Here is a 134,716-nt window from a genome sequence, read left to right as displayed (position 1 = left end):
AGAGGAGTGGCGAGCACAGCTCCAGGAGAGACACCTGCAAACAGGCAAAGGTAGGAAACAGCCAAGGGAACTAGCAAAGGTCATAAGAAACAGACCCTAGCTGCTTATCACCCAGAGGAGAGGGTGGGCCTGGGTTCCCTTGCAACCCCCCTACAGGAGAGGCAGTGTAAGCCTCAAGAGGAAAGGAGCAAGGACTACTGAGCCTACACTGGGGCCGAAGACCTGGTTCAGGGTCACTAAGGCTTTAGGTTTTTGTTTATACTTCTTGTTTCCCTAGGAGGGGTGAGGCTCTCAGCTCTCAGCTCTCTGGATGAGTCATAAGAAGGACCAGACCACAGAGGGCATATCTACACAAACCAGATACCTGCGGCTGGCCTGTGCCAGCTGACTTGGGCTTGTGGGCCTCAGGCGGAGGGGTGGCTTGGTAGAGATCTGAGGCTGTTTCACTGCTGTGTCTGGCTGGAGCCCAGGCTCTAGCACCCTGTGAGGTGGGAGGGTCCCAGAGCTCAAGCTCTAGTCTGAACCCAGAAGCCTACACATCAGTGAAACAGCCCCACAGCCTGAGCCCAAGTCAGCTGGCATGGGCCAGCTGTGGGTTTTTCTTTGCTGTGTAGGCATACACAGAATGGCCCAAGTAGCTGCAGGAAGGGAGTGACACAGATGGATGGGCTCCAACATCAGCCAGGGACTGAACCTTCAACACTGTTCTACTCACAATGCAGGTCATATTTAAACCATGAAACACAAGCAACACTGAGTGGTGGTTTGGTAGAGACCTGTGGACAGGTTCCAATTAAAAAAAATGTACCTTAACCAGAAGCTGAACACTTTTCATCTTTTGTTGCTGCTTCATCTCCTGTTCTTCAATAGGACCATATGTAGATGGTCCAGAACAGTGGTTCTCAAATTAGGGCCGCTGCTTGTTCAGCGGTTCGCCGCTCCAGGCCAATGGGGGCTGCGGGAAGCGGCACGGGCCGAGGGATGTGCTGGTCACCGCTTCCCGCCGCCCCCATTGGCTTGGAGCGACGAACCACAGACAGTGGAAGCCGCAATTGGCCGAATCTGCGGACGCGGCAGGTAAACAAACTGGCCCGGCCCACCAGGGGCTTTCCCTGAACAAGCGTCGACCCAAGTTTGAGAACCACTGGTCCAGAATATCTTGACCATACTGTTCTGACCCAGTTAAATCCAAGATGTGCTGGAAACCTCGCCAACGCAGACTGATCTTGCAAGCTTTCGAGCCTGATGTCTAGACCAAAGAGGTTCAGAGAAGCTTAGGAAACAATGGTCCTATACTGAACTGATGAACTATTTGAAGTTCAGACATGACAGTAGGTTTTTAGACCTTTCCATGGGTATTCCATATTCTAGTTAGTATTATGGCTGTATGGAAGTGCTGGGCTATACCTAAGAATAACAGAATAAATAAATAGCAGAAATAGTACTTAGGAGATAAATAATACTCCAAACTATTCTGGTTAATAACTTTAGGACTCATGGGGATTATACCTTCAGATCTATCAGTCTGCATCTTGAAGACCTATAAATGAACTTACTGATCTATGCAGTCAATATCTATGGATGCCTTCATTCTCTCTGCCAAAGTCTCAGTGAACAGATGTATTATTTTAATTTAGTTTAAAGTCTTTTCAGAGTGTGTGATTTTTTTTTTTTTAAATTATGTCTTCTGGTAAGTAAAGCAAAAGACTGTCCATTGAGGTGTCTAACCTAAGTGAGTTCTCCAGTTCTAACTCCTAATGTCAATGAATTTTTTAAATATACATACAGCTGTTGGCTGTTAAAATCATTAATGTAAATAATTATGAAAATCCTCTTTTTCTTGCAAAGCAAATCATAGGAATTTGAACTATATATTTGAAGGCTGAATCATGAGTTACTCTTTAATGAAAACTTACTGAGCATAATACAACAGATATTTGAGGGTCAATGACAAGACAGACTGCAAGAGCTGTCAGATGTCCTGTCATTTGAACATGAGGAATTTTAATTGCAGTTCAAAGTTAACTTTCATAGCAGCAGCAACAGCATCCACTACTTGTGCTAGAAGGGTCTGTCAGAGTTTCTTTTAAAACCCCTATTCTTCAGGATTTCAGACTCAGCCATAAACATCTGATCTAGGCTGCAACTGTGTGTGTAGTTATAAAAGGCAAATTGGGAGGGATTTGTTTTCTGTTTGGCTATTTTAAAGTATGTGTCTGGGAAAACCGCATTGAGGGGTTTTGTGATTATTGGCTTTTAGTTCGAAAGGTTATTCTAGCTGCCCAGCCTGCCAAATCAGCCTGGGATCTGAGAATGAATCTGGATGCAGTCCTCTTCTATTTTTGCCAGTAACTGAGATTCTGCAGGCAAAAGTATAGACCCCCACTAGTGATACCTGTGGAATCCCACTGCAGCAAGACTATGCCTTCAGTGACACCAGCTTCATTCATCCACTCTACTAATGTGTAAGGGGGTCTGGTGTAAGTCACCTACTGAGGAGCTAGAAGGATGGAGACTCCTTTAACTTGCACCTTCTTCTGACTCCTCAACATGTAAGTTACACTAACATAGACTTCCTTCCACATTTGGTAGAGTAGATATAATAGGGGGGTCTAATTGATCTTATCCTACGTGCATTCAAAATCGTAAAAAATATACTTTTCCAATTATTCGGGCTGACTACATAGGGTGACCAGATGAGAGGAAGAAAATATTGGGACACATGGGGTGGGGAGTCGCCGGAGGAGAAAAAAAAAAGCGGAGTACTGCGAAATATCGGGATGCGGGACAAACACCTAAATATTGGGACAGTCCCGATTTTATCGGGACGTCTGGTCACCCTATGTCTACATCACCGGTGATCAAACCCTGACACTGCTTACAATGGCTCCCTTTACACCTGTGCCCCTTGTCCACTTAAGACTGACACTTATCACACAGTTTTAGACAGGCATTCGACTTGTTTTTTCGATGCACAGTTGACGTGTCTGTCTAAACACTTTTTGGAGCGACAATACAGTCTACAGCTAGGACACCTCAGCTGCACGCCCACACTGTCTGAGCACGTCGCGCTCAAGCAGAGGCAGCAACGATACCTGCAAGAGGGGTCGTGACTGTACACTGTGTGGCAAAACTCACAATAATTTTTCACACCAAGCAACTTTTTCACATGCAGAATCCCATAATAATGCTCATTGTGCAACAGGATGAAAAAAGTCTTGTGGTACCATGGGCCTCCCGTTTTAAAAAAACCCTACTCACCTTTCGCCACATAAAGCACCACCTGTATGTTGACTCCTAAATACTGTTCAAACGCTACTACTTCACTGAGCAGAATCTTTTTTTTTATCTGACCACCCCAGTTTCTCATGCAACTTTCTTGCCCCGTCTAACAGTTCCGCATCTGTGGGTTTACAGTCGGACATGACGGCCAAGAATCCGCCCGCAAAACACAGATTGGTATCGATGTATGTCAGGTCTACTAAACACTGTCTCTTTTTATGGATGATTTGACTACTGAGGATAGAATTTAAAACTCTATGGCCACCCCCGCCTGTGTTTTTTACAACTGTCACAATGAGGCACAACGTCCCATCGACATGCATTTCTCTACTACTCTATTACAGCTTTGAGGTCTGATTTAAGAAGTCTTCAGCAGACAGCTCATCCCTAGTTCTTCTTACCGAAAATAAAGGGTTGGTTAAATTACGACTCTCTAAACGTAACTGAATGTAATCGTCAGGGGCTACCCTACTGTTAACGTCATTGAGAACGAACTGTATCCCCCTGTGTATGCCTTCAATGACCTGCTGAGCTGAATTTATTAGTTCAAGACTGACAAAACAAAATTCCTCACAATACACCAAACCCCCAAATCTAGGTAATTCCTTTTGCCAACTTCTCACTCACTCCATATACACGTCTGTTTGGGGGTCTGCATCTGCATTTTCAGGGTTACTTGGGGGTTCCTCTATGGGACCATCAGCTGCGTCTTCTATGTCAGACTCTATTTGAGAGTCAGACTCCAAGGGGCCACCAGGAGGATCATCAGGAGTAGACAGGGACCTGTCTAGAGATCCTTCTGGGGAATTTTCTAAATCAGACTCTGTGTGAGAGTCACCACCACCTCACAGGTCAGATTCCACCCCCCACCCTCCCATTCTCAGACACATCAGTCTAAGAGCCTCCAATAGGGGGCATCTCTTTTTGGGTTTTTTTCTCCTCATCACCTCTTTAGCCTTTTAAAAAAAATTTACAGCAACCCTGGCCCATAACTTTTGGGCAGCCATCCGTTTATCCCCCAAATGCTGTCCCCCCTTCTGTTTATGCCTGAGCTGATGTGTACCCTTGAGGAGGCCCCTTTTACCCCTTTCCACGACTAGTCACGCCTGTTCAGAGCCACCCTCTGGACAAACTGAAGTATTTTTCAAAAAGTCACCCCCAAGAGCTTTTGGATTTTTGATGTAGTTTCCAGTCCTCCTTTCTTTCCCTGAAGATACAGCGTTCATCAGCTTTCTGAACGAAGCGTCACATTTTTCCCAAATCTTTTTAGAATACCAAAGAGCTGTACCGAGCTTATTGTGTTGGGAGAATGGTTTGTAATAATTTTCAGATACCCCAGCATTGCAGGAGCTTTCAGTCCTTGGTTTTTTATTCACAACCCCTAAAGTGCACGCTCCGGGTTTGTGAATGTGTTTTCACTCACCGTATTCTCAGGGTTTGGTGTGGTGTTGACCGCTGAGGAACTGGAGCTGTGGTTGCGCGGTTGATTTTTACCAGAGTCTTTTGTTTTGTCCTTGGGTTTGACGTATACAAGCTTTGGACTGTCCTGATGCTTCGTCTGCGGTCTTGTGCTGTTTTGCATTGGCGTTGTTGTTCTTGCTGTTGTTAAAGGTCTCAGAGCAGATTCCTGGTTCTTTGGCAGTTCTGGTGGAGGTGTCCCTGTACTCTGACTATAACATTATCAGGAGAGCTGCCCATGCCTGATTAAGAAAAACAGATGTTCCGATTTAGCATCAAATAAACATTTTACAAAACTTAACTTTACCATCTTTCTCACCCACACCTATGTATTTGCTTAAAATACAAAACCTCATAAAATAACCAAACCAATGAGCAAAATATATCTACTGGGCTTCATCCATCCATCAGCCGTTGATGCTGGTGAATTTTCCTTTCCAGCTGTCTCTTTCCTTTTTCTTTTGAGGTTGTTTACCCTCTGGTCTAAAGATCTCTCATGTTTTGAATGTACTGTGGAGCAGACAACATTATTATTATAAAACACATGAAACTGTCTTGTAAACTTAAAAAATAAAATACTCCATTTGGGTGTTTTTCTATTTAAAAAGTCAGAGCTTTAAAACAAAAAAATCCATTTCAGGCTGTACAACAAACACAGGTTTTGGTTTATTTCTTCCACTAGTGTTTCTCTAAAACCTAGGCATTTTTTAATACAAGCACGTGTTTCCACCATGCACCCAAAAACAAAGTGTGCAATAAAATACTTTTAAAATCCCGCATCATAACTATGTCTTGCATAGGCCCCCTAAAGCACCAACAACAATTTAAACACTAACTAATTTTAAAACAACCCATTTTAAAAACACATCACATTTTGCAGAATAAAAATCAAACTGTTCTGAAACAAAATACTGTAAAACCCCACAGTTATCTCTAGCATAGGCCCCCTGAATCGCCAACAATTTAAACACTAATTTTAAAACAACCCATTTTAAAAAACAGATCACATTTTGCAGAGTAAAAAACCCTGTTAGTTTGAAACACACCAAACCAACAGTTTTCAACCATATACTTTAAGAAACTCCACACCTATGTCTTGCACAGACCCCTAACTCACAATTTAAACATTAAAACTTATTAAAAAACATTTAAAAACATACACACACTTTTAAAAGCCAATTGCAGAAATTTACCTTCCACCACAGGGTAAAAGGATACTGGCACATGGTTATTCTGTTTTTCCCCCATGCGTACTTGGGCCTTTGGATTAAAGAACAAGCAAAATTTTTAGTTAGTATTATTCCCCAATTGCATCAAATCCCTATGCAATCTGTGTTATACCTGGTGTTTTTTAATTTAACCGTGTTAAGCACAACTATAGTTAAAAATGGGGTTTTGCCTGGCCCTGGTGAAAAGCAGCTTGAAGTTGCTATTCCCGTGCTAAACAGATCACACTGCAATAAAGATCGGTACCATTATTTAGTAAGCACAGCATGGACAAAGCACTGCAGTAAAGAATAAGTGCTGTAATAAATTTTCTAATGGGACATTAATAGTTTCCCAACATAGTGCTTGTTACATTTTTTGGAGAGTGGGAGGGGGAAGACACTCAAACCCGTTTTTAGAGCCAATCCCCACCTGTCTCAAAGAGCAATTGTTTTACTGCACAGTTTATTAGATGTCCATTCTCCTCACCTTGTCTCCTCTGAAGTGAGACTGATTAAAAAATAAGATCATTCCTGCAGTTACCCTACAAATAAATCTGAGGTGTAACCAGGAAGAGGAAGTGAATTGCATGGATGAATCTCTGGAAAATGTCTGACAGTCCCTTGAGAAATATTTTATATAACTGGTTAATTTTACAAGGTAACTAAACCGGAGCTCTGAGCTACCTTTCAGAGACTCTTGCAGGAATTCCTTACTTTTCAGATTAGCTGTTAGTTGTTGTTGTTTTTTTAACCCTTCATGTTATTTTGTTAAATGTAATAAATATGAAAAGAGAGTGTGTAACTTAACTAACTATAAATCATACAATGCATGTGTTCCACCTCTAGTCATTGTAGGTTAAATGATTTTACAAGACAAGGACTTTCTTTTTAGGATTTTCATTCCTTCCAGTTGTAAAGGATTTTATCTTTCAAAAGTTGCATAAGCTTCCTTGTATGTATCTAGAAGGTAATCAGATTTAAAATTCTGGATGTTTCGTGGTGAAAAAGGGCAAAAGAAAATGTGTAATGATTTGCTTAGAACAATAATCTGCTAATGTCTTAAAAGTTTCAGATAAGATTTTTAAAAGCTGCATAGGGGATTTGGAGGCTAACACCCATTAACTTTAGAGAGAATTTGTTTAGGCAGCTTTGCAAATCTCAGCCTTCACGCTTTCATAGCATTTCACTCACTTGAAATCCCTGCTCCATTGAAGTCAATGGGAGTTTTGCCATTGACTTCAGTGTAGCCAGGATTTCCCTGATTCTCTGACATACCAAAGCAAAATGAAATACCACCCAATGATGATTTCCACCAAGGAAACCTCTTCGCTGTTTCCATTCCATTTACTCTTTTGATAGACTCTATTAAATCTGTGTTATAAATTGTCATAGTTGTTTTATGTTGCTCTTTTACAGTGTTGCGCAGTGACTTTCATTTATTCTACTCGGCAAAGTCTTTGTTCAGCCACAAGGTGGTACTGTCACTTCTCAACAGCAGGAATATCCTTTAGAAACCAAAGAACCCTTAATGCATTCACTCTAGTTCTGGGTCAACCAATAACACAGATGGTAAACAATTTCCCATTGGCTTGGAGTTAATTTTTAACCTCCTTCTGTGTCATAACCTCATGCAACCATGGCTCTATCCCTTTGATGGTATTCTTATTATTTTCACAGATCGGGGCACAGTTATCAGGGTCACAGGTGTGACCCTTCATTTGAGACACATATCCTCTGTCCTCTTGTATCTTGTATCTTGACATTTTAATTAACCACACTGCTGAAATTAACGATGTAGCCCACCATGGTCTGCTTTCCAGCTGTTATGTTCATGGCACACACACACAGAAGTTAGAGAAAAATATAAATACTCTTGCTGGAACGTAACTCCACTTTCTTTCTTAGAATTCAGCATGATAACATACAAGAACCCCCAAACAGGCTCCTCCTGGCTGCATCAGGGCCTAACAGCAGTCAGTCTGCACACGTCCCTACAGAGCCCTCTAGCCCACAGAATCCCCTAGCCTGCAAGCAGGACCAGAAAAATATCCTGAAATTTAAAGTGACAGCCTACAATTTTAACACAGTTTTTAATACAACACACCGGCCAATCCACAATTTGTTTAGATTCTAAAAATTAAATCTGGAATAACTTGACAACCAAACAAAAATCCTTCTGGTTTTATCTGAGATGATTTGGGAGCAAGGATGTGCATGACTCTGATGTAAATAATCCATGGACTGTGTTCCCAGGAATGATATTTTCATATGCTCCTGTAAAGTGCCTACATCACTTCTGAAAACTGTCAATCAATCAATAATAGAGACAATTACTATGCATAATCAAACATGCTCCTGGTCCTCCATCTCCAAAAATGGGGGGGAGGGATAGCTCAGTGGTTTGAGCATTGGCCTGCTAAACCCAGGGTTGTGAGTTCAATCCTTGAGGGGGCCACTTAGGGATCTGGGGCAAAATCAGTACTTGGTCCTGCAAGTGAAGGCAGGGGGCTGGACTCGATGATCTTTCAAGGTCCCTTCCAGTTCTAGGAGATGGGATATCTCCATTCATTTATTATTATTAAAAATACAGGTATCTATCACTTGGGCTAGAAGAATGTTCCCTCAGGTTGTAGCTGTAGCAGGTCGGAGATCCTCTCTGTGGGCCCAGCCACTAAAAGGCAGAATCACACACAGACAGCCTGTACATTACATTGTCCACATAGGAACAAGTGCTATTCTGGCAGGCAGGACCACATCCAGCTGCACAGAGAGACAGAGATCGGCTCTGGAAAGATTCCGCCTTATGGGTTTGCCCCAACACTCTGGTGTCCACTCCCTGTAAGAGATACAAACCCAAAGGTTTTATGATATTTGCCCCCTCCTTCAATGTAGAGGGAGATATGCACAACTTCTTGCCCCCACCCCCAGTTAGAAATTACATAAACTGGGTTTGGGATGCCACTGAGTGAGCCTATTCTGCCAGCCTGGGTGTGGCCCTGCCTGTGTGCTTGGCTGGAAGAGGCTTGTGAGCCTAACCCAGCAAGGCCAGGTAAAGGGGACTCAGGCTGCCAAAATAGGCTGACTCAGTGCTCAGTGGCATCCCAGCACATCAGGTGACACCTCAAGGGGCTCAACCCATCACATGGGGGATCTTGACTCCCTGTGTGCTGTCTGCATGGCCTTCCTGTGTCCTAGCTCACAGCAAAAAATTGGGGGAAGGGAAAGAGTGGGCAGGGGAGGTGGAGGTGTAACTATAGCAATCCATGGGGATGCAGTAGAAGTGGAGGCTACTGCAGCTCTGAAGCATTAGTGGCCACCACAGAATGGTTCCATGGCCTGGAGGGGATTCCTTGCTGGTTACTTGAGCTGTGATCTGGGATAGTGATAAGGATCTAGCCCCGGGTGAATAAATGAGGTGGTGAGGTCTGGGAGAAATAGTGTCTCACCCAATGGCATTTCTTTGAAGATCTTTGGAAAGAGAAGAAAACAGAGAATTGGTTATCAACCTGGTCAAGAAAACTGATCTGTTAAGTCCCATATCCTGCCTACAGCTGTGTCTACTTCCTGATGCTTAAGGAAGTCTGGCAACAGCTCAGATGAGAAGCTGGTGAGAAGGTGTATTAATATCAGAGCTTTCCATAATGTGGTTTTGGGCACCAGGATTCACACACATTTGCTTTTTCATTTGTTTCATTTCACTGGGCTTCATTCTCTCTGACTTTGAGCTTTGGGTTCAAACCAACTCCAGAAAAACTCCAAGCTAATCTCACCTGAAACCAGCACATCTCCCTTTTGGGGGATATTTTTGGAAAATCATAAATCAATCCAGGTTGTTCAATCTGAGCCCAGGTTTGTGCTGTCTTCCATTTAACTAAGAGCTGCTTAAATCAAAAGATTGATTTGATACTGAGGTACATGCTCCTCCTCCTTGACCTGTCAGCTGCTTCTGGCACAATCTACCGTGCTCCTCTTCTTGAAATCTTGTCCTCCCTTGACTTCCGTGACCGTGTCCTCTCCTGGTTCTCCCCCTACCTCTCTAGTTGTTCCTTCACCATGTCCTTCAGAGAATCCTCCTCCAGCTCTCTGTCCTTTTTTTCTCACTCTACACCTTATCTCTGGGTAATCTCATCTGCAAACCATTTAACTACCATTCCTAGGCTGATGATTTACAGATCTACCTCGCTATTCCAGACCTGCCCAAACTAAAATCTCAGCCTGTCTCTTTGCCATCATCTCGTGGATGTCCACCCATCAGCTGAAGCTAAACATGGCTATAACAAAGCTCCTAAACTTCTTCTCCCCCAGACAAGCCCTCCCTGCTACCTCCTTTTCCAATAACTGTGGATAACACTATCATCCTGCTTGTCATGCAGCCTGGATGTGAGGACCTAGAAAGGTCTGAGTTGAAGATTATATCCAGTTTACAGGCCTACATTTGACTCTCGCCAATTTTTTGTGCATCACATCTCTAAGTAGATATGGCCTTTCTGATCCATCCATGCAGCTATAACTCTCGTCTCATCATATCACATCTGGATTATTGCAACATCCTTCTGTCTGGCCTTCACAGATGCAATGTTGCCAAACTCATAACCATTCAGAATGCTATTGCAAAGATCATTTCCCTATCCATCAATTTGACCATGTCACTCCTCTCTTTTGCATCCCTTTGCTGGCTCCCCCTTCTTTATCACGTCAAACATATTGTGCTTGTATTCACAGTCAATCCCCCGCTCTATCAATCTAGCATTTCTCACTCACGATCTAGCTGGACATGCTCGCCACTGATTGGCCCATGATATCAGCCTCCATCATTCACTTGTTAAACTTTCAAACAAACACCTTCATGCTTTCTGCCATGCTGCCCCACACACCCAAAAGAAGTTCTGGATAAACATCTATAAAGCTACCTCATTATCCACTTTCAAATCTCTTTCCTAAAAACTCTCTCTTTTTGCATTGATTCCTATAAAAAATTGTCAGTGTTTAGGCTGCTGATGTGCTGAGTCCAATGCCTATCATGTTAACCATATTCGTTTAATTGTTTCCTTGTACTTTCCTATGTGTCTGTATCCATCTGTTGTCTCCTCGTCTTACAATTTGAAGTGTAAGCTCCTTGGGGCAGGGACTGTCTCGTTCTGTGTTTGTACAGCACCTAGTACGATGGGCTTCTGATCCACGACTAGGCTCCTAGATGTTATTTGCATGAATGTAAATAATTAATAATGATTTATGCAGCATCTATAAGCTTCAATAATCATATCTACACTATATTGGCATCCCTCTAATGCAATCTAAATTCTTGGATCCTATCCCAGAATTCCCAGAATTCACAACCCCCCCTGGCCAGGAGGGGATTATTTTAGTTGTTCCAAACTCTCACCACCTGGCTTCTCCTCCTTTTGGCTCTCACTGTAAATTACAACCCTACGTTTATGACTTTACAGCCTGTTATCACGGGAAGGATTGAGATGTCACAATTTCAGGTCTAGGATTTCATTGCAGTGTCAAGTAGGGGCAAAGCAATGGGCTGTGAGAGATGCAACTTCTGTTTTAAATTAGAGCTGGACTCACATCCCAGTATTCAGATCTGAACAAGGTTAGAGCATATTTGAGACCAGAGTTTTGCGTCAATCCTTATAAAGATGGGTGCCATATTAAAAATCTCAACTAGGGCCTATAAAATGACTCACTTGGTATCTAGAGATGTGCCAGCACTTATAATCTACCCTCCTTGCCCCTAGCAAAATCCAGGGATTCAGATATTTGGAACTCCAATCCAAATAATCTCTGATTTGGCTTTTGCAAAACAAAATATACCTGATAAGGTTTTGCAAAACCCAAATTAATCCCATTGAGTTTGTTCCTCTCTACTGATAATTGGGGATCAAGAGAACTGAGTTCAAAACCATGTCCCATGTAAACGGATCTTAAACTCAGATGTATTGGAGAGGTCTCTCTTGGGTGAAAGTCCTGCCTTAACGGTAGCTTTAAAGTGTGCCAGATGAAGCAAAGGAAAAAGATGAGCCCCCTCAGAGTCCAAGTGCTCTTCTTGTTTCCTTTCCAGAGAAAACGCACTGTGACACTTAACTACAAGTCAGATTTTTTGTTTGGACAGTTCAAGGGCCTTATCCAGCAAGGTACTGAATGTCCTCAGTGGTTTCAGTGGGAGGTGAGGGTTCTCTGCACCATTGAGCAGGTGCTCAGCACCTGACAGGATTGAGCTGCAAGACCTCACAATACAGTAAGTGTAATACTTACCATTTGACATTCAAGGATCCCAGTGCACTTTGCTACCATTAATCAACTGAGCCTCAGAATAGTCCTATGAGAGGTGGTATTATCCTTATTTTATAGATAACCTCTCTGAGCCTCAAGTTCCTTAAGGGCCTGATCCTGCACTATTGAAGTTAATGGCAAAACTTTCCTTGACTTCAGTAGAGCAGGATTGGCCCTTATGCAACTTGTCCCGCCATGATCACAAAGTGAATGTGTCAGAGCTGGGAATGGAACACAAATCTCCTGATGCTGCGCTCTAAGCCCAGCACCACACTGCTTCCCAAAATGCCATTTCCTCATCACTTTGCACTGCACCTTATATTGAATAACTCTGTCTCCACAGATTACGCTTGCATCTTTCCGGTCTTGGTCTCTTCTTTTGTATAAGGGAATTCTAGGGAAAAGATATGTGGCTCATTAAATACGGTCACACATAGGAATGCAGGAGGTAATCTTCATTCTCTGACTTTGCCCTATGCTGGCAGCTGCTCTCAGCTTGTCCCTGAATCCTCCAGAGTGTCAGCAATAGGCATGCAGCTCCGAGCCCACCATAGCAGGCAATTAGAAAGGATTAGATAAAGACTAGTCTAGGAGCTTCAGTTCAGGCCGCATATAATCTCCTTTAGTGGATTATTTCCTGGCCGTGTAGCCAACCTCATGGACTCAGTGGCTGTCCTCACTCTTGTGGGTGGATTCCTCACATTTAATGAAAACTATGAAAAAGTCCTTCTCTTGACTTTACTGCTGCTCTATAAATATCTAGGGCAATATCCTCCCTGCTGCTTCTGCATGTGACCAGATGGGAGACCACTGACTTTGCACCATGCTCTCCCCAAGGAACCCAGAGAACTTCCTCCACTAAAGCTCTGCAGGGTTATTCCTCTACAGGAACTGGAGAGCAGGGCAGGAGCCGTGGAATCAAGGAGCAATCATGCTCCATACCCTGTTCCCCTCAAGACCCCATAGATTTCCCATTGAAAATGTGACCCTGTGTTAATGCTGCTTAAAGCAGGGTTAATACCCTGCTGATTCCCCTCCATGGCTAAGTGGAACTCTCAAAGCTAAGTCTGTGCTACTTATTTACCATTCTTCAGCTCTCCCTTGTACATCTGTTTTTTTTAATTTTTATCCCCATTGTTTTCCTGTGTAGCAAGAGGAGGGAGTTGTATGGGTGAGCTGGGCCAGCACAGGGAGCTCCTGATAGTTTCTTTTCTTAAGAACATAAGAACGGCCGTACCGGGTCAGACCAAAGGTCCATCTAGCCCAGTATCCTGTCTACCGACAGTGGCCAATGCCAGGTGCCCCAGAGGGAGTGGACCTAACAGGCAATGATCAAGTGATCTCTCTCCTGCCATCCATCTCCATCCTCTGACAAACAGAGGCTAGGGACACCATTCCTTACCCATCCTGGCTAATAGCCATTAATGGACTTAACCACCATGAATTTATCCAGTTCTCTTTTAAACGCTGTTATAGTCCTAGCCTTTACAACCTCCTCAGGTAAGGAGTTCCACAAGTTGACTGTGCGCTGCATGAAGAAGAACTTCCTTGTATTTGTTTTAAACCTGCTGCCTATTAATTTCATTTGGTGACCCCTAACACTTGACAAGCAGAGTGTTTAAAGCACTCAGGTACTGCAGCCTGCTTATAGGGTATATTCAATATCATTCTTTATTCAGAACACTGGAGTACCTAGAGCATGATGATGTCTCAGGACACCAGGTTCCAAGAGCCTGGGCCCCACCACTTCTGCAATTTTATAGCCTTGCAAGCCTGAGCCCCACAAGCCGGGCCAGCCGCGGGTGGCTTATTGCAGTGTAGCTATACCCTTACTGTCCACTCTAGGCTGGTTTATTCGGAGTTTGGACAGAGCTCACTACCATGGCATGCAAAGGGTAGAGAACCCCCTGCACTGCTGCTTTACCTATCTCATTACACCTTCACAGGGCTCTGTGGCACAGAGATCCTTTATCCAGGCTCCCCACAAAGGCGTGACTTTTATTCTAGAGGCATGTCAGCAACACAGCACTCTGTGGGCCAGGTGGATCTGCACTGTAAATACAGGAATGAATTTGGCTCAGTTTTGTAGAGTGGATGGATATACACACATAACAAGGTAAATTCTCCTCTCAGTTACCAAACCTTTGGGACATATTCCTCCCTGGTGCAACTTGACATGGCTGAAATTACAGCAGGGGTTAACTTGTTTCAGGCATGCTTTGCACATTGCACTTTGAATGAACACTACACATGTTCTCTTCCTTCAGATCTCTCCTCAAGAAACCCCCCACCCCCTTTGGCTGTGATACCTGCACCAAATTGGCCAGCTAATGGTGGCTCTTTTCTTTTCAATATGGCAGTTAAGCTTGGTCTATGCACAGTTTTGTTTCAGAATAACGATGTCCGTTTGGAGTGTGACTTTTTTTTATTTTTGTTTTTACCAAAATAGCAGTATAACTATGTCCTCGTATGGGCACAGTTGTACTGGGATAGAGGCAGTGCTTAATTTGTAAGGAAAGAGGTGCCTGGGCTTGAGCAAGTTTTTTACTTTCATAACTGATGTGGCAAGCCCAATGGTTCTGGGGCTCAGCCCTGCCAAGCCTCGGCACAAATTCAGCACCTTTATCTGCCCTTCTACTGGCATTGCTGATTCAGTGCTGCCAACTCCCCCAATTAGCTCAGGAGTCACCGCCCTTTGGCAGAGCAGAACTAGTCTGGCAAAGAAATGACTCAGAACTAGTCACCTCAGAATTTCAGCTCGGGGAGTGGGAGAGTGGCCCCTCCTCTGATTAGCTGCTTTTCCAGTTCTGCCTCCTGGGGGAAAGCAGCCAATCAGAGCTGCTGCCGGAAGTGGGCACAGCTCTCTCCCCCTATTCTCAGGAGCAGACCCCTTTCTCACAGAAGGGGAGGGGGGAGCAGGGACTAGGAGCAGAAAGTGCCCAGGTGCTCAGGGCAGCTGTATAATACTGGGAAGGGGCAGAGACGGGGGTGAAGAACCCCTGGAGTTGCCCCTCCCCCCAGCCTGGAAGAGGGAGAAAAGAACCCTGTTGCATCCTCACACAACTCTGGTCTGGGACAAGGGGTGAAGGTCCAGGAGCTGCAGGAGGAACAGGGGTGAGGCTAGGGGGGCAGAATTGATTGGGGGCTGTGGGGTAGAACTGATTGCTTGGCAGGGGGTTGGGCAGATGTGGGGGTAAAAGCTCCTGCATTGGGAGTGTTGGCAATCTAATTGTCTCTCTCACACACACACACAGACTAGGGGTTGACGGGGGGGAGTACAGAAATCAAAAGACAGGCCAAAAATACAGTATAATCTTAAAGAAACAAAACCCAAACCACCATGATTTGGGGCCAATCCCATGATTGCTGGAGGTCTGATTGATGGTTTTTTAACCTTCGGAGTTGATAATACTGCTTATTCCCCATTCCACGTGAGAAGAAGCTATACATGTATACTGATATAACTGTGCTCAAGGGGATTGTACTGCTTTAACAATATTGGTATAGTGAAAGTGGCACAACTTTTGTGTGTGACAATTCCTAACAGAGGGCTTGAACACAGATAACAAATAATTAGTTAAATTAAAACCAGTTCCATGACAATACTGAAACAATTAGCCATATTTGTAAAAAATAACTATGAAAATTAATGGAAATAGAGCAAATATTACAGTTAATATTATTTTGTGTATGTGAATAATGTAAATATTATATTAGGAATAGAGATGTGTGTGATCAGTATCTCTTAGGCTCAAACTCTAATGCCCCAATCCAGCAAACATGTAGGCACCATGAGTGGTAAAGCTTTTCAGGATCCAAGCCTAAACTAGTATAACTAATTACTGGAATTTTCCTTTAATATTGCATAACTGAGCTATAATCCATGAAAACAGAAAAAACGAGTAAATCCAAACAGCAACTGAAACGCCCTCATAAATCCACAATCATCCTCTAGATCTGAAATGTTGGTTCTCTCACTCTGTAACAATTGGATAGAAAATATGTTTTTTGGAACCTGCTTCTGAAACTGTAGACGGCAGGGAGGAAATTAAGGGAATTATCAGTGATATTTAAATAATTCTTCCATTTGGAGTTAACAGAGGCCAGGCAATTCAGTTGATTTGGATTGTTCTTTACTTTTCTTTTCCAGAAATGCATTAAGTATGTCTGTATTACAAAACATTAATGTAAGCAAATGGATGGGCAGGCTTTAAAGAACTAGGTTTTTATTAGTATATGTTGGATAATGTTGATTTCACAGTGCTACACAACTGATGAAAAAATACTTATATTGATGATAAACATTTACAGATAGCCAAACAAAGAAAAATGTGGTTTGAAAACTTACCAGTTTGACTGAAGGATATTGTATATTTGTATTGTAACTTTGTATATTTTTACCTTTGATGTTGACAATTTATGTTGAAATGGTTATAAAACTTTAATTTTTGAATCTCAGCACATACTGTCATTAAATGACGATTGTCTGGCGTCCTTCTTGGCTGAGCCCGCCTCCCCCAATTTCTCACAACTCTGAACATTTAAATTGATAAAAATAGAAAATGCTTAAGAATAAACAGTGATGTTAACCATTGAACTTACGAAAAAATAAAAAGTGAATTCTGCTAAGCCGACGAACAGGTTACAAAACTATACCCACTTGGAGAGGTGTGTGTGTGTGTGTGTGTGGTTCGAAGGTTTGTGCGTGCAGTGTATCGGGGGGAAGTATGGGATTTGTGTGCCGGGTGTGTGAAGAGTATATTGAGTGTGCCTGTCAGCAGTTTGTGTGGAGTCTGGGAGCGGGTATATCTGTGTGTGTGTGTGTGGGGGGGTGTTTATGTGTGTCTATTGGCGCGATGTCTGCGGCATGTGTGTGTTTGACTTGAGAGAGGAATCCCCAGCGGGCAGTTAAGTGTTAAGGATCCCTGCGTGCTCACTGGACAGGCTGGGCGGAGATTTCCTATTCGCACCCTCCTGCGGGAAGAAAGTGGCTGAACCTTGGAGCACGGGGGGACGGAGGGAGGGAGACGGACCCAGGGGGAGGGGACAGACAGAGGGAGCGGGGCAGACCCGGGGAGGGAGGGGACAGCGGGAGCCAGGCCCAGGGAGGGAGGGGACAGAGCGAGTGGGGCAGACCCAGCGAGGGAGAAATGAAGGGATTAATCCGAGGCTTGGGAAACTTGGCTGCGACCAGGGAGGTCCCGCCACGCACTCTCTGAGCCCGTGGCGCTGCACTCCAGGCCGGTGCCCCGCTGCTGATGGCAGGGGAGGGGATCCCCTGAGGCGCGGCAGGGCTCGCTGCATGGTCCCCCGGGGCGCGGGGCATGCTCTGCGCCCGGCCCGCCTCGCGCCGGCCGCTGTGACCTGTTCGCCGGGGCAGTAATGCGCGCCCGGCAGCCCGGGCTCGCTGCCTCCCGCCGGCCAGGCAGCTGCGGCCGCTGCTAGCTCGGCGGGCTCCTCTGCCGCCCCCAGCTGTAGCACAACTCCACCTCCAGCTGCAGGCACTATGCCCCGGAGACGGGGGCTCTCTTCCCCCAGCGCCGCCTGCCTCTTCATCCTCTCCTCCCTGCTCCACCACCTCAGGGGTAAGCTGGCTTTTCAAGTCTCACCCGAACTGGCGGGAGTTGGGCGGTTGTTTTGAGTAGAGATCGCGAAGATTGCGTTGCAGGAATAATAAAACCAGCAGTCAGCTCTGTGGTTGCTTTCTGGGGCTGGACGGGGAAGGGGGGGAAGTGACTAGCCGGGGTCGGTTTCTTCCTGGTAAGCATCCCCTTGCCAAGTGCTTAAGGAGGGCGGTCTTCCCCTGAAACGGCTAAAGACAGATGAAGTGCCCCATTGATGTTCCAAATTCTGGGGGCAAACTAGGGTCTGGATTTCTTCCCTCCCCCCTCCCTACCCTCTTAGAGGGGCAGGTGATCTCTCCCCATCCTGCCCCCCCAGCACAAAGACTCCTTGAAACGCTTTCTGGTTTCAAGGTTATAAATAACCTGTTTTTTTAATTTTATTTTATTCCATAACCTTGATCCTGTAGGTTTCCTACAGGGCCTTTGGACTCAAAGCTCTGTACAGGCACTATATATCACAGAGCTCACTTTGCCCACCACTGAGGCGCAGCCACCAATGATTGGGGTTGTTTATCCGGAAGCACAAAAGAGGTCTCTGTGGTAGGGTCCCCCATCTGAACCAAGGAAAAATGTGCATGTTGTGAGGAGGTGTTTTTAATGCTGGGTTTGGCCAGGTTATAAGGGCCTCTTTATAAAGGAGTTGAATTAGTTTCAAGGCGGAATGTAGTGCAGTAGCTGGTATATGGTTCATGATACTGCCTGAAATGACTCTGACGCACCTACAGAAGTGAGATATCCGTATCAGGAAAGGAGTAGACCTCACAAAGTCCACGCACATGCATCATATTACAGTCCTTGGTTCTCCTCATTTTAGGCCAAACAATGAAAGCGCCAGTTCATTCTACATGTGCTTCAGACAACAACAAACTCCATCATATTTGGGGACAGGCTGTTAAATTTTATTTTTGTAAGTGGTGTCAGGGTGCTCAAGAGCTTTTGGACAGGTATCCCTTTTTACTAGCAATCCAAATAATTTTTTCCCCCCAGAGACTACATATCATTATTACAATTGAAAATTAAAAATGCAGAGCATGAAAATCAACAGCTAGTCCCAATTAAATAGAGCAGTTAATCAGCCCAAAGGTTCTCTTGATTTTTCTTCCTGTGTTTTGATTGTGTTTTATATTCCAAAATGTTTGCCAAATATCACAGTGGTAAATAACAGCCACATTTACCTTGGTACTCAAAACATCTGTATTTTTAAGAAGTCACACTTGAGTTAGTTGTCTTCAGCTAAGCCTGGAATTGCATGTGCCCAGGTTTCCATATATACTATTGCTTTTTGCTGTTTCTCAAAAGTACCAGATCTCTGTGTCCAGGCACAGCAAAAATTGTAATGATAGTACAAGAAGTAGTTGTTATCTGAACAGGCCTGATTATCTTTCTCTAAGTGCCCTGAGAGGCTAGTAGAGAGCTAGCCAGCCAGCAGTCATATTGACTTGAACCATTTGTACGAAGGGCTCAGCTTTGATTTCCACTGGTTTCTGAACAATTTTGGATTTCGCTCCTTAGCACAAAGAACAGGCACGTTTTTGCTCATAGATATTCTCCAAGGTCCCCACTTCAAAGTTTTTCTTTTTAATGCGATGCCTTACGTTCAGAGTTGGTAGAGACTTGCTATTGAATGTGGCCTAGACCACATCCCTGGATGTGAACTGACAAACTTTGTGGGTCTGGATTTTACAACTCAAGCCATTCTCTACTTGGCATGAAAAGGGAATAAAGTTTGATTATAATCAACTTCAACTGAAGAAATATTCCTCCCTGGAATATTGGTTAGACTCCCTGAGTGTTTGGGTTACAGGTCTTCAGTGATCTAGATGGAGAGTGGCAGCATTAATAATCATAAAGTCTAAAACATTCATTTTATTATTTGTTGATATCTAGGCCTCCTTTCCTTGTATTGCTCCTGGCTCAGGTTCAGCCCTAATGTGAAGGATGTACTTAATCCAGAGAGCTGTCATTGTTCTCCTCAGCAGGGATGCTTTTATGGCTCCTGGACACCTATTAAAACAGCAGCAATTTATGATTGTGCTCTGATAATACTGGAAATGGCCACTCTCTTTATTAGTGTAGTGCTGGTCTCTTATAAAGGGAGACCAATAAACTGCTTTGAGTCCACTATTCACTTATTTATCCTTTGTGTTTACATTATTAACTAGCTACATTTACAAGCTCTTCATCCTGTGGAGAGTGCTATGGCATGGGGCCGTAAAACTCAACAGATTTTCACCATAGATTTTCTTCCATCCGATGGGACTAATCCTAAGAGATGCTGAGCACTCATAACTCCCACTGACTTCAGTGGGCCACATAGATGTTTCAGCCCCTACCTAATTAAGGTGGATGTAATCTCGCACCTAACTACATGGATACAGAGCTAACTATAACAGGAGTACTTGTGGCACCTTAGAGACTAACAAATTTATTAGAGCATAAGCTTTCATGGGCTACAACCCACTTCTTCGGATGCATATAGAGTGAATGTATCTCTGTTTCGGGCAAGCCGGTACATAAAATGTGTTATGTACTAAGGAGCTGGCTATATTGGGCTTTATGGCGGAACTGGTTTAAAATAAGGTCACAGCTATTTGCATGGAGGTTTGGTGGCCTCCCTGAGCACCTCTCACAAAGTTGCTGTCTGGTGTAGCTCACGCTGCATCATCAGAATTTTGGGATCATAGCTGAGTTATCCTCCTGGGTGCAAGAGGTCCCTCTTGCATTGGAACCAGTGCAGTTCTGCTGTGCCTAGGAAAGGGCATGATTTGAGGAAGCCACTCAGAGCCTGCTGGGTGCTTGAGCAGGGTGGAACTAGATATAGGGCAGAGCAATATGGAGAATGGGTGCAGATCCTCCAGCCTCTTGTGGTTGGTGGCATGCAAGCTTAGGTTATGCCAGAGGCTACTGTAGTAGGATGGCATGATAGCAGCTGTGGACATCTGTGGCCTAGGAGGGGTGGATTCCTTTCCCAGCTAGAGCTGGTCCGAACCTTTTTGTCAAAGTATGCTGTTTTGATGAAGCTGAAATGTGTTACGTGGAGGTGTATTGATTTTAAATCGAGTTAGAGCGCGCCTAAGACTCACACTCTAAAGCAGGGGTGGGCAAACTATGGCCTGCGGGCCGGATACGGCCCGCCAGCCGTTTTAAGCTGGCCCTCGAGTTCCCGCTGGGGAGCGGGGTCTGGGGCTTGCCCCGCTCTGGCACTCCAGCAGGGGCACAGAGTAGGGGGCCACTGCACGCGGCTCCTGGAAGCAGCCGCATGGCCCCGCTCCGACTCCTACACGCTCCAATGGCCGAGCTGCAAGGGACAGGTGCCTGTGGATGGGGCAGCGTGCAGAACTGCCTGGCCGCATCTCCAAATAGGAGCCGGAGAAGGGACATGCCGCTGCTTCCGGGAGCCGCTCGAGGTAAGTGCTGCCCGGAGCCTGCACCCCTGAGCCTCTCCCCACGCCCCAGCCCTGATCCCCCTCCTGCCCTCTGAATCCCTCAATTCCAGCCTGGAGCACCCTCCTGCACCCCAAACCCCTCATCTGCAGCCCCACCCCAGAGCCTGCACCCCCAGCTGGAGCCTGCACCCCTTCCCGCACCCCAACTCCCTGCCCCAGCCCTGATCCCCCTCCTGCACCCCAACCCCAATTTTGTGAGCAGTCATGGCCCGCCATGCAATTTCTATTCCCAGATGTGGTCCTTGGGCTAAAAAGTTTGCCCACCCCTGCTCTAAAGCTTGGTGGTTAGGGCACTGGCCTGGGATGTAGGAAATCTAGGTTCATGTCTCTGCTCCACCTGGTTTAGCATAATTTGAGATGAAAAATTCAGCAGTGACTTGGGCAGAGCAGGGACTTGAATCTGGGTTTCCCAGGCCGGGGTGATGCACACCACCCAAATCAAAAAGCTCAGGTTTTGATCCAAAAATGGCCATTGTGACACACATCCCTTTTTTTCCGGCAACATTTGAAAGGTTTGGTTTTATTCTAGTGCGTAACGAAAACAAATGTCGAAACTTCAAAAGCTGCCATGAAATGGAATTGTCGCCTCTGGCCAGCTCTGATCCCTGCACCTTGCTGAGTGACTTGAGGAGGGTGCTGCGGAGGAGGCATTAGCCATGGTACAGAGTGGGAATGGCCCAATGAAGGGAAACTCTTGGTTTTAATAATAACATTAAGATTAGATGATCTTGTGGTTGCTTCTGGCCTTAAACTCTATTAATACATAAATCCTCACAGTCCCACCTGTAAATGAGGATAACTCATTTACAATATTTTGTAAAGAAGGTAGGTAAACATTATCCTCATTTTCCAGACAGAAGATCAAGTGATGTCTAAGTGTCAATGGGAAAGCCAGGATTAGAACTCCGCCACTGTTGGCTTCTAGAAATGTCCTCTTAACCATACTACTTGGTAAACTTCACAAAATATTGTTAGTGAGGGATTTGGCTTTTCAAAACCAGTATCAGAGACCCATCTTGGGCATTTAGAGCAGTGGTGCTGGTTGTACCTGCAACAGGAATGCTAATTTCTATAACAGTTTGTTTTCTCTCCAACTAGTCCCCTCCTTTATCCCCTGAATTCATTTATAAGGAAAATAAAACACAGCAGTTTTGCTAGACTACAAAACCCATTGTTACAAGGCTTCTTGTGAGTGGGGAAAGCTTTATAATCAATATTTTGTTTCATTTTTTGAATTCTTGAAAAGTCCAGAAATTGGGCTTGGTTTAAGGAGTAAATTGCGTGTATATAATAAGCAATCAATTAAATAACATTATAATAAGCCTAATGTTAAATGAAAACAAAACCAGATGGTATCCTTGAATGAAAACCATTGAAAAAATACAGGTCATAGCTCCCTTGATTTAGGGAGAGTGAGTTAAAATGAATCATCCTGTGGGTTATAGATAATTGTCAGTGTGAGGCATTGACATAAACAGTCAGGGCACAATCATGACTTCAAAATTGTGATGGAATAACTTACCCTTTACTAGCTTCTAACCTAGAGCATGGCATGCCCTTATACAGCTGTCCAGCTTGATTCACTACTTCCTTCCTCTTCGATACATCCCTCAAACTTGAGTGACTCATACAGCCAAATCCAACATTTACAATTTTTAAATATAAATGCATTCAAGGAAGGCAGTAGTTGGGCCTCATACACCGACATTACAACAAAAAGTTCCCCCTAAAGAGCAAAACTTTAATCAGCCCTTTTCCAGACATCACCAAGTCTGCTCAGCCTTCGCTAGCTTTATGCGTAGTGCAATAGTGTCTGTGGATATAATTGTCTGCAAATTGATGAACTGTAGCACGAGGCCTGAAATGCTTTCATTGACATTCAGTGTGGAAAAAATAAGTAGGCTCAGAATTCAAGCCCTGGGCATTTCCTTTTAGACTGTGCAGCATCCACATAGACTCCTCTGTTGGAATTTTGTCTAATTAGTTATCGACAGTTGACGTTAATAGCTGCACACTGGAGCATAGAGACATCAGTGGCTTCAAATGTTATTTTCATCATAGCTACAGACACCATTAAATGTAAGCGGTTGCAGTCAAACCTAATACTTTTGATGTTTAGTACGATTTAACCCTAGTGATGGCAACTCAGCACTAATTTAATGTGATCAGAACCTCCATACTAGATTCTGCATATAAAACCTTGTTGGTTGTCTTTACTCTGTATGACGCTAATAATTTAAGGGTGCAGATAACATTGCAAGTTGTGTATGCCTGCGTCAATGTGTGTTTTGCATTAGCACTGCATTACCATACAGTGTGGAGCAACATGTTCCATTCTAAGATGCACTGGACATTACCCAAAATAAACAAGCTGTCCTGCTTAACCTGGATATCCTATGGAAATGACTCTTAATAAATTAAAGCAATTTAGAGTAAGGAGGTGACTCAATTATGTAAATCACTCGTGTGGGAAGTGGGGATAGGAGATAATTAAAGGCTAATTTAAGATGAAACAGATGTATTAATATTTTACCCTACTAGTTCATTCAGATGAAAAGGAATAATAATAATAAAAAAAGCCTACTATGACTTGTTTTGCCAGTTTTTAAAAGTCAATGTTATCTAGGATTTGCAAGGAGCAACATTAATATCAAAGTAATGACTTGTGTTCTAGCAGAAGTCTTGGAAATATTTAATTGGATTGATCAATTGACTAACTCTTCCAAAATTAATTGATCTGAGCATGGAGGAAAGGAAATCACTAGAGTCCTAATTTTCAGTGGTTCAAGCTCCAAAGGCCTGTGAAATGTTTAATCTTACATTAATTGTTACATAAAGTGTATTGCGATGAGCACTAAGCTACCAATTTCCAGCTATTTCACCCGTAAGATGACCCCATTCTCTGTTGTTTTTTATTGCTGAAGGTCTCAATATTTGCACAAGTGGAAGTGCTACTTCCTGTGAAGAGTGCCTGCTCATTCATCCAAAATGCGCTTGGTGCTCCAAAGAGGTATGTACTTGGTCTTGCTTTTCTGTTCCTCTTGTGGGCGTTTAGTGGGTCAATATAAACTGCTTACTGCAAAACAGAGAGACAGGCTTTCCTTTCCTTTGCCTCTTCCCAGAACCATTCCCCACCAAAAAAGATTGGTAAAGACAAGGGGAGTTCCTCCACGCCCCATCTGTTTAGACTGTCACACACACATAGTCTATAAGCTCTTTGACAAACCAAGAAGTGGATCTGCTTTTCCCTTTTTATGCATCCTAAATATACTTGCACTCTAGCATTTGCTCAGTGCAATAACCTTGCTGGGTCGGCATGTTTTGTTGAATTAATCCCATACGTCGTATTTTCAGACCACTGTGTGTTGCTGAATGTTGCACTATATGAATTCCTTTTCACTGAACGTTGTACGATTTTCACATCCTTAGTCAGTTTTACTGGAATTCTAATGACCCTAGTCACTGGCATTTGACTTCATGTTTTATAAACTAGCTACCATTTCTGCAAAGCCTGGAAAGAATCTGATTGTGCACTTGGCCATACTTTTCATAATGTTTGCACAATGCCAGGACCTGATGGTCCGATCTGGGAATATTCAGCTTCCAAACTTCCGGTGTGGGCAGAAATGATTGGATCTCTTCCTTAAATAGTATCCAAATGGAGGAGGGTTGCAGAGTGCTCAAAGGTTAGGGACTGGGTTTGGAAATATAAGGGAAGATTATACTTCCTTACACCCTTGTATAGGCTAAATGCTCGGAGAGGTTACAGAGCAGGGAGAAGAGCAGTCATGGCTAGGCTGCTACTCTCCTCTGCCACGCAGGTGGGCAGGCAGGGACTGGGAGAGGGCCTTTGATCTACCCTTGCCATGTGCTGTTCCCTATAACTGAGCCAACATGGAGGAGGAAGTAATCTACATTAAATATAGGCTTGTTTTTCCCCCAGAGCAAGGGTGGAATCAGGGAGAGAATTGTGGCAATTCCCTGCATGATCTGTTCCTGGGGCACTGCAGCTATGTGCTGCCCTTTTCACAGGACAGATTGCAAACTGGCAGTGTAGCCCATAAAAATGTACCACCACACTGTCTTGTGTCCAGATTTACAGTGTCTGTTTATAATATATACCCTACCTAATAAAATGATAGCCTTAAATTATTACTTATGTAGTATCCTAAATTGTGCTGTTAAGACTGTATTACCGTGTTACCTAAAATCGTAATAGTTTTCATGCCGTTGCAAAAGAGTGTGTATAGGGAGAAGGAATGCAGCAAAAGCCTCTGCTTTTGAGACATCTTGTATACAGCTGCAAGAAACTATTTCAGCCAAGTAATCGGTGGTGGTGATTTTAGAATACAGGAATGTTGTCTATTAAGCTGTGGGTATCCAATAGGCTTTTTTTCTTGGCATAGAAAGGCAATTTTTGAACAATTCTGCCAATGCAAATGTTTGTCTGGTAGCCGTCGTGACTGTTAATTGTAGGTCAGTTTTTGGCACTAGTGTTGTGATGTTGCATAGCAAGCCATAGATTTAAAAAAAAAATTTTTTTTTTTTAATGATTTCTAAATGGAATGTGGGGCAAAAAGTGGAAAGAAATCTATTTACAAGAGAGAAATACATTCTTAGATCTAGGTTGGGTCAGCTATTTAAATATCCATTTCAAGCCTTTCTTTGCACATACCAATCATAATAATGAAATAATAAACTGGCCAGTTAAGAACCATGTATTTCTAAAAGACAGTGTTTTTAACTGTATTATAAATGCCACCTTGGATTATTAATTCTGAAAATCTAAAAACGTTCTTGGTTTGCATGTCACTTTTATCTATTTCTCTTCAACTCGAACAATGAAAACACAGTAGTCTAATCAGTTATATTTTCTGATCGTGGATTTCTAGATAATCTCACTTTCATATTTTCATTAATTAGCATTTACAGCCCAAGCATTGTAGTGTTATTCTGCCAGGGAATGCAAGTTTTAAACCAAATATGGTTCCATTGGAACTTTAGACACGGGAAATACCTCCATGAGTTTAAATTTTGTAGATGGATGTTTTTACAAAATGTAAGTAATTTGGGTGTTAAAATGGTATCAGTATAATAATATATGGAGATATACCCATCTCATAGAACTGGACGGGACCTTGAAAGGTCATTTGAGTCCAGCCCCCTGCCTTCACTAGCAGGACCAAGTACTGATTTTGCCCTAGATCCCTGAGTGGCCCCCTCAAGGATTGAACTCACAACCCTGGGTTTAGCAGGCCAATGCTCAAACCACTGAGCTATCCCTCTCCCTGCTCAGTTTGTACTCTCCCAAATAATTTTCTGACCAGTGATCTTTATGGTTCACTGGTGTCAGCTCCTAAAAACCATGAAATATTTATGTATATAGTACTAACTTAATGAACTCCAGTATTGAAAAAGAGCCCTCAGAAATGGATAGCTTTTGGTGTTTTAATTACTCTGTGGTATTGTGTTAGCCCAGTCAGAACAGCAATCACTAAGACCCAATAAACATGGAAGCCAATGATGCTATTTTGACAGTCCCTTTTCAGAGCAGAACTGCATGTTCAGGGTGTTGGCTCTGATGAGAACTATCACACAGCTGGCTCTAGCTGAACTTTCCCTGCATGCAGCTGCTGGCTTGCGGTTAGATCATTGAAAGTGCTGTAATAACCTTTTCCCTCTTCTTATGTGACAAGATGGAACAAGGGACTCTTTTAAATCTGATTAACAGTTTGGATCCTACCTCCTTTCGTTGTGATTGTGCACTTTAAAGACATTTTGCTTCAGTGTGTGTACTGAGGGGCTCCCAGCAAGCAATTCCAGTTCATTGCCCAATGTGAGTTCTCCCTGTCTTAGGCCTCGTCTACAATTAAAATGTAGGTCGACGTAGCTACATTGCTCAGAGATGTGAAAAATCCACACCCCTGAGTGACACAGCTGTGGCAACCTAGCCCCTGGTGTAGACGCAGCTAGGCTGATGGAAGAATGCTTGCATTGACTTAGCTACCCTCGTTCGGGGAGGTGGTGTTCCTACACCAACAGAAAAACCCCTTCTGTCAGTGTAGGCTGCATCTATGCTACACGGTTATGCTGGCATACCTGTGGCGCCGTGGCTATGCTGGTAGAATCCCTGTAGTGTAGACGTGGCCTTAGGGTTTTACACCACTGCCCAGCTCCATAGTATCTGAGTGCCTTCCATGTGAAATCAATAGCCAAGTGCCTAGCAGACTTCATGGAATCTCTGGCTCTCTTCCCTATTTGAGCTAATAACACTGCTTGGAGTAGTTTTGGTTTTTGTTTTGATTGGTTGCTTTGTTTGTTACATGGTGGTTGGGTGTTTTTGGAGATGGTGGGCTGGGAGGATAGATCGGGCTGCCAATGTTGTGATTGCCATTTTGCTGCTTTTTAAAGAGGGAGGTAGTACATCATTCCCTGAAGACAGACAGGCTTTGGATTCATCTGATCTCCTCTGCAAATTTTCTCCATAGCCAGATCTTCTCTCAACTGAGAATGCTTTGCTCCCATGTGCTTTATCCCAGGTTTTGTGATCTGCTTTGTCCCAAGGAGCATAGCTGTGTCAGCCATTCATAGACTGAAATTCAGTCTCTAGTGTAGCTGGGGTCTTGATCCATTAATTCAGTGGTTCTCAAACTTTTGTACCGGTGACCCCTTTCACACAGCAAGCCTCTGAGTGCGACCCCCCTTATAAATTAAAAACACTTTTTTCTGTATTTAACACTATTATAAATGCTGGAGGCAAAGTGGGGTTTGGGGTAGAGGCTGACAGCAGGCTGACCCTGAGTTTGAGAACCCCTGCATTAATTGCTTTGAAATTAGGAACAAGGCTTTAAACTGACACCTGAAACTGACCGGAAGCCATTGGAAGGATTTGAGCATGGGCCTGATGTGCTTCTGGGGCACTAAGCCATGGAGGAAGTGGGCATATGCGTTCTGTACTAACTGGAGCCTGTCTTCACATTCAGTTTCAGATTAAGTGAATTACAGTGATTCTGCCTAGAGGTGAGAAATGCACAGATCACTGTGGCCAGGCCTCTTCTGGGAAGAGGGAGAAAAGTTTCCTAGCAACCTGGAGATGAAAGAAGGCATTTTTAGACACTGGTTATCCAAGTTTAGTGAGGAGTCAAACGTGACCACTTTGCATGGGGGCTGTACACTTTCATAGGAAGGTGGGAATAGTCTATTGGCTACTTCTTCAAAGCGTTTTCCCCCATCCAACCAGAAGACATCAGGGTTGAGTGCTGGCTTCTTGAGGACTTGGCAAACTATTGTATTTTTCAAAGAAGTTTGGTAGGTGTGCTTCTCTGAAGGAGTCATCTGCCATATTCCCAAAGTCACAAGTTACAATCAGACTCCTCAGGGAAGCAATATACTGCATTATAGTCTCCCCTGGTTTCTGCTCACACTGGCGAAATCTGTAGCGATTAGCTACTACATTCACTTTTGGCACAAAAAAGTTCTTTAATGCAGTGAGTGCAGTCTCATCTTTATCATCTGCAAGGGGAAAAGTGTAAAATATACGCTGCCCTTCTGCTCCAAGGCAGTGGATTAGCAGAGCACGCTTTCTTACTTCAGAAATCTCTGTAGCACTTATTGCAAGCAGATAAGTCTCAAACATATGGTTCCAGACAGTAAAAGCAATTGGAGGCTCACCTGGGCTTTGCAGAAAGGGTGCAGGTGGGTTCAGAGGCAGAAGATCCATCCTCGTCGCCAAAATGTTGTATCAACCAGGCAAGGTATTAACAAACTTCAACAGAACTTTATTTACAGTGGAAATCTCTTTTCCAAGTTGCAGCTGCACACTCTGTAACTCTCCCAGCCTCCTCAACTCCTCCCCCCTCCTTCCTGTTTCCTGTCCTTTCAGACTCCCAACAGCCAGTGCTCCCAGTTCTAATAATCACATGCAGCATCTAAACACTACAGGCACTTTCTAGCCAGATTAGCTTTGCTCTAGAACAAACAACATGTTTGGTTACTAACCTCTGGTGGATATTTAATGGGTTTCTTTGTAGGATAGGCAGACAGGCAACTTATTGGCAAGATTGCATTCGTATTCTTACATACATGGTGCTTATTTGGGTGTTTCTATGTCAATTTACAAATGGGAGCAAGCTGCAAAGTCTGGGTCTGAAGCTCAGCTGTCGTAAAGTTTGGGTCAGGGAGCTTGGTTTCAGTTCATCCCTAGGTTCTGTTTTTCTTTTATTGCTTATAAACTATTGTGGCCTGTATAGTATCCTCTTCTCTTTCCCTTCCTCCTCCTGCTTCTTCCCGTATAATCTTTGGGAGCATCTCCCTTGTCTGTCATTGAAGACTTGGCTTTAGTGTTTGTTATGGATCTGGTGCCAAAAGTGCACATGGCGCTTTATTGATGGTGTAGGAGTGAGATAATTTAGTGACTCTTTTTTGTTTTGTTTCCTGATGGACTGTTTGTTCATTGCTCCTGCAAGGTATGAGGTAGATCAGTGAGATACTATAGATTTTATAATTTCATAACATAAATAAAACATCTGCACATCAGCTTGATTTTTTTTTTTTTAATTCTTTGATTTAGTGCCAAACATCCTAGGAAGTAGGCAAACTAGGGTGGGATGAGTGCGAAGGGACAGAAATGTCTGAAAAAGAAACATGGGAAGTTGCTACTTGACATTCTGTAGATTCCACAGAGAAACCCAGGTGCAGCAAATTGATAAAGCTTCAAAAACCACTGCATGAATGAGCTAAAACCTGCTGATCTTGTATTGAGGCTGGTGTGTGGTATTCTGCTCCTTTGCATGTGTCTGCCAACGGGTAGCGGGCCAGAGCCTATGTAAGCATGCATCAATCATTCCGGAGACCTTAGCTGTCCCAGATGAAGTCCACATACTCCTTTCCTTTCACACATGGTCACTGTACACTGGAAACTCTCCGAAGTGTTTCTGTTATGCCACAGGGAGGTGTAAATAGATGTTTGCTGATAGTAAGTCACTGATGCCATGGTAGGGGTAACTTGCAATGTTGCTTCTGTAGTTAATTAAGTGTGTGTGCAGATTAGCATACCTATTGCCGGTAAACCTGATTTCAGTACCAGGCAAACTGGTTGAAACTACAGTAAAGAACAAAATTGTCAGACACATAGATGAACATAATTTGTTGGGGAAGAGTCAACATGGTTTTTGTAAAGGGAAATCATGCCTCGCCAATCTACTAGAATTCTTTGAGGAGGTCAACAAGCATGTGGACAAGGGGCATCCAGTGGATATAATGTACTTAGATCAGGGGTCGGCAACCTTTCAGAAGTGGTGTGCCGAGTCTTCATTTATTCGCTCTATTTTAAGGTTTTGTGTGCCAGTAATACATTTTAATGTTTTTAGAAAGTCTCTTTCTATAAGTCTATAATATATAACTAAACTATTGTTGTATGTAAAATAAATAAGGTTTTTAAAATGTTTAAGAAGCTTCATTTAAAATTAAATTAAAATGCAGAGCCCCCAGACCGGTGGCCAGGACCCGGGCAGTGTGTGTGCCACTCAAAATCAGCTCGCGTGCCGCAGGTTGCCTACCCCTGACTTAGATTTTCAGAAAGCCTTTGACAAGGTCCCTCACCAAAGGCTCTTAAGGAAAGTAAGCTGTCATGGGATAAAAAGGAAGGTCCTCTCCTGGATTTGTAACCGGTTAAAAGATAGGAGACAAAGAGTAGGAATAAATGGTCAGTTTTCAGAATGGAGAGAGGTAAATAGTGGTGTCCCCCTGCAGGGGTCTGTACTGGGACCAATTCAACGTATTCATAAATGATCTGGAAAAAGGGGTAAACAGTGAGGTGGCAAAATTTGTAGATGAATCAAAACTACTCAATATTAGAGTGATCAGGTGTCCAGTTTTCAACCGGAACACCCAGTTGAAAAGGGATCCTGGTGGCTCCGGTCAGCACTGCTGACCCAGCCATTCACTGTCCGGTTGGCGGAGCCACGCAGTGGGGCTGTTAGGCTCCCTGCTAGCCTCCGCACCGTGGGGCTCCCGGGAAGCAGCTGACATGTCCCCCCTCTGGCTCCTACACGTAGGGGCAGCCAGAGGGCTCCTCATGCTGCCCCCGCCCCAAGCGCCACCCCCACAGCCAGATGCAAAGCTCATTGAAGTCAGTGAGAGTCTTTGTCTATGGCTTCACTACAGCTTAAGTCAACAGTAGTGAGAATTAGCCACCCTGAAGCGATATAATTTATGCCGATTTAAGCACCGGTGTGGACAGCGCTATGTCGACAAGAGAACTTCTCCCGCCAACATAGCTCCTGCTGCTCGGAGAGGAGGCTGGAGTAATTAAGCCGATGGGACAGTTCTCTCCCTTGGTGCAGCTGCACGGCTATAGGATCTCTTGAGTAGCCCTAGCCTTACTGTTAATATTCATGGGCTTTGGATCAAGGTCGGCCTGCATTTCAGGTTAGTGATGAACCCCAAATGTCACCTGGTTTGGAGTTTCTGTTACAAAAGCTTTGCCCAGTATTAGTCCTTTAGGGATAATCATGCACGGCTATGCGAGTGGTTGAAACTTTCTGTTGCTCCTGTGTAGGTTACTTTAGTGCAGTGATAGCGCTTTTTCTAACATGCTGGTGGGCAACCAACGCAAATAAAGCCACCCAGCCAGGTCAATGTCAACTATAGCGCGTAGGCCGCAGGAAATTTCTCTGATACAATCAGGATTGTTATAGTACTTCACATTTCCGTAGTGCCTTCCCTGATTGGTTTTCAAATGATTATTATTTGTATTGTAGTAGCACCTAGAGGTGCTGGTCATGGACAGGACCCTATTGTGCTAGGAGCTGTACAAACACATTCCCTGCCTCAAAGAGCTGACACCTCTGCAAAATGTTTTATAAACACTATAGTCTAGACTGTGGAGCCCGTGCTCCCCCGGTGAACTTACTCATTCAACTAGTTCCATTGATTTCAGGGAGACTACTTGCTTGAGTAAGTGCCTGCCAGTGTGAGTAAGGGTTGCACAATCTGGCAGTTGATACTGTAAGTTCTTAGAGGCAGGGGCTATCTGCTCCTCTGAGTTTGTACAGTGCCTAGCACACTGGGGCCCTGATCTTGCTTGGTCCCTAGGCACTACGGTAATAAACATGATTAATAACATATTATTCCCATTTTCCAGATGGGAATTTGGAGGCATAGAGAGGTTGTGATCACAGAGGCAGACTGTAGCAAAACTGGCAGTAGAACCCCGGGGCCTGATTCTGGTCTCAGCTAAGTCAGGAGCAACACCACTGAAATCCATGGGGCTGTGCGAGTGTAAAGCCAGTGTAAATGAGATCAAGAATCAGGCCCTGGGTCTCCTGACTCCCAGAGGGGGCTTTAGTCAGCAGAGCCTCCTTCCTTTTAGAAAAATATTTAGCCTCTTTATGTGCCTGGATGTTACAAAGCCACTGCCCCCAGGGAATGCTGTGTGTTTGGATTAAGTTTCTTTGTTGCTAGGGCTGAGGGCCATCTCAATGCAGTTGGTAAACTCCCTCTGACTATATCTTGCTCTGGGGCAACAAATGACTGTTCTCAGTTGTGGCCTACACCCCAGCACGCTTCCGTCCATGTACAATAGGATACACATTTGCTGTAGTTTGGTTCAACATTAATTGCCAGATATACATGAGGGCAAGTTGGAGGTTGAGTCCATTTATCTACAAGCCCATATTAGGTTTTAACATCTTCCTCAACATATACAGCTTATTTCTCCCCTTCCCCTTTAAAACATTCCATTCCCACCTAATTCTGCTCCCACTCCCTCCCAGCGATCCCAGAATCTCTCCTCACTCTTCCTTGTATTAGAGAGACAAGGTGGGTGAGGTAATATCTTTTATTGGACCAACTTCTGTTGCTGAGAGAGACAAGCCTTCTAGCCACACACAACTCTTCCTCAAGTCTTGGAAAGGTACTCCCAGCATCACCGCGATATTGTTAAGGGACCATTCAAGATAGAGTGGCCTGTTAACACCTCTGCAGTCATAGGACAAAAAAGAGGTTTACCAATTGTTGTTATAAGCCAAAAATCCAGTGTCTCTGTTCAGGCCATGATTTTTAGTGTCTGTGCAGAGATGTTCAGCCTATGTGGAGTTGTGTGTAGTGGTCAGAGAGTTATAGATGGCGAGGGATGATGTTTTGTTTCTTGCATTTGCTCCGGAAGCATATGTTGCTGTTAAGTTTTTCTTCTTTTTTCTTCATGTTGTGGAGTTTCCATTGCAGATGGCTAAATTCGATATCTTCCATTGTTGTATGCAGTGTTGTAGCTGTGTCAGTCCCCGGATATTAGAGAGACAAAATTTATGGCTTATTACGACAATCTGTAACCCACTAACCCCCTCTTTTTGTCCTAAGACTGCAGAGATGTTAACAGGCAACTCTACCTTGAATGGTCCCTTACAATATGTGCTAACTATTTATGCTAATCTGTTCCACCTTGCATTTTACTGTGATCCTGGCAGTACATTTCCCAGACTTGAAGAAGAGCTCTGTGAGACTTGAAAGCTTGTCTTTCTCACGGTGACTTCTGCGATAGATATGGAGCCCTAGTTATCAGCATACACTCCAGCTTTCACAACATTTCTGAAGGATTGTCCTCTCCCATATCCCCCCTGCATTCTCACTGTTGCAGTACTTTGATCTGAAAGGTTCAGTCCCTCTAGGTCCTGGATGCATTGGTGGTGCAGCCAATATAGATGACACTGTCCTCTTCCTCTCACCTCCCTCTTGCTGCAGATCGTTGCATGTCAAAACAAGGCTCCAATTGCGGAATTGATTTTTTTCCCCTTTTGTTCCTTCTCCAACTCCTAGGAATTTGGCAGCACAAAATTCATCACATCGAGGTGCGACTTCGTAGAAAACCTGATTACGAATGGCTGTGCAGGGGAACTTGAGACTCCCAAAAGCAGCATTAACATAGTGGAGAATCTTCCTCTAAGTAGCAAGGGCTCTAGCTTGACCCTTTCGGATGTTACACAAATAATGCCTCAGAAGATCTCGTTGAATCTGCGGCCTGGTGAGTTAACAGTGATGCTGACCTTTCTTCTGGATTAGAAGATATTTGAGGGGTGTGTGTGTGTGTGCAGGAGCACCGCCAGCTTTTCTGCCGCCCTAGGCGGCGGAAGGTCCCGCCCCGAAATGCCGCCCCCCACAGAGGCAGCGGAAGGTCCCGCCTCCGAAATACCGCCGCGGTCGCCGTCCCCCAAATTCTAGCTTCCTAGGCGACCGCCTAGGTCGCCTAATGGGTTGCGCCAGCCCTGTGTGTGTGTGTGTGTGTGTGTGTGTGTGTGTGAAATTCTGAGTAGATCTGAGATGTCAGGCCCTGATCCTGTAACTTACAACACAAAGGTAAACTGCTAAACCCACGCAGTCCTATTGACTTCAGTCCATCTGTGCATTGTGGAGTAAGGGCCTCAGTATTTCTGCTCACTCGAGAGGGTGTTATGTTGACCTCCAGATCAGTTAATTCTTTATCAAACCCTATAAGTATTAGTCTTAATCCTTTATAAGTACGTAAAGGGACATTCTCAACTTCAAAATTAGTCAATTAAAAATAGAGAGTTAAAAATGGCCTCAGATCCTACACGTAATCCCCAGCCTGACAATTGTTGTGGTTTACAGTCATAATGTTCTAATTAAACAAATTTTAAAAATGCTTATCTGTTCCTTGTTGCTGTGTGAAAGACCCAGAAAAACACAAATTGCAAGATTGGGGCTTTGGCTGTTACTGACATAGGAGGTTTGAACTTGTGACCCTAAGCCATCCGTTCCCCTCAAACTTCCAATTAAAAAGCAAAGCATTTATAATTGAAAGAGCCGGTACTGAGCCATGGAAGCATGTTTGTTATCTAAAGTTTCTTGCGAAGGAAAAAAAGCTGTAGTGTGGGTTCAGCATTCTTACAAAAATATTTGGCATTTGGTATGTAAGACAAAAAAGACCCTTTATAGCAAAACTAAAAGCAAATATAAAAGCTTGATTCATAAAAAGAAAGTGTGTGTGGTGTGAGTCTGGGATTGGTGGTTTTGCTCCAGATAAAGATGAAGTATATCTTCTTTTCCCATGAAGAGGGGGAAGATTGAGCTGGTACTTGGTGGCTTCCAGTACCAATGCTGCTCTAGGGCTTCCATCAGTTTCTGCACGATGCAAGCTTTAACTTTACAAATATTCTAGCCCTTATGGTTCTGAATAAAATCTTCCCAACATGAATCAATGCAGTGCTCTCTTAGGGCCACTTACACTGGAAAGGTTTCAGAGTGGTAGCCGTGTTAGTCTGTATCAGCAAAAAGAATGAGGAGTACCTGTGGCACCTTAGAGACTAACAAATTTATTTGGGCATAAGCTTTCGTGGGCTAAAACCCACTTCATCGGATGGGCTAAAACCCACTTCATCGGATGAAGTGGGTTTTGGCCCACGAAAGCTTATGCCCAAATAAATATGTTAGTCTCTAAGGTGCCACAGGTACTCCTCGTTCTTTTGACATTGGAAAGTACCTTATTCTGCAAAGCAGCAGCAGTCTCAAGGCCAATACTGTTTTAAATTGGGCACCCAAAATTAGTGGATGCTTCTGAAAATGCAGATCAAACCCCTCTCTTCCATCCCAGGACAGAGCCCCTCCAATCACTCTTTTGGCTACAGTGATAAAGACTAAGCAGCCCAGGAGTAGGGAGGGAAGCGTGGGCTTTGTCTACACTACATAGCTTTTAGCAACATGGCCGTGTCGCTAAAAGTCGGGCAGTGTAAATGCGGTTTGTCGGCACTTTTGCCGACAAAATACTTCCACCCCCTACGAGCGGGGTTCGCGTTGTCCACAGGAGAGTGCTCTGCCGACAACGAGCGGGCCGTTTACACTGCCACTTGCCACTGCAAAACTTTTGTCTTTGGGGGGGGCGGGGGGGCTTTTTAAAGCACCTGTGAACAACAAAAGTTTTGTCATTCAGTTGGCAGTGTAGACAAAGCCATGGTCTGCTCTTGAGAGAGAGAGAGAGAGAGCGCGCGAGAGAGAGCGCTGATACTATAGTAGACAAATCACAGGCATGCACGGAATTGCTGCTGGCAAGGAATCGCCATGCAGATGGTTTCTGGGACTTAGTGCTGTATACCAAATAGATTTACTGCCGCAAAAGACCAGCTCTAATTCGTTTATGCTAAAGAGTTTCCTGACTCAATTGCTGGCAGAAAACACTGTATCAGCAAAGCATTGGTATCAAACCCTGACTCCCCAAGACCCTCCCTACCATGAAACTTCTTGTAACCAGCAAATTCCAGAGCTTCCCAGGACAGTTCTGCACAGTTTTCAACATGTAAATTGACCTTTTTGTACTGTAGCTAGAGAGAAGGTGGTGAAACTCCCCCCAGGCTGGCCTTTTAGCTACTGGTCAGTAGCCTTCAGAAACGAGAGCAGTTCTCCTGTTTGATAGGTACTCTGGGGGTACAGTTTTGTGCAGAATGGAGGGCAGGCTTCAGTTCTGACTAGATGTGCAATGCAGACTGGCCTTTTTAGGATCAAAATGTAAGATCCCATGCCTAGATAAGGCCTTCTTTATTGGAGAGAGGAGATGAGGGAGGTTTGCAAGGGAAAGATCAATAGAAATCAGCATTCCAAAATAGAGATTTAGGGTAGCATGTGCACTGCATCTCCAGGAGGCACAGCCCACAGCACAGTGGGAGGTAAAAATGATTTTAGTCCATCTTTGTGCTCTCTCAATTCTGGGCTGGCTGGAGGCCAGTGCAGCCCCTGATGTAAACTAGCTACCCCAGGGGTTGCTCTAAGTTAAACCTGCTCTACCTGGGCTGCTTATGGGCACCTGTTACCTGAACTGTCCAGAATCCACATAGTTTTCAGTGCCATAGGGACTTCCCTTTGCCATTGGTGCACCCACTACTCCAGGGGGCTTGTGTAGTGGTGCCTACCCAGTGTCTGAGCTGAGGAAATTCTTCCCCAGACAGCTACAGGACTTTCCCAGCACCTGTATGCTGGCACAGCGAGGTATAGGGACCATTGCAGGGAGGAATAATTCTGGATGTTTGTAATGGGAACTTCCACTTTCATTCTTTTCCGTTAATGTTGAGCAGGATCCCATCTTATTTAGGACTAATGATTTCCTAATTGTGTCGGTTAGCATCTCCTGTGGAAATTACGTATTAATCCTTATGTAAGAATTTGAGTTCTGATTGTTTCACTTAATGGCAGGACAATAAATATGAAACAGAAGGGAAACCGCATTGTCTGGACTTTGCATGTGCTCCCAATTTTGTGTTACATCAGGAAACTTTGCATAAGTGTCTTAATACTTTGAAGATGAATCAACGTGTCTGTATCTTTGACTAGTAACTAGAAGCAGAACAGAGTAGATAGTTGGGAGGTACCAATCTCCAATCTGATCTATCCTTCTGACTCTCTCAAGGTATTTCTAATGTCCTAATACCAAATTTTCAAATCTCAGTGTGTAAAGTTAGACTCTTAAATCTTGAGGCAGGCTCCTAGTTCAAAGTGGTATAACTCCACTGACTTTATGGGAGTCACTCCAGATTTACAGACATATAAGGGACATCAAAGTCAGGTGTGCAGTTTTTAATACCATGGTTTAAAGCTTGTCTCTAGCATTAATGCACAGTGTCCTGGTTGGCTATCAGAAATGTGAATGGAATTAAAAATATAAAATAAAATACATGTTTTATTGGCCATTTAGCCCTAAGCATTACAAAATAGGAATAAGAGCGCTTTTGGGAGAATAATTGTATTTCAGGGTACCTAGAAAGATTGTCATGTGCTAAATAAACAAGATAGATGCTTTCGCCACATTATAGTCCAGTGTATATAAAGCTTTCTCTGCCCATTTTTACAGCAGTGACTCAGAAAATAATTGCTGAGGTTTCATTCTTAAGTCAGGTAAAAGCAGTCTTTCTAGTTCTCAAATGAACTGTTTGAGACAATGTATCAGCAGTGTTCCTTAATTCAGGTTTAGGGAAAGTTTAAAATCAAAGCTCTGGGGGTTGTGGATTATTCCTGGGGGTGAAAGTGTCTAGGAGTAATGGAGTGGAAATGATGGACCTGATTCTTCACTTACACTCGTGTGCATCAGCAGTAACTCCATTGAAATCAATGGATTTATTAGAGTGAGAGGAGATTTGGACCCAGTATCTCACTCCTTCTCAATTCAAGTCTTTCATAGATTGATTCCTATATTTTAAGGTGAAAAGTGACCATTAAATCATCTAGTCTGACCTCCAGCATAACCCCAGGCCATAGAATTTCATCCAATTACTGCTGTATTGACCCTCTTCTTGAGAGGAAGTGTGGTTTGCAAACTGAGATCAGAAAGGTAATTGCATCTCCATGTTCAAAGGTGTAGGTTGCAAGGGTCAAGAAGAAGTGTTGTTCCTTCATGTACAGACAGCATTGTTCAAGTGGCTAGGTATCTTTAAAGGGGTTTTCTCCTTTCTCAGTGACCACTGCAGGGGACAGGACACCTGATATAATAGACTAATCATCTGATCCTATACTGCAACTTCTGTGTTCCTCAATTTTTGATTGGGGATTTGAATAAATTCTTTAAAACATAAAAGTGTGGCAGTATGGTCTAAAGAAAGAGCTGGTGACTGGGCGTCAAAACTTAAAAGTGCTTATACTTAAAGGTGTTTTCCCTGACTTGCTGTGGATTGTTGAACTTGTCACTTAAAATCTGTTTCCCTGGGCCAGATTCTTCCCTCTTATTTGGATTCAATTCAAAATCTGGGCCCCTAGTGTCACCTTACCATAGTGTTCCTATGAGCTTTAAGTAGAGTTTGTAAAGGGTTTTGAGGTTTTAGGATGAAAGGGGTCATATTAGTGCAAGACGTTGTTAGTGGTGGGGTGACACTGGGTGGGGAGTGGAAGCAGCTAGCACTATGTTAGTCCCAGCTGAATGGATGAAAGCAATTGCATGTGCGGGTTGTTATTACAATACTTCCACAGATTGTTGTTATGCACATGGTGCTTTAGAAATACAGCCCCTGATCTTGCAAACAATGACATGCTGAGTTTGCAGACCACAACAGGACTTCAATGGGACTGCTTGCACAGTGTAAAGTTTAAGCACATGGGTAAATGTTAGTAGGATTGTAGCCATAGAGAAGACTTGTTCCCTGCCTTGAGATCTTACAATTATGAGGCTTATTCTTCAGTTATTTGGGTTATAAACACCCAGGGTGAAATCTTGGTCCCATGGAAATCAATCCCAGAGCTCCCACTGATTTCAACGGAGATAGAATTTCACCCTATGACTGTAAAGTCCAGATGCTTCTCTAGAAGAGGGAAGAACACCATGTGAAAACTGCTCTTCATGCACAAAGGGAAATCCCTTTACTAACTGGAAAGAAAAAACCTGCTTGTTAACAGTTTTAGGGAGGAGTGGGGGAAAGGCTATTCTGTAGCTAAGCCTCCTGTCACATCAATCACTTCCACTGAATGCATATTTAGTGCTGCAGGTGAAATCGTTACTCAGAAGAATCTCGCTCAGTGCAGGGAATAAGGAAAGATTGTAGCTTTAAATAAATGTTAGTGATTAAAACATCTCTTGCTCTCTAGGGAAGAGATGGAAGCCATTAATGTGTCTGAAGATTAAACAGACATGGACTGAGTGGTACTGTGTGTTTAATGTACAGCAGCCGTGACAGATCTTAAATTATCATAGCTGATGATGTAAAATTAAATGCATATAATTAAAGTGCCTTCAGTTTGTGTGCTTCTCTTTAACAAGAGAGTCGAGAACCCCAGGATCAACTGGTCAAATGCCACCTCACTGATTGTGCAGTATTCCCCTTCCCTTCCATGTACAGAACCGCTTCTTCCTGCAGCAGTTGAAGATGCTAGAATGGTGGGATCATTTTTGTAGCTGAGTCTAAAAGGTTTCATTCAAATTGGTTAGGTCCAAAACTTTGTTTCTGAAAAGGCTGAACATTTCAGCAGGAAATTCGTTCTGATTCTCACTTACATGTTCCTATTTTTTCCTATTTAAAACTGTTTCTTACAGCACTAAATTCAACACCCACGTCTGCAATTGGGGGCATCAGTTCTCCCACCCACCCCTTCAGTGTTAATAGGTATTGCACACATATCGTTCTCCCTTTATCACCTCTCCCCACCAATATATATTTTGGGAAGCATGTTCTGATTAGCTGTTCACATTTAGCCATCCTGATAACTTTGTTCACTTAGAGGCCCTATGCTAATTCATGCCCCATGGTGTAATGGCTTTCCAGCACTACAGAAAGAAAATTGTATTTAAACTGGAACTTGGATAGGATGTGGGGGAGTAGTTGCTAGTATGGCATGTAGCTTCTTTGATACTCTTTGGCTATGGCTACACTACGAGGCTTTTAGTGACACGGCTGTGCCGCTACAGCTGTGCCGCTAAAAGGCGCACAGTGTAACTGCTGTTTGTCGGCAGGATTGAGCTCTCCCACCGAAAAAAGACTTCCACCCTCCACGAGTGACAGCGGCTTTGTTAAAGCGCTGTTCACACTGGTGCTTTTTTTCTGTGTATTTTTTTTTTAATGCCCCTGAACGACAAAAGTTTTGCTGAGAAAGTGCCAGTGTGCCAGTGTAGACAAACCCTTTGTTTTAGAAGCTGCTATCTAGTAGCCACAACCTACTGTGCAATTGTTAATATAGAAACTGCCCTCCTTTAATAGCCATGCCTTTATCAGGAACTCCTTCCTATGCAAGCCCCAGGGCAAAGCAGTTACATGTAATAAAAGGGGCCCTGCTTTGGAAGTATCTCTTGAACTAGAGCTGTAGGGAAATAATTTAAATAGCTGTGGCTTCTAAACCAAGCTGCTAAGTGTGAGTCTCCTCCTGGTTTTACCCATTGAATTAAATGGAGTTAGTCCAGTGGAAGAGGGGAGAACCTAGGATCCACACTGTTTGACAGTGATGCTTCATAACAAGCATAGCTGCCAGGTTTTGTGCAGCTCCACATGTGATTGCCCCCCAGTGATAAGACACTGAGGGTATGTCTAGGCAGCCCGTAGCAGGTTGGCAGACTCGGGCTTGCGCTACCACACTAAAAATAAAAATGTCGACGTGGGCTGGGAAGCTCGCTGCCCTGGGCTGTGTAGAATACTTGTAAACCTAACCCAGCATCTCAACAGTTTTATCATCAGTAATCTTATGACCATCCTCGTAAGAGACAAAGTGTATAGAAGTCTCATTTTCCTGCACCTCCCATATCTACAGCACCATCTGAACCCCAACCTCTGCTGAAAAGATATTTTTGACAGGAGTTTGACAGCTGCAAATTATTTGTGATGTCACTGCTACCTGATCCCCACATATCCTTTGGGGGTTGTTTAATGCACTATTTTCACAATTGGAGTTCCATAACAACAGACAAATGGGTGTTAGATATCATCCAGTCTGGCTGTTCGATGGAGTTTACTTCCCTACCTCCTCCAAACCCCCCAAAACCCAACATCCCTCCTCAGGGACTGTTCTCATGAGAAGATTTTGAGGCAGGAAGTGGAATATCTCTTCCAGTGAGGAGCATTACAGCACGTACCTCTTCAACATCAAGAAAAAGGTTTTTACTCTACCTACTTCCTAGTACCCAAAAAGAAGGAAGGTTGGAGATCTATTCTCAATCTCTGCCATCTCAACTGTTTTATTTGCAAACTGAGATTTCTCTGGCTTCAATAATCCCATCTCTGGAGAAGTACATCTGGTTTACAGCTCTAGGTATGAAGGAAGCTTACTTTCTCATGGATATTCAACCCACCCACAGGTGTTTTCTCAGATACATGTTGGGCCCTGACCACTTCCAGTACAGGGTGCTTCCATTCGGCCTGACCCCTCAAGGTCTTTACCATGGTCTTTGTGATAGTAGCAGCTCATTTCAGACAGAAAAGCCTCACCATCTTCCCCTATCTCGACAATTGGCTTCTCGTTGCCAGAACATGTCAGGAAGCCTATGAATTGATATCATTAATGCTTCAACTTTTTTCTTCCCTAGGAGTCATTGTGAACTTGGAAAAGTCTATCCTCACTCCAGTGCAAACTATAGGCCACATGGGGCCACCACAGATTTGGTCATGGCAAGAGCTTATTTACTGAGGGACAGGTTTCACATCATGAACAATCTGATAGATCAGGTTACACGCAATCCTTGAGCTCTGGTCAGAACTTGTCTTTCCCTCTTTGGGAACATGACTTCATGCACTTGCTTTACCCCATTTGCCAGACTCTACCTACGTTGCCTTCAGGCATGGCTCCAAACAGTGTATTCACCAACCAAACACAGCATGAATACTGTGGTAACAATTCCTTACAGAGTAACTCTGATGCTTTGGGGGTTCATCCAGACCAGTAAGGGGTTGTGCCACTGCCTGCTTTGTAACCCGGGGTGCTTCTGCGTTGTGCAGTTTTGGCTCAGAGCCCTGATCACAGCACAGTGGCCTCATCCTGGCTTCCACCAACCTGGTTACCTGAGTCTCCCCAAAACCATCCTACCTGCAGTGTCCAGTCCCTCTCACTGGACCCTTATAGAAGTTATCAAGTTCACGGCCTCTTTTACCCTTCAGTTTAATACACAGCACTGAAATGATTTTGTGATTAAAACAGGACTAAGTTTATTAACAGACGAACAGATATTTAAGTGATAAAGAATAAATCTAGAAGAGGCAGGTCTGGTTACAAGTAAAACAAAACAAAATACGCTTCCTAGTGACTTAAACTTATTTTCAGCAAGTTACAATCTTTGTCTAAGGAGGTTTCTCATCTATAGTGAATTTCTATTTACTCTTGACTCCCAAGCCAAGAAAATCCATGTTTCAAGAACTCAAAGGGTGCTGCTCCCTTTTGTTCCATATGTAATGGATACCCCAAAGTCTTTGAGCATTTCCTTATGTCCTCAAAATTTTTATATTTGTTTTCAAAGTCAAGAAGCCCTCCTATGGTGCGACAGGAATCAAATCACCCACCCTCTTGGCAACTTACCTTCCAGGTACTCCGAATGTGTTGGTGGACACCCTCAGCAGGCATTTCACCAAGCACAAGTAGGAATAATGCAATTCCGTAGTGAACAATATCTTCGCTCAATGGTAGAAACCCAACTGGGATCTGTTTGTCTCCCAAACAAACAAGAAATGCAACATGCACTTTTCCAGAGGATCTCTAGGATTACACTCCCAAGATGATGCTGTCCTTCACTCTCAGTCCGACCATCTGAGCTATGCCTTTCTTCTCTTACCACTCCTACTTCAGGTCATAGGGAAGATTCATCAGGATAGGGCACGAGTCATTTTCATCACCCCTATTTGGCCCAGATAATTTTAGTTCCCGAATCTCCTTCCAATCAGCATCAAGTCCTTTCCCAATCTCTTGACCCACAAGAAGAGCAGGATCAAGCATTCCAACCGTAAAGCGCTTCATCTCATGGCTTGGTTTTTGAATAGGCATCAACACCAGAACATTCTTGCTCTGAAGCTGTACCAAACCATCCTTAAGAATAGCAGAAAAGGTTCTACTAGGAAATAGAAGCATTTTTCCATTTGGGCACAGCAGAAATACTTATCTCCTGAGTCAGCAGATATGCCACTTATTTTGGACTATCATCTTTCTCTCAAAATGGCTGGGCTTTCCCTCAGTTCTATACAAGTCCACTGGGCAGTAATGAGTGTGTTCCATCCACCATCAGATGGTAATTCAATTTTCACTAAGCTGTTAATTAACAGATTATTGAAGGGCCTAATCAGAACCTTCTTGCCAGTAAGGAAACCTACTCCTCAGTGCGACCTAAACCTTGTACTTTCAGCACTCACTCAGCCTCACTTTGAACCATTAGCTACATGTTCCATGTCTCAGTTGTCAATGAAAGTTGCATTCCTTATGGCTATTACTTCAGCCAGGAGGGTTGATGAGCTGGTAGCCCTGATGGCAGATCCTCCATATACCGTATTCCATAAGGACAAAGTCTCTTTACGACTACATCCGAAATTCACCCCCAAAGTAGTTTTGGAGTTTCACATAAACCAGCTAATCCACTTACCTGTGTTTTTTCCAAAACCACATTCATCTGAGTAGGAGAGGAGACTTCATTCCCTCAGTGTATGTTGTGCTCTTGCCTGCAAAGGACAAAAGCAATCAGAAAATCACCTAGGCTGTATTTCACTATAGCAGAACGAGTCCGAGGTCAAGCTGTAGACTCCCAGAGGATCTCTAAATGGATCTTGGGCTGTATCCTGCTCTGTTACCCAATTGTTGCATCTTCCTCCCCCTCATGAATTGAGGGCTTATTCTACAAGAACTCAAGCAACTTCAGTGGCATTGCTTCAGGAAATACCTTTACTCGACATTTGCAGGGCAACCAAGTGGAGTTCTATCCACACGTTTGCGACTCGTTCTGCACTACAACCTAACTCCTCCACTGATGCGTCCTTTGGGACAGAGGTCCTCCAAATGACTCTGCTGTCTACATCCTCACATCCTCCTCCTACTTGAGTACTGCCTGTCAGTCATCCACAGTGGAATACACACAGGGACAAGCACTCAAAGAAGAAGAGGAAGTTACTTACCTTGTGGCAACTGGAGGTTCTTTGAGATGTGTGGTCCCTGTCTGTATTCTACTTCCTGCCCTCCTTTCCCTCTGCTTCGGGTCTTTATTGGATTTAACTGGGGAGGTGGTTGGTGTGCTTTGCCCTTTATGCCCTCAACATTGAGGAGGGCAAAAGTGCATGCACGATCCAACGGACACCACTTGCAAGAATTCTACAACTTTGGGTGCATGGAGTGCATGCACACACCCACAGTGGAATACAGATAGGGGCCACACATCTTGAAGAACTTCCAGTTACCACAGGTAAATACGTTTCTCTTATAACTTACAGCAATCTTCTCTCTAATTCATCTCTCCTCCACTCCCAGTCTATCCAAAATGCTGCTGACAAGATCCCTTCTCATGATCCGAGAGACTGGCAAGGTCTCCTCCTTTCTTTATGCAGAAGACGAGTCTATAAAGAGATTAAAGTCCAGACTTCTTGTTTTCTCCTCCTTGTCCACATCTCTTGCCCTCCTTTCCTCCCACACTCTTCTCACTTCTTCTGCTCCACCGAAGATTCTTTCTGGACCATTCTGTTTGTCTCTTTTGTCCATACCCACCTTGTACCTTCATTGACTATGCCCATTCTATTTTGAACCAACCGCCAAGCAAGGTTTGCCAAGGTCCCTCTTTCAATAGCCTTCTAAAAATCTGCTCTATTCCATGATGTATTCTGCGATCCACGCTACTTCCTTTTCTTTCTGTATTATTTTGGACCCAAGTGTGTATCTAGATTATAAGCATTTTGTTGTTTGTTTGACACAGTATATACAGTGCTGCATATACTTAGGTGCTACCTAAACTAAAAATGAAGGACTCCTCACCTTCCTCTCCAAAACTAGATGTAGATACAGACTAGAGTAACATTTCTCAGTTTACATACATGGGAATGGATTTACAAAAAGACATGTTTAGCCTCCTTTCCCTCTCCCCTTTCTTGCACATCTCCAGCTATTTCTGTGGTCAGTTTAGGGAAGGAATGGTAATCATGTAGGAATGGGCTACAGCAAGAAAAGTGTGCTGTCTGGATTTTGCATATATGAATTTCACGTTGCAACAGGAAACTTTGCAGAACAGTTCATATTTTCAACATGAATACTTATGTCTATTGCTGTTGATGGTATTAGAAGCAGAATAAATATGGACCCAGATTCAAAAGGGGGTGTGTTGTTGTGGGGGACTCTTTCTAAAATGCAGTTCTTTTCACTGCCTCCTAATCTTCTGCTCCTGCAGGTGACAAGACCTCCTTCCGAGTGCAGGTTCGTCAGGTAGAAGACTATCCTGTGGATTTGTATTACTTGATGGATCTCTCGCTATCCATGAAGGATGACCTGGATAACATTCGGAATCTGGGAACCAAGCTGGCTGAGGAGATGAGGAAGCTCACCAGCAATTTCCGGCTGGGGTTTGGGTCATTTGTGGACAAAAATATTTCTCCTTTCTCCTACACAGCTCCGCGATATCAAAACAATCCCTGCATTGGGTAAGTGTTCTCTGGAGCCCCACTGACCAGTTGTGAAGCATGCTTCAGTGGGGGCTTGGGGGGAGGATGCAGGCTGGGGGAGGCAGTGTTTCCCAGTGGATAGAGCACTGAACTATATCTTGGGAGACCTGGATCTATTCCTGGCTCTGCTACTGGTTTGCTGGGTGCCTAGGGCAAGTCACTCCCCCTCTGTGTGCCTCAGTTTCCCCATCTGTAAAACAGGGGTAGTAATACATACCTCAGTTTGAGCTCTACTGATGAAAAGTGCTATATAAGAGCTAGTTGGTATTATTATTTATTATTATTAGGCTGGCATATGTCATGTAGAGTAGAGATGCCAGGCAGTTTTCTTCCTTGTTGGCAGCATCCTTTTTTATGGTGACTTGCGTGATCTTTCACATTTGCAAGATTGATAACACCCTGCCACAGCTCTCTGGCTAGCTGCATGCACTATGTTAGTGATCATGCTGGATGAAATGATGTGCCTACTATGGGTGATTATGGGACTACTGCAGGCAACTGCTCAACCAGCATGCATCAGTTGCTAGCTGCCGTTTTCTTGCTGTCTTTTCTTTGACAATGGTTCCATAACACCCTTTCTTTCCATTTGGGTTACAATACTGAGCATTGTTTACGAACTGAGCAAGCAAACACAGCTCATTGTTTTTCTTTACAATGCATTTATATTCAGGGATAGCACTCGGTCCAATCAGCAAAATTCCAATATGGATTTTAATTCACCCTCTTCCTCTCCAACCTCATGGTGGTTAAGCTCTGTCGTTCTTTCAGGCACATCTCCAATTATGGAAAAATACAATATAAGGAGTCTTTCCATTGGCTTTGATGAGCGTTTTTGTCTCAGGCCCTATGTAATTCCACCAAAAAATATTCTGTGCGTTGCCCACCTACGTAATCCTCACTGCAGGTTCAGGGGTGTTCTCCTGGACCATTATTGAAAGCTTTGATTTGTTGTTGCTGTTTTAGAGTCAGCTGGATTACACACATTTATGTCCAGATTTTCAGAGGTGCTGAGCACCCCCAGCCACACTGTTGTAATGCTCTAGTGCTATACAAAGCAGGACAGCTTTTTACAGCTCAGGAGCAGCAGAACATCAAGATGTGCAAAACCCCCACTTTATAACCGAATCTTTGGTGCAGCTGGATGCTTGGGTGAAGGAGCAGACATAGGTGTGGTTGGAGCAAAGGACCAGGAGGCAGGAACTTCTGAATTCTAATCCGGCCCTGACACTGACTCACTCTGTGGCCCTGAACAAATCACTTAAGCTTCTTTGCCTCAGCTTTCTTATTTTTAAAATGGAGACCACATTAATACTTGCCTACCTTACTGGGGTATTTGGAGTACTGGTCTTAGGAGGACTAACATATGCTTCTGAAGTATTTTGAAGATAATAGGCTAGAAACTGTTGCTATTTTTTTTTCATTCTTTAATGATGCTGGGTATGGAGCGGGTAGAGAGAGCATGGATGGATTCCAGAAGCTATTGCTCATCCATACAGCTCAGTTGTTAGCTCTGCAGTCATTTCAGAGGCTTCCTCACTCTGGTGTGCTCTGCCTAGAGACTCTGGGCCTGATACCTCTCCATCTACACCAGTGTAAATTAGGAGTAAATCTGTAGAATTATACCAGAGGGAGACTGGTCTAAGTGAGAGGAGAATCAGGCCCTTAGAGTCTGGCTTGGCAGAAAAGGAGGGGCATGTTAGTGAATTCTCTCACAGGAGTTTTGTTTATTTGCTGGACATGTGAACGCTCCCTGTCCATCAACCCCCCACCCCATTTGTTTTGGGGGCACCAGCTACATGTGGTGTTGTGCTATTGTGAAAGAGGCCAGAAGCTCCTGCTTTAGAGATGTGGGGTGAGATTTTCAAAAGTGCTCAGCATTAAACTAAGGCTACATCTACACTACAGGGGGGGGGTCGATTTAAGATACGCAAATTCAGCTACGCGAATAGCGTAGCTGAATTCGACGTATTGCAGCCGACTTACCCCGCTGTGAGGACGGCGGCAAAATCGACCTCCGCGGCTTCCCGTCGACGGCTCTTACTCCCACCTTCGCTGGTGGAGTAAGAGCGTCGATTCGGGGATCGATTGTCGCGTCCTGACGGGAAGCGATAAATCGATCCCCGAGAGGTCGATTTCTACCCGCCAATTCAGGCGGGTAGTGTAGACCAGGCCTAACACTCTCCCATTAAAGTCAATGATAAAACTCCTGTTTACTTCAGTGGGAGTAGTGTTAGATCAATTCAGAGCACTTCTGAAAATCCCACCCACGGCAACTCTTGACCCTTTGACCATGAAAATGTTCCTGGAGTCAGCAACGTCTGGGGAAACTTGTGGTTGGTTAATGCCTTACATTAGTAGACATGTTTTCATATATGTAGCTTCCAAATTAATTGTGATGGTCTGAGGATGTGCTGTTCACATCTGGATTATCTCACTCAGGGCCAGGAGTTGACTCAAAGTGGGTGAACTGTTTTTATGAGCTTCTGCCATCTTAGGCCAAAGACCATAAAAGAATAACATTTCTTGTGAGATTTTGGCACCATCCAACTCTTAACTGAAAAACAGTCGCCATCTATTTTTGGTTTGATTTGGAACCAAAATTATAGGTCTGGCTTTAGAACCGTGGGTTCGAATGTGAACAGCAATCCTCAATTCAAAGATGAGATGAGATGTTTTGGCTGGCCTCTAACAATGAAACTTTTGGGGGGAGTAATGTCAGATGGTCATTGAAGGCATGTTGAATGGGCTTGTGTGAGTGGGTGTGCCGATGCAACAGCGCCCCCTTTGTCCAGATGGAGCACTGCACCAGAGTTCACTCAATCTGGCGGGACAGTCAGTCATCTCCTCTTGCCTGAGTCTCTGTGGTAGTCCCATTTGGTCAATGGAGGGTGTTAGCCTCAGGCCTGCTGGGGTGTGTGGGTTTCCCCCTTATAATTGGTGGGATCAGCTGGAAACCCCTTCCGTTCTTATGTCTCCCAAGGATCGGTTAGGGACCAGGCCTGACAATTCCACTGGGTTCCAGCTCAGGGCCCTTAAACTAGGCAGGCAGAATCAGGCCTCAGCAACTCCTCGCACTGTGCCCTGAGCTCCTTCCTACCTCCCTTGGTTTCAGTAGCGCTTTTCCAGCCTGTAGATGTGATTGTCCCTTCTCTGGGCAGCTTTTCAGTAGCCTGCAGGCTGGAATTTCCTTCTTCAGCCTGCTTGCCCCTCTGGCAGCCACCCCACCTCTCTGTACTCCAGATCTTTTATTCTCCCAGCTGCTGTGAGGCTGCCAATCAGGGTTGGCTGGCAGTTCCTGCATTAGCCCCTGGGTTGCCAGGCCAGAATAGGGTATATACACCCCATGACAGGTTGGTTCTCATGCCCATTTAACGTTGGTGTAACTCCATTGACATCAATATCCTTAGACCAGATTTAAGATTTGTCTGTAGGGAGACACTTTGGAAAATTAATCCAAATTAACTAAAGATGTGAATTTAAAGTGGATTAGTTAAACCGCATTAAACCCCTGTGTGGAGGCACTTATTCAGAATTAAAGTGGCCTTAATTCAATTTAGCTTAAAGTAAAGTATCCTGTGTTGCCAACTTTGGCATGCTGATGCAGCGAAAACCACGCTGGCTAAGGATGAATGCTTGGCTCTGGGGATGAATATTTTCACTCTGAAGGCTGTCCTGTGTCGTTTGGTCAAAGCCCATTCTTCTGAATGCTGTGCTCACCTGCTGCAGTCGACAAGGCACCAGGGTATAGGGATGGCTTATTGCCACGATGATATGGGATACTCAGTGCTTTCTACTTTCCCCCTGCAATTTGAGCACTGCCTCGAGCGTACATGCTCAGTCATCTTCACTGCCATTGTCTCACATTTCTGGCAGGCTGGGGAAGGGATTTAAATCAGATCTGCAAGATCTTGTTGCGGTACAGATAAGATACGATTAAATTAATTGTATCCAGTGAAATGCAGTGCAAATGAAAAATAATTGGGAGGGTGAAGGGGGAATAAGAGGAAGGGGAACTAAGTGTGCAGTGAGAAGTTGGAAAGTGTTGCAGTCCTTTAATTAAATCAGTCTAAAGCTGTTGCTGTCTTCTTTCCTATTGTGCGCACATTCCTGTTAGATCGGACTATCTTTATATCATAACATTCTCCACACACAGACGCCTTTTGGGTTTAGCCAGGTCTTCGCCTTTATGAGGTGTCCTAAGCAGCTGTGGGGTTGGGAAGAGATTTAAGAGGAATTGAGAAATGAGTGGTTTGGCTGGAATGCCTGCTTCAGGGTTGTTCTTTCTCCTCTGTCTATTAATTTGTTTTCCTCTGGATCGCCATTGTACCCTGATTGCTGCCATAGAAGTGGATTGCATTGCCATGTTTGCTTTGCAGAGCAGAGGTTGTTTGCTTATTAGGGAGTTAGGTCTTTTTGGTTGGTTGTTTTTAGACACATGTAAAAACTCCCGAGCTCTCTGCCTGCCTGCACCCAAAAAACTGCAGCCAGGTTGTGAAACCCTGGGAGCACAACTGTTTTGCCCCATTCCTAGCTTCCCAAAAGCAGTAGAGTTCCCACTCTGCAGGCTCTCTGAATACTGAGTTGCAGATGGTTTCTGGAGCAGGATTTAGAGATTGCAGCTGATGTGGGGTGGCCCGTTTCTTTCAGCGCTTACTGTGCTGAGCTGGGTATGAACTCTGAATCCCCCCAAACTCTGATCGTGTGTGTAAGTCAGTAAGTAAGTAAGTAAGCTCCTGAGCTAGTCCAAGCTCTGGTGCTTTTGCAGTGTTAATGTGTGCCTTCTTTTGGGTTACATCCCAAGATCCAGGATTTGGCCTCTAAGAATATGAACAAAAACCCAGCATCACTCACCTGAAGATTTGAATTGTCACAGGGATGGTATTAAAAAAAACAGGACCTAGGAAACTATCATCTTTATGCAGCTGGCATGTACAATTTCTTGACATGTACAATTTAAAGGTTAGAGGAGCATGCTGTGATGATGAATATATGCCATTTATTTCTATTTCCATGGTCTGTTTCTTATTTTGCTGCTGTCCAGAGCCCATATCACTGGATCAGTCAGGTTCATGTCAACAAGTGAATATCGTAAATTTCCATAAAACTGTGGGTTGGGGGGAAACGAACACACCCAATGCTAAATCAGCATTTATTCCCTGCCCTGATGTGCACTAGCCTGGGGCTCTGGTGAAGTGCCAAGACGAGCAGATCTCAAAGGTGAGAGGGTCCTCAGCTGATAGAATCTGACTTCCAGCCCCCCAGGTATTTTACTCAGAGCCAGCAATAGGAGCCTCTTGCTGAGCCACAGATAAGTCAGGGCTTTGAAGAGCACAAACACCTTGAGTTGCCCCTATAAGTGAATAGGAACCCTGAGCCAAAGGCTTGATCATAAGCGATCACACCATGCCATCCCCTCCACAGGTAGCAGGCCCCTCTGAGCTGTTGTTTATATCCTCTTTCTTTTCTTCATCCTTCCTGTGCTCCATCATGCATTTTAAATCAGAAGGCAAATGTGTACATAGGAACATAAGAATCGCCATACTGAGTCAGACCAAAAGTCCATCTAGCCCAATAGCCTGTCTTCTGACAGTGACCAATGCCAGGTGCCCCAGAGGGAATGAACAGAACAGGTAGTCATCAAGTGATCATCTCCTGTCACCCATTCCCAGCTTCTGGCAAACAGAGGCTATGGACACCATCCCTGCCCATCCTGGCTAATAGCCATTGATGGACCTATCCTCCATGAACTTATCTAGTTCTTTTTTTTTTAACCCCAGCATAGCTAGAAACCGCACTGGATGATTTGTTCCCTTCTGTATGTAGCGTACCCAAGGTAGATGACATTGCACACAATACAATCACCACTATAAAGTGCACTACTATATGGATATGTACATAGCAGTGTGAAAAATACCTGAAGTTCAATTAAACGAGCTTATGCTTGGTCCCTAGAGACTGAACATTGTATACCTGCATACATGACTGGCAAGTAAGGAATCTGAATTCTCAGTGGGTTGTGTTAAAATAGAATCTTCGGCCTCTTAAAAGAATCTTTTAAGCTATGTTAAGCCAAATGGTGCCCTGAATATAAAGCTGTCATCAAAGGCCTTTAATTGTTCTCCTGGGTTATTTTACAAGTTAATAATGAATCAGTAAAAGTCTTACTCTCTAGCCTCACTTACTTTAACTTCATTGGTTTTTTTCCTCCCCTCCCAAGCCCCCGTGCATTCACTGTTTTTTTCCACTTAATTAACCTAGCACTAAAAGAAAGACTGTTTAGCCTGCAGAATGTTAGCTAATTGGGTTTGAAGTTGTTAAACTGTGAAAATCTCCTACCCCAGCAAAAGAGGTTGAGAGCTAAAACTGCAGTGCTTACACACACGTGATGTGTTTGTGAGACACAATCAATTGGGCTGAAGACATTAACTCCAATCAGAGCCTAGTGCTGGAGCCAAGAGCAGAGTGACATGGTAGAATTGGCACAGGGGCTGAAGGGCATTCAAATCCCAACTCTGCCACTGACTCACCCTGGGACTGGAAAACCGAGATAATAGTTACTCACCTGCCTCACATTGGTGCTGTAGGGATGAATTAGTTCATATCTGTGTGGTGCTTTAAGTGCAATATCACTAATAAGGATGCTTATCAATTTGGAAAACTGCTTAGGTGTCACGAATGTCACGTACTGTAAGCATGTTAGACACCAGGGTGGAAGTTCTCAACCAAGAGTCCACAGTGTTTCCTAGACATCATGCTAATCTGTGACATCAGCTGATCCAGAGCCCTGAGCCGTCTGGTTTATCATGCTCAGAGCTCTGGTTCGTTGCTTGCAATATAGCCATTTAAGGCTTTGTTTTGTCTTTCTAATATCACTTACATGATGCAGCAGCTAGTGTGCTGTGGATTCAAACAGTCCTAAGTGATAAAGCAATCCTAGCCCTATTATGCAGGAGCCAAAACTTAACTGCTAAGCCCATGTTTTCAAAAGTGGCCTCTGACTTTGGGTGCCTCAACTTTTGACTTTTTTCAGGAGTGCTGAGCAACCACAATTCCTGCTCGGAACTGTAGGTGCTTGGCACCTCAGAAAATCAGGCTCTTTGGGAAGTGTTTCTAGTTGAGCATCCAGAATTGGAGGCTATCAAATTGAGAAGCTGCATTGGAATGCTTGGGTTTGGGTGACTTGTCCAGAGGGATTTACTTGTGCTAGTCCTGGGAACAGAACTCTGCAATTCCTGGCTCCTCATTCTGTCCTCAGGCCACTTAAGCACACCCCTTTCATTTCTATTTCTCCATTTCTGCTTCCAGTTACAAGTTATTTCCACACTGTGTCCCATCCTTTGGATTCCGCCATCTCTTGTCCCTCACGGATAAAGTGGACCGTTTCAATGAAGAAGTTCAGAAACAGAAGGTTTCCCGGAACAGAGATGCTCCAGAAGGTGGCTTTGATGCAATCCTGCAGGCTGCTGTGTGCAAGGTGAGTTACTAGTTGCTTATGCTGCTTGTGTTTTAAAGCACAACAAAAAGGAGGTCTAGGAGCTTTCCTCAACTCTATTCTTGCAATAGAAAAAAGACCTCCAGCATGTGGTGATTTTTTGAAAATCACCATTAACTTTTGCAGAGAGCACATAACAAAGATACAGTGGAAAGGGGAGGTTGGTTTTTTATTATTATTTTATAGATCTTTATGTATGGAAAACAACCGTCAGTATCTTGCATAGTTCAAAGGGATAAATAATGTGAGTTCTTGCAGATGTGAATTTAGAGCTGTAAGAGTTGATTCCATTGTCAGTTCTGTGGGTGCCCTTATTGAGTACCTTGGAAGAAATCTGCATTCTGTATGCTTGAGTGAACTGATGGAATTCTTTAAAGTGCCAACAATATATAACTGTGCGTAACACACCTGCTGAGTGTGTGTGAATCATATCTTCTTATAATGGCTGGCCTACATTGAGGGTAACAGCCAATTAGTGTTATTAGCTAATGGCATAACTCCTTTAACTCAAGCTGTTAAAATCCTGTGCTTTTGATGCTTAAAGTTCTGAACAATGCAGTGTATTAATTATATCAATAGTGTATTATTTGCTGTGCTCCAACAACACTTTCAACACTGTACAAAATGTAGAGGGAGACACAACAACTGCTCCAAGGAACTTGAAATCTAGGGGCATGTCTATGCTGCAATAACAAGGCCTGATTGCAGCTTAAGTAGACATACCCGGGGTAGCTCTAATCTAGCTCATGTTTCATCGCAGGCTAGTCCCAGTAATTACCCACGGTTCTGGGCAGGCTTGTGGAGCCAACAATGAAGTATGTTACTGCAGCTTCACTGCTCTGGTACCTGAGTTAGCTAGATTCAAGCTAGGTTGCATATGTCTATTTGAGCTGCAGTCACACCTAGTGGCTGCAGAATAGACAGACTGTTTGTTAGTAGGGTTACCATATTCAAACATTTAAAAAAGAGGACACTCCACGGGGCCCCGCCCCCATTCCAACCCCTTCCCCAAAGTCCCTGCCCCAACTCTGCCCCCTCCTCTGAGCACCCCGCATTCCCCCTCCTCCCTCCCGCTCTGATCTTGGTTGGGGGTTGCTAAGTGCTTCCCTGCTCCCCACTTGCCCTGCAGCCCCTGCACCCCCCCGCCCCTGCAGCCTCTGTGCCCCCCGCCTGCCCTGCAGCCTCTATGCCCCTGCCTGCCCTGCTCCTCCTCGCCCTGCAGCCTCTGCGCCCCCCGCCTGCCCTGCCCCTGCGCCCCCCTGCCCCTGCCTGCCCTGCTCCTCCTCGCCCTGCAGCCTCTGCGCCCCCCGCCTGCCCTGCCCCTGCGCCCCCCTGCCCCTGCCTGCCCTGCAGCCTCTGCGCCCCCCGCCGCCTCTATGCCCCTGCCTGCCCTGCTCCTCCTCGCCCTGCAGCCTCTGCGCCCCCTGCCGCCTCTATGCCCCTGCCTGCCCTGCTCCTCCTCGCCCTGCAGCCTCTGCGCCCCCCCGCCGCCTCTATGCCCCTGCCTGCCCTGCTCCTCCTCGCCCTGCAGCCTCTGCACCCCCCCCCCCGCCTGCCCTGCTCCCCCGCTCCCCCGGCAGCCTCTGCCTGGCGGCGGCTTCAGACGCTCAGCGGCGACCGGGGCAGCGCGGGTCCCTGCAGCCCCGGCACACGCCGCACTCCCCGCCCCGCAGCCTCCTTCCTGCCTTGCAGGGTGACAGGGCCGCAGGAAGGGTCCCCCAGTGGCCGGGGGGTCCCCGCCCGCGAGGGAAGCCCGAGCCGCTGGCTGGACCCGGCCTCCCCGTGGTCCTGCGGGCTCGGCTGGGGCGCGCGGTCCGTCCAGCCTCCGGGGGCAGCAGCGGCCCCTTCGCCACCTTCTGCGGCTGCGCCCCCTCCTCCCCCCGCCCGAGCTCGCTACAATGTAGCCGGGCGGCTGGGCTGCGCTGCGGACCCTGCGGCTCGTGCTGGGGCCGGGCGGACCCTGACTTGTGCTGCCTCCCTATTTCCCCGGACATGTTCGGCTTTTTGGCAATTCCCCCCGGACGGGGATTTGAGTACCAAAAAGCCGGACATGTCCCGGGAAATCTGGACGTATGGTAACCCTACTTAGAGATGCAACAGCTGTAATAACCCAGGCCATGTGTGTTCTCCAGTTTTAGCAAATAGTCCGGAGACCCATTGCTTGCAGTGCTCATGAGACTGGTTCCTTTCTAATATTTTATTGTTGTTTTTAATTCTGTAACCCTGATTTCCTCTGAATATCACTACATCCCTGCCTCCACAGGGCACTAGTGTGTCATGTTAGTGGTAATGACACTTGCTGTGGGATCTCTGAGGTTTGGAACAAACTTCTGATGTGGAGAGTATGTAGCATGTTAGGTAATTGTGTTACATTTCTCTAGGAATTTGTTTACATAGATTTGTTTACATAAGAGCATACTATTGCTAACAGGTAGAGTTTTTTCCTTTAGTTCAAGCAGTGGAGGTGTGTGTTTTTGGTGCTTATGGCCTCAGTTTCACTTCCCACTGGTGACCCCAGGTGGGGTTTTGTTATGATTGTTTAAAACATGATAATATTTATTCCCCCGCCATATGGAAAGGATAGCGCTTTGCAGATCCTCCTGAGTAAGAGAAGGGGAACTACTGGCTGCTTCTGGAGGTGGGATGGAAGGGGCATGGCACTGACAACCCCTTCCACGCCAGCCAGGAGACCAGGTCAGCCAGGGAAGTCAATACACATTGCACCGTCTTAAATTGTGGTGTAAGTGGCCAAGTTCCCACTATGTGGCTGGGATTTCCAGGGCACCTCCACTGCTCACAGTGAAGGGACACAATACAGACAATATCGGCAGTCGGTATGGGTATCTTCATGTCTTATGCGGGCGTTTTGCTTGGCATCTGGTTCCTGCACTTCCCATGTTTCCCTTAACGTTGTCCCAGTTACATGGGCAAGATTTGCAAAAGTGACTAGAGATTTTAGGTGCCTTGATTTTTGGGTGCCCAACTTGAAACAGTCTGAATTTTCCTGAAGGTCATTTCTGAAAATCAGACCCCTTTTTAAGGTGTCTCACGTTGGACACCCAAATTTGGAGGCAATGCTAGGCTTTTTGAATATCTAAATTGTCTAAATATTTGAGTGTATTCAATACTTAGTACACTGCTGCTTTTCTGAGTTAGCTGTCTGAGAAGTTCTGTATCCCTGATCTTTTGGCCTGTCTCTTTTTTTTTTTTTTAGATCCTAGAGTGGGAAAGATTTGTACAATTAATACAAACTAATAACCGTACCAACATTTGGCTCCTTTTTGAAAGATATAATGGTAAAAATCAACACTGATGGGCTAAATGTCTTAGGCAATGAAAAAGCCAGGCACAAAGAGCTTTTATACTGAGGCTAAACTGGCGAGACAGGAATATTAACCAGTCTTCTGTAATTACATTTTCCACTTGCAGCTTTTTGGCTTCCTGCTGTGTTTAATTTTAAAAGTACAAATATTGTCAATACCTAAGAAGTTTGTGAATCCTATGTCCGATGAAGTGAGCTGCAGAAAATAAGTGATTAGTCCAGATTGCTTGGTTATAAAATATCCTTTGGAAATTTTCACTTGAGCAGTACAAAGTGCAAATCACTTAGAAACAAACCCCCAACTCATTGCTTTCCATTCCTCCTCCAATTCATGCCTATACATTTGGCACATAATCTGAAAATCCCACTCTAGGTATCTAACTTTTAGGGCAATATTTTCAGAAGTGCCTAAGTGACTTAGGAGCACAAGTCCCATTGAGAGCCACTGGGATGTGTGCTCCTAAATCATATAGGTGCTTCTAAAAATCCTACATTACAATAATAAAATGGCCTGTTTTTCGACACGTGTTCACGGGGGCTTAGAGTGCCCACTGCATCTGAAAATCAGGCCCCTTTTATTTGGGTGCCTAAATAGGACAGTACTTGGTTCTGCTAGAAGAAAAAAAAAAAATGGGGGGGGGGGAGGTATAACTCAGTGGTTTGAGCATTGGCCTGCTAAACTCAGGGTTGTGAGCTCAATCCTTGAGGGGGCCATTTAGGGATCTGCAGCAAAAATCAGTACTTGGTCCTGCTAGTGAAGGCAGGGGGCTGGACTCAATGACCTTTCGGGGTCCCTTCCAGTTCTATGAGATAGGTATATCTCCATATATTATTATATTATTATTATTAATGTTATTTACTCATGGAGTTATGGGCCTGATGCAAAACCCATTGAAACCAGTGGAAAAACTCCTATTGACATCACTTGGCTTGGGATCAGACCCTGTATCCCTATCTTTCATAAGGACACCTTCTGTCTTGCGGATATAGATTTTTTTTTTTTAAAAGGTAGCGGGGGGGGAGGGAGGGACCACAAATAGAGCTCCAAGTTTTTGTTCAAAGTTTTAGCTGGGTAGAAATAAACTAAAGCCTGGTTGGATGTTTTTATGATCATAAACGGAGCAGTGTGTTCTGCATTTCATGATGGAAATTAACTACCGAAGAATGACTGGCTGCATATTTCAGCACTTTTATGATGTAGCTGCTTATGGCTGTGTGAAATGCTGGTTTCCTCGGAACTGGTTACATACACTTGGTTGGCTGGCCTTGTGCAGGTTTCACATGTCCTCCCTGGTTCCTAGTAATTCCACCCAATGTATTGGCAGCCCTGCCGCAATTTGTTTTTCCACTCCATCCCCCTCCTATGCATTCCCCACCCTGAAAGTCTCCTCTTCTGCTCCACACATGCCCTTGCCACCATTAACTTAGTCAAAGGTTAGTGCCAAAATAAACATATTAAATATATATATGCAATGCTTAAACTTCCCCTGACCTTCCTCTACTTTGGGGAGTATTTGATGGCTTCCTTCCTCAAACCTTGGGTCTAGCCCTGCCTGTCCATACCACAAGTCATATATTAAAAAGAGACGCTTTAGTTTCATTCCCGGAATAATTGGGAAGCACGTGGCTACTAAAGCCAGATCTGGTAGGTAGCTACAAGAGTTGCACCTTTCCCAGATGTCTTCTCTATCCAGTGAATGGTGAGCCAAACCACCAACAAAGATTCTAGTTAATAGGAATTTTCATGAAAAACTTACAATCCATAGTGGGCGTCTTTCCCTTTCCAGTTACCATCCATTTTCTTGCTACAAATAATGTGCATGTCTAATTTTGGTGCCCAATTTGAGACATCTGGGACCTACTCCTCAAAGGTGCTGAATGCGTGCAGTTCCCATTGATTTGCACTGAAGTTGTGGGGGTTCCGCTTCCGAGTATTGGGCCTAGAGCAGTGGCTCTCAAAATTTTTTTACTGGTGCCCCCTTTCACATAGCAAGTCTCTGAGTGCGACCCCCCCTTATAAAGTAAAAACACTTTTTTATATATTTAACATCATTATAAATGCTGGCGGCAAAGCAGGGTTTGGGGTGGAGGTTGAGAGCTCGCGACCCCCCCCATGTAATAACCTCACGACCCCCTGAGGGGTCTCGACCCTCAGTTTGAGAACCCCTGGCCTAGAGTGTTAAAACTGGTGGATGCTCTTGAAAATTTAGACCCAGATCTTGAGTAGTTCTGGGCACCTTCAACTGCCACTGAAATTGGTGGGAGCCAGAAGGTGTTTAATACTGCTCAGGATTTGGCCCTTTGTGGATGCTACACACCAGGCTGAAGATGGTATCCTTTTGAAGGAAGAGCTGGCAGGAGAAGGATCGGTGAGTTGGTGGGGTAGGTGATAGCAGCCAGGGAAGGGAAATCAATGCCAAACTTTAGTGTTGTCTAGAGGGCACTTGTTCAGAGCCCTGCTTTTTGCAAATACAAAAATGAGTGAGCCTGAAAATTAACCCAGCCTCCTACCCTTTCAGGTGATAGATTTTTCACAAAGGCAACTGGTAAATGGTTAAATATCAACATTTGTTTTTTTTCTTCAAACAAAACCTTGGGCCAGTTTTCTTCTTCTAGGGGACTCTGCTTATTATTAATTGGACCAGAAATCTCCCATCTGATTTGTCTGGCTTAATACAAAATCTCTTTTCCTTTTTAAAGAAAAGTCATTTTTTAAAGTTTCCGTGTATTTGGCTTAAGCACAAGAATAAGGGAAAATATGTTAAAAGATAGTCGGCTCTTGATTTAAAGGTGGTCTCAATAGTCCAATGAATAGAAGCAGCATCCTTTTGAATGGCCTCAGAACCACTTTTTAAATGCAGCCCGGTCTGTCTATGCACACACGTTTCACAGCTAATGAAACTCTAGCTTAATCCTTCTAACCTCATTGGGGTTGTTTTGGACTCAGTCCTACAAACTATGTCAGCTTTTGTCCTCCCAAAGGGATAGAGAAGGGAGGTATCGCAAAGTGCTTGCATATCCAATGCTTGATATGGTTTAACATTAAAGTGGTTTTTTTCACTCCAGTACGTGAGGAGTTGCATGTTGCTGAGAAATTTTTTGCCATTTGTCCAAGAGATCAGGTCTGTCAAATGCCTTGTGCTTGCCAGATCAAAAATGCACATTGCAAAATGAGCTGGAATGTAATGTGCCTGTGCTGGGACAATGGGGATGGGAGAGAGAATGAGTGAGACTGGTGTGTTAGCCACATGAATGGCAAGTATTTGTTCCTACAATCTTATATCCATTGTGTGGCTTTTTAGAAATGCCATTATGGAAACTTTGGGTTAGCAACCATGTCAAAAAGGAGAAATATAAACTGGGAAATCGTTTCTTTGATTGATTTGAATTGAAATATTTAAATTACCAGGAAGCTCACCAGAGTTAGATTGCGGTTTTCAGAAGTGCCTAAATCTCTCATGAAAACACATGTCCATGAAAGTCAAGGGAACTTCTGCTCCCAAACTACTCAGGTGCATTTGAAAATCCCAGCCTTGGACTCCACTGCACCAAAGGGAGAACCTAAGAGTGGAGGGCCCTATTCTGGGACTGTTCTGCCCCAACATGTGTATCTAGGGCTTGTTAGTGCAATCATCTGGGCTTTGAATTGCACCTACATGTAACCTGGGGTCCATGCAATCCTGGAGCATTGGTGGAATGTGCTGTAACATTATGGATTAACAACCAGCAACAGTGAATTTTGAAAATGCCATCCTGGCCTTACAGGTGCCCCAAAAAGGTGCCCCAAAAAGGGGATCTAAACATTGATTGTGCTTTTTAAAGCACAGCGGTGCTTTTGTGGGTGGTGCAGAGCTGGAGTGCCTTAGGAGAGGACTGGGAAGCATTTTACATCATGAAGGAAGGATGTCTCATGGAGCTCCAAAGGATGGGAGCGTGTAGGGTAGAGCACTTCCCCACCCAGTGCCCTGCCTCCATGTGGGAGTGCAGAGGGAGCAGTCCCTGTGCTCTCCTGAGCACAGACTGTAATTGTGCCTGGACGTTATGCATAAGAAGCAAGGGATACTCCTGGCACTGTTCCCCAGCCCATACTGCAGGCTCCAGCTGGGCCAGTCAGCGTATGGGCCTGAGTGAGCATTCTCTCCAGAAGTTAGCTAGCTAGGAGGATTTCTCTGTTGAAGGGTGTGCCTTCATTGCAGAGTGATTGTGCATGATTGACCTCTGGGGATAAGCCCAGCCTGGTAGTGAGCAGGCTCACTGCACAGCCCCACTCAAGTTATTGTGTCTTCACTAGTGCTGCACTCTCCCCTGTGTGTCACTAGGGCTTCTGGGGGCCTATCCCATGGTCCTTTGTGCAACAGTAAGCTGAGCTGCTTTATGATTCTTTCCCTGTGAATTGTGGGAGAACATGTCTGTCCTTTTGGGCACATGGGGGAATTGTGGGAAGGCACTGGAGGACTATCAGTGCTTGGTGGTTTAGCCCAGACCCCTGTCCTCACTGCAAAGTGGGCAGGTTATCCGCCCAAGTGAAAGCATCACTTGGGTTTTAGCCCACAGCCCCAGATGAGCCAGCTAACCTGGGTGTAAAGCACCACCAAACTTGGGTGGGAGGGTTTTGTGTGCAGACAGGAGGAGTTACTTCATAGAACTTCATAGAATGTCAGGGTTGGAAGGGACCTCAGGAGGTCATCTAGTCCAACCCCCTGCTCAAAGCAGGACCAATCCCCAGACAGATTTTTGTCCCAGATCCCTAAATGGCCCCCTCAAGGATTGAACTCACAACCCTGGGTTTAGCAGGCCAAGGCTCAAACCACTGAGCTATCCCTGCCCCCAGTGTGATGGCCTGGGTTCAAGAGAATCCCCAGACAGCTGCCACATCCTAGCCTCCATCTAATGGCTGCTGGAACCAGGTGGGCTGAGAAAGCTACTAGAGCTATACCCCAGCCAAGCCACCACCCACAGGAGCTGTGATTGGAGGATCACCCAGCTCCACCGATTGGTCCAACTACGCTATTTAAGCCAGGAGGAGGAATAGGAAGTTTTGAGTAACAAGGTGGTTTCCTGCTGTGCTCCATTGGACCATGCTTGTGTCCGCCTCTTGCACCCAGCCTGTTCCTGGTCTGCTTCTGGCTCCTGCCTTACCCCATCTTCACTCCTGTTTCCACCGTGCTTCTGCACCATGCTTAATCCTTGCCTCTCTTCCTGCCCTTATGCCTCGACTCCAGTCTTCAGCGAGCAGTCCTGGCTCCAACCTTGGCCTCTGATTTCTGTCCCTGAGTTTGGCTTGACCTTTGTCTCTGGCATTTGGCATCTGACCTTGGCTCTGACCCTCCGCTTTGATTCCTGATTCTGATCTGGTTTGACCCCTGGCTCTGGTAACTGGCAGTTGACTCTGGTGCTGAGCCTTGGCTTTATTCCCCAACCTGGCTGCCTGCACTGCCCACTAGACCAGACTCCTGGTCTAACTACTAGGCCAGACCGCCTACATCCTGGTCCATAACAGTTAGGGATAAATAAGGCTCTGATTTTAGCAGGGACATTTTTAGTTAATTTCATAGCACAGGTGCAGGAAGAAAAGGATCAGTCATGGAAAGGTCACCAAATAATGTAGTTTCCACTACATCTACAGACACAACAGGCGAGGTCTGGGATTGGGTTTGCCAGGGGACTGGAGAGCAAGCCTGTACCACACTCACCCCATAATGACCGCTTCTGTCCCAGGGGCTGGACCGGGCTCCCCACCCCAGACATTGCGACCTGGCACACAGGATCACAACGCCACTTGGCTTGGGGGCCTAATCAAATGTGTTTTTACAGCCACTGCCAAGATTTCATGAATGTTGCTCAAATTCATGATTTCTCTGACCACCATGACCTCTGTGACAAAGTTGTAGCCCCAAGATAACACCAAGTAAGAGCCCAGATTAAGTCTGAAGTGAAAACCTACGCTCTGTGTGTGTGTGTGTGTGTGTGTGTGTGTGTGTGTGTGTGTGCGCGCGCGCGCGCGCTACATACCTTCGTGGGCAGAGACCTCATCTAGTGTATTGCACCTCAGTATAGCTTTTTATGACCAGTATTTAATGAAAATGCCATAGCTCTCACTATCACTCCATGCTGTTTGCAGCAGCATGGCAATTCCATGTTGCTCAGGAAACAAGGTCAGATTTACTGTGTTTGGAGGAATTTGGCAGGTCTCCTTTGACTATAAAAGCAGCTGAAACACTTATTCTTGGAGCACAGAGAGGGTCTGGTGGACAGTTCACTTATGTACATACCTCCTCATGCCTTTTTAAATAACCTTACTTGAAAGAAATGTTGGAAAATGGCACCTGAGTTTTATCCCTGGTCAGGAGTCGGCGGACAGGCCTGCAGTATCCTTTTAATTAGTGATAACAGAGACTCCTCTGTTGTATGGGAGTGAGGATGGGACAATACACAGCACAACCTGAGAAGCACTTGGCTCAGAAGAGGAGACTGATGACTCTCTCCTGGTTTTGTTTCCACCCAGGAAAAGATTGGCTGGCGGAAAGAGGCCTCTCACTTGCTGGTCTTCACGACGGATGATGTGCCACACATAGCACTGGATGGGAAGTTAGGTGGGCTGGTCCAGCCACATGATGGTCAGTGTCACCTGAATGAGGCGAATGAATACAGTGCGTCCAACCAGCTGGTGAGAATAAACCACAGTGTCTCCTGTGTGCTGGGGTTCCCTTTTATTGGCGCTTCGGAACCTTTGACTGTCAGCGAATTCCTTGCATTTATTTATTTGGTTTCAAAATACCCCTATTAAAAGAGCTGTTCTTGCAGGTTGTAGGACCCTTTGACATATGTCAACAACTTTCACTCCCTACCACGCTGGGGGCTTCATTTGAGCCGGCAGTCTACGGGTGAAAGACTCCTCTTGCACTGCCAAGTCCCTGAGCCATCCAGTCCCCTCCTTGTTTCCTGTAGCATCCAAAAATGGCTAAACAGACTTTCAAGCTTGCAGACCCCTCAGGGTTAGTTGCACACAGGAAAGGTGTATTTGACACCCCAAATCATGGCAAGATTCGTCCAGAGAGTGTAAAGAAAACGTAAAATGTTGTACTCCTCTTCTAATATATGCGCAATAGATTGTCTGTCATCTCTTCAGTGCAGGGACTGTGTGTACAGTATCTAGCACAATGTGGCCCTGTTCCTGACTGGGGCTTCTGGGTCTGATAGTTATATAAATATTAAATGATAATAGACAAACTAACCTTTCTTTTTTCAGGTTTCAGAGTAGCAGCCGTGTTAGTCTGTATCCGCAAAAATAACAGGAGTACTTGTGGCACCTTAGAGACTAACAAATTTATTAGAGCATAAGCTTTCGTGGGCTACAACCCACTTCTTCGGATGCATAAAGAGTGAACCATATATTGAGGAGATATATATACACACACATACAGAGAGCATAAACAGGTGGGAGTTGTCTTACCAACTCTGAGAGGCCAATTAAGTAAGAGAAAAAAAACTTTTGAAGTGATAATCAAGATGGTTCAGTACAGACAGTTTGATAAGAAGCAAGTGTGAAAATACTTACAAGGGGAGATAGATTCAATGTTTGTAATGGCTCAGCCATTCCCAATCCCTATTTAGCCCTGAGTTGATTGTGTCTAGTTTGCATATCAATTCCAGCTCAGCAGTCTCTCGTTGGAGTCTGTTTTTGAAGTTTTTCTGTTTTAAGATAGCCACCCGCAGGTCTGTCAAAGAATGGCCAGACAGGTTAAAGTGTTCTCCCACTGGTTTTTGAGTATTATGATTCCTGATGTCAGATTTGTGTCCATTAATTCTTTTGCGTAGAGACTGTCCGGTTTGGCCAATGTACATGGCAGAGGGGCATTGCTGGCACATGATGGCATATATCACATTGGTAGATGTGCAGGTGAACGAGCCACTGATGGTATAGCTGATGTGATTAGGCCCTATGATGGTGTCACTTGAATAGATATGTGGACACAGTTGGCATCGGGCTTTGTTACAAGGATAGGTTCCTGGGTCAGTGTTTTTGTTCAGTGATGTGTGGTTGCTGGTGAGTATTTGCTTTAGGTTGGGGGGTTGTCTGTAAGCGAGGACAGGTCTGTCTCCCAAGATCTGTGAGAGTAAAGGATCATCTTTCAGGATAGGTTGTAGATCTCTGATGATGCGCTGGAGAGGTTTTAGTTGGGGGCTGAAGGTGACAGCTAGTGGTGTTCTGTTATTTTCTTTGTTGGCCCTGTCTTGTAGGAGGTGACTTCTGGGTACTCGTCTGGCTCTGTCAATCTGTTTTTTCACTTCAGCAGGTGGGTATTGTAGTTTTAAGAATGCTTGATAGAGATCTTGTAGGTGCTTGTCTCTATCTGAGGGATTGGAGCAAATGCGGTTATATCTTAGAGCTTGGCTGTAGACAATGGATCGTGTGGTGTGTCCTGGATGGAAGCTGGAGGCATGTAGGTAAGTGTAGCGGTCAGTAGGTTTCCGGTACAGGGTGGTATTTATGTGACCATCGCTTATTAGCACAGTAGTGTCCAGGAAATGGACCGCTTGTGTAGATTGATCTAGGCTGAGGTTGATGGTGGGATGGAAATTATTGAAATCTTTGAAAACTTCAAAAACAGACTCCAACGAGAGACTGCTGAGCTGGAATTGATATGCAAACTAGACACAATCAACTCAGGGCTAAATAGGGATTGGGAATGGCTGAGCCATTACAAACATTGAATCTATCTCCCCTTGTAAGTATTTTCACACTTGCTTCTTATCAAACTGTCTGTACTGAACCATCTTGATTATCACTTCAAAAGTTTTTTTTCTCTTACTTAATTGGCCTCTCAGAGTTGGTAAGACAACTCCCACCTGTTTATGCTCTCTGTATGTGTGTGTATATATATCTCCTCAATATATGGTTCACTCTTTATGCATCCGAAGAAGTGGGTTGTAGCCCACGAAAGCTTATGCTCTAATAAATTTGTTAGTCTCTAAGGTGCCACAAGTACTCCTGTTATTTTTTCTTTTTTCAGAAATTACAAGTGAGTCAGCAGAGGAGACTGCAGGTTACTTCCTGGGTGAATGAGTCCTTGTCTGCTGTGTAATTATCAAGTTGTTCTGCAGATCTACACTTTATTCTGCTGCTTACAAACCCTAATTATTGTTGTGTTCCTGAATGTACATAGAAGGTTCCCCACCCTCATTATGCCAGGCTTTCCTGGCTGGCTGTCTCATGACAATAGGCTGGAGTCCTCAAAGCAAACTAATTTTTGTTTTGCCTGTTTGAATTTTAACAAATAAAATTACATTTCCGTTGGTCACTCCTACTTTCTATGTATTGGTGTGGCGTTATGTTGTGAAATTGGCAAAAAAGGAATCCATGGGCTTCCATGTTTTTCATCTCGGTGGCTCCAAATTGAACTTGATCAGTTTGCAAGTAAAAAGATGGTGGGTTTTTCCCCCCTAACTGCAAACTCAGCCTGGGATCTGAAATTCCAGCCAATCTCTTTCTGTCTTCTTCATTTAATCAACACAATGAAGATCCTGCAAATGGTCTGCTGATGGTGTGCAGGGCCAGATAGAATCCCTCTCACTCCCCCACATCTGCGTGGGCTTTGCAGGTCTAAAGTGAAGACTCTGATGTTAATCTGCTTATTTTCTTGTCATTACTCTAAGACACAAGGAGCAGACAATGGATTTCATCACTTTCAGGGCAAAATAATGTCAGATCTCTCTCTCTGCAGTAGATTTCCCATGACGACAACCCCAAATAATGGCCTCATCTCCCTTTCTCGAAGATAGCAACTAATTTAAATCCATGCACTCACTGATGGCAAAGTAGAGTGAGGAGTTCAGTGTTTCAGACGGGTTGTTTGCTGTAGCTGATTTTGTTGGCACTTGAATGTGATGGGTGTGTAAGAAATACATATACAGAGAGAAGATGTCACTTTTCTGGCTATAACTACACAATAAGGACGCTGCATAACAATAAAACATGCTGCGTTTCCATAGGGAATTTTGCTACTCTAGTTAGAATAAAAATTAAATTGCTCTTTGTTTCTGTGTCACAAATGAGTCTTTCCGATCTGTTTTCTTAGGATTATCCTTCCCTGGCACTTCTTGGGGAGAAACTGGCTGAAAACAACATTCACCTCATTTTTGCTGTGACAAAAGCTCATTATATCCTTTACAAGGTAAGCGCTGTTGAACCTCCCAGCAGGGAGATGGGTTTTATGTGATCAAGAATTTATTGCGGGGGAAAGAGACGTTAGTGCCACTTGGAATAGTCTCCCTTCCTACATGAATAGAATGAAGCAGGCTGGTGTGGGAAGAAAGGAGGAACAACTCTGAATTTAATTGTGTGAGTGAGAGAGCATCTGATGCATGCTGTGCTGGAAAGCATGGAAATTCTTGCACAAGTTGAACTCACCCAGTTGTGTCTCTGCAGTTTTCCAGTTCATTTACAAAGTGTCGTTTTAGTGAAAAGCACGTAAGCTTCTTAAAGTAAATAGATCAACGTTTACGATCATGTGAATACCCAAAATAGACTCTGGCCTGATCTTGATTTTAGGAAAGTTGCCAACAATTCACCATCTGAGAGAGCAGACACCTGTTCATCCCACTGCTATTACTTAATCCCATTACCTAGGAGCGCATAGTATTTCTGCCCAGCTGTATTTTTCCATCACTAAATCCAGAGCTTTGAAGCAAAAAATATTTTTTTCTGAGGGATTTTAAATAGTATCTGGGCTAAAACACCTGTAGAGTTTCTATTCTCAGTCTCAAGTATTTCTAGAAACACACCCAAACTGGGTGTGGGTCCCCGCCACCACTGCTGCCTTTTTTATTTTTATTTTTTAAAGAAGGAAATCATGCTGTTCATCATAAAAAATAAAGTGGAGAAGGGAAATGGTTGCATGGAAGGTGCTCTCATAAATGTTTGCATCCAGGTTTAAAAAAAAAAAAACCTTATCCCAGAAACTCATCCCTTGCACTAAAGCAAATGTTGGTAATTTCAAAATCATTCTAGTAACCCAATGGAGAGCTAAATGGCTTATTATCTCGTTCTCCACACCCTTTTCAGTGCAAACTAGCATCCCCCCCAGAGCGGTCTCTGATGGAATCCAAGGCTGGCTTCCTGTATGGCAGGAATTTGTGCCAAATTCTGCTCTCATTTACACAAGTGCAAATCCACTGGAACTTGCTCCATCTAATGGGTGTGGGTCTTGGTTGGTTGGGCGTGGGTTACTGATCATTATTTGGCCAGTTTCTTTGGCTATGGATTTCGATTAGCATTTTATGGACCCATAATGATCCTATTTCCTTTGTCAAGCGCTCCAGATTAAAATTACACTGTATCATGTACTCTAATTAATAGAGTCTGGGCAAAACAGTCTCCTCCATCCCATGCAAGCAACAATTGACGTTAATGGCTGCACAGGTGGAACTGAGAGCACAATTTAACCCACACTCTGTATTTCAGTGTGTGAATCTTTGTGTGTTTGTTTTTAAGAATTTTACAGCACTAATTCCCGGAACGACAGTGGAGATTTTACATCAAGACTCCAACAACATTATCCAGCTGATAGTCAAGGCATACAATGTAAGTTTCTTTTACTTAAACATTTCAACTGATGTGTAGTAAAAACTGAGTTCAGTTCAACTTGCTTATTCCTCCCTTGTGGTCTCCACCCATAATTGGTTTCTTCTGAATCGTCTCCTGCCTCCCACCCTGCAGGGATTGTGGTGTCTGGGTCAGACTCAGGATGAGGTTGTTTGTGCTGATTTCATGCCCTGTCTGTCTATCTTAGATACTTATACAGTGCCCCTTACTGTAGTATCTGATCCCCTTACAATCTTGAATGTATTTATCCTCTTAACACCCCTGTGAGACAGGGAACTGCTCTTATCCCCATTTTACAGATGGAGAACTGAGGCACAGTGGGACTAAGGGCTTGTCTACCCGAACATGGCAAGCTGGGCTGTGACTGTACTCCGCACTAGCCTGCCATGCACTAACTCTCCGTGTTGACCCTGCTGACATGCATTAACACTTTGTTAATGCGCTTTGATCTAATTCTAGTGCTCTTTGAAAAAGGACTAATCAAAGCACATTAATGAACTGTTAACATGTGTCAGCAGGGTCAACATGGACAGCCAGTGCACGGCAAGCTAAAGTCCCAGCCTAGCTTGCCATGAAATAAATACTCATGTAGACAAGCCCTAAGGAACTTGTCTAAGGTCACACAGGAAGTCTATAGCAGAGCAGGAAATTGAATCTGGATCTCCTAAGTACCAAGTTAGCCTCCTAACTACTGGACCATGCTTTCTCTCTTCCTGAATATTGCTATCCCTAAATCAGAGCAGCCTGATGGTGGTAAAGCCAGTGATATCTTAGCTAGTGTGTCTTTGTCAGGCAGCTCACTGTGGGCCTGATCCAGCTCTGTGACGCTCAGAGCATCCTAGTGCCAGAGGGCAAGGGTATCAGGTAATGAGTTTCAGCTGGCCTGACCAATTCAGTGTGCCCCAACTCACTGTGGTTACAATTTGTATCTAAAAGATGTCATGTAACATGTCATTGGAAAACCAATATTTCCCTGATCATTAATATTCTTGTGTGATGTATGTATGTGGTGTGCAGGGCTTAAATTCTCAGAGTATTTCCCGGAGCCCCAGGGCTCAGGGCTTCAGCCCCCCTGAAACTGGCTCACGGCCCCCCAGAGGTTTGAAAATATTTACCAGAGCTCTGCTCCGGACAGCTCCAGCTGAATTTAAGCCCTGGCGGAGTGTATTAAGAGTTATGGATATATGCTGGAATGCTGACTAAACTGTGTTTAAGCCACGCATGTCAGGGGGAGTTGATAAACAGGTCTGCCCTAGACAAAGGAATGTGTATTTGCTTCTCTGACCAGCCCAGCTGTCAGGCAGAGACGATGAGGATCCATTTAGATATTAGGTAAACGAAACCTGTCAAGCTAACCAGTGGGGAGGAGATAGCATGGCATCTACACCTTGGTCTGGGTTTTACTTTTCAAAGAATACATTGCAAAGTTTTACTGGTCTGTAAAGAGGTGGGGGAAGGGGGCCTGAACCTCAAGTGATGAGCAATTGAATCAACTGATTGTAGACAATATTGCTGTATTATAAAAGTATAACGAGTGAGGTGTTTTATGAATGCCTATGACACACTGGTGATTAATGTCATTGTGAAGTGTATGTATTAACACTACATAAGTAATTATGAGGAGTCCTTGTTGCACCTTAGAGACTAACACATTTATTTGGGCATAAGCTTTCGTGGGCTAGAACCCACTTCATCGGATGCATGGAGTGGAAAATACAGTAGCAGGTATATATACATAGTACATGAAAAGATGGGAGTTGCCTTACCAAGTGGGGGAGTCAGTCTAACGAGACAATTCAATTAACAGTAGAATACCAAGGGAGGAAAAATCACTTTTGTAATGGTAATGAGGGTGGCCCATTTCAAACAGTTGACAAGAAGGTGTAAGTAACAATAGGGGGAAATTAGTATGGGGAAATTAGTTTTTGTAATGACCCATCCACTCCCAGTCTTTATTCAGGCCTAATTTGATTATGTCCAGTTTGCAAATTAATTCCAGTTCTGCAGTTTCACATTGGAGTCTGTTTTAGAATTTTTTTTTGTTGAAGAATTGCCACTTTTAAGTCTGTTATTGAGTGACCAGGGAGATTGAAGTGTTCTCCAACTGGTTTTTGAATGTTATAATTCCTGATGTCAGATTTGTGTCCATTTATTCTTTTGCGTAGAGACTGTCCGGTTTGGTGGCTGGCACATGATGGCATATATCACATTGGTAGATGTGCAGGTGAACGAGCCCCTGATGGTGTGGCTGATGTGGTTAGGTCCTATGATGGTGTCCCTTGAATAGATATGCGGACAGAGTTGGCACTGGGGTTTGTTGCAGGGTTTGGTTCCCGGGTTAGTATTTTTGTTGTGTGGTGTGTAGTTGCTGGTGAGTATTTGCTTCAGGTTGGGGGGCTGTCTGTAAGTGAGGACTGGCCTGTCTCCCGAGGTCTGTGAGAGTGAGGGATCGTCCTTCAGGATAGGTTGTAGATCCCAGTAATTATGGATACTCATGGATATTAGGCTTGTCAGTCTGTGCCCAAACAAAGGGGGAAATGGGTCTCTCCCAGACAGGAGGGAACATCACACCTGTCTCCTATGTAAATTAAGCTTCCTAGAATCAAAACCATGGAAGCCCCATGTGCGTACAGGGGGATTGGAAACCCACAGGAAAGGAAAAACAACATGAGGTCATCCTGCCTCTTGAAACAAAGTCATTGAACTTTGGAAGATATAAGCAGAGACAGAAGGCCATTTTGACATCTATCACTAGACAGACACAAGGGAACAGAGCTCTTGCAAGCTGAGAAAGATAAGTCCTTCAACCAAGAGGGGGTTGACATCTTTGGGAACTTAATATAGGTGAGAAACCTGCGTAGGCAAAGTTCTTTCAAGTAGGAAGACCAGGGAAGCCAGCATCTTGCACTTCTGTCCTAACTGAGGGAAAGTCAGCCATGGCTAGGAAGAAGGAAGATTAGTGAGATTTCCCTCAATTCTTTCTCCCTCTCTGGTGCTTCCCTGTTTATTTTCCATATCAAAATTTCTCACTGGATTCCCACAACTGGATTCCCTCCACCTCTTGCTCTGCTTTTCCTACTCTCAATCTGGCGTCTCACAATCCAGCTGTGTTCTTTCTGCCTTGCACGTCACCACCAGCCATCACATCTGTCTGTTACCTTGATGAAGCATGAGGTGTAATAGAACTTGGCTGGCTCTTCTATAGCCATAGCAGCTATGTAGTGTTGCTGATTTAAAAAACAACAACATGCCTTTGTCAGTAAGCTGAACAGAGATACATGCTTGGAAAAATCGACAGTGTTAGGTTCTAGCCTTGTTTATGCCGCATGAACATTAATAGGAATTATACACATGATAGAATGTGACCCAACAGTAGCAGCAACAAGGCGCTATTTTTAGAGTCACTTTCCTAAACATCATGGTAAAGTCTAGCTGTATCTCAAACATGCTTCTACTGTTAGCCCTGATGGTTTTCACTTGGCAATCTCTTAGGCTAGGTCTACACTACAGCGGGGGTCCGACCTAAGATACGCAACTTCAGCTACGTGAATACCGTAGCTGAAGTTGCGTATTTTAGGTCGGCTTACCTGGCGGTGAGGACGCGGGAAAGTCGACCGCTGCCGCGCTGCCGCCGACTCCGCTGCCGCCTCTTGCCGAGGTGGATTTCCGGAGTCGACGGCAGAGCGATCAGGGATCGATTTTACCGCGTCTTCACTAGACGCGGTAAGTCGATCCCCGATAGACCGATTGCTACCCGCCGGATCGGCGGGTAGTGAAGACAAAGCCTTAGAAACCTTTGTGTTGCAGTCTCTCCTGTCTGATGAAGACTTTCCTTTGAAAAAGTTCTCAGTTATATCCCATGAGGTTTCCCCAGTACAACGATACATAGTAAAAGGGGGGATGGATGAAGGATATCATAGAATCCTAGAAATAAGAGAAAAGCCCCCCTAAGCTATCTTGTGAGCAGCCCGGGGTTGTTCTCCCCAGTCTGCACTTCAGTGCTCTGTTCAGTCTGGTTTTAAATGAGTACACTGTTGAGAGTTCCCACCAGTCCCTTACGAGTATGTCTCCACTGCAAATAAAAGGTGTGTTCTTAACTCGATTTAGCTAACCCACATTAGCTAACTTGGGTTAAAATAGCCGTGCAGACAAGGCAACTCTGCATTTAACTGGGGTTAGTAGCTTGAGTTAGGAGCTCCAAGCTCCTTTATAGGCTTTAACTGGAACTGCTAACCCAAGTTAAAAACAGACTTGCCATATCTTCACTGCTCTTCTAACCCAAGTTAGCTAATCTAAGAACAGACTTTTTTTCTCCTCAGTGTGTAGACATATCCTCAGAGACTATCAGAGTCTAGTAGCTATGGGGGCACCATAGAGCATATGCTTTTCCTGGCTTTTTGGGTACGTAAGATAGCACCAAGTGGTTACATGATAGTTAGTAAAGGATGCTGGCTGGAGTATTCCAAGTGCTGATAGAAAAATGCCAAGACAGCTTTTCTCCAGCTCATTAAATAGACTCAGTCTTGATCAAGTGATAACTCGGTGTATTTACATTACTGATAGTTAGTCTCCCTTCTAGGATACAGCTGGCTGCTGAAATTTGCCCAGACCAGGAAGAGAGAGCACATTATTCTGACAGGTCAATGTTAATTTTTGTGAGATTAGTTTTAGGGGGAGTGGGTTGGCAGATGTGGGGGGAGTGTGTTTGAACTTTATAGAAACATACTGTGTTCAGACTCCAAGTAGTAGAACCTCTGCAGGGGCTGTAATGTGAACCCATGAACCTGACAGCACAATCCGGACTCCAGACAGGAAATAGTTTCCTGTATTACAACATAGATATGGGAAGTGAGGGTTTTTTGTCTTGGGTTGTTTAGATTTGCATGGTCTAAACCAGTTTTTTCCCTGATGCTTTCCAAAAGTATTAGCCTTTTGCTAGCATTGCCTTTCAGTGTGAACACTGGGTTCATTCGCAGACTGATTGGACATGGTGTTAAGCCAGACTGGGTTGGAAAACCCACCAGAGGATTAGTAGAGCTGATTTAAAAAAAAAAAAAAATGTATGCACCAAAATATACCTCCTTGACAAAACTTTTTGATTTAGATTTTTTCTGATCAGAAACAAACAAGAAACTTGGTTTCAAATTAGTATTTCAAAATGAAATGAACAGTTTGGTTTCAGTTTGACTTAAAAGGGGGAGAAAGACAGGAAGAAGAGTATAAGAAAGGGATGAGGAACCCTCTGCCAACCCCTCAAAACTGAAAATGGAAAATGGAAAAGAAACACAGTTCTTCAGTCTGAAATGTTCTGAAATGAAACCAAATGAAAATTTTCTTTTTAGTTCTCAACAAAAATTCCCATAGAAAACCTGACAACTTTCAACAGAAAAATTTCAAAGCTTGTCTGTTTCCCCCCCCCTTCCCTCTGAGAAATATTTTCTCTGGAAAACTGTTGGTTTTCTGACCAGCATTGTTAATCAGTGAGCTAATACAGTACAATTGCTGGCATGATAATTCTGACTTGGTAAAGTTTTCCACACCCTTTCCAGAGATGTAAATGACGTCTCAGGGTGCAAGAGAGTGAAGAATCAGGCCCTGTATTTTCATAACAGTAATTTTATACAGGAGAGTTATGGATGTTCGGGCAGATGCTGACCTTCTCCTCAGAGGTAGATAACAGAGCCCATTCATACTCTAGACCAGTTTTTCTTCCTGGCACAGAAATATCTGTTTTAAGATCTAGTTACACATCTCTGCCTTCCAGTCACATTGTGCACAAACAATCCTCAGGTATATTAGTCTGTGATTTGAATATGCAGCATTATGGACACATGCACAGTACTGTCCTTGATCCACCATAAAACCTCCAACTTTGGGATACGAGCCATGTTTTATTAGTCCTTTACTTTCCAATGGAGAAAATACCTTTTGTGACTGTTTGACGATGACTAGCCTTTCTGTGAAGGAGTGGGTGCATGTGTCTGAATGGATAGCTGCCCATAATTCTAGCTGTGCTGGTCAAAAGCACACTGAGCTGATATAATGCTACTTACACATGTGTCTGCACGCGTGGTTTTCTTTAAAAAAAATTATATATATAGATGCCCAGCCACACTGAGCACAGTATAAGAACCTCAATAGACTAAGAAGAACCACATGCACAAGAAAGATTCCTGCTGATTTTAGTAATCTGATGGGTTTCTTTTCTGCTGATTTCTAGAGTATTCGGTCTAAAGTAGAACTGACCGTCTGGGACAATCCTGAGGATGTCAGCCTGACCTTCACAGCTACGTGCCAAGACGGTTTGTTGTATCCTGGACTCAGGAAGTGTGCAGATCTCCAAATCGGAGACACAGTAAGTTTGATTTTTGCATCTCCATTAGATGGGTTGTTGTGATACTCTGTGATCTTGTGGGAGTCACTTCACTCTTCTTTGCCTAATGTTGCCCTCTATTAAGTGGATAATAATACTTGCCTTCCTCCTTTGGGCAACATATTAAGGCCTAGTTAATGTTGAAATCCTCTGATGACAGTACCACAAAAGTGCTAAGAGATGGTGGCTTTGTGAGAAGTAAATCAATTCAAGGTCAGCTCTGACCTTGGAATGGGGGAAAACAGGCATCTTGTTTTCAATCACATGCATGGAGTTTTCTTGAGCATTTTATGGACTGTGAAAGGCAGGATTAGACTCTGATCCCAGGCATCTGTGTCATCTTCTTACCTTTTATTTCCTCAAATCTCTCTATCTCTTAGGTATTACAAATTTTATTGCGATCATATCTGAGATCCTTAGTCTTCTGTCTCTCCCAAAACGCACTCACCTACCAGTATTCCGTTTCAACGACCTTCTGCAGTATTTCAAAAAGTGAGAAGCGTACAAAAAGCTACTCACGCGTGGATGGCACTTTTATGTCATATGGTGAATCTGAGATATAACTCAAGACGACACTGTAGGGTAAAAACACAGCTTGCCCCTAAATGCTAACATTATCCCATATTGGAATCTGTTGTGCGCTAATTAATAAATAGGAAAGTTTAGCTCTGCTTGTCTTAAAGTTGCACGTTTGTAAGATAAATGAGTTGATCAACTATGTCAAGTCTGTTTTCAGGACATTTAGGGAAATGTTGCAACATGATAAATTACTAGAAAAGACAAAGGATGAAACTTTTGGGCCAAAATCAGGATAAGATCAGGAAGATGGTTTTGTTTTCAGCTTTCAGTTCTCCTAGGAGGATTTAGTGGTTGGGTCTTTGGTCTTTTTCTTTCCTATTGACAATCCCCTGGGTGGACAGTAAGGCCTGCAGCATGGCATCTCCTGAGGAAATGATTGTCCTCTGGTAGCGAGAGATTGTTCTTGGATTCTTTCCAAGAATGACTTGACAGAACAAGGAGCAATGGTCTCAAGCTGCAGTGGGGGAGAACTAGGTTGGATATTAGGAAACACTATTTCACTAGGAGGGTGGTGAAGCACTGGAATGGGTTACCTAGGGAGGTGGTGGAATCTCCATCCTTAGAGGTTAAGACCCGGCTTTACCAAGCCCTAGCTGGGATGATTTAGTTGGGGTTGGTCCTGCTTTGAGCAGGGGGTTGGACTAGATGACCTCCTGAGGTCTCTTCTAACCCTAATCTTCTGTGATTCTATGATACTGTTTGGACATGATAGACTCAGTACCGTGCTACACAAATTTCAAGGGATAAACAGCCCTTAAGACATGTGTTGTCTTGGTCTCGCTACTCTATATTAGTCTATTTCTATCTTGCATGCAAAACAGAAGGCTGAACTTCAGACAGCCAGATTGTCAGTGGGTATAAATCATCATGGAGCCATTGAAGGCAATGGAGCCAGGCCAGCTTACACCAGCAGAAAATCTTGCTCTCAGTGATATGTTTGTTGCACTGATGCATGGAGTAGCTGAATGCCATTACTCTATTTTCCTTATTTTAGAAGAATTACAGATTTTTCCTGAGGTTAAGAGTAAATCAGTGCTTGGAATGTTAAAATGCTTTGAAACAGGAATGATGTTACAAAAAATAAGAATCTTGGGGACTTGGACTGTTAATGAAAAGGATGGTTTCAGCATTTCTAGCTTATTTACCTGTTTTTTTTAATCAATGGGCAAAATTCATCTCTGATTCAACTCCGCCAATATCAGCTGAGTTACACTGAGATGGATTTAGCCCATTGTGACTAAAATCTGTGTAGTCAAACTCAGACTGGGGCTGGCATTTCTGTTGTAAGAACGGGGTAGTGAGGGATGGGGAGGTACAGAGAATATTCCCTCTTTAATTTGAAGCTGCATATGAGACCCAACACTGTCAAAACATAGCAAAGGGCAGAAACAAGTTGTTCCATTTGTTGGAGTTGTTTTTTTGTTTTGCCAATTATTTTTGTGAAAAGGTCACATACCATCTTTGTACCAATCTCCAGCCATTCCCTGTTGTGTTAGCCAGCTAAAGAAGTTGGCCTGGAGCTGCTGCCACCCAGCCCATGACAGTTGGCACATTATTGAGTCTGGGAAAGGCAAAAGAGGACCCCTGGAAAGACCTCTTGAGGCATTTTAAGCATCTTGAGACATGGGCCTTTTCAAACCCAGTGGCTTTCTGGGGAAATGAAAAACTGATCAATAGTCTTGTCTTCCTGGGTAGGGAGCTACCCAGGAAGACAACTATTCGGACTGTGGTAGTTAGAGATGGGATAATCAGATAATCTAATCCATCCTCTAGCAAAGATAGAGCTAAGGATAGAGCTCCCAGTGTATCATCTGATACTACGCTTGATCACGCTCACTATGGTTTGGCACATACATTAAGGTCCCTTCAGCTGCCATCTCATCCCCAGAGTACTCTGCAGAAAGCATTTTGCATTATGGTTTATGACTTGTTGGATAAGTGCAGGAAGGTAAAAGGAAAGTAATAACACTCAACTTGCTGAGATTTAGTGAGTGACAGAGTTCCAAACATTAGGGGACGCAGCTTTCAGTGGTGTGTGGGATTCCTTTCTTTGCCATTTACAGGATTTTCTGGCACCTGCTTTTAGAGCAGCATGTTAGAATGGTAACACCAGGCTTCTGTGCAATGACGTATATTTGGGTCTGAAAGTGACATACTTCACAGCAAAGTACAGTTGGAAGGCAGGAAGGGGTCTTCTGAATCATCAAGGTTTCCTCTGTTCATCCCTCCACCTCCTGATATCCTCCAGCTACACACTGTGGCCTTCTGTCTTCCCACTGCTCCTGTTTTACTGTTTCTTTTATCTCCTGTTGCCCCTTGCCACAGAACTCTCTCCTTGTCTGCATCCAACAACTGCCCTCTGTCATCTCCCTGAAACCCTCCATAAAGCCCACTCCTTCAAGCAATCCTTCCTCCTCCTCAATAATCTTCATACCCTCCCTTTCTTGAACTGCTGCCCTGTGTCTTGTTTTGGATTTATCTTGTAAACTCTTAAAGGCAGGAAAACCCTCTGAGGCATACATTTGTATATGTTTGCAGTGTGCCAGGGTCTGTTTTATGGTGCCACTACTAAGGTTGCTCTGTCTTGGCACAGGGGTTGGCAATCTTAATGCAATGCACTGGCTAATTCCTGTAAGCAGTCTAGTGGTGAATAACTGTCCGTTTCCAGCTGAGTGTGACTCTCTGGGGAGATGGTCAGGGTTGCTCCATGTATCAGCCAGAGGTTGTGGACATGGTCTCTCTTCCCTGCGGATTGAGTGCACAACCTCTCTGCAGAGATGCTAGCCCTTGCTGGCCCAGGAAGTGAGAGAGAAACTAGGAGAAAGCATCATAATTTTGGGGATAAGCTACAAACGGCAGGCAGCACAGCATGAGCATTTCCTACCCCGGACAGAGAGTCAGGCAGATTAGTAATGAGAAGCCCCCCTGACGTGAACAGAGCACTAATGGGTCTGCTGTAAGGCACAATTCTGTGCTGGCAGTGGGGGGATTGGATATAAGCTGGTAGGTCTCTGCCTCCTTTAATTTTCATGCTTCTCTGCCTTCTCTCAATGACCCATTAGTGCTGTAAAGTTTGCCTCTCTGCAGAAAACTTGAAAGGGAACAACGGTCTTTGTAGCAGTGGAATTTCCCTCAATTCATGTTTGGGGCTACATCCTGCCCCAGTTAAAGTCAATGGCAAAATTCCCATTGACTTCAAAGGCAGCAGGATCTGGCTCTTAAAGCTGTAGGGAAACTTTCTTAAAAGAGGATAACACTGGTATTGGGGTCCTAATCTGCTATGGTTTAATCCTAGAAGCACTGGTGTCAATCCATGTAATCCTGCTGGTTTTTCACTGATCCCTTTAGCTCAGTCTCTCTGATCTGATTTCCTCTGTAATTTAGCATTTTTTCTATTCTCTATAATCATTACAGGTCTTGGAAATCAGTCTCCCACCCCCGAACCCCTTTTTCCAAAGAAGGGACAGTATTGCTGCTGTTTCCATTAGGTGGAACTGGGTGCTGAAATTCCATTTTGCATGCTGCCGTTTGGCAAATAAGAACAGAACAGAGCAGATGTATTCCAATAGCAGCGAGAACTCAAGGTGATTCTTTAAAGGAGAAGGATCTTTTTTCCCCCTCTGTTTTTGTTTTGTGTCTTCAAAATAAACCCAAGAGACTGTAGTAGATAAGAGAAGGGTTTATTCAGAGGCCTGGAATGAAAATACTTCGTACTAACATAATGCCTTCCATGCAAAGATCTCGAAGTATTTTTTCCTCACCTGCTTGCATCCATCTGGACTGCGAGATGTGAAGCAGCACTCTGTGTTTGTTAGTAACAATAGCAGCTCCCTGCAGCCTATAAAAGGGCAAGACTTCTTCAATCTTCATAGTCCAAGTCATTGGCTGTAAGGTTTTCTTGGTTCTCAAGGAGAAAATCCCTCGCATTGACTGCAGCATCACAGAATGAATCGGGATGATGAGGTGCTACATAGAGAGAGAGAGAGAAACAAATTATAATAGAAGTATACATCTAAATACCAATAACATTGTGGAGACTTTGATAAAATTGTAGGACCGATTTCTCAAAACCTCAGGAGTTTGGGCCATATGATGCTTGCTAAATTTGCATATACAGCTATCATGATTCCATGTGCAAATCAGGAATTTGTGTTCACAACTGACCTGTTATACCCAATTTCCATATGCAGTTGTGGACATTATAAATACAAATTAATTATGAATCTGTGCAGTTTTGACTCCAACCCTGGATTCCTGAATATTTGTTAACCGTTGTCAGATTGTTACATTGATTCTTTAAATAGAATAGAATGGCTGCTCCAGTTAAAACTCCTTCCCACTTCACAGAAACCAGAGTGAGCAATAATGAAGAAAATTACCACTAACTGCTGGTGACTTTAATATTATTGCAAATCTTCTCTTTTATACTCTCTTTTATACTTTAGCTGTGTTCACCCTACAATACCATGAGAGAGTGAGAGCTTGAGTCTGTTCTGGCTCATGCTCCAGCAAAAGAATTGTTAACTAGGATCCCATTGCAGGGCCAGATTCTGCCATGTGTTACACCTGCGAGGCCACAGTGAAGGCAGTGGGATTGAATAGGTGTAAGAGAAGGCAGCATTTGGCCGGTGGTATCTTTATTACTGGTGATTATGAAGAACATGAGAACATAGGACTGGAAGGGACCTCCTGGGTCATTGAGTTCAGACCCCTGCTGTGGAAGGCAATCCTGTCATATAATCCCATTCATACATTTATAAAGATCCATCTTAAAACTGGTTAGATGAACAAGCCAGAAAGATCCCAGCTGGACTTTCAGATCCTATATCAGGGGTCATCAACCTTTCAGAAGTGGTGTGCCAAGTCTTCATTTATTCACTCTAATTTAAGGTTTCGCGTGCCAGTCATACATTTTAACGTTTTTAGAAGGTCTCTTTCTATAAGTCTATAAGATATAACTAAACTATTGTTGTATGTAAAGTAAATAAGATTTTCAAAATGTTTAAGAAGCTTCATTTAAAATTAAATTAAAATGCAGAGCCCCCCGGACTGGTGGCCAGAACCTGGGCAGTGTGAGTGCCACTGAAAATCAGCTCACACGCTGCCTTTGGCACGCGTGAGATCGGTTGCCTACCCCTGTCCTATATTATGTTTCAGGGCTGGAAATTAGAAAAACAAAACAAACCCTCTTTTGAGCACATTGGACACAGAATCACTCAGACAATAAACAGGACCATTCAAAGCCAGTTTTTATCCTCTGTCTTCAGATAGAATCATAGAACTGTAGGACTGGAAGGGACCTTGAGAGGTCATCTAGTCCAGTCCCCTGCACTCGCGGCAGGACTAAGTATGATCATATCTAGACCATCTCTGACAGGCATTTGTGTAACCTGCTCTTAAAAATCTCCAATGACAGAGATTCCACAACCTCCCCTAGGCAATTTATTCCAGTGCTTAACCACCCTGACAGTTAGGAAGTTTTTCCTAATGTCCAACCTAAACTGTCCTTTCTGCAAGTTAAGCCCATTGCTTCTTGTCCTATCCTCAGAGGTTAAGGAGAACAATTTTTCTCCCTCCTCCTTGTAACAAACTTTTATGTTCTTGAAAACTGTTATCATGTCCCCTCACAGTTTTCTCTTCTCCAGACTAAACAAACCCAATTTTTTCAATCTTCCCCCGTAGGTCATGTTTTCTAGACCGTTAATCATTTTTGTTGCTCTTCTCTGGACTTTCTCTAATTTGTCCACATCTTTCCTGAAATGTGGTGCCCAGAACTGGACACAATACTCCAGCTGAGGAGTAATCAGCACGGAGTAGAGTGGAAGAACTGCTTCTCACGTCTTCCTTACAACGCTCCTGCTAATACATCCCAGAATGATGTTTGCTTTTTTTTGCAGCAGTGTTACACTGTTGACTCATATTTAGCTTGTGATCCACTATGACCCCCAGATTCCTTTACACGGTACTCCTTCCTAGGCAGTCATTTCCCATGTTGTATGTGTACAACTGATTGTTCCTTCCTAAATGGAGTACTTTGCATTTGTCCTTATTGAATTTCATCCTATTTACTTCAGACCATTTCTCCAGTTTGTCCAGATCATTTTGAATTTTAATCCTATTCTCCAAAGCACTTGCAACCCATCCCAGCTTGGTATTGTCCGTAAATTTTATAACTGTACTCTGTATGCCATTATCTAAATCATTGATGAAAATATTGAACAGAATTGGATCCAGAACTGATTGCTGCAGGACCCCACCTCATATGCCCTTCCGGCTTGACTGTGAACCACTGATAACTACTCTCTGGGAATGGTTTTCCAACCAGTTATGCACCCACCTTATACTAGCTCCATCTAGGTTGTATTTCCCAAATTTGTTTGAGATCATGCGAGACCATATCAAAAGCCTTACTAAAGTCAAGATATACCACATCAACCACTTCCCCCCATTCACAAGGCTTGTTACCCTGTCAAAGAAAGCTATTCGTATTAGGTTGGTTTGACACAATTTGTTCTTGACAAATCCCTGCTGACTGTTACTCATCATCTTCTTATCTTCTAGATGTTTGCAAATTGATTGCTTAATTATTTGCACCATTATCTTTCATGGTACTGAAGTTAAGCTGACTGGTCTGTAATTCCCCAGGTTGTCCTTATTTCAAGTAGAATCTTGCTTTTAAGTTCTGAAAAGTTTTTTGAATTCTAGAACCCATGAAATTCTTAGTCTCTTTATTTGTTAATAATTTGTATTACAATAGCATCTAGAGGCCTCAATTAACATCAGGGCCCCTCTGCACTAGGCAGTGTACATACACATGGGAAAAGACAGTCCCTGCCTCGAAAAGTGTACAGTCTAACTAGACAAGAGCACCAAAGAGTTGGAAAGGGAAACAGTGGAGAGGTGATTTGCCCAAGGTTGCACGGCAGAGCTGGGACCCCAGGTCTCAAGTATTTCAAGCCACTACCCCTCCCACTGGACCATGCTGCCGTTTGATGTTTCAAAAGCTACAATTTAAGCTCCCCATTCATTCTTTTTTTTATTTATTTATTTTGTTAAATGTCTCAATATTCCTCTTTAGGTTTCCTTTGAGGTGTCTGTCGAAGCTCGGAGCTGCCCTACCGAGAACACCTCGCACACTTTCACCATAAAGCCAGCTGGGTTCCGGGACACTCTGGAGGTGGAGGTTGCTTACAACTGCACTTGTGGATGTACGAAGCAGATGGAACGGAACAGCAGCAAGTGCAGTGGGAATGGGACTTACACATGTGGATTATGTGAATGTGACTCAGGCTATTTGGGATCCAAGTGTGAATGTGAAGAGGGAGAGAGCGGGAACATGTATCAGAACATGTGCCGGGAGGCTGAAGGCAAACCTGTCTGCAGTGGCAGGGGGGAATGCAGCTGCAACCAGTGCATCTGCTACAAGAGTGAGTTTGGAAGGATCTACGGGTTATTCTGTGAGTGCAATGACTTCTCTTGTGCCAGATACAAGGGTGTCCTCTGTTCAGGTGAGTGTGCATCCCTCTCTGCACTTCTTCTCATTCAAAAGCTGTTACCATCTACTGAATCTCCTGTGATTGATTGGCTGAGAAATGATTTTAGATCACCCCAGCATGCTTCGTAGGCTGGTACTTGCAAATTGCCATGTATTCTTTCCATGTTGAGATTTGTGCTCTTCCTTCTACACAGGATTGACAATTTCCCAGGAAAAACTAGTTTAGGACAGGGTGCAGGTAAATACTGGCTTAAACCCAGTTTAAACTGGAAAAAATAATTGCATCACTGTTCAGCAAGCATAGAATGAATCTTTTCAAACTTTGGATATACACCGCTACCTCAATATAACGCCACCCGATATAATGCAAATTTGGATATAACGCGGTAAAGCAGTGCTCCGGGGGGGCGGGGCTGCGCACTCTGGTGGATCAAAGCAAGTTCAATATAACACAGTTTCACCTATAATGCGGTAAGATTTTTTGGCTCCCGAGGACAGCGTTATATCGAGGTAGAGGTGTAGTCATTCAGAACTGAGGCATTAACTCGGTCTGTCAACTACCTCAAAATTGGTCTCTTGCTACAGAATGCTGCACGGCCAAATGGCCCTGGACTGATAGTCTGAAACCCTGCATGCCTCTTATTGCTTAATGCTTCAAGCCTACAACTCTGCATTATTGTCCATTTCATATCATCGAATGTTTTTGACTTTCACTTATATAATTATGAAAACCGAGATATGAGTCATGACATATATAACTTCCTTGAGAAAATACCAAACCAAAATGTATACAGACATTCAGTATTATAATTACATATATTAGTATTCTGCAGTTTTACTTTTTGTTTGGACTGCCCTAAATTAATCTCTGAATCTACTGTCGTATGTAATTTGAATATGTAACTGTTGTATGTAACCACAATTTGAATATGTAACTAAAACTAAGTGTAAGGTGGTGTGTATTAACAAAACAGTTTTTAAAATAGAAGCTGTCTTAAACTGGGACTAAGTACCGTAGTTTTTCCGGGGGCAGTATAAACCATTGTTTTAGCTGGTAAAAATGACCTCTGGTAAATATCATGCCATCTCTGCTTCTAGGTTTGTTTAAAAAATGAGATCTAGAAAGAAACTCTCACTGTGATAATGAATAGAATGTGTGTTGTCTATAAGAACTGGGCTTTCATTGGCACTGGCAAAGAGGGTAGAACGAACTGTACTCTCCAGATTGGGACTTTCTCCAAGATCCCTGGGGAATCAGAAGTCTGGGTTGGTTGAGTTGGGTTGGTTTTGATTGGCCATCTGTTGTTGGTTTTGCATCTTTGATTAGCTGAGCCTTTCCCTTATTAGTCCAGAGGGTTAGCAGAAGCCATTTTGACTTCCTCTCCTGCACAGCCTTTTGTCTTTGAAATGCTCTGTCCCCTTTATGACTGCAATCAGCAATTGCTTCTATTCTGTGCATGTCTACACACGGTTCTTGCAGACAGTGAATCACACCTGGTGTGAGAGGTTCAGTTAGGCACAGGGTGAGAGATCTCACCTCCCTGAGAGCCTGGCTTCTCTCATCTCTTCCTGTCTCTCTTTTCATTGTCCTTAGCTGAGGAGCTTGAATCAGCCTGCTAATCCTCAGCTGGGCCAAATGAGGACCTTGCACAGTGCATGGAGTGTTGAGTCAGCCTTAGTCTACTCTCACCCTGTCACAGAAACATTCTGCTTATAGACCTTTGCTCTCATTCTGGAATTCTTTAGTTAAGACCCTTTGCAGGGAGAAGCAGAAGCAGCTCATATGAATCTCTCTGTGTATTGCTGTTAACTTTATGATTTTTTAAAAATCGGTACGACTTCATGCCACTCAGCTGACTACTGACTACAATGTGTACAATGGCATCTTCATCCTAAAGGAGCCCCCAGGACTTCACAAACTGTATCATATACAATTGGGGGCCTGGCATCCTCCACTGAAATGCAGCTACCTCTGGATCAGAACACAGCTGCTATTGAATAGAACAAAACAACGCAAAGAGAATCACTTATTCCCCCGAGTATCCTGCCTCAGGGATCTTGCCAGCTGCAATGGGGAAGATGAATACAGTATCCGATCAAAACTGAAGTGGGAGTTTTAAATAGGAAGAATACAATTGTCCAAACAGAAGAGTCTTGCCAATTCTCATGGTTTTGTCATGAGACTCATGATAATTATTGTTTTCCTTAAAGCTCCAGCTCCTGGAGTCAAGTAGATATGTGCTGATTTGAGCCTTTATTCTTAAAAAAAAAAAAAAGTGCCCTCATGGCTGTGGAAAAAGCTTCAAAATGTGACTCCAGTCCACCCTAAAGACTCAAAAAGTGGAAGGTAAATGAAAAGAACCCCAAATCTATTATTTTACACAATCTCGTGATTTTAAAGCCAACCTCATGATTTTTGGTGAGCCTGACTCATGATTTTTGAACCTTTGGGGTTAGCAATACTGCAGAGAAGCTGATCAGGACACTGTAGCTCATGTTCTTTTCCTGCCCCACCCTCCCAAAAAAAGTGTGTGTGGAGGGGTCTTGGTTCTAAAAGATAGCACCTTCATTAGCATACACTGTCCTCCATAGAATCATGCTGGGGCTTTTCTCCATTAATGATGTATGTTCCAATCACCAGCACCACATTAAACCTATAATGCAAAGTATTACCATACTTTATTTATTTGTAGGCTATGCTAATGCTATTCTGGGTCTTCTCCAGTGCACAGAGCTTCCCTGATCTTGCTCAGCTGTAGAGCCAGGACTCCCTTGCTAAACTAAACTAGCTAGCAATAATGTCTTTACGCTGCTGTTTTTGACTAAGGTTGCTATTTAAAGGCTGAGTGGGAAGTGTATAGTCTCTTGGGCAGCTTTCTCAGATCGGAGCGTGAAAGCTGGCTTTGAGTTTTTCCATGTGGTGTCTTACTTATTCCTGTGGCAGGATCCAATACTATTGGCAGGCTAAGAATATGCAAGGCACGCAGCTTATGTTGCGGTTTGCAAATAAATTTGGTGCCTCTAAAATGGACTCTGCCCCATATTCTGCCCAGTCACCTTTGGGGATCTTGGATTTGTTTGGGTTTTTAACTCGCATACCAATACCTTTGTATGTCTAACCACTGAATTGTCGGGATAGCTCAGCACTTTACTCTGTTCAGACCGTGACTGTTATTTGGATCTTTTAGCAATTTGTTGGATTGAAGAACATGCTGTATAGTGTTAGACTCAAAGAACTCTATCTATGTAGTTTAGGAAAGAGAAGGTCAAGGCAATGGTTCCCAAACTTTTTACTAAGGTGAACCACCCATTGCATTTTTCTTTTTTGGGGGACCCACCATTACCTATATATTGTGCATGCGTGTGTAACTACCATTTACTTTTTTTTTTTTTATTCTAACACCAAAGAAAAAAAGAAAAACACAAAATTATGTGCTTTCCACGGTGCTAGCACTCCAGCCCAAGTCCTCTGCTCAGTTCCCTCCAGTGCCCTTGTTCTCTCTTTCCCAGCCCCTGTGAATAGAGAGCTCTGATGCCTGCTGCTCCCCGGTAGTTTGAGGTCATCACTCCTTTAAGTGAGAGTGGAAGACAGGCTACAACAAAACACCAGAAAACACAGAGCCTCCGGGCTCTCTCTGTCCTGGAGAGAATTAGCCAGTCAAAGATCCTTTCATGTTTGAGAGGCCTAACTGAAACCCGGCTCCCCACTCAAGGCATTGCGACCCACCACACAGGGTCTCAGCACCATTCAGGATTGGCCCAGCTGCCTCTCTGTCATGATGAAGGGGTGGCTGGGCCAAACCTGAGTAGAGCTGCAACGTGCCAGGTCGCAACACCATTCACTCATATTTGGCCCGACCGCTCCTCCATCATGATGGAGGGGCAGCTGGGTCAATACCCTTTCCTGGTGGGCAGGAGCGCTCCCAGAGCATGCACAGTGTGAAAGTGACATGGGGGGTCAGTGACAGGTGACTTGCCTAGATATTCACTGCAACCCACTGGTGGGTTAGGACCCACCGTTTGGGGAAACACTGGGTTAACTGGAGACTCAGTTACAGTCTGTAAATACCTACCTGAGGAACAAATATTTAATAATGGGCTCTTTAGTCTAGCAGACAAAGTTATAACAAGATCCAATGGCAAGAAGTTGAAGCCAGACAAATTCAGACTGGAAATAAGGCGTACATTTTTAACAGTAAGGGGAATTAACCAAGGGAAAAATTTACCACGGGCTGTGGTGAATTTTCCATTACTGGCAATTCTTAAATTAAGATTGGATGTTTTTTTAAAAGGCTTGCTCCAGTTTAAACAGGAATTATTTTGGAGAAGTTCTCTGCCCTGTGTTGTACAGGAAGTCATACTAGATGATCACATTGGTTCCTTCTGGCCTTAGAATCTATGAATCTATGTTTTTATTAGATTTTCCTATGCTTGTATTAGAGTCATTGGCACCTTCCTCTAGAAAAATGAAGTTAAAAAGGTAAATGGGAAAAAAAAGGTTGTTCCCCCTCCCCACCAACATTTGTGTTCTCAGGCTTTGCTCATATTGGCTCACCCCAATCAGCAGTTTAGTCATCTCCTGTCATACTCTCTGGAATCCTTTGCACCCTTGTGCACCATAGGAAGTACCATAAGATCAAAGGGAGATGGGCCTATAAAGTGCTTCTGGCATCTCGACCAGCAGCCAAGTGGTTTTGGATTGTGGGGTTTTAAACAGTTCTAAAAACAGATTTAAAAATATAAAAATCTTCAGACCTTTATTATATTTGTATTGCTGTAATGTCTAAAGCTCTAACTGAGATCAGGATCCCATTGTGCTACACACTGTTCATATACATAATAAAAGACAGTTCCTGCCCTGAAGACCAGGGAAAATAGAGGCAGAGAGAGGTGAAGAGACCTGCTCAAGGTCACACACCTGTTCAGTGGCAGAGCTGGAAATAGAGCCCATGTCTGTCAAGTCCCATTCCACTGGCCTGTTCACTGACTTGCCTGCCCTCCAGTACTGTATCCCAACCAGCAACTAATCTGGGACACTTCTACATCTTTTTCGCTTTAAACTGTGGATGGGCCTGATTGAAAACCCCAGTCTTGAATGAACAGGTCCGACCTTTGGGGAAGTCACAGCCCAGTTTTGCGGTGGGACAATCTCTGGTATCCCTGGATCTAACATCCCCAAACTCTTTCAGGTAATGCATGTCTTGATCTAAACTTTGTGACTTGGGCCCACCTCTCCTCCTCATTATTACTTTAATAGAATAATGACTAGTAAACAAAACAGCAAAGATTTTAATGGGATCTATTAGTAAGAAATGACCTTTTAGTCTCTCAGTTTGAGACGATTGGGAGCTGCACAGCACGGAGCTCAATACTGTGGTCAGTGAGGGAGCTCTCTCCTGTCTCCATTTGTAAGTATCTTCCATGAGATAGGAAGGCAGGAACTGTCTTTTATTATGTATATGAACATGCCAAAGCCTCGTTCCCTATGGATAACTCACTTTAAGAAACACCCTTAGCTTCCTCCTCAGTCATTACAAAGAGCTATGTTGCACCTCCTGTTCTTTTCACCGTTTCCAGTGCAGAAACTGCTGGGCACAGAAGTGTATGTAGGTTCTCTTTCCATGCAGCAAAATGAGTGGATGAGTTATACGGAGGTTGGATGGGACCCATTTTAAAGGGAAACAAGAATGTCACTACTCTAGATGTAGAACTGGAACATCATAGGCTGGCTTGTCTCATGCATCTGAATATATGTCCCCCACTAAACAAGGTGGCAGTCATGTGATTACCCAAGATATTATGCCTATTCCTGTAAATAGCCATACCATTGAGAGGCAGTTCAGTACTGTGTCTCCCTGAAGAATGGCTGCGAAAATAATTCACTGGCATTATGATGCACTATAACTGTTGACTAAGATTGCTTCCAGCTATTTACAAACCAGCGACATTGTTCCATTGTTTCCTGAGTCCAAGAATAGCTGTTTTAAACCACAGTTGAATGATTCCTGGAGAGGAGGCATAGAATGCTTTGTATAACTGCCGCTGTCCCCAAAACACAAGAGACAGACAAACAACATTTCACTGGAAGTCTGTTTTTTCCCTTGAAAAATAAATCAGTTGATTATTCAAATGAGGAATGTACCACACCTAGACTAAACAGGAAGTTGCTGTTTCCTAAATCCACTGATGGTCTGCTTGTGCTCTTCTCTTGAAAGAGCATCATATTGCCCTGACAGATTTAGACAGACATCTGTCACTGGATGCTGAAAATAGAGAAGCTTTCTGAATACAGCACGGTGGTGCACATCATGCTGGGAAATGCACAACTCTCTTCAGATCTGTAACGTTTTGATTGCTATGTGGGGAAGGAAAAAGAATATTCCTATGATTTTTTAAATAGCCACGATAATCTGTTACTTGCAGTGTCTACTGTACTTTAGTAGTAGCTTTATAGAAAATCACTTCAAACTCATGCTGTTTAATCAGTTCCTTGCTATCCCGTGCTCCCGGTCTGTTTGTTGTAGCTTCCTGTTGTCTGTAACCTTATACATAGTTTGTAAACCCGTCAGGACAAGGACCGTCTCTTTTGTTATCTTTGTACTGTGCCTATCACAACAGGGCGGCGCCTCTAAGCAGGAATGCAGTACAAATGAAGAATAATAATGTTGATATAAACTCTAAACTGGTTCTCCCACTACCTGACATAGAACTTACTCGTATGAGGAATTAGTGGGCCTGTGGGATCAGGAATTTATAGTCTATCCTGTCCTTTTAAAAAAGTCGAGCAGACTCTGTGGTTTATCAAGCATTTTGCTAATATTAGTTAATCACGGTGACACCGTCCTAACTATTGTGAAACTTAATTATTGTAACTATTGTTGATAACCTGAGGCACAAAGAAGTTAAATGATATATCTGTGGATCGAACCAGGAATCCTGACTTCTACTTCTGTGTGCTAACCACTAGACCACACTGCCTCTCAAGAGCATATGCAATGTGAGAAGATACCATGTATGTGGGAGTAAAGCACCATGGGTGAAATATGTGAAAGCCCTTAAAGGTCCATTTTCAATAGTGATTTAGGAATCCAAGTCAGCAGATTACATGTGTATTTAGCCGCTAACAGGGGCTAGCTTTGTGTGTGATGCAGCAATAGCCACCTACCCAAGCACTAGATCCTTAGAGGTGCTGAGAATCAACAGATCCTTGGCAATGTTTTGTTTTGAGTTCTTTTTTATTTTATTAAAAAGGGAAGAACTGGAAGTGACCCAGACATTTTAAACCAGGTAAAGCAAATTTTTTGTTTTTAAACAAACTCTTCAATTAGAAATCTAACTCCTAGTTGCTGTAATTCAGTTTCTGGTGCCCTAATCCCTGGCTCCATGATATTTGTTAACCCGGCCCTTCCAGGAGATCCAACAGGAAGGTGCACTGCTTAGCTTGGAATGGGATCCCAGTTATCCCTGGTACCTTGGTTATGCAATAGAGAGGGTAAGGTGTTGGCCAAACACTGCAATACCAGCTCTTGGCACTCATATTGTGGGTGGCATTTCTTCCCTGGAGCAGGCACTGTGATACCAGCAGTGAGGCCTGCTATCATGCTAATTACCACAATCCTAGACACTTCCTATAGCCTTATTCATCCATTGTGGTGTGGGTGGTTATTTGTATTGAGGTTGCACTAGGAGCCCCAGTCATGCATCAAGACCCCATTGTGCTATGCACTGTGCAAACAACAAAAAGTTCCCTGTTCTAAAGACCTGACAATCCAAGTACCATAGTGCAATTCCACTGATTTTAGGTCATTGATTTACTGGGTCAAAACCAAACCTGCATTCTATTACAAATCAGAGTCTGCAATGTCAAACATGCCATTATACATTTTCCAGTGCAGGGCTCCCTCTTAGAAAGGCTTCTTAATTATCCTGGATATAAGCTGCCAAACTCCCACTCCCATCTCCAGTGACATCTCTTGATAAGCATTTTTGTAGACCTTTGCCTTCACTGCTAACAAGGGTGTGTCTTTTACCTCAAGATAACTAATGTATGCATGTGAGCTTTCCTGAGGTAAAAACACAGTGAAGGCAAGGCACTGTGGATTGACTGTGAGATAAGTTAGGCAAGCTCAGTCCTAGGCGGGGGTATAGGGCTGACCTCACCATGGCTTGTTTACAATGCCACTTTTGTTGGTATAATATGTCGCTCAGGGATATGAAAAAACCACACCCCTGAGCGACATGAGATACATTGACAGAAGCGCCAGTGTGGACAGCGCTATGTCACGGGGGGAGGGTGCGGGGGTGTTTCTTCCACTGATGTAGCTACCATCACTTGTGGAGGTGGTTTTATTATGTCGATGGGAGAGCTCTCTCCTGTCGGCATAGAGTGGCTACACAAGCGATCTTACAGGGGTGCAGCTCCGTCAGTACAGCTGTGCCACTGCAAGCTCCCTAGTGTAGACAAACCCCTAGATTACTTCACAATAAACCTAGACTGCTTTGTCCTCACTGTGTTTTAACCCCAGGATAGCTCATGCACATTAGTTACCCTGAGGTAAAAAAGCACAGCATTTTTAGCAGCGAAGACATAGGCGGTACCAAGCTCTGACATTCCAGACAATTGGCTTCCATTAATACAGACAGGACGGCAGTTCATCTGCCCTATGTTCACACCTCTTCGCTAAAGCAGAATGAACCTTCAGACCAGCAGTCCTCAACCAGGAGTCCGGGGGCCCCTGGGGAGCCGCGAGCAGGTTTCAGGGGTTCTGCCAAAATAAACCAGAGAGGAGGGCCAGTGTTAGACTCACTGCTGCCCAGGGCTGAAGCCGAAGCCCAAGCAATTTAGCTTCACAGAGCCCCCTGTGGCATAGGGCCCTGGGCAGTTGCTCTGCTTGCTACTCCCTGGTTTTTAATCTACTGAAAAACAGTTGTGGCACAGGCAGGGGTGGTGGTGGGGGGGCTCAGAAAGAAAAAGATTGAGAACTCCTGCTTCAGACTATTTTTACCTAAATACTTTAAACACGGGTGAGTAAAGTTAAGCACTTGCACTGAAAGTAAGTTACCTAAATAACACATGTGTTCATTCCTGACAGCTCTGGGTGTCCAGTACCTCTGAAAATGAGGCCACTTTTGCTGAAGGGCCTAATTTTAGTTTGAAAATTTCAGCCTAGAATTCTGGTAGGCTTAAAAAGGAATCATAGCCACTGTAAACATTGTATGTAATAACTTGTAGGGTGTGGGTTATGAGTTTGCGATTTTTGAGGGGAAAGCAAGAGAGCTTGTTTATACTTTGTGTCTGATGACTCCGATGTTTGTGAGCTTTCCAAAGCAAATTTAGGGCATGTCAGAACGGGACGCTGCGCCCTGTGGATGAAAGAGGCATTCATAAGGGAATGAAGCCTAAACCACACTTTTAATGTTTTTGTCATGTCAACATTTTTTTTTTTCCTTTTTCGTTCTTGCAAAAGAGTATAAGCAAAGTCCCAAGGTTAATGCAGTGCATTGAATGGAAAACCTGGAGATAACTGGGAAAGACAAAAAGGCTACTAGAGACATGGGTGCAGAAGTTAAAAATAGTCTTTTGATTCGGACAGAATATTGTTTAAAGTATTCCGAAATGTTATGATTGTGCAGTGGCTGCAGATGCCATGCCATAAAGATGAATCATGCAGCTGTGGGGTAAAAAGTGCCCTGTCTCTTTAATTGCTGCTACTGAAGTTCATATGTAGCCTACACTTTCACATTCTGTGTAATTCTGCAGCAATTACAGGAGGTTGAAGATAGAGTGCTGAGCAGGAGCACCCAAATGATATGAAATCTTTTGAGGCTCAGTTTGATGATTAAAGCTGAGAGTCACTGTACTGTTGTTCCTAAACTGTCACAAGACTATTGAGCAATCCCTTGACACCAGCTGTTTGGTTAGAGATCACAGCCCAAATCATTAGCAGCAGTTTGAAGGCTCCTGATGTGCCATTCAAACAGTGGTTGCTTGTGGTGGTTATAAGGGTTAGGGGGAAGGGAGGGCAGTTGGGGAAGGTTGAACTCAAACACTCTCTGGGTCAGATGTGCATTTATTAGGGAGGTTTATAGTACTGTGGGTTTCTCTAGATCGCTCTCTCTCCTGCCCTGAGCTGCAGAACCACAAATGGCAGCAGGAGACAATGGGAAATGTGGGTTGCAAAGTGAAGATGAGGAGCTAGATTCAGATCACCGTTACGGTGGTATATGCTTGGAAGATGCTTTCCTTACTGATTCCTCCACTAGCAGCACCTTTCTTCTCCCCTTCTTCATCATGCAAGCCTGCTGGTTGATTCAGATAGGGTTACTCTTGAAGGCTATAGTATAGGAACTGACATCGTGGATCAGACTAAAGCTCCATCTAGTCCAGTGTCCTGTCTCTGACAGTGGTCGGCACCAAAGGCCTCAGAGGAAGGTGCAAGGAACCCTGCAGTAGCAGTTATGGGATAATCTACCTCCAGGGACAGTTGTTTCCTAACTCCCAGTAGTGAGAGGTTGGCTTAGGCTATTCAAAACATAAGGCTTTATATCCATTTCAGAGCTCTTGGGATTTTTTAATGGTTATTATTATCATCACTCTAGATAGTCTTGTTTACCTTCTAAATGCCAAGCCCTTTTTTGAATCTTCATTAACACCTTGTCACAATGAGTTCCACAAACAAATCATGTGCTGTATGAAAACTTATTTCCTTTCCCCACTTTTAAAATGTACTTTTCACTCAGTTGAGCTTCAGACATGAATTGTTCTAAAGAAAAATGTTATGAGAATTTTTTGGGGGATGAAAAAAAAAACACCTAAATTGAAAATGGTGACGGCAACTTGTGTTAAGGTAGAAAAAGTACAGTCCTGTTATTTTCCAAACAGGGCTGAAATTGGTAGTGGAATCTGAATTTACTAAACCAAGCGTCGCAGTGTTACTTTGTGAAGATCATATACAAAGATAGCAAGTTCCTTCTGTATGGAGAAATATAGAACCAGCATAGAGAACATTCCTGTTCTCCTTCATCTGTCTTACATTTTTGTTCAACAAATAAAGATGCAGTAAGCTAGGTCTGACTTAGTGAAAGTTTCCATTTTTGGAGATCTTGGAATGAACTCTAGCACACTTTGAATTCTACAGTGCTTTTAAAAATTACCTCTTTTTATTTGTATGTTCTCAATTTATTCATGTTGGACGTATGGATAAATGTGAGAGGAAACCAGTGGCCAGAAAACTTCTAACTTCTCCTGGATGCAAATTTAATATTGTGTGGCCTCGTGGATAAAACATCTGTCTTTATATTTTAAAAGTATGGCGTTCAATTCCTGTTACGGCGGCAAGTCTCAGACTGTGGTCCGTGGCAGTTGCTAGGGAGATGGCTAGTCCTAATGATTCTGGCTCCTCCACCTTGTTTCCAGCTGCTTAATCTATTTTAGCTAAATTAAATAAACAAATTAATGGAGATAGCCTATCTCCTAGAACTAGAAGGGACCTTGAAAGGTCATTAAGTCCAGCCCCCTGCCTTCACTAGCTGGACCAAGTACTGATTTTGCCCCAGATTCCTAAGTGGTCCCCTCAAGGATTGAACTCACAACCCTGGGTTTAGCAGGCCAATGCTCAAACCACTGAGCTATCTCTCCCTGCTGCAATGAAATTTAATACTTTTCCATGTAAGCAATGGCTGTGTTTGCCAGAGGGATGTTATGCAAGTGTAAAGGCAGGGGGATGCATCCATGTGAGGATCTCGCTATTAAGTTGTGGTCCACACTGAAAAAGTTGAGAGCCCTTCTGTTCAGGCTACACATTTTCCTAAAGTTCTATAGAGACCCTGGGGGTTTTCGCCTTCCTCTGCAGCATGGGACATGGATCACTTGCAGGTTTAAACTAGTGTAAATGGCGGATTCTCTGTAACTTGAAGTCTTTAAATCACGACTTGAGGACTTCAGTAACTCAGCCAGAGGTTATGGGCCTATTACAGGAGTGGGTGGGCAAGGTTCTGTGGCTTGCGATGTCCAGGAGGTCAGACTATATAATCATGATGGTCCCTTCTGGCCTTAAAGTCCATAAGTCGATGAGTTTATATTAACCTTAATTCAGCTACACAATTCCATTTTATGTTAATTTTTATTGCTGATAAAACCCAGCAACCAAAACCCTGATTCAAAGCATTTCATATGTTAAAACAAATCAAAAACAATTTAGCTGAATAAGGACAAGAAATAGATTAGGAAACCAATTAAGTTAAACAAAACCCCATTGAGACTTCTTCTATCCTAATCTTGGATTCATAGACTACACACACGTGAGCTCTGAATGAAGGAATGAGGGGCTCTGTGTCTTGTTTGACATGACCATTTAAAAGGCTAACCCCGTGCGTCAGCTTTTATAGGTATTACATCTTTGTATGCTTAAGCTGTATTTTTTCCCCCCTGATTCATGAAATGTTTTGGCTCCAATAAGGATTCACATGCACTCTGCATACATATTTGATGAGAAAGTGAGCCAAACTTGGGGCCTACTAACCCTGTCTTGTTCCCTTGCTAAGTGCGTTAGAACCATTAGGCTGAGCATGTTCCATTTACTGTTGTCACACGGATTAGTGTAAGGAAATGTAAGGTTGAGGTCAACTGGAGCAGACAGGTCTTGCCAATGTAATGAGGACTGATTTGAACAGGAGTAAGCAGCAGCCAATTATTAGTTTCACTCATAGTGAGGTTGCTCTTTCTATTCGTAGCCGGTTTAACTGTGGATCCTTGTTTGACCATGCATCTGGGCTGATCTGTCTGCAGAAGAACACTCCGATCTCAAATCAGGTGCAGCTGCCATTTACTCTGTAGCCCTTTTTCATGTGTGTTTTCTAGTAGAGATTGACTTTAAATAAGTACAAACCAGCGTTGCCACTGTCTTTGGCAAACATCCTAGATATAGGCTTAATTTCATTGATCACTGAAATGCAGCTACTTCAGGGGTGGGAAGCAGCAGCTGTCTGTCATGACACTTTGATCTGGAGCAGTTTATTAGATTTGTCACCTAAAAAGAATAGCTCAGATGTGGGAATCTCCCTCACATCCTCTGCAGTGAAGACCAATGCAAAGAATTAATTCAGCTTCTCCACAATGGCCTTATTTTCCTTGAGTGCTCCTTTAGCACCTCGATTGTCCAGTGGCCCCACTGCTTGTTTGGCAGGCTTCCTGCTCCCGATGTGCTTAACAACATTTTTGCGTTTAGTTTTTGAGTCCTTTGCTCTTCAAATTCTTTTTTTGGCCTGCCCAATTATACTTTTACACCTAATTTGCCAGAGTTTATGTTCCTCTCTATTTTCCTCAGTAGTATTTGACTTCCAGTTTTTAAAGGATGCATTTTTGCCTCTAATTGCTTCTTTTTCTTTGTTGTTTAGCCACGGAGGCACTTTTTTTGGTCCTCTATTTTTTAACTTGGGGGTATACATTTAATTTGAGCTATTATGGTGTTTTTAAAACGTTTCCATGCAGCTAGCAGGCATTTCACTTTTGTGACTGTAACTTTTAATTTCTTTTTAACTAGATTCCTCATTTTTGTATAGTTCCCATTTCTGAAGTTAAATGCTACTTTGGTGGGCTTCTTTGGTATTGTCATCCCACAAGGATGTCAAGTTTAATTATATTACAAGTCTTGCTCTTACGACAGCAAATTCTATTTTGATTCATACATGGATTTCCATTCACCAGTCTTAAATGCCTGTTGTAGCTGCATAGGTGCACAAATGTGTGTGGACATTGGGCAGTTTCTGAGATTCATTTTTACAAACTTCTTTTATTTTCCTTCCATACAATAATTCTTACAGGTCCAGTGTATAGCTGTCAATATGCATATTGTATGAGAGGTACTCTATAAGTTCTGTTTAAGTTTCTGAGGACACTCAGACTAAGTATGCTCTTTCTATGTTGAGACTTTTAGGGAATGTTTAGAGGTACTCTGTGTTTTGCTTACATTAGTCTTTCTAAAGTACAAGAGCCCTCTTAAAGGTTCATTTCCTCTTTCTTTGACAGTCAGTTTTTTCTCAGGTATATCTCTGTTTTCTTCTGTTTTTATTTTTCCTCAATCTGGTTTCTGTTCTGTTTATGGTTTACTCCTGGTGCGTCTGGTTTCCTCTTGTTGGGGGGAAAAAAAAAAAAAAAAGGATGTACATTCTGGGACACTTCTAAATATTTAACAGAAAAATATAGATCTAGAAGATGAAAAGGATCAAAACCCATCCGTGCCCAATCTCCAGCTGTTGCACATAATCGAGCACATGAGGACACCCACATAATTGCAAAGAGCAATCCCTACATGATGTGTCCAGGCAAAGGCCAAAATAAAGCAGAGAGGGTCCCTCCAATATGTCTGGGGGAGAAAGTCGATGAATATATCCCCAGTCCCCAGTTTAGCAATCGATGGTTGCTGCTGTCACTCTCTTGGGTTTCTTGGGTTGAAGAAAAGAGTGAAGGAAAATGGGTCTGGAGTCAACTTCCCAACTATACATATTTTTTTTAACCTGAATAGGGAATTTGAGGTAAAGGTCTTTATTGCTGGGGGCACAAGAACCAGCCTTTAGAAACATTTCATCCATCTAATCTGTCCTTATCTAATTCAGGTATTTTTACTGCATTCGTCACAATGGTAACTGAGTGCACGTTTCCTTTTCCTCCACCTTTTGCTTTATACTCATGCTGGGCAGAATTTTTTGTCTGGTACTCTTTTTGCCACAAAATACAGTCGGGTTAATTGAAATGTTTTGTGAATTCATACTGATTTTGTCAAATTGGTTTGGGGGGGAGGGGATTTGAAAAAAATCAGAACTTTTTGATTCCAAGTGACATTTTTCAAAATTATTTCAATTTTATAAAAAAAATTTAAAAGCTCAAAAATGAAACATTTAGTTTTGGGTTGAACAAAACGTTTTGGTTGATCTGCAATGAATTTTTTTTTAACTGCTAATGAACTGAAAAATCGGGTATTTGCACAGTTCTGCTTTATGTCCTTTTGCAGCCTTTCAGACTGCAAGTCATGTAGGCCCAAGGGATTCCTGAGCTGAGATCCTGCATGAAGAGGGCTAGCAGCATAGGGCATCCTGCCTGATTACGCTGGTGCATGTGCTCTGTGTGGCTTACGACACTTCATAGAGGTTTGCAGCTTCACACAGTAAAGAAAATAAAGGAATATGTCATGCCAGAATTTCCACTTTGGGGAATGGTAATCTGTAGCTCTTGCACTGCCTGGCTAACAGAGACCAGTTTGAATAAGGTGCAGTAAAAATCCAGCAGCATTTTCTTGGCTCTTCACATCTCCTCCCTATTTTTGTTTTTCTTTTTCCTATTTACCCCTTAACCTTTCCTCCTCTGAGTCTGTCTCTGCAAACTTGTTCGGTCTCTCCTCTTGTGCTTGACAGCACTGTGTGTTCCTGTGGAATGCACGTACTCTGGATTGGTAGAATAACAACATAAGGTTTTCTCTCCCTCATTCTCCCTCTCAGTTTTGCTTCCTCTGTCCTTTGTTTCTTTGTATGTGCGACGGGACGACTGGAATTAATTTAGCCCAGGGATGTTCAATGCAGTGCAGCACAAATCAGACACCTCCCTTTCTCTAGCCCTAGCCTCTGTGTTAAATAGAACAAATATGCACCTCTGGGTTTGGCAGCTGCATGCTGCCAGGGGCTCCTCCTCTCCGGTTTGCAGCAAAGTGGCTTCAGAAATAAAAATGATTGTGGATTTTTATTTTTTTTTAATTAGTCTCATGCTGGAATTGTGCACAGGAAGAAAATGAATCACGTTTAGCTCTGGGCTGGCGTCAGGTTGTCCATGGACAGCTTTGCTGACTGGAGACGCTTCCCCCGGTTACACAACTGGCAGAGGCCCTGGTGCAGCCATCGAGGGGTGGACAATAAGCTTCCCCACATGTGGATATGCAGGGTACATTCACAACAGCAACCTCTGCTCTAGGAAGAGCATGGACTCCTTGCTCTTGCTCTCCCTTCAATAACAGGACTTGGAAAGGGGACTGGGCAGATGACAGGGCCAAGGCCCCATACTCACCTCCCACATTGGCCTGTATACCTGGTCGTCTGCTCGACTGCATCCAGGCATCACAGAGGCTCAAACTTGTGACCAGCTGCCCCATAACTACAGGCCTCTGTGAAAAGACTAAAATGTTCCGATGAGTTTGGCCTGTACCAGACCTGGAAGTACCACAAGAGGCCTTTCCGCCAGGATTTCCAGCTGGAAACAGAAGCACTGGGAATCTCAGGGGCCTGTTCTCCAGAGATTAATGAGGATTGAATTAAATGAATGAGGAAGCACTAAATATTAAATATGCAGAAATGCTTAAATTGATGAGAATGATAAATATTTGCAGCCCAACTTTGCAGAACTCAGAAGCTTGGGCAACTAACCAAACTGAACCCTGAGAGGCCCTTCTGTCACAAATTCACTTTGTATCCTTTGGCAGTACAGCTTGCTACCCTCCTTGCCTCGCTCCCTGCAACTGTACACTGAAATGACAGCTTGAGGGATTTTTCCCCTTTAGCCCTCCTACCTTCTGTTTTAGCATGGTGCCTCCCCCATTCAACCAAAGTTTCCAGCTTTTCATCCTTTGTTCCAAGGGTCTTTTTACATATCTGGAATGCCAGCTAGCAACCCCCAGCTTCTTTCCCCAGCAGAGAATGGCAGTAGCTTGTCTGTCAGTCCAGCAGTAGAGTGGGTCAAGGACAGCTTTATCTGACTTCTAACAATTATGGTTGACAACTTGGCTGAGGGCTAGCCCTGAAAACAGACAGTGCAATTACTCAAATGCTGCTTTACTAGCACACAGTTTTATTTTCCTGTGCTTCGTGTGGAGAGTTTAATGGGACTAACTAACCCAAAATTGTCACAATATGGTTTTTTTGCTTCTATAGATCTTTTCCTTGAACATATGATAAACGTCATGTGATCACTGGATTTGCTAGAGGTATCGTCTTTCTGATGAAATGTAAACCTTACAGTCCTAGACACCGCCTGTGGCCGTTAAAGAACCTATGTTACCTTTTCTCAGAAATAGGGTATTTCAACTCCTCTGGTGATTATATTTTGCCTATGTAAACTCCCTGCAGTTTCAGATGGGTCCAGGAGTCTTCACTTTCTGGCCAAAGATGAATGCGGTATAGTTGCATTCGGTTGAACAGTTGCTATGTTTCACCCCAGAAGTGACTGCATTGTACTGGTGGGAAAAATTAATCTTGGATATAGTTTTGTATGTTAGGTTATAAAGTGCTTAGGTTTCCTTTCAGGTTAAATGAACTATGCCATAAATATCATAGTTATCATTGCTTTTGCATGGTGTCTCCATGGTGTCTCCATTGGGAAACTAATCATATTTCTGCCCTTGTTTCAGTTCATAATTTATTCATTTTTAACTGGTCCTCTGTGTGTCTAGAAGAATAACATCTCACCATTGCTCTCTGAAATGGCATGATCTTGGCTTATGCCCAAATAAATTTGTTAGTCTCTAAAGTGACACAAGGACTCCTCATTGTCAAAACAGAACAGTAGTCGACTGCTTGTTCTTTCCCAAATGGACCAAAGCTTACTTGGCAGGGTTTCCACTCCCTGCGTGGAAGGGAAACTTTCCCCTGTTTATCCTTTCTTTTACCCCATACAGACCCTTATCTGTATAGATGCCACTTGTAACCTTTCTGAAATCTGGCAGCCTTCCCTAGGAAACCCAGCTGCAGAAAATGCTGCCCCAGCTGCCTCTTTTTCATAGGTGTCCCCCTCTTGTCCTCCAGCAGACCTTTCGTTATCGATAAGGCATGCTAATGAGGCATTAAACACCATCGGAGATTAAAGAGAAAAGGGGTGAAATGCTTGGCCACAGTAGTGATGGAAGCATTCTGTCAATTGGTCTCTGGTTTTTAAAGTGGTGCAGCCCAAGCTGCGGAGTTTGTCTTGTTTTTTTAATGAAAACCTTAACTCATTCCAAGAGCCTTGCCAAACCTTGTGAATCTTTTGCAAACTTGGCCCAGACTCTTGTGTTTATATCAAAATATGGAACCAGGTGAGTTTCCCATGGTTTGCGATTTCTCACAGAAAGAATCTCTCTGCTCTAGGGATGATCCTTCGTAATGAGGTCCAGCCAGGGGGCATGAAGTGCCTCTGCCTTGGGAGAGCGGTGTTCCTCCTGACTTTTTTTTTTTTTTATTAAAGATGGGCTTGAGCCACAAAGTTTGGACCCTCAAGTTCAGGGATGTTGGGATCTGGAGTCTTGCTTTGGAATTGCATCTTCTTTTGGCTAAAGAATGGGACCGAGAACTACCCCTTTCTATGCACGCTCAAGCTAACCCATTTAACAGCATCACTGATGGCCCTGCATTGCTGCATCTCTGCTGTGCCAGCTTTCCTTGGCTGTGCCATGATGTTCCATTGCTAGACCAGTCAAACACTGGACAAAGGTGAAGGTGCATTTCCTTCCAACAGGCATGGCATGATAAGTGGTAATGAAAGGGTTAAAACTCTGTAGTCTCTCCCAAGCCCCACAATCTGTCTTTCATCTAACTGAGTGTTCACCATATGTCCCAGGGTCCTGGCTGCATAAATGTAGATGTTTCTTGATCATGACAACAATGCGAAGATTAAATTTATTGCCAGCCTAAATGGAGCTAGGTAGGGGCGGGGAAGGGAGTAAGTAGGGGGGAGACAACTTGTAATTGCCCCATAGAAGTTTCACTGTATTTGGAAGGGTCTGTAAGAGCCAAGTGTAAATGGCTCTTTGCCAAGCAGCCTTCTTGTCATGCTGACTGGAGTACAAGAAAAAATGGGATGAGCTTCAGTGACTGAGACTGAGTTCCTTTTGGATCATGTTCATTAGGTGTTTGCAGATGGAATTCTTCAATGCTCCTGCCAGGTTAGAGGATTGGCTTTTGTCAACACTCGAAAATGAAGTGTGCAAGAGACTGGAATTTTGTAGGCAGACAATCCCCTCTGCTTCCTTGCGAATGATCCCTACAAGAGACTGGAATTTTGTAGGCAGAAAGTTCCCTCTGCTTTCTTTATAGATGGTTCCATATATATATATATATATATATATATATATATATAGACACACACACACACACACACACAAGATACCTTTGCAGGTGTCATATGCACAACATACTCCCCAAGAATTTTTGCACATATATTGTCTTTTTGCAACTAATCATTTCCAAGTCAATGTCATAAAAGGGGTTACCAAAGTAGCCTGAGATCTAAGTAAGAGGTCTGTCCCCCTAATTTTAAAGTGTGGGTCACCTTCAGTTATAAAACTATTCTTCAGTCTTGACTCCCCTTCAGAGCTGATGAAGAGGAAAGATTATGGGGGAGGAGCTGGAGAACTGCATGGGGAATGTATTTGACATTTTCCCACCTAATGGAGGCAGACTCCTGAGCTCGAGGAATCACTTATGCTTCTCTATCAGCCCCTTCCGGATGAGCTGAGGAGCGATGTGGATGAGTTTGAGGCTCTCTGATCGCACGTTAGAAAAACCTCCATTAATGAGGATGGACCTACATAAGAAGGACTGCGATGACACACAACCCTTTTCAGTGTACAGGGAATTGAGGGATAAGGAAATCGGGGGAGGAAGTGGGTCCCCTCCTTCCCCCAGGAGAGAGATTATGCCATCCTCAAAAGGGTTAAAGCTAAAATATTAATGCTTGTGAGCACTTGGATAATGTCTTCCATGTATGGTTCTCAAAGTGCTTTCAAGCATTAATGATTAAGCCCCAAACACACCAGGGTAGGAAACAGGCCAGTAAAGTGAAGCACAAAGACATAGATCACTCAGTGAGTCAATAGCAGAGGCAGGAATAGAACCAAGGAGTCCTAGCTCCCAGGCCCCTCCGCTAAACCTGTCACGAACAGACCATGTTCAGATCAAGGCTAGGCTGAGACACTACTCACTTAGCAGAGAATATCCAGTAATGTCAGCTAAAGTCAGGAGAGCTGTAGGGTGGTAAGAGTTTATTAAAGGATTTTATTTTAAGAAATCTAGCCTACCTGTCCGTTTTGGCTTTCTGCTTATCAAGTGCCGCATGTTAGAATGAACACACGTGCTATTTAGTGTTTCAATTTCAGTTACATATGAGCATAGAGAAGTAAAATGAGAAAGGTCTGGTTGTAGCTGTTGCAGGAGCTATAGCAATCCACTATGCCCTGAGGTAAGTCTTAGTTGGCTTTATGGGACAGCATTTTCTGAAGCCACATGCGTTAGGTGAAGTCCTCATTTCCCCTGAAAGCATCCAAACAAGTGAGGAAACGGGGTGAGTGTGTCACTTTCACAGCCACAGGTGTCTGGTAGCTGGGATCTTGAAAACAGTGCAGAATTAGCTGCGTCTCTCTCAATACCCAAATGTGGGACACCTGGGATAAAGACCCAAAAAGAGGGGGGAGACGCAAAGCATTCATGCTGTAAACTTAGAAGGCTGTGGGATTAATTCCTTTAGTGTATATGACTCTTTCTGATGTAAATAATTTTCAAACATAAAAATGAGGGGACATCATATTTATGCAGAATGTAGTTAACTTTGGGACTGAAATGAGTGACTTGTCTTGAAATGACAACCACTGAGGGGCTCATCTCCTCTCTCTGCTGCCACTTTAGATATGATAATCCATTGAAATCAGTGCAAAGGCAGGATGCCTGGAAGGTGTCTCTCCTAGAAGTTATAATATACCTGGGGACTATGTTAATTTCACCAAAGGCATGCCCTACAATTTGCCTTTTAATGCCTTGTTTTTTTCAATACTATCTTGTGGATGAGCAAAGATGAGCCAAATTCTCTGCTGACGTAAATGGGAAAAAGTCCACTGAAGTCAAGGATCTGTACCCATTTATGCCAGCAGAGAATTTTGACCTCCTGACTCTTAATTTGCTGGTTACATAGTAACCTTCATCAAACAGGTAAGCCGCTGTTCCCATTAGCCTCTTGTAACCCGTTGGAATGTTCATGCCAGCCTTCCTTACATGTTCCCTTTGCCAGGCCATTTTGGAGCAGCACCAGTAGTATTGTGTGCTCATGGGAGTGAACACTAATACCCTCCTCCTTTTGAAAACTTCCTCTGCTTCTGAGCTCTCCCTGCCTCTGACCAATGCAAAACATCTGGCAGAGCGACTGCTGTTACCCAAAGTACAGTGCACGCTAGTTGACTTGCGTTGCATAAAACTCAGTTATCTGCACCCTTGGAACTCAGACAAAAGCTAAAGTTTGTGGCTCATCTGAGTCATGGAAATTGTTTAGCGGGAAGTGGTTTAATTTATTTGCCTAAGCAGACACTGTTTCTAACCATAACTCTTTTCCAAACATAGAGGTCTATGTTTTCCAAGTGTTCAAAGCCTCAGAGTGTCTTCCACCACCCTCGTTTCTTCCCCTTCAACTATTCATCTCCTGGAGCCCCCATGATCTATTTATTTACACTTCATAGTCCTAAGGATCTAGTTTCCAGCCTGGACATCAGCTGCTTGTCACCGAAACATCGGCTGGTGGAAAATTAGGCCAGTGAGATACAAAGGTAGATAGAAATTCAATAAAGACATATGCAGAGTACTACATTTGGAAGGAAAAATCAAATGCCCATATACAAAATGGGGAGTAACTAAGTAGGCAGAAATGCTGCCAAAAATGTTCTGAGGGTTACAGTGGATCACAAATAGAATCTGAGTCCACAGTGTGGTGCTGCTGTGAAAAAGGCAGTTGTCATTCAGGGATGTATTAATAGGAGCATCGTATGTAAGAGAGGTGAGGTAATTCTGCCCCACTTGGCACTGGTGAGGCCTCAGATGGAATATTGTGTCCAGTTTTGGGCACCACACTTTAAGAAAGATGGGAACAAACTGGAGAAAGTCCAGAGGAGAGCAACAAAAATGATAAAAATCTGACCTGGATAAGGAAAGGTTAAAAAAACTGGGCATGTTTAGTCTTGAGAAAAGAAGACTGAGGAGGGACCTGAGAACAGTCTTCAAATATGTAAAAGGTTTTTATAAAGAGGACTGTGATCAATTCTAGGACAAGGAGTTTACAGCAAGGGAGATTCAGGTGAGGTATTCTAACTATAAGGAGAGTTGAGCACTGGAACAGGTTACTTAGCAAGGTTGTGAAATCCTCATCTCTGGAGGTTGAATAAACACCTGTCAGGGATGGTCTAGGTATATTTAATTCTGCCTCGGTGTAGGGGGGAATGGCTTAGAGGAGCTCTTGAGGGTCCCTTCCAGGCCTGCACTTCTATGATTCTATGAAGGACAAAGTTTGTGCATGTGCACTATGATAGCAGCACAGGAGCACACACCTGGATTTGTCAGGAACTAAATGTAGTACCGCCTTAAAAAAATAACCAACCCTCTTTAATCCACAGTAATGCCAGTGCCAGCCCTAAGCATTCAAAAGAAATAAATCAGGCCCCCAAAATCATGAAATTGGCTTAAAAATATTAGCTCTTTTAAAAAGTAAATACATTTTGGGTTCATTTTATTTCCTTTTTGGTGTTAGAGCCTTTAAGGTTCACGCGTTCAAGATTTCCTCTGCAACCAAGAGGGCTAGAAACTTACTGTTAATTTATTTTAAGGGAAAGCTGAGATTCTCATATAATCAATGAGGCTTTGGGGCAAATGAGGTGGCTAGTAAAATAAAAGACGTTCCTGTTTTCCAGCGCCTGTATTTGAGATGTGCTGTGGCACCTCTGCCAATGCAGGAGTGGTGGAAAGCCAGAGAAATCAGAGTGCTTGTGGTGAAGAGAAGAATCTGCATATATTTTTTAGCAGTCTTGTCTGAGAAACATGAGACTGTTTCCAGTGGGGAAACTGAAGCTGTAATTAATTTGCTGATGAGCATATATTCAAACTGTTTGGCATTATAAAATATGCATTTGAAAGCGACCTCCTCCTGGGGTTAAGTAGTTAAGAATCCCAGCGTTATTTCCAGGGAGCTGATTGATGAAACCGCACACTTGACAACTTGACGCTCCACTTTCAATAACTGAAAGCCTTTGAGATGATTGACTTTTCAGGCTGTCTCCAAGTCCCACAGCTACAGTAGGAGCACCACTGTATTGCATTCTCCGTTTATCGATAACGATTGGAACTCTTGTCTAATGCCCACAAACCCGAGGGACTGCTGCCAGATCTACTGCATTGTTTGATGAGCAAGGTGCTTTGAGGCTGAGAGGTATTTTCAGTGGCAGGTGCAGCTGCTTCTCCTTGGAGCTGACAAAGAACCATCAATGACAGTGTCTAAGAAACAGGAATGTAACTTGTAACTATGTGGATAATTTTTTGGCAAATAAATCTTCAGGTACTGGATTTATTTGGGGGGCGAGCAGGGCTTATTCTGATGCATTTCCTCCCTCTGTGTATTGTAGTGTGGGAAAACTCTCCCAAAGAAGCCCGTAGATATTTCCATCTGTTAAAGGAGAGGGGAGGGAGGGATGATGAACTGGCTTATGAAATGGTTAATCCAGTAGCCTTTCGCTGCTCAGACCTAGGTTCAAAACCAGGACCAGTCACATGAAAGACTGAACCCTAGGCATTTGGATTTATCACAACCCATTGCAGAGACTAGGGGGAGGAGGAAGCATTTGAACAGCAGCTGCCCACTCTGTGCCTGGCGTGGACCAATGCTGTACTCACTAATTTCCAGCAATCCTAAATTCATCCCAAACTTCAGGATAAAACAATTGTTTGATTTTTAAAATGCACACAGTGAATCTATCTGTGGTATTTATTTGGGCGCCCCTCACCTGAGTATCAGAGCACCTGACAATCTAATACATTTGTCCTCCCAACATCCTTCTGAGGTAGGGAACCCATCTGAATCTAGCTAGGGATCTACCTAGAAAAGGTAGCATAGGAAGTGAGTGTCCAGTAGTTCATCAGGGAGCCTGATTATTATGGCACATACCTTGTTCATTAAACAGGAAAGTGCTGTAAAAAGCACTCTAACAACTTTTGATCACTCTACAATAAAGCTGAGTCCTACACCTGAGGGACAGAAGGAGCTTGGGGAAAGGTGGAGAGAGAAAGCTCTTCTTTCTGAGCCATTTGGACAAGAGGAGGCCAGGCATAAAACCCAACGAGGGCAGTTCCATTGATTGCCACACTGGGTACATTAGGAAAATCTGATGTTATACTAAGAAGACTGTAGAGAAGTGACCACAAACTCTGTTTTTTCTGTATCTGCTTCAGCTTCCACTGGTTAACTACAGTGAGTATCGAGATTATATTGACTGTACCGTAGCTCTCCAGCACCAAGCAGTATGTATCTGTTAAACATCGTGTTCTGGGCAGCTGAGACATAGCCACATCTGGGTTAAAAAGCAATATTCCTAAAGGTGTTGTTTCAGAACCTTTGCCAGCTTTCAGCAGGGAAGGTGGGTGTGAAGAATCAAAGGCTCAGCTGCTCTTTTGCTACTTTTCAGGCCCTTCTGCTTTAAATCACTGTCCGGGTAGGGTTTTCTTTGCTTCCCTCTGTGGTAAACCGGGAGAGCTGGATTTACATTGAAATTCTCAGGCCATTTAGAAAGCCCTCCGCAGATATATAAACAAATGTATCCTTTATTAGCATGTTTCTTTTACCAGGCTGGAACAATGAAGAACTCTGCATGCTGAAAGAACTTCACCTCTAGCTGTCCTCAGCTTTAAATTATCTGAGGGTTTCCCCCCCCTTTTTTTAAACTGATCCAATAACAGCAGAAATCCTAATGCTAAACCAGGGGGTAACAATTCTCCATTTCGCTTGACTGGAGTCTTCACACAGCAACAAACTTTAGGCTACTACTGAAATTTTTCTTATAAAAATAGAAGAGGAAAGAGGAAACCTGCTAGGCCCGTTCTGCACGGCATTGAAAGCCTTGAATCCTGAATATCTGAAATGTATAGTAACGGGCACAGCAAAGTATATATTGACCCCTTTGCAGCAGTTAAGAATATTTTATTCCTGCAATGAGTTGTTGCTGAAAGGTTCTATCAGGGCTTCGTTTGCACTTTAATGTCAATAGAATAGGTGGAGTAGCACTTTAAAGGGGCTCTAGGAATCCGAAATGTTAATCCAGAGAAAACAGCAACCATGCTTTAGCCCAGGGGTCTCAAACTCAGATGACCTCGAGGGCCGCATGAGGACTAGTGCATTGGCCCGAGGGCCGCATCACTGACACCCCCCACTTGCTGCCTCTGGCCCTGCCCCCACTCCACCCCTTCCATGAGGCCCCACCCCTGCCCCGCCTCTTCTCACCCCTTCCCTGCCCCCATTCCAACCCCTTCCCTGAAGTCCTCACCCCAACTCTGCCCCCTCCCTGCCCCCAGGGGGCGCAGGAGGGGTGTGGGGTGTGGCGGGGGCTCAGGGCAGGGAGTTGAGGTGCAGGGTATGGCAGGGAATTGGGGTGTAGGGTGCAAGAAGTGTGCAGGGTGCAGCGGGGGCTCAGGGCAGGGAGTGCAGGAGGTGTGCAGGGTGCGGCAGGGGGCTCAGGGCAGGGAGTTGGGGTGTGGGAGGGGTGCGGCAGAGGGTTGGGGTGCAGTGTGTGGCAAGGGGCTCCAGGCAGGGGGTTGGGTTGCAGGAGGGGTGCAGGGTGTGGCAGGGGGCTCCGGGCAGGGGGTTGGGGTGCAGAAGGGGTGCGGGGTACGGGCTCTGGCCCGGCGCCGCTTACCTAGAGCGGATCTGGGGTGGCAGCGCTGCGCACCGCAGCCAGGGCAGGCTCCCTGCCTGCCTGCCTGCCCTGTCCCTGGCCCCACTCCGCTCCAGGAAGCAGCCGGAGTCCCGGGGGGGGGGAGGGGAAACGGCACCATGTGCTGCTCTTGCTGCTCCTCCAGGTACCTCCCCCAAAGCTCCCATTGGCCGCGGTTCCCAGTTCCCGGCCAATGGGAGCTGCATGAGCACGGAGCCCTCTACTCGCCTCCCACCCCCCTGCCCGGGGCTGCAGGGACATGCAGTAGTTCAGCCGCTTCAGGGAACAGTGCGGGGCTCGCGGCGGCATGGGGTAGGCGGGGCCTTGGGGAGCTTGGCGGGCCGCACGAAAGAACCCCACGGGCCGCGTGTTTGAGACCCCTGCTTTAGCCAAATTCTGATTGCTCTGGCTGCAGCATAAAATCTGTAGTAGCCAGTCATATGTTAGCTGGAGAGGAAGGTTATAATAGAAAAAGACCCCGGATGGCAGATTGGGAGGAAGCTGGAAAAGGCTGTCCTCGGGAGCCAAAAAAACTTACCGCGTTATAGGTGAAACCGTGTTATATCGAACTTGCTTTGATCCACCGGAGTGCGCAGCTCTCCTCCACTCTCCCCCCGAAGCACTGCTTTACCGCATTATATCCGAATTCATGTTATATCGGGTCACGTTATATCGGGGTAGAGGTGTACTGTCACTGGGCTGTAAAAGTTCAGACTGATTTTGCCACTGCAGGCCAGTCTGTGTGTTACAATAGAAAGAACAATAACTAGACACTAAGAACTTTCTATCTAAGGCCCCAAGTAACTTGATACTTAAGCACTTGTCTTGCATTCATCTTTTTATCCTTTTAACCTCCCTCCCTTCAGCTCGGTAACATCAAGAATGTTACTGATGCCTCTCTGTTCCTTTTTACCTCCAGCACACTGTCACTGCATCCCAACCCCAGCTAGCCCGTCTGTTCACTTGCACTGAAGTCTGCTGTTTGTGCTTGTTATCGCTTATCTTTAGGCCATGGAGAGTGTCACTGTGGGGAGTGCAAGTGCCATGCTGGTTACATCGGAGACAACTGCAACTGCTCGACGGAGACTAACCGTTGCATTTCGAATGACAGTCAGATGTGCAGCGGCAGAGGCAACTGTGTCTGTGGGAAATGCCAATGCACCGAGCCCGGAGCCTTTGGAGAGACGTGCGAGAAATGTCCTACCTGCCCAGGTGCCTGCAGCACTAAAAGGTACCTCACCAACCGTGCCCATGAATGGCTCACTCTGCATCATGAAGGGAAATTGTGTTTGATTTCAGAAGTCCTTCAAATAAGGGGCCTCTATCACTGCTTCAGGTTGGTCCGGCTGCCTGAGGGTAGGCCTTCACTGCAGAGATGGCACCTGGCTTAGCCTAGCCCAGGTGTGAGCAGTGTCTGCCCTGTGTTCCCCCATGTGTGTGTCACTAGGACGTCTGAGGGCTCCCATGGTCCTTTGTGCAGCAGTATGCTGCACTACTTGTGAGTCTTTTCCAATTAATTGTGGGAGAATTTGCCTGTCCTTTTGGGCACACACAGGGAATTATGGGAAGGCACTGGGGGATTGTTAGCGTGTGGCTGGAGGTGTCCAGATGCCTCTTTGGGAAATTTTCCTGCAAACCAGTCTGAGCCTGGCAGAAAGTGACCAATACAGGTCATTTCATGCCTTGTTCTAATGGGGGTTCTACTGGGTAATTACTGGCAGCCAGATCCGCTTCATTTCAATGCATCTTGCTATGTAGTACGGAGACAGCACTAGGATGCCAGGGAATGGTTATGATTTAAGAGATTGAAAATACACTGGAAAAGCCACTTTGATCATTTAAATGCTTGTAGCCCCACAACAAATATTTATGGTGTCTGTCTTTTCAGCCATTTCCGAGATGGTCCCACACAAGAAATCTAGATCCCCAAATGCCTGAAATGAGAGAACATTCAGGGCTGGATCCAAATTTAACAGCCAACATCCATCTCTGTAGCGGGTTACACCAAAGTTTCAAATACAAACACACCCAGACAACCAGGGAACTTTGCAATTCAGCCCCACCTCCAGGGTTAATCTGTCCTTAATTTGGAGACGCTTGGCCAAAAGGTTTCTATTTCTTTTATGATTCAGATGTGTGACTCTGTGCGGGGGCGTGCACAAGGGGGGCAAGCAGGGGCACCCCCCCTCAATAGCTGGTGGGGGATGCAGAACTCCTCCTGCTCCTGGGCTGTGTCGAGGAGCTCTCCCCCCGCAGCCCAGGAGAAAGGGGAGTTTGCTGTCTCCCCCAACCAGAGGAGTTCTGTGCCCCCACACAATCCACCCCCCCCTCCCAGGCAGTAACATTTAAATTCCTGCGCATGCCCCTGACTCTGTGGATTAACAGGTCAAGATTCCCTTTGGCAAACAGTTTGTGTGGCAAGTCTGAATGTTCCTGTGGTTTCAAAGATGTTTAGTCTTTCTCTTTGTGTCTCCCTCCTGAAGGGACTGCATTGAGTGCATGTTACATAACTCAGGAGGACTGGCTGATAACCAAACCTGCCCAAAACACTGCAAGGATGAGATCATTACACGTGTGGATGTCCTCAGTAAGTAATGTACAGCAGAATCATATGGGAACTTCAGGCATGAGGCTGTTGCAACTGGCTAGATTTAACTGGTCTTTGCAAAGAATTGTATTTACCCTGATTGGCATCGAAGCTTTTCCATAAAGTAGGTCACAAATAAAAATCTGGATTTAGAAAGGCTAATCCATTTTCCTGCCTCCAGGTTATAATCTCTTCACTGTTACAACATACACCCCACATCCAACTATTTACCATATGCTGGGTTTATTCTCTTATCCATATCAGCTACACATAACACTTGTAATCTTGACACAGTAAATGTTACTAGATTCAGATTAGATCTGGAATTCAGAATCTAAACACTACATTTCAATTCACGTGGTACGTTATGAGCATGCAACTGATTTGTTTTTAAAAGTAAAATCAACCAGTTTTCTACCTAATCTCTTAATAGTGAAGAACCATTTTTGTTAATCAAATAGGTTTCTCTGTTTGGCTTTAATATGTATCTCTTCCAGATATTTACATAAGTCAGACTGGTTGCACTTTTGCCGTCAGCTTTCTTTTTGAGGATTGCTGCTATCTTGGCTCTATCTTCTGAATCAACGTTTTATTAAGTAAAATTTCATACTCAATTAATTGCCTTGTGGGAGTCTACACTCTTTCTTCCCTCTAGAAGGTCTTAGAGATACACCTAGATTTTTCTCTGCTTTGTTACAGAGGCAGGAGTAAATGGGAGAGTTTATGACGACAGGGACAATGCAAAACTCGCATGCCTGGTTACATTGTGATCCATAGAGTTAACAGGAAGCTGTCTTGGTTAAGTGATACACCCATACCAGTCTGCACTGCCAAAACTTGCCAAGATCCCAGTCAAATAAATCCTTCAGCAGGAGAAATTAATCATGATTCAGAAGCTTTGGCCATGTAATGCAGCAAAAATTACTTTAAAAGATATTTTTATATAAATAATACCAAGGATGTCTAGGCCTGTTATAGATAGGTAAGAAGACAAGATCCTTGCCCTGAAGAACTGTTAACAGCCAGCAATGTTTAGGGCAGTCATGAAGTTATACTGTCCGGGGCTACCCTAGTGCACAAATGACCTAGGAGTAAAGAATATGAAGACCACCTGAGTTGTGTTATGTGCTTTTTGGCTATAGTTAATACAGGAAGTAAGGGGAACAGGATGCAACCCAATGGAAAGTGATTGAGCAGGAAGAGTTAGCAAGTATCTTGTTAGAGCAGCATTTTTTGTGTTTGGTTTTTTTTTTCTGGCACACTCCCTCCTTGTGTCTGTAACATGAACACTTCATCGAGGTGGGATGTTTTCTAGGCCTCTTGGAAGAAGTGAGCTTTAAGGGAGGGGCTTGGCTTAGAAAGATGAGGACATTGGGGTGGAACGGACGGCCTTTTCTGAATGAGCAGATAAATTAAGTCGTCTCTAACCTTTCACATTTGTAACTTTTTTCACTGTTCTTTCCCCCCCTACCCCGCTCATAGAATCAGCAATTTGTGGTGAAAATGTGATAGGTAACCTTGTCCTTTTCCAGCTTCCTCCCAATCTGCCATCCGGGGTCTATTTCCTTCTCACATGCTTTGAGCTAGTTTTAAACAACGTGAGCAGTGGGGTTCCTACCTTTTCCCATATTATTTCCAGCCTTGTTACAAGCACCAAGAGATTCAAACAGTGGGTCTGTGACACCACATTTAATAACAGCTCACTGCAAAAGCTGCAAGGTCATCAGGCCACTTTAAATCCCTCCAGCCTCTTCACAGAAAGCTTCACAAAAAGCTACTTTCACGTGACTAGTCTGGTGTCTGTTTGAAGGCTGAAAATGCAGGGGTGTAGGTTGAAGTTCCACTCTCATGCCTAAGTCTTGCAACACACATGGCCACATTTTTGTGCTGACTTGCACCCTGTGAGATGGCGCTGGGTAGAAGCACAGAATCATGCCTGTGGTTTGCAAGCTCCCCTGCTGTTTTGGAAGATGGGGCAGGGGAACTAACAGCCAAGGTTTAGTTTTAAACTTTCTTGTTTTGGCTGAGAGCTGTGGGGTTTTTTTGTTTGTTTGTTTGTTTGTTTTTATTTCAAGTACTAGAGGATCTGAAGCCTGTTAAGACTGAGACCAAAACCTGGCTGACAGTATATTCACGCTATATAGTGCACATTATAGATGCTTGTTAAAGGCTGGAATGTTGAGATTTACTTACACTAGTGTTGTTAACATGGATGCAGTTGTATCACTGCACGGTTAGCAGCAGTTACTGTAACGGAGGGGTAATCATTTCTCTAGTGAGGCCAGGTCAAAGTCAGAAAGGAAAAGGGAGACAGAGGAAATGCAGAAGGATGAAAAATAATAGGGTGAAGTAGCAGGCTCATAAATGTGATCATTTTCCCACTGATACTGAATCTGAGTAAGGCACTCAGCAGCTACTACTAGCAATGGTAACTGTGGCCTGGATTTTCAAGGTGCCTAAGCAAGTTAGCTGTCCTGCTCTCATTTCAAATTAATGGGATGTGGGTGTCTAACTCCCTTAGGCTCATTTGCAAATCCCAGCCTACAAACTTAGTCGGTACACAAAGACCGTATTCTCCCCTTGATGATGGTGCAAACGTCGCACTGACCCCAGTGGGGATTGAGGGAGAACCGTGAATACTCTGAAATTTGTACCCCAGCTCACCGATCTTAATTATACATGGAATTCAGCCCTCTGCTTTAAACGCTACAAAACTCTACTTGGAACTGAGACTGGCCAGGGCAGCACATTTGAAATCAAACTGATTGTTTTGCACCCACATTATAACTTCCCTGCAATGACAAGATTTCCAAAGAAACCACGGACAGACCTTTTAGTTAGAACAGCAGCAGTAGCACAAACAGCCTGCTCTGTCTTCTATGGCACATTAAAAAAACAAAACAAATTCCTACTTCAAACAAGTCTTCTAATTTCCTGCCACTCCTCCACTTTCACCTTTTCTCCCTCAACTTATTCCTCTCCGCGCCCCCCCCCCTACTCCCCACTTCCGTTTTGGTCTTGAAAAAATAAACCTCCTGATTATTTCCGGAGATAAAACAATTCAGCACATTTGGAATGCAAGTCGAGCGATGGATTGTGGTTTTAATAACATCCTCATTTATGTCAACAGTTCACTGCTTTCCTCATAAAATGGACCGATATCCATCACTTTATCCACAGCTTTCCAAATTTAAGACCAAGAGAAAGGAAAAGAAAAATGGCTGCCTTTTTGAACTGCATAGGATGGTACTGTCGAAAGACAAGCTCATGTCAGCTTTTATATTTGCCCTGAATATCTTACTGTTACATGCACCACTGAGTGCAAGTTTAACCTCTTCAAAATGTTCGTGTGCATGATCGTTAATTATTACTTGTGTTACACTTGTGCCTAGAAATCCCAGCCAAAGCACTGTAGAAACACCCAGGGTATGTTTGCCTTGCAGTCAGAGGTGTGATTGCAGCTTGGGATACGCGCCCTGCCTTTAATCTAGCTAACGTGGCTAAAAAGAGTGAATGGTGGCCGAGGCATCAGCATGGCTGTACAAGCCTGCCTGGAACCCTGGGTATATACTCGTGTTCCTAGCCATGCGGGGGTCTGTGCCTCTGCATCTTCACTGCTGCTTTTTAGCCACACTAGATAGATTAAAGCTAGCATGGGGATGCCTACTCGAGCTGCAATCACACCTCTGATTTGCAGGGTGAACATACCCATAGTGAGCTCTTCAGGGCAAGGACCATCTCTTACAGCCTAAATAGGGCAAAAGCTGGGAGGGGAAGTGCCTTGCCCAAAGTCATGCAGTAGGTAGGGGATTAGAACCCCATTTTCCTGATGCTTAAGCTGGTGCCCTGCCCACCAGACCACACTGGCTCCCTGATGTGGTGATCTGGGTATCTGTAGAGTGCCCGTCACTGAAGGATGTCAGTACTGAGTATTTTCATCTCTCCAGATCTTCATGTTTGCTAGTGCTCTGTTGTTGTTCTATTTAAACCTCAACCTTCCCCACAAATCATAATCACATTGCGCTCATTTCCAGGCTCTCTTTGTTTTGTATTTTCTCCCGACTCCTTCAGTATGTGAAGGGAAGTGCTGCTGAACTTGCAAAGGGATTTTTCAACGGTTCTGATTTGCTTGACCTTCTTTCAGAGACCCATATTAATTTCTCTCTTTGTATGAAGTAGGCTAAACCCACCCAGACATTTCCTTCACTGCCATTTACTTGTATTCATAGAAGAGTGTCCAGATGATAGATACAAAGCTAAGGTACCGTGGTTGGGTTGTAGGGTTTTTTTCTTCCCTCTAGTGTTAATGGTTTCTTCTATTTCAGCTATTTGAATTGTTCCGTAATGTGCACCATATGTACCAACAGGAAGCTCCTCGTATTTAAAGGAATTCAAAGTCCCCAGAGTTATAGAATTCCAGAAAACACATCCAGCTCTGAGGCCAGATCTTTGAATGGTAGAGGCTTTTCTTCCTGCAGAAAGAAAACAGCTGAACAACAAATGTCCGAACATTATATCACCGTGTGGAGATGCCATACCAGCAAATGCTACAGAATGTCTTCACTGTTTAACGTGTGTTTGAGATGCACTGGGCTCTCTTACACTGCTAACAGAACCTCAGGAATGTTCTTCATTTCATTCCAGAAACAGATGACCAGCACTCGGTCCTGTGTGTCTACCCCATGAATGACTGTGTGATGAAGTTCACCTACTCGGAACTTCCCAGTGGAAAATCCAATCTCACCGTCCTCAAAAAGCCAGGTTGTTTCTGCATTTGTTTTTTGTTTTGATATAAGATGCCAGCTGCTGCTGAATGTGTCTGTTCGTCAGAAAGGCTAAGTGCTCTCCAGTAATTGCGGCCTTAGCAGATTCTGGGTAAGGAGAAAGCTTGGAGCCCTCCTCCGAAACAGGCTTTTAAGGAAACTAAGATCGATGTTTGGGGAAACTGAGTCCGGGCTGACCTTACGGTTCATGGAACTCTAAACTGGGTTAGATGGGGAGCGGAAAATCAGGATGTCAGTGCCACCGCCTCTGGTCCTAAGCCCATATATCTCTACTGTCCCACATAAGGCCATTTTCCAGGTCCTGCTGTTAAATTCTCCCACAGTAGGGAGGCTGTTACAACATAAATCTGTCACAAGGCCACCAAGATGGGGTAGAGAGAGGCTCTGTGGTGGCATTGTGTGTGCGTGCTGCCTTGTTTCTGCCTGTCCCTAGACATAGTGTCGGCCTCCTTGTGACATGATGGGGTGTGTTTTTGAACTGGGGTAGCAGGGGTACTCGGAAGATATGGCACCAAAAGGAAGAGTGAGGTGGGTTCTGGGAGAGACACCACTGAGGAGGGGGAGGAGTCTGAGAGGGCACATGTGACAGAGATTTCCCTCCCAAATGTGAAACAGAGCACGAGACAGTGGAGGGAAAGGGGAGACACAGCAGTGGGGGACAGTTGAGGAGCACTGAAGGGTCACAATCATTTTGGGCGAGTGACTCCATTGTGGTATCAGAGTGGAGGTGAGGTGAGTCACTTCAGTCTCTAGTTCCACATTGGGGGGGGAAGAGGCAGGAAATTGGTGCAACCTGTCAGCCGAGTTGGCACAAAGCCCCTAACTGTGTGGGTCCCCAAACAGCTGCTTGAACTGGTTGGGCTGAAAGCCAGTCCTGAAGAGAGCAAAGGAATCTGGATGATTTAAAATGCATTGACTAGAGCAGGGGTGGGCAAACTTTTTGGCCTGAGGGCCCCATCAGGGTTCCGAAACTGTATGGAGGGGCAGGTAGGGAAGGCTGTTCCTCCCCAAACAGCCTGGCCCCCGCCCCCTATCTGCTCCCTCCCACTTCCCGCCCCCTGACTGCCCCCCTCAGAACCCTCCACCCATCCAACCCCCCCTGCTCCTTGTCCCCTGACCACCCCCTCCCAGGACTCCCCGCCCCTAACCACCCCCCCTGGGACCCTACCCCCTATCCAACCCCCCCATCTCCCTGTCCGCCTCACCCTCTATCCACACCCCTGCCCCCTGACCGCCCTCCCACCCAGCACCTCCTCCCCATCCAACTGCTGTCTGTCCCCTGACTGCCTCCCGTGACCCCCTGCCCCTTATCCAACCCCCGCACTCCCCGCCCCCTTACCATGCCATTCAGAGGGACTGGCAGCCGCGCTGCCCAGCTGGTGCTAGCCACACTGCCGTGCAGTCTAGAGCACCGGGGCAGGCCTATGGCTCTCACAGCTGCGCTGCCCGGCAGGAGCTCGCAGCCCCGCCGCCCAGAGCGCTGGCGGCACAGCGAGCTGAGGCTGCGGGGGAGGAGGGACAACAGGGGAGGGGCCGGGGGCTAGCCTCCCCGGCCAGGAACTCACTTCTGGGCTAGAGAACCAACACCCCTGATCGAAATGCTGAATTTCATGGCCCGTGCTCCTCTCTAATATTGGCATTAGATGACTGCAAAACTTTATCACAAACCTGGCTGAAGAAATCAGAAATATCTATTGTCATATCTAAAAAGCATCCAGTGTATTGAGTTTCCAAATACAGCCCTATACAGTCACCTGCCAGCTGAATTAATTGTGAGATTCTCAGTGTTCCTGCTCATAAACTCCTGTTCATAAACCACAGCAACTATCGATTTTTTTTTTATTTCCAAACACTGATCCTAGCCCAAGTAGCATATAATGTATATGTGTCCACTAGCATGTGATCCTGCTGGTCTCTCTAGACCATGGCTGAAGGCAGCTGTGTTTCTGGCATGTGAAGCGTTTATTACTTTAATAAGCTGCAAGCCATTTTCCCAAACAAGCACCCTTGTGGTGTTGTGAAATGAACCGCTCAGATTGGCACAATAGCTGCTAGCAAGTCTGCACATGTCTCCTGTGGCATAAGCCATTCTGGACCTGGCCTCAAGAGATTGCAAATTTTGCACTTGCAGCATCTTATGCCTGATTGAAATAGCAGAGCCATTAGCCATTATTCAATAGACTCACTTAATGATTCTAATGAGCTCCTATTTTCATGCTCAGGGATGTCCAGGAGCTGAAATAGCCACTTGCCCCTGGCACTTTGTCAGTTGTACTAAGCCCTTAACCCTCTGTGCTTGCACTGGGTCCTCCTGCATTACAGAAACATGGCTGGTGTTGCTGGCAGCAGTGCAGTAGATCATAAACAAATGTTGGGTGAAATTCTCGCCCCATTGAAGTCAATGGGAGTTTTGTAATTTATGTCAATGGGGCAGGCTTTCCCCTATTTGTGTTGGAGAAAATCTCTTTAAAACTTCAGCTAGAAAGGACAACGCCAAGGTAAACCTCTTGTGACAGCAGTGTAAATCAGGAGCGATTCCATCAGAGTCCGTGGCGTTCTCGCTCTCTCTGCTCCCCGCATCTGAATGGTCTAATGTTACCCAGTGCACATCCCATGTTAGGGCATGTCCCTCATCGAAGCTAATTTTCTTTTTTTCCTCACTAGAGTGTGGCTCTGCACCCAACGCCCTGACCATCTTGCTGGCCGTGGTGGGCAGCATCTTACTGATAGGAATTGTACTTCTGGTTGTCTGGAAGCTGCTTGTCACCATTCACGACAGACGGGAGTTTGCCAGATTCCAAAGCGAACGCTCCCGGGCGAGATATGAAATGGTGAGGGGGGCTGCATGGGGTAGGGATGGGGCAGGGTAGGAGAAGGTTCATGGATTGGGGATGGGGGGCCATAAGGCACATGGAGGCTCATGATGAGGGTGTCAGACTTAAAGGAAGACTTGTCTGACTTGATATGAAGATGCTATTGGCAAAACTGTGCCCTGCTTCACGCAGGTGTGCTGCAGGGTAGGGCTGGGGCAGTCTGGCCCCATTGAGCTGTGTGTGCTCTTACTCTGGTTAATTGCAGCTCCTTATAAGGGAATAATGCTGCACCCTGCATAAGGGAATAATCCAAATACTCAGCAATATTTTGTTCAGTCTTCAATTTTAATATTGATATTACAGTAGTAGATGCCCCAGCTGAGATCAGGGCTCTGTTGTGTTAGATTTTGTACACTCACACACTAGGAGACAGAATTTACAGTCTAGATTGTAACTACCCATTGCAGACTAGAAGTACTAACTTTGAGGAAGCCCATTATAGTTGCACTGAAGATTATCCTGTTACTTAAAATTTACATTGTCTTTTTGACGAAACTATAAGATGGTTTTTGTGGTGATTCTGCCCCATCCTGTTTAGCGTTGCCAATTGGAGATGTCAAGGAAATGGCTTCTGCAGGTTTTCCTGGGTACGCTGCTTTGCCTTACCTTTGAACCTTATCTGCTCTAGGTTCTAGGAAATTCTCCTAGAATAAGGAGACAGGCTACTGAATTAGATGGAACACTGGTGCAGTCTGCTACCAGGTTTCCTATGAAGACACCACAGCAACCCAGTTTCTCTTTGTATTTGAATAACACATTCCAGAGGAAGCCAAATGGAGATTTATCTCTGAGCAAATGTGGTTTCATATCAGTGTTACTGTCATTCATATTCTTTTCTGTTTGATTTTTTTTTAGGCATCCAATCCTCTTTACCGAAAGCCTATTTCTACGCATAGCTTAGATTTCACATTCAACAAGCTAAGTAAGTCCTATAATGGCACAATTGATTGACTGCATATGAGAAATCTGACGCAACCAGAACTGGAGTGCTGTGGACAATTGCTTGACTTTGTTGCTGCTTCCTGAATTGAAGCTGGAATCCTTTTCAGTGGAGAATACCTTTAAAGCAAGACTGATCATTGACAGAAGGCTGTTATTTGCACAGTAAAGACAAGTGGCTCAGCAGGGCATGTGCTGTATGATTCCTGGACACAAAGACATGCTCCTGGGCTCATTGACTCTGAGAGGTGCGGAACTCTTCATACCCCAGCTTTTTGGATACCTTAAATCCTCCAGCTCAGCGAAACAAGTGCCATATTGCAGCTTCAGACATATACCAGTAGACGAGGTGACTAGGCCAAATTCAGGGGAGACCTTGCCATTGCAAGTCTTTAGGGGAAAATTAGCTTAAACGGGGTGTTGGAAGCAGTTGTGTAAAAAAACTAGGACCCAAGTGTTCTGCAGTCTTTAGAATCTTTTTTATATTAAAAAAATAAAACTGTTGTGCATATATAATGTTATCAGTATCGTTCAGTGTTTCCCTGGCATTCCCTACAGCAAATGCGTTTTTGGGAGGCTGCTGCTTTTAACTCTTGTAAGCATAAACGGGTCAGTTTTAGACCCTTATAAGCAGAGCTATACATTTAGGTAAATCCAAAAAAGCAATTGCAGGCATGGTGACTGCTGAAAATGTCCCATGTCGGCTTCGTGCAGGGGTTCTCAACTGGGTGTGTGGGACACAGTTGTGGCAACCAGCCCGGCATTCCCATATTGCTAAATGGAGGGGCATCCTGTGGGGATCCTATGGAAAAGGTGGTCTGAGTATGGAAAGGTTCTTTGCCCTGTGTTATGCAAGAGGCTAGAACAGCCTGGTACTTACAAGCGCAGTCTTCTTCCATGAGCGGGGGGCGGCCTGCCAGTTGCTGTGAGGGCAGCATGCCTGCAGGAGGTCCGCTGGTGCTGCGGTTTCGGCAGTAATTTGGTGGCGGGGCACCGGAGGCGCGGCACCGGCGGACCTCCCGCAGGCATGCCGCCGAATCTGCGTGACCAGCGGACCGCCCGCAGGCGCACCGCCAAAAGCCATGCTTGGGGCAGCAAAAAACATAGAGCCGCCCCTGCTTTTGGTACCAAATGGCTGATGGTTTTTAGAGACTGAAGCTTCCTGTCCGTGTCCTTACCACAGGGTTTAAGCTATTCTATCTGACTGCTGCAACGTTGGCCCAATATGAATGTTGCAACAGGCCTTTGGCGGCGGAAAATACATACAAGACAGTACAGCTGCCACTGTTCCGGTCTGTGTTGCTGACTTTGTCACTTTGCCCTGAACCGCTCATGCGAGCTAGTCAACGGCAGGAAATGTGCCAGGAAAAAGCCCAAACAAATGATTTTCATTGGTTTGACTTGCTTTTCCCTCTGGAAATGGGTCATGGTCCCAGGCATCCCCTTTTGATTTTTTCCCCCTGCCTATTTAAACAGCAGCACTGATTTTTCTCACCATAAACAACTCGCCTTCAGGATGTTTACAGCCCCCTGCCCCGTGCTCTAATGGAAATGCTGAAGGGCTCCAAGAGACATGACTAAAAATAGCTGAGCAGGGATTGCTGAAGCTCTGCAAATCGCAGGCTGTCAGCATCGGTGGAAGCTGTGGTTGCAGAGAGTTTCCTGAATGACTCATTTTTGAGAACCGAACAGTAGGGAGTCAGGAGAGGAGGTGGGTCCAGGCTTGTGGCTGGGGTGGGGTGGGAGGCGAAGAAGGGGACCAGTTCTCTGTGAGAATTTGGGGGGAGATGGCTGTACAAATTGTGGTAATATTACAGAGTTGCTCATATGAAAACTGCTGTTTCATGAACGTATGGATGGTCACCATGTCGCACCAATATGTACCTGGGCAGCTAGCCCAAGCTGCCCCCCTATGCCACCATGGCTATTTTTAGGCACTAGCATGTGTATGTTGGCCCATGCTGGGAATTCCACCTCCTAGCAGCTATGCAGCCATACCCTAAGTGCCAGGGGATGGCTGAAAGGTCAACACTGCACCAGGGGCTAGGCAGCCAGAGAGCAACAGGTGGCAGCTCTCAGGCAGGAGACAGCAGATGGTGTCTAGGAACCCCAAGCCTGGTGCAGTGACTAGCCTCTCTTCAGGCTCCAGGAGGCTTAAAACACTCAGGGATGCAGAGGCTTGGCTTCCTCTCATCGCAATCATGGCAGTTCTGATGCTGTTCTTCTGCATAGGAGGGGGCAGGGTTTGGCACGACTCCTTGTGCAGCAGTTCAGAGGGGACCAGTGGCTGTGTGGCTCTTACAGGGCAGTGACATTGGTGCCATGGTGCACGAGGTCAGTCATCCTGTAAAGATCAGCTGATGTTCCAGAGGGCAACTCTGCCCTGATGGGCTGAGACTAGACTCCTTGTACGGCCTCCCTGCTGCTGCTGGCTGCCCCAGTGCATGCCTTGCAGACAGACAAAAGCTGTGCTCTGCCAAGGGGCCAGCACTGCAGTGCTCAATGGAGCTATCCGGAGGAGTTTTGTGTCTAGAAGTGCTAGTGTAAAGCCGACAGACCCCAGTCGTCAGCAGGCGGGATCAAACCGGGCACCTCTGGAGCTTAGGGCATGAACCTCCACAGCATGAGCTAAAAGCCAACTGGCTCTTAGCTAAGGCTGTAGAGCAGACTCATTTAACTCGCTCTCTTTGAGTGGTCTCGGTGCCACTAGATGGGCCAGAACACCACACCCAGAAGGTGTGGGGGTTACACTAGCTTTGGGCCAAAACCCAGAGCAACTGTAACCCGGGGTATAACGTGCGACAAGCTACACAAGGCACCATTCACAAATGTCTGTTTCCAGTTCCCTGTTGACCTGGTTGTGGGAGTGGTTTGGTGTCTTCAGCAGATACTGGCCGGTCACGGTCCGGTGCATACACAAACAGATTTGAAGTTTTGCCTTTTGGCCAATAGTGGTGCCTATGGCAGGCAACCTAGAGGTGCGGGGAGTTGTTTTAATATCGTCCCTGCAGGTAGAGCATGCAGGGCAAATAGTCTAGCCTCTGGCCTGGCCCACAAGGCAAGTGGCATAATGGACTCATCGGCCAGCTATGGCTACCCTTTGCTGGGCTGTAAGGTAGTGGTGGAGAGCAGTATGTTTTCAGCATGTGTTGACCCCTGGCTGTGGGGTCAGAAGCTCTTCCCCATCCCCCTCCTGCGCTCCCTTGCACCATTCATGTGCTGTGCACCACCCCCTAACTTCCCTGTTCAGGATTCATTGCCCATGGCAGAGTTGCCCAGTGAGCGTAACGCCAGCACAGCCCTGGGTGCAGGGGGCACATCGGCAGCAGCCTGAGGAGGTGGCACAAGCAGAATGCTTTGTTCAGCTGTCCCCGGGAATTATTGCCCACTGAGGAAGGCTAACCGCTGGGCAGAAAAATCACAGCACCATACTAATACAATGAGCAAAGTGTAGCTGTAGCAGTAGCTAATCCCCTCGACTCATTTCATGCCCAATAGTTATCCCTGTGACATCACTGGTTACAGGACCGGTGCAAGGATATTTTGCGCCTTAGGCGAAACTTCCACCTTGCGCCCCCCCCACCCCTCCCCCCGGAGCATCGCTTATTATAAACTTTCAAAAATGAATACTGCGTAATGTGGCATCGTTCATTAGAATTAATACACGTTTGGATTGAAAATTTATTAATTTCATTATTTAGTCTACATATTTCATGAAAATAAATAGCCTTGGGTCTCCTGCACGAGGCTAGAGTCTCTCCTGCCCCCTCCCCCCCCCCCAATGGATCTGGAAAGGGCTGTTTTGGGGATCAGAGCAAAGCTGGGCAGCAGGACCTGGCTTCCATTCTCCACCCTGGCACCAAATCACTGGATGAGTTACTTCCCTGTTCTGGGCTTCAGCTCCCCCCAGCGCTAAGGTGTGAAATGGTTCCTTGCTCCTGGGCTGGATGCAGGCGGGAGGGGGGTGTCTGAAGGCCTGTCTTCCCCACAGGTGTGAGGCGAGGCCAGAGTTCCAGCATCCGTCATGACCGTCCTGGTTACTTTACTCTGCCCCACACCAATTGCTGCTGAAGCCCCTTACTCAGAGAGCTCTGGCCCAGGGCAGAGGCGTCAGTGTCATTCTGGGCCTGCTTTTCAGAGCTGTTGAGCACCGGCGGTTCCCCCGATGTCTGTGGGAACTCCAGGGTTCTCAGTACTTCTGAAACGCAGGGCAATTTATTGCGAATGCTGGGCCAGGACTGAGCCTGCAAAGGCAGGTGCATAGACAACCCCCAATCCACAGCAGCTTGCCCAGCAATAACAATACAAGCAAGCAGGAGACTGATGAGAGGCAGTTGGCCCAATGCTGGGCGTGGGGAGGATATGGCCCTAATGTGGTCACTAAACTTCTACCTAGTAAAGTTACTGGTGCATCTGCTTAGAGCATTATACAGAAATAGCATGTACATACCATAGGAGTCAACAGCTGAGCCCAGTTCAGTATTTCCAAGTTAAAAGAAAAGGGAGTAAAAGTAAACAGAGTAACAATGATGATGAGAGGGACTGTAACTATTTAGACAAGCTGCCCTGCCCTTTGATAGGCTAGTGTATGGCCAAGCCGTGGGAATGATACATTTCAAATAGTAACGCCTGTTTGTGGCCCTAAATGTCTTATGCAGCCTGACCACAGCTCCCATTCCTGCATGAAAACTAAGGAGGAAACTATTTTAGGGGCTCATGTGATGCAAAAATGTCAGTACAGGTCTGGCCAAATTGGCACCACTCTGACATTACAAAAGCCAGCTTCTGTGTTTGTGGAGCTCATAGCATAGCTAGGGGGTGCTTTTTTGGGTGGGGTACAGGTGTTCATGTTCAGAAGTGGATACTGGTCTAAATCACGATTGCAATCAGAAAACCCTTCACCTTGCATTTCATTCACTCATTTTCACGGTCCTAACAGTGGCACGTTTTGGATAAGGCTGTGACACCTCCCAGGGTGTAGCTACAGTTGATGCTAATCACACCAGTTTGATGAGTGCAAAAGATCTAAATGCACAACAGCTTAAACCCTATTGTAATCTCCACCCTCAAGCAGGGACAAGAAACACCCTCTCCACCTCAAAGGCTGTGGGACTGAGGAAGAAGGCACAGCTTTCTAATAAATAGCTTTTCTGTGGGGGGGTTCCACCTCCTTCCCCCTCCCCACACACAATTACTGTAGTAGCTGAGCACCTCGCTTTCTTTAGCATCACCTTTCTTTACCCATATGAGGGTAGGGCAGTGCTATTATCCCCATTTTACAGATGGGGAATGGAGTCTCAAAGCGATGAGGAGCCTAAAGATTCACTCAGGTGCCTATTGGGCTTTTCAAGGGAAGGGGAGTTAGGTGCTTGAATTCCTTTGAGGATCTGGGCGGTAGCTGTATATTAAATCGCAGTGACATTTACCAAACTGCTTAGCTGCCTCACCCTGTACGCGCCTACAGTTGCCCCAGTGAGCCTCCACCAAGCCACCTAAGTCCTGCCACTACCCCACCACTACTGAGCTGCTCAGAAGTCTAGCTCATACCTAAGCCCTGGTGGAGTCGCAAAGTAGAATGGCTCATTGCTTATCTCACTTGTGGATCCTGATCCAGGACGCATGCTCTACCTGTACAAAAGATGGGCCAGAATACCCACTAGCCAGCCCACTTACGTGGGCTGTGGGAAACCCAGGTTTGTCTCCCCACCATGCTTGATCTGCTCCACAATTTCCAACCTGTGACCTTCTTTGTAACTATGTTGGCTCAAGTCATCCTTAACTTTTAAACTTTCATTTGCTGGGTTCTGGTAAGTGGGCTGTGACACTTGCCTCTGCTGGAATGGCTATAAACAGTTGTAGTCACACAGCAGCTTTTTTCCATAAACTGAACCATAGGTTATGCTTTCCCATCCTCCACAGGGCCAGAGTGGGGTGGTAGCATTTCCTTCTGGGACAAGTTGGCCATATTGCCGCAGATGGGTCTAGCGTAGCTAGAGGTATGGAGCTGAATGGAGGTTAATGCACAATGAGCTGGGCCAAACTGAAGTGGGATGAAGGCAAACCAATAAGACAATTACAGCGTAGGGGTTCTGCCACGACTCCAGTAAAGTGTACAAAATCCATTAGAAGAAAACCCTGGGCTAGAGCAGGCTGCTTTCAAGCAGGGCTTTGGAGCTGTGCTCCAGCTCCAGGCAAAAACCTGCAACTCCACTGCTCCAGGCTCCGCTCCAAAGCCCTCCTTTCAAGAGTAAAACACTATCAGCTACCACTGGTACTGAGCCAGCATTAACCACATTGGGTGAGGCTCAAACCATGTCAAGAGCCAACTGTCTCTCTGAAACTGATTAAACAGTCTAGCCAGGTCCTCCACAGTTAGTTTCAGGTCGAGTCCTTCCAAAATGGAATCCACGTCCCCAGAGTCAATGCCCTCCCAAAACAAGATTCCAGCCAAACCTCCTGAGGGTATTTCACATTCCTTTGGTGCAAACTCTTCCCTAACCTCAAACAATGTTTGTGTTGATTCCTGTGATACTCATGCCAATGAACATGGTCATTGGGGATCATTCAATATAATTACATTTGAAATGCTATTTGCCATACTTGGCTCATTTCCTAGGAAGTTGAATACAGAACTAGGAGTAAATTTCCAACTGCTCATCATGCTTCTGATACAGACGGTAAGTGGGTTTAGGCAAATCACTTAACGAGTGTCATGTTATATAGGGAAAGTACCATCCCATCTCTAACACTTGGCTAGCTGCACATTGTTCAGTTACCATCCTTAGTGCTTGTATAGCAATGTACAATGATGAAGGGCTAAGAACAATTATTCATTATTATAATTCACAATTAAAAACATGGAACTTTCCTTCTATTTCACTATAAATGGGAGTTTCACTGTAGATATGGATTTCATAAACTATTACGAGATTAAGATTTTCATCCCCTGACAGCTGATTAACTAAATTGAAACTAGTCATTTGCCTCCATCCCTGACTCTGACAAAGTCTTTGTAATTCATTCTCTGGCCGGATCAGCTTCATACATTATGATGTAAATGAGTTTTTTAAATTGTGACCTAGTTCCCATGTTACAAATGCAGTTCTGACCAACCGCAGGAACTACGCTTCATGGAATGTAAACAGCAGGGGCACGTAAAAGAAATTAACATTATGCCTAATTTGAAGTGGATTTCATCCATTTCAGGTGCCTGAAAGAAAATGATTGTTCTCTCAGATTAGAGCTGCACATGCTTGTTTGCTGGAACAGTCCTGATTATAAAGACCATGTGGGGCAGTGCAGGCAGGAGGGATAATTTGGTCTCATTTACTAAGTGAAATGTTTTGGACATCATCAGTGTGAACTGAAGTATAAATTGTACAATAGAATGAATGCTGCTCGTTAATGAAGGACTGTGAACAATTCTGAACAAATAAAAAAAAATCAATAACCTCACTTGCTTCAACAAAAAAGAAATAGCGCCATGCTAAAAAAATTGGATACTAGGATCACTCTCTCCAACAGTCACCACTATTCGATTCCAGAGATGTGTCACTTTTGATAGACCTAATTAACTGGTTGTAAACAGAGGGCTTAAGCCAGAGCCTTAGTTGCTGGTTCAAGGTCTTTATGACCCATCCAGTAAATAAGAGCATGGCTTAGGAAACAATGGAGTTCACAAAATTCATTCATCTCCCGGCACTGCAATAGCAGAAACTGAGTCTGTTCCATCAGGCAGGACAGAATCACCACTTAAGACAAATATTGTGCTCAAGATAATTCATATAAATCCCTGTAACTCTCAGGCATGGGATCAGCTTCAGTGCAGTGAGAACATTACACTTTTGTTGAAAAATAGACTGCTTCTGATGAGAACAGCAACAATACATGCTTACAATGAAATCTATTCGCTAAAATGGTACTGTGGCTTCAAAAAGCGCATGAGAGTCACAGCTCCCTCTGGTGGAAGAAGGGGGGAAAGGTAATAGTTTTTAGCAGAGAAGGATATAAGAGACCATGCAGGAGCAAACCATCCCGATGTGTAGAAAGAATAGTAAATATGGCAGGCGACCAGCTTGGCTTAACAGTGAAATCCTTGCTGATCTTAAACACAAAAAAGAAGCTTACAAGAAGTGGAAGATTGGACAAATGACCAGGAAGGAGTATAAAAATATTGCTCAGGCATGCAGGAGTGAAATCAGGAAGGCCAAATCACACTTGGAGTTGCAGCTAGCAAGAGATGTTAAGAGTAACAAGAAGGGTTTCTTCAGGTATGTTAGCAACAAGAAGAAAGTCAAGGAAAGTGTGGGCCCCTTACTGAATGAGGGAGGCAACCTCGTGACAGAGGATGTGGAAAAAGCTAATGTACTCAATGCTTTTTTTGCCTCTGTCTTCACGAACAAGGTCAGCTCCCAGACTGCTGCATTGGGCAGCACAGTATGGGGAGGAGGTGACCAGCCCTCTGTGGAGAAAGAAGTGGTTCGGGACTATTTAAAAAAACTGGACGAGCACAAGTCCATGCGGCTGGATGCGCTGCATCCGAGGGTGCTAAAGGAGTTGGTGGATGTGATTGCAGAGCCATTGCCATTATCTTTGAAAACTCATGGTGATTGGGGGAGGTCCCAGATGACTGGAAAAAGGTTAATGTAGTGCCCATCTTTAAAAAAGGGAAGGAGGAGGATCTGGGGAACTACAGGCCAGTCAGCCTCACCTCAGTCCCTGGAAAAATCATGGAGCAGGTCCTCCAGGAATCAATTCTGAAACACTTAGAGGAAAGGAAAGTGATCAGGAACAGTCAGCATAGATTCACCAAGGGCAAGTCATGCCTGACTAACCCAAGAGCCTTCTATGAGGAGATAACTGGGTCTGTGGATGAGGGGAAAGCAGTGGATGTGTTATTCCTTGACTTTAGCAAAGCTTTTGATACAGTCTCCCACAGTATTCTTGCCAGCAAGTTAAAGAAGTATGGGCTGGATGAATGGACTATAAGGTGGATAGAAAGCTGGCTAGATCATCGGGCTCAACGGGTAGTGATCAATGGCTCCATGTCTAGTTGGCAGCCGGTTTCAAGCGGAGTGCCCCAAGGGTCGGTCCTGGGGCCGGTTTTGTTCAATATCTTCATTAATGATCTGGAGGATGGCGTGAACTGCACTCTCAGCAAGTTTGCAGATGACACTAAACTGGGAGGAGTGGTAGATACGCTGGAGGGTAGAGATAGGATACAGAGGGACCTAGACAAATTAGACGACTGGGCCAAAAGAAACCTGATGAGGTTCAACAAGGACAAGTGCAGCATCCTGCACTTAGCACGGAAGAATCCCATTCACTGTTACAGACTAGGGACCGAATGGCTAGGAAACAGTTCTGCAGAAAAGGACCTAGGGCTTACAGTGGACGAGAAGCTGGATATGAGTCAACAGTGTGCCCTTGTTGCCAAGAAGGCTAACGGCATTTTGGGCTGTATAAGTAGGGGCATTGCCAGCAGATCGAGGGACGTGATCGTTCCCCTCTATTCGACATTGGTGAGGCCTCATCTGGAGTACTGTGTCCAGTTTTGGGCCCCACACTACAAGAAGGATGTGGAAAAATTGGAAAGAGTCCAGCGGAGGGCAACAAAAATGATTAGGGGTCTGGAGCACATGACTTATGAGGAGAGGCTGAGGGAACTGGAATTGTTTAGTCTGCAGAAGAGAAGAATATGGGGGGATTTGATAGCTGCTTTCAACTACCTAAAAGGGGGTTCCAGAGGATGGATCTAGACTGTTCTCAGTGGTAGCAAATGACAGAACAAGGAGTAATGGTCTCAAATTGCAGTGGGGGAGGTTTAGGTTGGATATTAGGAAAAACTTTTTCACTAGGAGGGTGGTGAAGCACTGGAATGGGTTACCTAGGGAGGTGGTGGAATCTCCTTCCTTAGAGGTTTTTAAGGTCAGGCTTGACAAAGCCCTGGCTCGGATAATTTAGTTGGGAATTGGTCCTGCTTCGAGCAGGGGGTTGGACTAGATGACCTCCTGAGGTCCCTTCCAACCCTGATATTCTATGATCAGGCAAGTTTCTTTCTGCTTAGCTACCTCTTACACAGGAGGACAGGCAGCAGAAATCCAGTGTCCTGTGACCTTCTTAAAAAACAAAACAAAGAAAGCCTTAGTATTACCATCTTTAGCGATAAACTGATCAAGAACTCACTGTGAAAGACATGCATTGCTATGCAGTTAACCTCCAATATCTTTTACTTCGCACAAGAGATGCTGGATTGATCGAGTTTCACTGGTGAGACAGGCCATGGAAGCTCTTCAGCTTTGCTAGGAAAAGTCGAGCTCAATGAATAAGTGGAGGATTAATAGAATTCCAATTGGTCAACCTTTTAGTGATTCTCAGGTAAAGAGGATTTATGGGAAGTGACCTAGTGATGCTCAGCTTACATTATTTTAACACCAGCATGTTCAGAATACCATTTCCCATATTCTCATTCAACCATGAACTCCTCAGCCCCATGGAATACCTTCATCAGGATAGACAAAGTAATTTTGCATCGTTCTACTAAATGGATAGCAAAGTTTACTTAAAGTCTGAACAGCACACTGGATTTTCTCTAATCTTTCTTGTATTAATGTCAAGGTAGAATACCACAATCATGTTCAAACCTGCTTTCCTTGTTCTTAAAAATTCTGCATGGATTAGTCCAATGTACACCCAGCAGAGTACATTTCAAGGGCTGACCACAACTCTACCCTGCCCCTCTCCCCAAAAAAACTAAGTAGAAATTTTGGTATAACAGGAACGATACTTCTCAATGCCATTTTGAAAGTTGTTCCTACTCCGTATTGAACCAGAATTATATTTAAAGCGACTCTCAGCTTAAGGTACTTATGTTATATACATGCTTTAATTCATATTATGCTTTAGCTTATTAAAAGTAGTAACTCAGAATTCCACAATTATTTATACTCTTGCTTTTCTTGATCTGAACAACGAAAACCCAATTCAGTTTCACTTTGAAGTGCATTTTGGGGCAAATTTAAGGTGACTCCATCTCTTTAACCAACATCCATGAGATATATTTTTACATCCTCTCTTTAATTAAAAATCTCAAATGGTGAAAAAATATCATGGAAAAGTGCTGAAGATTTTTCATAAATTCAACAGAAATTCAACAGTGGTATAACCTCAGGACTTTGTCCTTTTGCCTCTCATTAACAGACCCACCAAGCCCCACTGCAAATCAGTTCCACCCTGAGTTAACTAACAGCTACAGCTGTAATTTTATCATAGGAAATTTGGAGAGGAACCATGGTACCAATAATTCATACTAGTCACAATAGCAGTTACAAACATACCAGGAAGGGGCAGTAATTGAAAGTTAGAGGCCTAAGCTTATCATACCCTTAGTTTTTAGTCCAATATATGTATGAGATAGAGGAAAAAATACTATGAATATACAAACTCACAGTTGAAGGAGAGTCAATTAAAATGTTTATTAAGTAACAGATTCAGGCTAGTCTGTTGTCCCATTCAATGTAGCGAATGGTCAGCTTTGTTGTACAGTATTGAAAACGCTTCACCTGCACTGTTTCCATAACTAAAGGAAATACCAGAGGGCAGTAATAACCCAGCAAGTACCCCTTGGAGTGTTTTCATTTATTGTTTTCCGAAGTAATAGACTGGAGGACCAGTTAGAAGCAAGACTAACGTTGGGCAGTGATTTTTCGTTTCACAGTCTCAAATGCAAAGAAACAATGGTCACAATTAACGTCATTTAGCTTATACACGTTACTAAAAACTTAAGTCATTGGCAGATTTTACCTAAAGCAAAATATTCAATTGAGTTCAGAGTAGACGTCAACCTAACTAACGGGGAGAAACATCCTCCAAATTACTCCAGCTTCTTCTAGAATGCATTGGGTTAGTTTGTTCACTGGAATCCTGGGCTCAAATTAGTCTTGTGTATGAACAGCAAGTCTGCTTAAATAGCTCTCCCATGCTGCCTTCCTGTACATCTCTGCTTCCTCTAAACGATTTGATGCAGACAAGATGCCACGTCCCACAATAATGACATCTGAGCCTCTTTTGCTAATAACTTCCTGTGGACTTAAGTACTTCTGTCCAAGGTTATCACCTGAAACACAGAACACATCCGCTACATCATTTTTCTGATTTGTAATAAGTAACGCCATCTCCTAGAAGTTCTAAAACAGACGTTAGGATTCAAGAGGAGCCACACACTTGAGTACTTAACACCTCAGACGTGACATATTTTATATGAGATTGCTTTGAATGCCCAGTTAAATATCATTTGCACTGAATTCAATATCCAGGGTCTCATTTTTCATTCTCTACTACATGGAGTAGTTAGCCAAAAAGTCCCTGGCAGGATTACTGGGATTTAGTGTTTGCGTATGATTTGATTGCTGCTTAACAAAATAGTCACATAACTAAACGGAATTTTCTGCATTCAAATGAAGATATGTGATTTTGCTTTGGATTACATGAAGCAGCTACTGATAAAAGGAAAGCATCCTAATGAAACAGTTTTGGGAAATGCATTACTTACTCAACGTTTAATTTATTTAAAATTTAAAACATAAGACTTCTGATTCTTTTGTATTCAATTCTATTAAATAAAAATGTTAATATGTGATGGTTAGGATTTTACATTGTTTGCATTTACTTATGTTTTTTGACTGTGTTCACTTACACATTTGAATGTGCAGTCTAACGAGAGCACATTTAACAAGTCTTTCACGTACGCAGGAGCTGCGCACTCCATTGCACGCAAAACCTGAGGTAGCAAGAAGCCTAGCAAAAAGGCTGCCTAGCCTACTGTTCTCCTTCCGGAAGTTTCCAGAGATCTTCAGGAGAAAGTATTGAGGATTGAGGGCTGTTGTTTCTAGGCACATACGGTCTCATACTTGGATCCAAGCATCCACACCTATTGGATAAGATGCATTGCACATGCACAATACTATTTTCATGGGATATCAACCAGTTTTCCCCCCTTCAAAATAGTTATATTAGAGACAGCTGCAAAAAAATTACACTGTAAACATTCTATTATTTAAAAGTCACTTCTGAAATGACCGTGAGAAATTTCATTGCAAATTCTACCTCCCCAGGAGTGTTTTTACCTCCAGCTTGCATCTGGACCCCCGGAGTCAAGTGAAGAAATTCTGGTTTGTTACTAACTCTGGAACCAGAAATGAATCCAAAAACAAAATCTGAGTTTTCTTCAGCCATTTGTACCTAAATATAACAAAAACCAAAGAACAAAGTTACAAATTCCCATGCTTAAAACTAAACCTGACCAATGAGTTGTCTCAAGCCCTACCACCTGCATGCTTCATGTTTTGTCTGACAGTGTAAGACGCCAGAGAGAAATCAGCTTTTTGCAGTGTTTCACTCCATGTCCTAGCTTCACTACTTAAGAAATAATCACACAGCATGCAGAATTGACAGCTCCTTATTAGAACCTACATGTAACTAGAAGCTGTGTAACAGAAGACTGGACATTAGACTGGGAATGTAGAACAAAAGCTAACAGGATGTGATTGCTAAGGAAAGTAGTAACGTGGTCACCATGATAGTTCAAAACAAGTCAGTAACAGACTGGTGATACCACGTTGAAGCTGTGAGCAACCTCTTAAGATCTGAAAGTCTACAAGTTTATTGTCTTTAAGGCACTGCAGAGAAATCTGGTAACTAGTAGTTGTACTTGAAAAGCTGTTTGTAAATGCAGGCTGTGATGTTATGACGTGCACACAACCAATCTCCATTGCCAGAGCAATCTGCAAGTCTTTCAAGCAAAACAGAAATTCCTACTTACTGCAGATTTTGTGTAGTCACCAGTGGCAAGTGACCCTTGAGAACTCATCTCAGCAATCAAAAGACAGCCTCGCTGTGAAGGAAGCCCTACTTCTTTCAGCCCTTTCACAACTCCAGAGCCTGGGACCACATGGGCATTAACTATATCTGCCCAGGAAGCTATTTTGAATACACCACCTGAGAAGAAAGAAACAGAGAGCCACATATTTTTAGTTAAGTACCACTATGAATTTCTCCTCAAGCATGAAATGTGTTTTAACGAAGACAGAGCACAATAAGCAATGCACATTTTTAAGACATTTTAACTACTGCAGTTTCTGGCAGCTGCATGTACAATCTGATTGAACAACCTGTAAGCAGCCTAAACACAACCGGCCACTGTCTCTAAATCATATTTTTCACAAATACCTGTAAGGTTTCATCTTCGTTGTCTGGAGAGGCGTTTATCAAGACCTAGAGCCTACTGTCACTAGTATTACCTTTCAGGGCAACATGGAACAAAATGATGAGAAAGAAAAAAAAACAAAACAGGTTCAGGTGATGAAGGCTCTACAGAGATATTGTTATAGCTTAAATGAAGAGCTTCAGACAAGAAAAATCAAACACAGTAAATGGTGTTTTAAAAATCAATATAGGTATCATCATCATCATATCTTTGCACTAAAGGGAATCACATTATATTCAGCAGGCAAAGATATTGGCAAAAAAGTCACAATAAACTAAGGTTGCAAATAATCACCCTCATACTGATGTTTCACAGTGTTTCCAATGTCTGCAAACTTGCGGTCTTC

The 134,716-nt window shown here is 44.3% G+C and overlaps 2 protein-coding genes across 2 annotated transcripts in view; one reads left to right on the top strand and one right to left on the bottom strand.

Annotated features, from left to right (window-relative positions):
• The first annotated feature begins 17,733 nt into the window (after positions 1–17,733).
• On the top strand, positions 17,734–120,602 carry ITGB5 (integrin subunit beta 5). Its single transcript, XM_065413110.1, has 15 exons — positions 17,734–17,812; positions 24,222–24,307; positions 34,111–34,315; positions 46,106–46,355; positions 53,682–53,850; positions 63,696–63,857; positions 67,270–67,365; positions 68,685–68,774; positions 75,016–75,150; positions 82,826–83,255; positions 109,933–110,155; positions 111,408–111,511; positions 116,156–116,272; positions 118,960–119,126; positions 120,024–120,602. Exons 1-15 carry the CDS (start codon positions 17,734–17,736, stop codon positions 120,117–120,119), a joined length of 2,409 nt encoding a protein of 802 aa, XP_065269182.1. The 3' UTR covers positions 120,120–120,602.
• Positions 120,603–131,570: 10,968 nt separating this feature from the next.
• The window catches only part of UMPS (uridine monophosphate synthetase), a 6,585-nt gene continuing 3,439 nt past the window's right edge, over positions 131,571–134,716 (bottom strand). Inside the window, exons 3-6 of the mRNA XM_065413498.1 lie at positions 134,665–134,716; positions 133,927–134,102; positions 133,232–133,346; positions 131,571–132,222 (exon numbers count right to left, since the gene is read on the bottom strand). The exon at positions 134,665–134,716 is cut by the window's right edge and continues 617 nt beyond it. Of these exons, the coding sequence (XP_065269570.1) occupies positions 132,041–132,222; positions 133,232–133,346; positions 133,927–134,102; positions 134,665–134,716 (525 nt within the window). The 3' untranslated portion in view covers positions 131,571–132,040. The remainder of the gene's footprint in view (positions 132,223–133,231; positions 133,347–133,926; positions 134,103–134,664) is intronic.

Source organism: Emys orbicularis, chromosome 11 (assembly GCF_028017835.1).
Source record: "Emys orbicularis isolate rEmyOrb1 chromosome 11, rEmyOrb1.hap1, whole genome shotgun sequence".
Taxonomy (NCBI): domain Eukaryota; kingdom Metazoa; phylum Chordata; order Testudines; family Emydidae; genus Emys; species Emys orbicularis.
The sequence above is the reverse complement of the archived record's forward strand: the minus strand, read 5'-3'. Positions and strand labels throughout refer to the sequence as shown.

Bases quoted from the DNA above. Each gene is read 5' to 3' on its own strand.
- ITGB5 (XM_065413110.1), top strand. From the start codon at position 17,734: ATGCCCCGGAGACGGGGGCTCTCTTCCCCCAGCGCCGCCTGCCTCTTC. The intron at 68,775-75,015 runs GTAAGTTTCTTT...GCTGATTTCTAG, and splicing joins TGATAGTCAAGGCATACAAT to AGTATTCGGTCTAAAGTAGA. The intron at 116,273-118,959 runs GTTGTTTCTGCA...TTTCCTCACTAG, and splicing joins CACCGTCCTCAAAAAGCCAG to AGTGTGGCTCTGCACCCAAC.